This window comes from Nyctereutes procyonoides, unplaced genomic scaffold (assembly GCF_905146905.1).
Source record: "Nyctereutes procyonoides isolate TBG_1078 unplaced genomic scaffold, NYPRO_anot_genome, whole genome shotgun sequence".
Taxonomy (NCBI): domain Eukaryota; kingdom Metazoa; phylum Chordata; class Mammalia; order Carnivora; family Canidae; genus Nyctereutes; species Nyctereutes procyonoides.
The window spans coordinates 68,233,726-68,377,461 of record NW_026575049.1 but is presented as its reverse complement, the minus strand read 5'-3'; the positions used below and the strand labels follow the sequence as shown (position 1 = coordinate 68,377,461).

Genomic DNA, 143,736 nt, shown 5'->3' with positions numbered 1-143,736 from the left:
ATTCTGTGCTACTGCTTCAATAGGAGTAAAATTGTTCGGTCAAGAGAGATGCATTTTACAGCTGTTCCCACATAACGGCCATTTCAGGTATTTTTACAACGTGTTGTACGTGCCATTTTACAGCGTTACTAACAATATGGGAACCTAGTGGCTCTGCTCTAATTATGACAACATTGAGAATTACTTTAAAAAATAAATTTCCTAATTTAATTTTTACGATCATTTATAAGAATGAACATTTATTTCAACATTTAATTTTATTTTTGTGTGTGTAAATTGTTTTTTTTCATGTTTTGTTAATATTTCTATCAAAGATTATTTTTTACAAATCAGAGTCGTGAGGCGCACCTGGGTGGCTGAGTTGGTAAACCTCCAACTCTTGATTTCAGCTCAGGTCATGATCTAGGGGTCGTGGGATTTAGCCCTACATCTGGCTCTACACTCAGTGCGCGGAGCCTGCTTGAGTTTCTCTCTCTCTCCCTCCCTCTGACTTTCCCCCTACTTGTGTGCATGCACAATGCACTCTTTTTCCCTCTCTGCCCCAAATAAATAAAACCTTAAAAAATCAGAGTCTTAGTAAAGATCTTTTTTAAAAAATCTGTCATATTTCTCCCAGTATTGCTTTGGTTACATTTTCCATTGTGTAGAAACGTAATTACATCTCTCACATTTTCCTTTAGGATTTGAGAAAGTTATTTTTCCACACGGTTGGCACTCTATTTTGATTTTTCCATAATTTTAGATTTTGTTATTTGCTTTCCCCTCATTCAGTCTTGATTTATATGTTTATAGTTCTACATCCTCTTACAAAGGATTTAAGATGGGGGATCCCTGGGTGGCGCAGCGGTTTGACGCCTGCCTTTGGCCCAGGGCGCGATCCTGGAGACCCGGGATCAAATCCCACGTCGGGCTCCCGGTGCATGGAGCTTGCTTCTCCCTCTGCCTGTGTCTCTGCCTCTCTCTCTCTCTCTCTCTCTCTCTCTGTGACTATCATAAATAAATGAAAATTTAAAAAATCTTTAAAAAAAAAAAACAAAGGATTTAAGATGGGGTTAGCATTTTATGAGTCCCAATAGTAAAGCCTAGGTTCCTACATATATTGTCCATGACCAAAAGCAGCAAGTGATTGACAGCTGATTTTTCCAAGAGTGATCACATGGCTGTTGGTAAGAGCATTGGCCGTGTATTTGTATCTTATCTGCAAGAGGCTGATTCTAAGGAAAACAAGAGAAATTAGAGAAGGTTTCCTGATCCAGTCAGCAGTTCTAATGTTAAATTCGAATTTTATTCTAGTAATGAAAGACCCACGTGGCCTTGAACCTATTTTATGACTTTTGTCATCAATGTTTCAAGCTTCAGTATTGTAAATTACAGGCACAACCACACTTTCAGAGACAAGGAAGTCATGAAATGTCTGAGTAAACTAATTAATTAAGCAGGGGAATCCAGTAAGGGAAGCTGAATTAAAGGTTTACAAGAGCAGCTTCTTAAGAGTGTAAAGTTACGTCAAGGTATTTTTTTTGGGGGGTGGGGGCACCTGGGTGGCTCAGTGGTTGACCATCTGCCTTTGTCTCAGGTCATGAGCCCAGGGTCCTGGGATCGAGTCCACATCGGGCTCCCCGCAGGGAGTCTGCTTCTCCCTCTACCTTTGTCTCTGCTTCTCTCTGTGTGTCTCACATGAATAAATAAATAAAATCTTTAAAAAAAATAAAAATAAAAATAAATTTTTAAGTTTTTTTTTTTTTAACTCTTAAATCATTAGCTAAATAATGCTGAGACTATTGGCTACTTGGGGGGAATGTCACTGTTACTCTTTCCCGATACCATACTCTAAAATATATTCCAGATGGATCAAGGGGCTAACTGTAAAAAGCCAACTTTTAAAAAAGTTGAATGAAAAGAAACGGGAGATGGCCAGAGCTAAAAATTAAAAGCTTTGATTACGTGCGCTCTAAAATTTCTGTCAAACATCCTAAAGGTAAAGTAAATTTTCATTAAGAGGATTTAAATTAAAAGGCAAGTAACAATCCTGAAAGCGTGCACAATCTCCTAAGCTACTCGCCCTGGGTTTCGGCCGCGGCCCCTGCAGACTGGGTTTGCGGCCTGCCCTTTGCTGCCCACTGAGGCTGAAGACAGGAGGTCCTTGAGTGATCTCTGACTTGGATTGATGGCAGTTGATCTCTTTATTCAGATCATTCCAGGGGCCCCGGTGCTGGGAGTGACTCCAGCGATACCGAGCTCTCAAGCTCTCAAGCTCCATTTCAAACGGCAGCGTTGGCTTGTTCCTTAACGTGACCGGTGCCCCATGTGGTGCCTCCAGGGGGACACGCCAGGTGGAGGCTCTGCACCAGTCCCACTGTTCCCCTCTTGCTGGCTCTCGTCAGTGGGGGACGGGGCAGGGGGTGAGTTTGGGGGAATACGGCAAGGAGGCCTGCGACCTTGTGATGAGGCCAGGTGTGCGGAGGTAGGTAGCCCTACCGGGTCCTCCCAAACACAAGAGTTGTTCCTTTGTGTCAACTTGGTGCAGTCATTTGGCAAGATCTGTAACTTAATATACAAAGAATTCTTCGAAACCAGTGAGGGGAAAAAAAATGACAATAGGATAGGGAAATGGGGGATCCCTGGGTGGTGCAGCGGTTTGGCGCCTGCCTTTGGCCCAGGGCGCGATCCTGGAGATCCGGGATCGAATCCCACGTTGGGCTCCCGGTGCATGGAGCCTGCTTCTCCCTCTGCCTATGTCTCTGCCTCTCTCTCTCTCTCTGTGTGTGTGACTATCATAAATAAATAAAAATTAAAAAAGGATAGGGAAATGGGAAAGTAAGCAAAAATAAATAAATAGGCAACTAACAGAAGAAGAAATACAAATGACCAATAAATATATATTTTTAAAATATTTTATTTATTTATTTATTTATTTATTTATTTATTTATTTATTTATGAGAGACACAGAGAGAGAGGCAGAGACACAGGCAGAGGGAGAAGCAAGCTCCACAACTCAATCCCGGGACCCCAGGGTCACGCCCTGGACTGAAGGTGGCGCTAAACTACTGAGCCACCCGGGCTGCCCCTCAATAAATATATTTTTAAATGGCTTAATTTCACTACTGGTGAAAATATACGTGTAAATAGTGCAATGCTAATTTCCACCTACAGAATTGGTGAACTATTAAAAAAAAATAACACCAGTTGTTCAGTGCTGGTGTATTTCTTTAGGAAATAGAGTAATTTTTGTGAATTGATACTGTGTCTTAAACTTGCTAAATTCACTCATTAATTTTTGTAGCTTTTTATTAGATTGCTTAGTATTTTGTGCAAACAGATGTTCACCCGTAAATAGAAACAGTTTTACTTTTTCTTTTTTTCTTCCTCTTGCCATAAGGTACTGGCTAGGACCTTCAACACAATGCTGAAGAGGAATAGTAAGAACTGATGTTCTTGCCTTATTTCCCATCTTATAGGGAAAGAACTCAGTCTCTTACCACCAAGGGTGATGTTAACTACAGCTTTTTAATTTTTGTCGATGCCCCTTGGGCAGATTGAAGAACTTCCTTTCAATTCCTAGTTTGCTGAGAGTTTTTATCATGGATGGATGTTGAATTACCAAATGCTTTTTCAGCATCTATGGATATGATGATAATGGCTTTTCTCCTGTATTTTTGTCAATATGGTCGATTACAGGGATTTAAAAATATTGAACCATCCCTGAGTTCCAAGAATAAAACTCTCTTGGTACTGTTGTAAAAGCCCATTGCTGGATTTGATTTACTCATATTTCAAGCAAATAAAAAGTAGAAACAAATTTTATGCATAAGCTCATGAGGAATTTTTGTCTACAATTTTGCTGATAACATCTTTGCCAAGTTTTGGTGTTAACATTGGCTTCATAGAATGAACTGGGAAGTATTCTTCCTCTGTGGTCTGAAAGAGTTTATGCGGAATTGGAATTTTTCCCTTTAATATCTGAATTTATCAGTGAAGCCATTTGGGCCTGAAATTTTGTCTCCAGGAGGATTTGTAACAACAGATACAATTTCTTTAGTAGATGGAGGTTTACTGATAGTTTGAATCTTACCAGGAATTTGTCCATTTCATTAACTGTATTGGCATAAAGTTCTCAATTTGAGGTCTTTAGGATCTATAGTGATTGCATCTCTTTCATTCCTGATATTGGTCGTTTGTTTTATCTTTTTTTGCTCAGTTTTTCTAGGGGCTTATTGGCTTTTAAATTTTATTATTTTTTAAAGTAGACTCCCCTACCCAGTGTGGGGCTTAAATTCATGACCCTGAGTTTAAGAGTCGCATGCTTTACCAGCTGAGCCAGTCAGGAGCCCCTGGGGTTTATGAAGTTTTAAGACACTGTCAAAAAGCCAGATTTTGGTTTCATTACTTTTTACTTATCATTATTTTTTCCCTCTAGAGTCTTACCTTATAGACTTTTATTTATCATTATTTTCTTTTCTATTTCACTGATTTCTGTTCTTTTTTTTGTATTCTTTTTTTTTGTTCTTTTTTTTTTAATTTCTGTTCTTTATCATCATTCTTCTCCACTCGACTGAGTAAAGTTAAGAGGACTGGCAATGCCAAGCGCTGGAGAGGATGTAGAGCAGCTAACGCACTCATTGCTGGTAGGACTGTAACATGGTGCAATCACTTAGGAAAAGTTTGACAGTTTCTTATAAAGTTAAACATACTTTATAATTCTCAGAACCTTTTGTCCTATCTATTCAATAAGAGAAATGGAAAGCATGTATTTACTCATAAAACTTCAAGCAGGACAGGAGCAGAGAGGCTGCGAATCCAGTAGGAATCCATAGGTCATACCACACTAAAAGCCACAAATGCTTGTTATACTGAATTTGTTCACCAATGAGGTGACATCATGTCTCTACCAATATAATCATGTTGTTCTGTGCTCTCGAGTCAATGGATTTCTGAGGGTCCTAATTCTTGGTGAACTTCTTATGTCTCTAAGTGGCACGGTGAATGGGACGAAGTATCCTAGTGATTCTAGGCCATTTGGTTCTAAGACCATAGAAGTTATTTTAAAAAAATAAAAAATAAAACAAATAAATAAAACAAACTTTGGGGGTTCCTTGTTACTGAAGATGATGGATGAATCTCTTCTCCTTGGAATCCGAGGATTCTCTTCCACGTCAGTTGTAAAATAAAAACGTAAAATAAAAAAGTCTGCAACTTGCAGGACGCTAAGAAAAATAATACATCCAGGTCTATAGTAGAGTGTCACTTTTAGAATACCAGAGACTGGGCAGCTTAAACAACAAGCATTTATTTCTCACGGTCCTGGAGGCTGGAAGTCCAAGACCAGGGCACCCGCAGGTTCGGTGTCTGATGAGAGCCCTCTTGCTGGTTCAAAACAGTTGCTTTTTTGGCTGTATCCTCGCATGAAAAGGACATAGAGATCGTCCATCCCGTGTCTGTTTTTAAAAGGGCATTAATCCCATTCATGAGGACTCCACCCTCATGACATACGAATTTTGGGGAGATGCACACGTTTAGTGCATGGTAGTGTCCTAAAGCATCCTACACATGACAATCCGTATATGTTCTCACTCAGAGAAAAATTAACCTCTAACAAATTTCCTTCTAGAAGCAGTTTGGTACAGTGATCCTAGTTTCTAGATAGGAATTAGGGATCCCGGGCAGCCCCGATGGCCCAGCGGTTTGGCACCGCCTTCAATTCGCCGCGTGATCCTGGAGACCCAGGATCGAGTCCCGCGTCAGGCTCCCTGCATGGAGCCTGCTTCTCCCTCTGCCTCTCTCTCTCTCTCTCTCTCTCTCTCTCTCTGTGTGTGTGTGTGTGTGTGTGTGTGTCTATCATGAATAAATAAATAAAATCTTTCAAAAAAAAGTAATTAGGAATCCTAAGTTCTTGACCTTTTCCTCTCATTAGTCGGCTGCATAGCCTAGACGTAGGGCAGTCACTTAACCTCTCTGAATCTTAGTTCTTTCATCTGTGAAACAGGGAAGCTAAAACTAGTCAAAAGACCTAAGCAGAATGGCCCGTGTAAGGTGTATAAAATACAGAATGCCATGCATTTGCACAGAATCCTACCTGTGTGTGCATTGCATCACACAGGCCGACTGGGTAGGTTTTCCTTGGAAGGCACAGATGGGTTGGGAGGGAGTAGAGAGCCTGTGTAGTTGTTTCTGTTCTTTAAGAAGAATGTCAGCTTTCGGGACCCCATCTGCTCCTTACATTCGAGGAGAAGAAATTCTGAGCCAGGTGGTGAGGCATCCATCCTGGAAATAGAACTCCAGAAGAAAGAAAAGGAAGAAGGCTCATGCCTTAGAACAACTAAGGCACAGAAAAAATATATGCATAGTAGGCGGCAATTAACTACAACATGGCCTGGGGTCCAACACTAGTAAAAGAGAGAGAAACCGGAATAGAAGCACCTAAACCTCCCATATCTGTAGCTCTGACTGTTGCCATCAGCAGATTTCTACGTTGGTCTCCTGTGTCCCTGAGAATGGCTGATGTAGGAGAGATGTTCGGGTTTGAAGCCGACGGCCAAGAAAGAATTCTTGAGATGTCTTTGGTGCAAAAAGATGGTTTTATTAAAGCACAGGGATGGGCCTGGGGGCAGAAAGAGCCGCACTGGGGTCATGGGGAGTGTGGCCCATTATATACTTTCAAGTTGGGAGGGGGTCAGGGAAAGTGGAAGCCTCCCAGGAAGGGTTTCCAGGACTCTGGGGGGCTAGCTATTGTTAGGAAAATGTCATTTATTACTGTTTAGTAAAAACTCCGTCTCATGAGACTCTTCAGATGTATACTGGGAGTCGTGTGCTTAGAAGATGATCTTGGGAAAGGGGGTAGAGATAAAGGAAGTTTCCAAAGGAATTTTGACATGGTAAAGTTGACTTAAGGACCCTGGGGGTCAGGCTAAGATTGCCTGTTGCCCTTAGCAAAGCATCAGCATCGAGGCCGCTGGGTTCCTAGAGGAAGGTCCCTCTGCCTGTTTCAAGGACTTGTCATTCTTAGGTGTAGGTAGTGAGGGAACTTAATAAGTTCTCCTCTTTGTTTCCCACATCACTGTGACATTCAGACTTTCTTAATTTTAAGGTTGTTCAGACACAGCATCATGTCTTCAGGTTTTTCTCACCTGTGGTCATCATCATCTTTGTTTTTGTTTTTACAACCAACTTTTATTTATATCCATCTCAAGAAAGGCCTCAGTGTTGTTTCTCCCACTTACCTAGCATAATCTAGAGCTGCTTTGCTCCAAAGGTTAATTGATGTTTGTAAAATATTGTTGTAACGTAATGTAATTCAATTGCACTTAAAATATGCAATGCCCTGTGCTGGTCAAATCATGGTAATAATCACAATCCTCATCATCGTCCCTCTTTAAAAATCTTGGTGATTTATAAAATGAGATTTCAATTTATTCTTCCCACCGCTAGCCTACTGTCAACAAAATTGTCATCTTTTCAGTGACATGTATATGTATCCTTGATAGAATTCATAAAATGCCTAGGGTTAAGAGGATACGTATGTTATTGTTTTAGAGATGATAAATCCATTTCACCATTTTTAACATTCTTTATGATTATAAAAGTAACATTTTTTAAAAGATTTTATTTATTTATTCATGGGAGACACAGAGAGAGAGAGAGAGAGGCAGAGACACAGGCAGAGGGAGGAGCAGGCTCCATGCACCGGGAGCCCGACATGGGACTCGATCCCGGGTCTCCAGGATCACACCCTGGGCCAAAGGCAGGCGCTAAACTGCTGGGCCCCCCGGGCTGCCCAAAAGTAACATTTATTGCAGAAAATCCAAGTGGAAAAAAAATAGAAAAACACTCAATTCCTCTATTTAGAAGCTTTCTTGTTAACATATTTTCATTCTCTTTTTCCCATATGTCTTATTTTATATACTTGAGCTCATACTGTATATGAACTGCTTTAATATTTTTCCTGTTGACACTGGTATAAGCATTTTTCTCCTCATTAAAAACCCCAAATTCCTGTGTAATGGTTCCTAAATCCATCATATGGATATGCCACCATTTTCACAATATTGTCTTAAAGTTGGATGGTTAGATTGCTTCTGGTATTTAGGTATTTTTGCCAAATTGATAGGTGAATAAGACCTCTGTGAAAATTTCTATTTCTTTAATTACTAATAATATAACATTTGAATATTTTTCAGATATTAGCCATTTTTTTCTCTTTTAAATGAATGTGTTCTGTTTTATCCAAATGCTTACTAATTAAGTCATATAAGCTTTTATATATACTAAGGGTATTAACTGTTTGGTAAAATTTGTTTTAAATACATTTAAATAAAATAAATGTCTCATGAAGGAATGAATGAATGGGAAACAACAGCAAAAAAACAACAAAACCTAATTCCATCGGTGTTTCTGACATTAATATGTATCATTTTAATTGAATTAATAGCAGACATTCTTGTTCATACTTGACTCAGTTCAGGTAACAATGTAGAATAACAGAAAAAAATAGCTATTAAATATTTACACTGAGAATCGCTACATAGACTTCCATGACCTAGATATGCCATGGTTAAGGTCTCAAAGATAGACATTTACTGTTGTTTTTCACAATAAACACTGTGACATCCTTAAGATAAACGAGAAGTGGAATTGCTCTACCCACGTGTATTTATTCCTTTAACCCTTTCCGGCGGCTGTACGACTCCATCCCCGCTCGCCGTGTTTAGGCTGTTTCCTTGCAGCTCACTAAAAATCAATCTTTCTATTTTTGAACCGACGTTCAGGGGCAGTTTACATGTAATAAATGCACTTGTTTGAAGCATATTGATCAATGAGTTTTGACAAACATATACATATACTCACGTAACCAGCACCTCAGTCAAGATGTAAAACATTCCCCCCCAAAAAAAGTTCCGTCTTGCACATTTTTATCAATCATGAATCCCTCCCCCCACCCCAGGCTCTGAGTAAACCATGGATGTTTCCTGCTTCCTATAAGCATAGATTATCTATGTACTCTATAGTGATTGAAGATAGATGGATAGATGATATATAGATGATAGATGATGATAGATAGATGATAGATAGATGATAGATAGATAGATAGATAGATAGATAGATAGATAGATAGATAGAGATAGATAGATGTGTGAGTTTTATATAAATGGAATCAAACAGTATACGTGTTTTTCGGGGTCTGGTTGTTTTGCCCAGCACATCTTTGAGATCCATCCTTGTTGCTGCTGCCTGAATCGGTATGTTTCATTTTATTGTTGAGTAAAATGCCATCTTCTAGATACACCAAACTCTATCACCAAGTGTGTGATGAGACCTTGGGCTGATTCCAGTCTGAGGCTATCGTGAATAAAGCTGCTGTTTTCTTACTTGTACAGGTCTCTAGGCTGCAAAGCTGTGATTCTTTTTTTTTTTTTAAGAGGAAGAAGACAGTCTTTCCTGATTTTTCTTTTTTTTTAAAGATTTATTTATTGATTTATTTATTTATTTATTTATTTATTTATTTATTTATTTATGATAGACAGAGAGAGAGAGAGAGAGAGGCAGAGACACAGGAGGAAAGAGAAACAGGCTCCATGCCAGGAGCCCGACGCAGGACTCGACCCCGGGACTCCAGGATCACGCCCTGGGCCAAAGGCAGGCACCAAACCGCTGAGCCACCCAGGGATCCCCTCCTGATTTTTCTTAAATTTTATTTATTTATTCATGAGAGACACAGAGAGAGAGGCAGAGACAGGCTCCATGCAGGGAGCCTGACATGGGACTCGATCCTGGGACCTCGGGGTTACACCCTGGGCTGAAGGTGGCGCTAAACCGCTGAGCCACCGGGGCTGCCCGAAGCCGTGATTCTCTAGAAAAAGATACTTTCTTCTCTTACTTGGGGAAAGAGCTAGGGACTCTAGGTAGATCACCCGGTATTTCCAGTCAGGCACATTTCCCAAAGGAAAGCCAAACCTTGTTTTGGGATCGAATTAGCAGGATGAGGCAATGGTGCAGGATATAATTTTGAGAGCATCTTGGAAAGCCATCTGGGGAGCACCTGATTGCCCTCCTCCTGCAGCGGCCTCAGGCTGAGGCTCTTATTGCTCACTGCCCTGCCGCCCTCCACGTCTTCTGGCGCCCGACAGGTCTAAGAACGCTGCCAAGTCAGTCCCTGTCCCCTCCCATGACGGGAGAGGGTCAGAGGAGAAAATAACGACAGGCATCATGCTGCTGAATGCCAGATCCCCTAAATAGCTCCGGGAGGCAGTAGCAGGGTCAGGCTACCCTGCAGGACACTTGAGCACCTGCCCGGGGGCCCCTAGGGTATTCTCTGCCCTCTTCTCAGCTACAAGGGAATTGCGTGCTTAGGGCCCAGGCAAGTTCTGTGCCGCGATCTGCAGGGCCCACCTTCTGGAGGCAGAATGCAAACTTCTCGAGGGCAAGAACCATGCACGTTTTCATGTGTGCAAAGCACGTAGTAGGTACTCGAATGTGGGTCTGGGTTAGTGGATAATTGAAGCCAGAGCCACGGGCACGGATTTCTTTCTTTCTTTTTTCTTTTCTTTTCTTTTTTTTTTTTTTTTTTTGCATTTTAAAAAGTTTTTAATATGGGAGACAGAGGATCATTATTATGAAACAATTTTCTTTTTATAAATAACTAGGTCTGACACAGTGGCATATCCATGGGGCACACAAGAAACATACTGTGCGTAACATGTATATGAGATACACCATCGCCTTATACAGTATCCCTAACTTAAAAGACTGAATTACATTCACTGATTTATTTACCTATGTTAGATACAGCAAACTACTATCATTTAAGATAAAACAATATTGATGTTCAAAGCACTTCTGTAGATGATACAGAAGGTATGTGTTGGCACCATAACCAGATAACTGACAACTAAGCACACAAACCGGAGACGTAAATAATATACTATCCGTTATGAACAAGTTCTAGTCAAGGCTCCATGTCACATCTAGTGGCTGAAAACTAAAGAGCACCTAGTAAAAGAAAACATATTTAAATAAATGCTTTCCGGGCACGGATTTCTGACGTAGAAACCCTCAACGGTATTTTTAAAAGCTCAAGCAGGGCCTTTGCCAAATACATGCTTCCGAGAAAATATCCTTCCCTGGAAACGAAATCACTGATGGAAGGGCAGTTGTGTCTTGTGTTTCGTGATTTTGTGCTTATGTTATTTTGCACGACCGTCTTTTGAAATAGAAACCAGGGGCAGCCTGGGTGGCTCAGCAGTTTAAACGCCTGCCTTCGGCTCAAGGCATGATCCTGGGGTCCCTGGATCGAGTCCCACGTCGGGCTCTGTGCATGGAGCCTGCTTCTCCCTCTGCCTGTGTCTCTGCCCTTCTCTCACGCTCTATCGTGAATAAATAAATAAAATCTTAAAGAAAGAAAGAAACCAGAAGGTCACCATCAAACACTATCCCCTCTTCTCTTCCTAACCCCAACCCCCCTCCCTTCGTGGCAAGCTCGGAAAGCCCGAGATTCAGAGAGTGGTTTCCTTCCAATCGTGGAATTTGGAAAACGGGTTCGTCTGGGGAGTCGTGTTTATTAAAGATGGTGTGACAGCAAACGGCACTCGGCACTCGTACGATGGGAATAGGGTCTTAGGGGAAGCATGGCTTGCAGGCAGCATTTCTGGGAAACAGCTCACGTAGTAAAGGCAAATAGCTCGTCCCAGTGGGGGCCTACCCCTTGCAGACCCAGGAGTCCTGACCGTGCGCCCCTGGTTACGCAGGCCCCCGCCTGCGCAGAGTGAGGTCCTTACGGCCCGTTTGTCTTCCCGCAGTTCACCGACATTGGGACCTTCGAGACGGTGTGGCAGGTCAAGTTCTACAATTACCACAAGCGAGATCACTGCCAGTGGGGAAGCCCCTTCTCCGTCATCGAGTACGAGTGCAAGCCCAACGAGACGCGCAGCCTCATGTGGGTGAACAAGGAGTCCTTCCTCTGAGGCCGCCTCTCCCCGACGGTGCGGGTCGGCCCCTTCCGAGGCCCCCTTTCGGGTAACCCAGCGCAGGCCTTCACCAAGGCACCCAGCCTCTCCTGCCCCTCGGGTGCCGATGCCCTCACCGGCCCCGGTTATTCTGCAAGTGTCCGTTCCCTTCCGATGTACCGTCCCCGACGTGAAAGGTTGTGACGCCCCATCCCCGAGAAGCCCCCCACTGTAATAACGCGTCGCTGTCCCTGCGCCCGGCCACCGACCGCTGCGAGGAGCTCGGTGGCGCGGGCCGGTGGCGCCCCTCCCAACGGTTCGGCTGCAGGGCCGCCGGTGTGTCGTTGCCAAGTTGAGTGATCGCCCTGTTCTTGGTAAATGCTAAATAAAAAGATAAAACACAAAACCATGTGTGCGGGTTCTCTCCCAAGTGTGGTGCGGTGGCGGCGCCGTGCAGCTGGGCCAGGCTGCCGGAGAGGCCCCCAGGCTGCGCCTCCTGGGGACAGGTCGGGGACAGGTCGGCCTTTCCCTGGGAACCACGATGACTGGAGGACAAGTGTTTCAGGACGATCTAGAACACATTAGAACTCTTCCAGGTAACTTCAGGGATTCCGCTGCGGCCCGGTAGACGTGGACCAAGGCATTGTTGGGGTAACCCGAGGGGACGGCTGCTGTAAGGTCACCTGGCTGGCACGCTCCCGACGTGTCGCATACGCATATGATGGGCTCCCTGCGTCCCCCTCCTCTGGGACTTTGTAAACCTGCCCGTGGAACTGTAACAAACTTCTGATATTTCTTAATAAAGGTATTGGAACGGCGTGCTCCGAGTCTTCTTCTCACTGGAGGCGAGAGCCGCCCAGCTGGAGGACCCCGCTCCGGGCCGGCCCGTCCAGGTGTCCAGCTGCAAGGGGGGGGACCCCGGGACTGCAGGCAGCACGCTTACCCCAGGGCGGCGGGGCGCTTCAGCAGCGCTCTGACGAGGCTGCATAGACGCTGCACCGGGTGCACCGTCAGAAGGCACCGCGCCCCAGCGGCCTGCGTCCTCCTTCTGTGATGACCGTCGCGGCTCCCAGGTCGTGGGACAACGTGCTGTCGCGATGGGGCAGGAATGCCAGGAGGGTCACCTCCTTGCCCGCCCCGGTGCTGTAGGGACAGGTCGGTCCCTGACCCCATGCAGGGAGGATGGAGGCCCTAAGGAGCACAGACATTTCCTCCGGAAGCAGAGGTCGGAGTGAGTCAAGGGAGGTGGGGAGGCGACGGAGCCGAAGTCCCGCGGTGCAGGGTGCTGTCGCCGTCCCCTGGTGAGCGAGGATCCTGTAGTCCTGCGGAAGGCTGGTTGAGCAGCTGGTTGTGCGTTTGCTCATTTCCTCCCCGAGGCTCCCCGGGGCACCTGCCGGGTTAGGGGGCCCATCTGATGGGGGCTCCCCGGGGGCACCTGCTGGGTTAGGGGGACCATGTGATGAGGGTTCCCCGGGAGCACCTGCCGGGTTAAGGGGCCTGTGTGATGAGGGCTCCCTGGGGGCACCTGCCGGTTAGGGGGCCCGTGTGAGGAGGGCCGTGGAACCGCATTTGCAAGGCCGTCCCCAAACCCGCGGCCCCTCTGGGTCGCTTCCCCACGGTGAGGCCGTGGGGCCAGCAGGGCACAGCAACCCCTGGGCTCTGGGCCACCCGTGCTGGGCGCTGAAAGAGAACAGTGTGTGTCTCAATTCCTTTGTTTGTCAAAAAATAACAGTTTGCGTTACGACGGCTGCTAACATAAGCGTTAATCCATTCCCCATTTCTGTATTTTGAAAACCAACATTCGGGCACCCCGGGTGGCTCAGTGGTTCAGCGCCACCTGCAGCTTAGGGTGTGACCCCGGGGTCCCGGGATCGAGTCCCCCGTCGGGCTCCTGCGGGGAGCCTGCTTCTCCCTCCTCCTGTGTCTCTGTGTCTCTCGTGAATGAATAAAATCTTTGAAAAAGAAAAAGAAAACCCACGTTCGATTACTGGCACCCAGGTTGAGATAAGCCATGGATTAACGCCGGACCGAGGCTTAGGTGTTCTTCCGGAACATCCAGTAGAAACGCAGACGTATTAGATGGTGGAGCACTATGGGAGCTGGATGTGTCAACGAATAAAGGTTTCCACGTGTGAGGATCCCTGGGTGGCGCAGCGGTTTGGCGCCTGCCTTTGGCCCAGGGCGCGATCCTGGAGACCCAGGATCGAATCCCACGTCGGGCTCCCAGTGCATGGAGCCTGCTTCTCCCTCCGCCTGTGTCTCTGCCCTCTCTCTCTCTCTCTCTCTGTGTGTGTGACTATCATAAATAAATAAAAATTTAAAAATAAATAAATAAAGGTTTCCACGTGTGGAGCGAGGTTTCGAGCTTGTGACTCAGCTGCCAGAGCTTGCGTGTAGTTGTGTTGAGGGGTGGAAGCAATAGCACAGCTTCTGCAAATGTCCTTTTTTTTTGTTTTGCTTTTAACGAGAGGCTCTATAGTCTCTGAGTGCGGGGGCCTCACGCCGAGCTGGGCGCCGGGCCCGGTGGGAGCGCGCACACCTGCCGGCGGAGGAGGGCCCGGCCGCAGACCCACGAGCCGCCACCTGCTGCTGCTCGCGCCCAAGTGCTCACCACCCCGCGCGTCTCACTTGGCTCGCATTGGAAGCACGGAGTGAGGCTCATAGAATTCTAAGGCCCTTTACGATTTAAGGTGGAGGCCCCTACCTTGCAGTCCCTTAAAAAAAAAAAAAAAAAAAAAGAAGCGTGTGTCTTTCCTTGGGGCTGAGAGGTCGGGTTGGATCAAGGAAGGTGGGGAGGAGATGAAGCCGAAGTAAACAGGAAATCTTAACAGCTAACCCGCCACGGTAAGCGATCTCTCCTGGCAGCTTCTCTTCTACTTGTGACTGGACTCCAGCCCGGTCCCTCTGGCTACTTCTCGCAGACCTCGCCTCCTACTCCAAAATCTGAGTGCTCAGCTATATCAAGCTGCTGAGTTGTGACTTTGCCCCTCGGCCATCTGGAAGGGCTATTTTTATACGAGTTGTAGCCATCTCCCCCTACTTCCAAGCATCAGATGGCCACCCAGAAGCTTGAGGAACTAGGCCATCCTTCTAATTATGATGATGACTCAAACGCTTCGGAGCAGGTGGGAGAGTAGAAATGCCTTGAATTTATATTTTGTGACACCTCGTTTGTCGAGAGGTCACTTACTCAGCCGTCCAGACTGTCTGGATCGCAGTCGAGAACAGAAAACATGCCAAAAAAAAAAAAAAAAGACAAAGATCCCTGTCGCAGATGTTGCAAAATCCATTCGTTCGCGAAAGGCTGGGGTCTTCCCTCTCAAGACCTCGCGACTCCTACTGCAGAGGCAGTTCTGACTTACAGGGCGGTCTGGTGCCTGGCTTTTAGGAAAGCGGAAGGAGAATGAGTGGAGGAAAGAGGGCAATTTGTAGGGGTAGGTACAGTGAAAATAAGTTTGTTTCTTTGTTTTTTTGTTTTTTTGTTTTTTCACAGAGAGAGGACAAAGAAAAACAGATAACGTAAGTCCGAAAATATCATAGATAGGGATATCTTTACGGTATAGGGACACGGTCCTGTGCTAGGCTAGTGGTTTCCATGGACATCAGAGAAAAATTGATGTACACAGTCATTACCCTGATTTACTTAGAAAGACGATGCATCATTATCTTCAGAAATGTGGCGTCATGTTTAAGAGTTCAGATTCTGGGGGCACCTGGGTAGCCCCGTGGTTGTGCATTGGCCTTCGGTTCAAGTCATGACCCCGGGGTCCCGGGATCAAGTCCCACATCGAGTTCCCTGCATGGAGCCTGTTTCTCCCTCTGCCTGTGTCTCTGCCCCTCTCTGTGGGGATTAAAAAAAAAAAAAGATTGTTTTAAAATCTTTTAAAAAAAAAAGAAAAAAAGGGGTTCAGATTCTGGAACCTAGACTCCCCATTCAAATCCTGGCTCATCCACGTAACAACAGTAAGACCTTAAGTAAGTCACTTAATATCTCTTTTGCTTCAATTTTCTCATTTAGAAAACGGAGGTCATAACAGTATTTACCCAAAAGGCATGGTTATGAGAATGAAATTATGTAAAATCTTTAGGATGATGTCTGACACATCAACATTAGTTTCCTGATTAATTATCCTTTTTTTTTTTTTGCATAGAGTTGACACACAATATTACATTAGTTTCAGATGTGCTACTTGGTGTTTGGCAAGTTTGTACCTTATGCTACATCCACCACACCTGTAGCCAGATCTGTCCCATTACATCACTATCCTAGTATCAGTGACTGGCACATCGCATTATTCAGTACATTTTATTTAAAAAACAAAATATATTTGCGAACAAAATATTAAAAATGTAAAGAGAAAAACTGAAGGTATTTAAGGGATAAAACTCCTAGGATATTACTGATATGGATGTGGAGTAATGGCCAAAGTTTTTGCTCTATTTTTTCTTTTCTTTTTTTTTTAAGATTTTATTTATTTATTCATGAGAGACACACAGAGAGAGGCAGAGACCCAGGCAAAGGGAGAAGCAGGCTCCATGCAGGAAGCCCGATGCAGGACTTGATCCCGGGACCCAGGGGTCATGCCCTGAGCTGAAGGCAGACGCTCACCGCTGGGCAACCCAGGTGCACCTATGCTTTTTTTTTTCCTTAAAAAAACAAAAACATATGCAAAGACAATATTTTAATTATGTGAAAGTAAATAGCTTGAAGTAGCATATTTTAAGACATTCTGGGAAAAGAAACTCTCCACAAACCGGCTCCATAAAGTTTCTTTTTTGTTTGTTTGTTTATTTATGATAGTCACACAGAGAGAGAGAGAGAGAGAGAGGCAGAGAGAGAAGCAGGCTCCATGCACTGGGAGCCCGACGTGGGATTCGATCCCGGGTCTCCAGGATCGCGCCCTGGGCCAAAGGCAGGCGCCAAACCGCTGCGCCACTCAGGGATCCCTCCATAAAGTTTCTTTTAGGAAGACCCAGTTTTGAATAAGATGGAAACGTTAGGACAGAGTCAGAGCACCTAAAATCTGGGAAAGGTCTAGAATGATGTCTCAGGTTCTCTTTGTTATGTCTTTTAGTCGTCCTCACTGTTCCATGAGGTCGGCAGCATCTGTCACATGTCCATTTAAAAATTACTGCCAATAAATAGAAGTATGCAATTTTTCAAAATTCAGTGCTCAGTATAGAAATCTGTGGCACTTGGGATGCCTGGGGGGGCTGGGGGCTCAGTGATTGAGCATCTGCCTTCAGCCCAGGGTGTGATCCTTAGGTCCTGGGATGGAGTCCTGCATCGGGCTCCCTGCATGGAGCCTGCTTCTCCCTCTGCCTGTGTCTCTGCCTCTCTCTGTGTGTGTCTCTCATGAATAAATAAATAAAATCTAAAAAAAAAAAATGAAAAAGGAAAAGAAAAGAAAACTATGGCACTTGGGGCGCCTGGGTGACTCAGTCGGTTAAGCAGCTGCCTTCGGCCTCAGGTCATGATCCTGGGTCCTGGAATCAAGCCCAGGGCAGGCTCAGCTCTCTGCTCAGCAGGGGAGCCTGCTGCTCCCTCTCCCCCTGCCCCTCCTCCCGTTCGTGCTCTCTCTCTCTCTTTCTCTCTCTCTCTCTCTCTTTCTCTCTGTCTCAAGTAAATACGTAAAATTAAAAAAAAAAAAAAAGAAATCCATGGCACTCTACGCAGCAAATTTCTTAAAGATGATCTTTTGTCTTTAAGGTCATCCCAAGTACTGTGAGCGCAGGGATCCGACGTGACAGTTGTCCCGGGGCAAGGACGAGGCCCATTCCCATTTGCTCCCGGGTGCAAGGCAGGCCATAGCCGTGGTCGCCCGGCGTCTAGCCCCCCGCCGCGGCCAACTTCTGCTTCTCCCTGCGGTCCACCCAGCCCGGGCGCCTGCACAGCCTGTTCCCTCTGCTTGGAACGCTCCATCCGTTCCCTACCTAGCCAGGCCCTCAAGGGCCAGCTTAAATGTCACCCCAGCTCGGACGTCCTTCCTGACTTCTCTGAAACGTTGAGTCAAGAATAGTTGTGAAACCTTGTTTACTCAAATATTTTTCTTCTTTTTTCTGTTGTACCCCGTTTCAGAAAAGCGCCGTCAGCCTCGACCTAACTTCTGCTTTTCTTACATGTTCTGGACGGCTTCCACGTGTTCTTACTGACTCAGTGAAAATGAGCTGACTCCATAAAAAGGTGATGAGATTCTAGAAAGAGCTAGCTGGCCGGCTGGCTGAGTGGCCGGCTGAGAAGTTTGGAAATGCGTTAACCCTTCGGGGGTCAGTTCTGCTCCCCAGAAAAGAAGGAAGGGGGAGGAGAAAGGAAACCAGCTTCTGAGGTCTCGTACTGCCACTGATCTCAGTGAAGATGCCCTGTAGCGTCAGTGCTGTCGGTGATGACGGGGCGAGGATGGGGAGTCCTTTCTGGGCGTTTGTTCGTGGCAGGGTGGTCTCGTGCGCTCCCCGCCAGGTGTTGCCAGCCTTCCCCTGTGGGAGCGCGTGATAGGATCGCACTTCCACGGCCTGGGAGAGCCACGTGTGAGCGGCCCAGGCCAGCAGGCCGTGAGCAGAAGCCGCCCTGTCACTGCCAGCCTGAAATACCCAGCTGTCCGTGCGATGCCCAACAGCGCTCCCCTTCCCTTTGCCGTGGCCACCAGGCACTTTCACCACGATCCATCATCCTGCATCCTAGCGTGGGAAGATACGGAGTAGAATCTTAGCCTGCCTTCCTTGGACCCGTAGCATCAGTAAGAAATAAATTTTCCTCCCCCGCCTTTTAATGTGATAATGTTGAAATATACAGAGAAGTTGGGAGAACTCTACAGCAAACATCCACACACCCATCACCTGGATTTCACAGGTAGCAACTGGCAATGTTTGCGTTATCACTTGTCTATCCATCCACCCTTCCATCATTCCATCCTTCCACCCATCCACCCTTTCACCCATCCATCCGTCCATCCATCCACCCATCCGCCCATCCATCCTTCCACCCATCTATCCGTCCATCCATCCATCCTTCCACCCATCTATCCGTCCATCCATCCATCCTCCCACCCATCCATCCTTCCACCCATCCATCCTTCCACCCATCCATCCGTCCATCCATCCATCCTCCCACCCATCCATCCTTCCACTCATCTGTCCATCCATCCATCCATCCATCTGTCCATTCATCCTTCCACCCATCCTTCCATGCTGTATGAATCTATCTTTTTTTTTTTTGGATGAATGAAAATCTATCCTAAGACACATCTAAGATTTGGGGTTGTATATTATGACTGTATAATTTAGGCTTTCCCGATGTACAACTGAGGAGCCCTGACCCCACTACTCTCCTTTCCAACAGGTGATCCTAAACTGGAACTACTCCCCCCCACCAAAAAAAAAAAGAAAAGTAATTGTTTTAAAATTAATTCTAGGGATCCCTGGGTGGCGCAGCGGTTTGGCGCTTGCCTTTGGCCCAGGGCGCGATCCTGGAGACCCGGGATTGAGTCCCACGTCAGGCTCCCGGTGCATGGAACCTGCTTCTCCCTCTGCCTATGTCTCTGCCTCTCTCTCTCTCTATCTCTCTGTGACTATCATAAATAAATAAAAATTAAAAAAAATTAAAAAAAATTTAATTCTAAAACATCATTTCCTGCCAGGGAAAAATTAAAGTCCTGGAATAAATTAGGAGACTGATTAAACCATCTTTTTCCTCTCACGGACTTATAAAAAATAAGGTCAACTCTGAGCTGGTTGAGGTGGGGCTCTGGAGGTAGCAGGTGGATTACACAGGGGGAGGAAATTCACCCATCACATTCCCTAAGGGCTTGTTGTATACAGCATCTCATTAAACCCTTCAAACTACCCTATAAAGTGTAGGTGATTTCCACCATTAAAATGAAGACATTAAACTCAGAGAAATTAGGCTACCTGCTGTCGCAGGGCTAGTGTGAGTGGCAGATGCAGAATGACAGCTCGGTGACTCCACCTCTGGAAGCCCACAAACTCCCGGTGCCTGACCGTCCCCGAAGCTATTTCCCTCGTGCTGATGAGGTCCTTCCTAAAGAGGACGAAGCCTGTAGGGTAGCAGTGATGAGCGGAATTGTGAACATCAGATTATTCGACAAAAATATTTTTTGAAGGTTCCAAAAATTCAACAAGCCCATTAACCACAGGAGCACTGTGAATTTTTCAAAGCTGAAACAGTTGGTTTTTCCTTTGCCTTCATCGGTCACTTTCTCTGATAAAAAAAAAAAAAAAAAAAAGCTAAAAAATGGAACTTTTTTTTTTTCATTTCTTCAGCTCAAAACCTGGTCAGAATCTTGCTTTGTTTTTTCTTCTCAGTTTATTCTTTAGGCTTTTATCTTGTCGTGGAGGATCAGATGCGTGTGTGTGTGCAGACGTTGGGCACTTATTTCCCCCAGCCTAGATGATTGCACCTTGAAATTTAATGAGAAGACCACACTGAGACATGTTTAGAATTTTGACGGTTGCAGCCCAGTGATTTCAGATTCGTGTAAGTCGTACCCAAAGTGGAGGGTGGGAGGGACGGGACTTGAAGTCGTCAGGTTTCCATTCAGGGCAGGGATATTCTTCCCCAAGCAAGGTAGCTCTTGCTTACGGGGGGGAAAGGGCACAGCCCAGCCGTGTGGCCTGGGAAGACGACCCAAGAACCCTTTTAGCACGTGGAGTTACGGGAACTTATTCTTACCCTGTAGATGTAATCCAGCCCCGAATGACTAATTCCTTCAAATACTGAATATAGATTTTCTTCACTTTTTATATTTTATAGGGATGCACCTTTCCCTGGTGATCTTTCTGAGATTGAGCCTCCCACTAAAGCTCGGATGCCTTCAAGGGGGGCAGCGTGTAGGAGTTGCCTGGGGTGTTGAATCGGTTCTGAACCCTGACAGTGGTGGTGGTTGCATGAATCCATCCACGTGTCCAAGCTCACAGAACTGTACAAACACACAAACACATAGTTCATTTTATTCTGTTTCCTTAAAAAAAAAAAAAAAGGCAAAACCCATGAAGACACTAACGTAGTGGCCTGTGAGCCAAGAAGTCAAGTTCTCGAGGCCGGCCCATCTCCTCCAGCATCGGGGAGTGATTCCACAGGGACAGACCTGCAGACAGGCTTCTCGAAGGGGTACTGCCGTGTGTGGGTCTCCCCTCTTTCCTGCAGGGGTACCAATCCTCTGGGAAACCTGGCAAGCTGCAGAGGCTTCCTCAGAGGCACTGGGAGAAGAGCTCGCGCCGGGTGCTTGGACTCTCCGCGGCCCGGTGTGGGGCGTGGGCTGAGGCGCGGCACCCCGAGGAGGCTGCAACGGGGAGACAGGTGCAACACGGATGGGGCAGGAGAGGCCTGGACCAGAAGCGGGCCTCGGTCAGTTAGGTCAGCCTCCCGGGCTCCGTGGCGCACGGAGAGGCTCTCCCAGGACGGCCGGGGGACGGGGAGTCGGGCAGGTGCAGGCAGGTGCGTGCCTGGGCCCTGGGCCTGCATCTGTGCCCCGGAGCCGTGCTCGGGCAGGGCCTCTAGGCAGCCGGCATGGCCCAAGCTTGTTCCCTCCTTGGGGGGTGAGGGAAGGCAGGCGGAAGGCTGCTAAGATGCTGGGAGGGCCTCCCAGGAGGAGCTTAGAGACGCGGGCGATGTATCGCACAGGGCCGGGGCTGCCCGGATCGCAGCTCTTCTGGCAAAACAGACCTATGGGACTTGACAGTGGTTCTGAAGAAGAAACGGCCCGGCCCTTGTACGTAAAGCTTGCTCCTTCTAGGGCCTTCCCAGAATCCCCCGCCCTGCCGGGCTCTCTAACCGAGCCGCTGTCTATTCTAGGCGCGCACACACCTCCGGGAACGGCCGCCCCCAGGGAGCCCTTCTGGGCATAAGCGCTTCTTCAGTGAATGCCATGTCGAGGAACAAATGGTATTTGCTCCCCCCCCCCCCAGATTATTTGCTTGGCGGTCTAAGGAAGGATGGCTGCTTCTCACAGGCCATCAGAACTACCTGGGGTGCTCGCTGACACGGAGATTCCCGAACCCCACCTTGTGCAGACCTGCCAAGGTAGAGAGACTCTCTGAGAGTAAACCCAAAGCATCTGCGTCTTACTAAGCACCTTAGATGATCCTTGTGACCGCAAAGTTCAGAAACTCCTGGGGGCTCAGCGACTGAGCATCGCCTTAGGCCCAGGCCCAGGCCGTGACCCCGGGGTCCCGGGATCAAGTCCTGCATCGGCTCCCTGCAGGGAGCCTGCTTCTCCCTCTGCCTGTGTCTCTGCCTCTCTCACTGTGTCTCTCATGAATAAATAAGCAAAATCTTAAAAAAAAAAAAAAACACCTGCCTATGGTCTATTCACTGTAGTTGTTCTCTTCCATGTCTTACTCATTCCCCCAACACTCGCGGGGTGCAGGCTGGGCCTTGCACAGACGCACATGGGTTGGGCTGTGTTCAGCAGGAAACGAGGGCTGCAGGAATCTTCCGAGCATAAAGTGCCAGAATGACATGTGTCACCGAACTATCTCCCGTTGGCGGCTCGCGGGTGGGGAGAGGAATACAGAAGGCAGCACCTGCAGAGGAGGGGGCGAGCAAGGCACAGCGAAAGCGCAGCCCACGCCGACCAGGAGGGGTCTGACGTGGGCTAATGATGGTGAGCACGCAGCGGGGGGCCTGCACGGAGGCAGCCTGGCCCGTGCCCTGTGGGCCACACCATGGAGGGGTGGAGGGCTGACCGCTCGGGCGGGCACGGAGGTAGGGATGGACGTAGGGATGGAGGTGGGCACGGAGGTAGGGATGGAGGTGGGCATGGAGGTAGGCACGGAGGTAGGGACAAAGTTAGAGATGGAGGTAAGGACGGAGGTGGGCATGGAGGTAGAGATGGAGGTAGGCACGGAGGTAGGCACGGATATAGGCATGGAGGTAGGGATGAAGGTAGGGATGGAAGAAGAGATAGAGATAGGCATGGATGTAGGCACGGAGGTAGGGATGGAGGTAGGCATGGAGGTAGGCATGGAGGTAGGCATGGAGGTGGGCACAGAGGTAAGGATGGAGGTAGAGACAGAGGTAGGGATGGAGGTAGAAATGGGGGTAGGGATGGAGGTAGGCACGGAGGTGGGCACAGAGGTAGGGATGGAGGTAGGGACAGAGATAGGGTGAGGGATCATGGCTAGTCCGAGCCAAGAACTGCTTCAAGGGAAGACTCTTCAAAACTTTTATTTATATACTTGGGGGAGAGAGAGAGAGAGCTTGCAGAGGAGAGGCAGAGGGAGAAGCAGGCTCCCTGCTGCCTGGGGAGCCCGATGCGGGACTTGATCCCGGGATCCCTGGATCACAACCAAGCCAAAGGCAGATGCTCAACCACCGAGCCGCCCAGGCGTCCCCTCCATTTATACATTTTTATAAACTAAATGCAGGGAGTAAGACAAAGAAAGAGTCAGGGAGACAGACCGAAAGAACGAGAGACACGGAGAGAGGTTGGGATCCGAGAGCGTGCACCGCCAAGGCAGGTGACCATTCCTAAGGAAGGAGGGTGGGGCCAGGAGACACCGATTTGCAGGTTTCCTCTGCGTCTTCAAGCTGTTTTTAGCAACGAGTTTAGAGACGCGTGCTTTGGGGACTTTTGGAAGCCATTTGTTAACAGCTGCTTCCACGTCTTATTGGCTGCCACTAGGTGGTACTCGTGGCAGGACAGATTGGCCGGGCTTTCCGCGGCCTGTGCTCATCCCGGGCACCTGCACTGGGTGGAACTGCTTACCTGTAGAGAGTGATGCACATAACTTCACCCGGTGTTATTAGCATATATTCCCAGAGCTTAGGGTTCGGGGGCCCCCAACTTCCCTTTTATTCCCCCTCTGGATAGGAGGTAAGAGATTTTTCTATTTCATTCCTATCAAAATATTTTCAAGTAAAAAACTGCCTCTATACAAATTGTACAGAGTGTGGTCCATGGGCTTCTCTCAGATTGATCTCAAGATCTCCACTCTACGCTAATATTCCCAGGCCAAATTTTGATCGGATGCATAAAAATAATTTAACTCTTTTGCTCTGATGTCCCCCTTGACCTGAGGTTTCCTAGTTCCAAGAATGAGGCCTTCCTTTTCATCCACTCACCCTTAATTCTCCCGGACGGTCACGTCTTCCGCCCCGCCTCAACCGATGGGGGCAGGAGACGAAAACGTCTTACCACCCATCGGCTTTCCATGTCCCCTGATAACGCAGTAACTGTGATTTCGGGCTTTTCCCCGTTTAGGCAGGCGTATCTCCTCTCCCGTCATGGAGGGTTCTGGACTGGTTGTCCCTTTGTTCTAAAACAGGGTTTTGTCTCCAAAGCACGCACCCCAGGCTCCCAACCCCGGAGTTAGCGTAGCTTAGCCGGACGCGGTGAAAACACTCGGTGCTGTCTGCAGAACACCAGGGAGACCCACCCCAAACTCCCACAGCTACTCAGTCCCAAAGGCTGCAAGGCCTAGAGGTGCCTGCCGTGGTTCTGGTGGCCGAGGTGGCCGAGGCCTGTTCCCGGTTGTATGATCCTCACTAGGCCTGCTGGAGTCTTTTAACCTTCTTACCCCCTCCACCCCCCACCCCCAGTCCAACCCCTACCGGACTCCTCCAGCAGGGGCAGTACATTGAGTCAGGCTTTGGATCAAACCCAAGAAGAAAACTACCAAGGTTACACAGCGGTACGAGCCACTTCCTGCACAGCCGGTCGGGCCACTGATAAATACCAGAGGGGAGGCTCAGGAACACCGCATACCAGCAGCATTAGTGTCCCAGAGATATTAGCCTCTATCCATTGTTGATAATAATAAGGACGACTGTTTATTTGAGCTCTTGCTCTTTGCCAAGCCCTGTGCTAAATCCTTCGGCCACACCGGAGAGCAGCCGTGTAGCTCCCGTTTTACAGATAAGGAAACAGGGACTTGGAAAGGTTCAAGTGACCAGGCTCAGATTCATCTATTTTCAAAGCCTGTCCTCTTAATCCCTGTGCTTTTACGAAGATGGGTCAGGGCCCTGATGGTTCAGAGATCTGTCTACACCCCCGCTTCATAGATTACTGAGGATCTCGACTCCCCCTCCCACCCCCAAGCCCCCACCTCCTCTGACCCCTTAGTCCACTGTCTTTTGCAAAAGGGAGAGAGAGAAGTTCAAGGCAAGAAAGTAAATGTAACCTTGTCCACGGGATTTGCACTGACATCTTGCCTTACACGTTCTTAAAGGCAAGAACTGTTTTTCGGGTGCTTTTTGTCTCCTCTCGGAGCTTCCTATGATTCTCGGCACTTTGATGCATCGGTGACTGGCTGGCCTCTAGTTCCCATTCGGTGTCAAGAAGGTTAGTGATGGGATAATAACTCAAGGTTTGTTATTTTCTGTGGGCCGAGATAATTTCTTTCTTTCTTTTCTTTCTTTCTTTTTTTTTTTTTTACCATTTGTTTCCCTTTACCACGAATCCTTAAGAATGAAATGAAAATTGGTTTCCAAATTGAAATATTTCATCTAGTTTTTTTTTTTGAGGAGTCTAATCATCCTTTACCACGAATCCTTAAGAATGAAATGAAAGTTGGTTTCCAAATTGAAATATTTCATCTAGTTTTTTTTTTCAAGGAGTCTAATCATATTACTTTAAGAAAAAAAAAAAACAGAGTGGATCAAGCCTGGTGTGGTTGTTTGAAAGCTGTAAACAAGAATAAATCCACCACAACCTTGTCTTTCCTAGGAACTTGGAGCAAGAGCTTGTTTTCATGGTATAATTAGGTAGGGATTTCTGTGACTTAATTTAAAAGCCTGAATTATAATCATCTTTTGTTCTTTCTTCTTCTTCTTCTTCTTTTTTTTTTTTTTCTCAAAACAGTTTTCTTCTCTACTACCCCTGGATGAACCTGGCTCTGCCTCTCCAAATTCAATGATGTCAAGTCAGCAGGGAGCAAATTCAAGACTGTGCAATGCCCATCAGCTATTAGCTGGGGAGATCCCTTCATCCCCAAGGTCCAAGTTCAATTCTAAAGGGCATGTTTTCTTTTCGGCGTACGTGGTTATCCCTCATGAACAGCAATGGGTGTTTAAGAGTGAATGTGAAGAAGGGTTTGCAACCCTGAGATTTTTCCAAGCGTGAATGTCACGAGGCCAAACTAAACACGGTTTTGCTCTTTGGCTCCGACAAATGGTGATACCCCCGAATCAGAGACTCCAAGTGATGAAATGTCCACACAGGTGGCTTCTGCGTGCGTCACCTCGAGGACACGGGCTTTGAGAATGGCCTGTCTCTGTACTTCTCGGGCGCCAAGCCGTTGTGACTGTGCAAGGGAGGGGAGGGGGCATTTCTGAACAGGGCTGGGGTTTGTTGTTGTTTTGCTGCCCAGATGTCCTACAGCTCGTGCCAGGGAACGAGCTATACTCAGTGCTGCGTGAATGTCCTGCCGTGGAACACTTGCATCTCCGGCTACCTTCGGCTGATTTTATCAGTATCAGAGACTCTGACATCATGCACAGAGACACAGGCACTGGGGAAAGAAAAAAAAAAAAAAAGCAACCAAAATGTGAATAACAAACTGTTCGAGATGAAGCAGTTCTAGAGGGCTGGCTCCACTTGCCCGAGAGGTGTATAGCAACACCAAATAAGCCAAAATAAGAGGCAGCCTTGTTTGTATAGAACTTAATAGGCCCCAGAGGGAAAAGAGCTCAATGAAACAATCTCACCTAATATTTTTTTCTTAGGTTCTTTGCTCTATTTCATGGAACCGATGATTTAGAAAGGTCTCTAAAACGCACGGTGGCGAGAACACCAGTCTGCCAGGGTTCTCAAAATGTACGTCCATGGCTTTAGTCTTATTGGATATACACCTATCAATAGCAGTAGTGGCATTAGCATGAACTTAAACTCAGTAATTTCTGACAATGAGGGCTTGACTGATATTTCTAAATTCTTTACCCCCCAAAAAAAGAGTAGGAAAGAACATGACTAACAGATGAAGACCCTTTCTTTTCTTCTGAAGATATTTTTAAGGATATAAACAACCCATTCTCTTCTTTGCTGGTATTAACCTACAAGAGACAGAAAGTCAACTTGTAGTTGTCTTTTCGTGACTGTTGGCCTCAATTCCTGGCTCAGGACATAATAATATAAAGCAACTGGTTTTGTCTTGCATGAGAAACTAAAATTAAAATCTCAGGAGTTACTTATTTTAACCCAGAAACAGGAAAGGAAGCAGTCTGTTAGAAAAAAAAAAAAGTCATAAAGACAGTTTCTCAAATGCGTGGACCTTTTTAACTTAGTACCAATCTATGACAAAAAGCAAAACAAGACAGGAGTGGGGTTTTCCTTAAGGTTTTTAAAGTGTTTTGGTTTTTTTTTTTTTTTAATGTCTTTCTCTAGTTGCAACTGGACACTGCTACTGGCATGTCACAATCTACTCTGGGGAGTGACTAACTAAATTACTATATCCATAAATATTCTAGTGGAAAACATTTGCAAGGCTCATTTTCATAAGTACACTGCAGTGCCTCGAAGTTGAGACCCATCTCATAAGACTAAATTCAATTCTATTTTTCTACATTACAGTCAACAATTTCAAGGTGTTATTTTAAACATCACAACTCCAAAAGTATGACAGAGAAGAGTTATATGGATGCTATAAAAACCAATATTGCAGTTTATTACAGAAAAAAAAAACTACCCAGTGATGGTGAATTCCATTTTTCATACTCTCTAATTCTGAAAGTCAAGCAACCTCTAGCATTTATTCTTGGCTGGGATAAGTGTTTTTTTCTGAAAAATAAAATTTGGATGAATGTATGTTATGCCAGCTCTTGACACATTCAATCTCTGTTTTTTTTTTTAAATCATAAATCATACTGCTGTTATCAAATGTTTAGCTTTTGAAGAAGAAATAACACTAGGTGTTTTTTAGCAAAGCTAACTGAGTTGAAGTCATCACAGCTAATTCTGGCTTATTCTTGGGATTCTTCTAGTCACAAATTACTCAGTGAAAGGAGCAAATGTGCTGTATTAACTGAAGGCTTGAGTAGTAAGTGAAGTTGTTTATAAATTGTGTTACCCAGTACACAATATTCTATACCAGTCATCGGTTAATCTATAATTGGAAGGGGAATTGTATTTCAATCAATAAACCTTTATCGAGGGATCCCTGGGTGGCGCAGCGGTTTGGCGCTTGCCTTTGGCCCAGGGCGCGATCCTGGAGACCCGGGATCGAATCCCACGTCAGGCTCCCGGTGCATGGAACCTGCTTCTCCCTCTGCCTATGTCTCTGCCTCTCTCTCTCTCTCACTGTGTGACTATCATAAATAAATAAAAAAAAAAATAAACCTTTATCGAGTGCCTTCTATACACCAAAGGATTGAGACAGAGAAAGAAATCACAAAATAATCTCTAGGTCATCTTACAAATTATAGTTGTTGAGACAAAAATGTGAAAGTAGTAACTACGATAAACAAGTAAATAACTTGTCTGCAAAAGAGGAAAATCTTTCGTTTTCCCTTTCTGCTTTTGGTCTTCAGTGTTATTAAATTCCATTTTTAATCCACTTCCAGGAACAATGTGAAGCTTCCCAGGTAAGTTCAGATCTAAAAGATTGAGGTGTTGGCATTATCAACGAATAATTTGTGAACACAGTCCCTGGAAACAAAGAGCTAATATTTTTGAAGATCTCAGTAGGACGGACAACCTCTTCCCCTCAATTGTATCCATCTAAAGAGAAGTAGAAATGTTTTCATATGTGAGGAACAAGTCTCTTCTTTTTTTTCTCCTCTTTTTTATTTTTTTGAAGGTTTTTCTTTTTCTTTTTTTTTTTTTTTAAGTCATCTCTACACCCAATGTGGGGCTCGAAATCACAACCCCAAAATTAAGAGTTGGCTCCACGGACTGAGCCAGCCAAGTGCCCTGGAATGAGTCTCTTCTTTCTCTGTAAACACATGGGGCTCCAATTCCAACCTCCTTGGTTCCCTTTCCTGGCTTGGCAACTTCTTCCCACACATCCCCAGGGAAAATTGCTTTGTCTCATGGACACTTCATCTTCCAGCCTGGTAAAAGGGGAGGAGGGATAATAATGCTTTTACTGCAGAGGTGTTGGTAAGAATTAATTAATATTTATAATGTGCTACATTAAGGTCTTCAAGTGATTCATGACTTAGAATTTATATGGCACTTGATCATTGCTTAAAGTATTTAAAACAATTCTTGGTTTTTCAATTCAGGCCAAAAAAAAAAGGGTGGGGGGAGGAACAAATCTTTTTACTTCAAACAGTAGGATTAAGCATAGGAACACTTTGGCTTTCCTAGGAACGATTATTTTCCTGAGGTGAAAATATTGCTTTAGGCTGATAGAGTAGCCTTCATTAGAGCTGATAAAAGCCAAAGGAAGGAGGTTCTACAAAGCCATTTTAATAGCTTATCCTGCCATCTTTGGTTGTGTTTTCGAACTATTCGCTACTCAAGGGGAATCAGTTCATCTATCTTGCAATTATTTAATTCTAGCACTTAACAGAAACCCAAGAGGTCATTTGGTTGACGTCCTTCTGCCTGCAGTCGTAGTATTGAGCTCCGATTCTGCAAAGCAACTCTCATTTTACAGATAAGGAAATGAAGGCTTGGTGAGAGCTTAAGGAACGGAGCAGGGGTGCAAACTCACAACATTGGACGACACAGCCCATTCCCTTTCCACTCCTTCCCACGACCATCTCCAGGAAATACCGAGAGCTGCCATACCCTGTGCACGTATACTTTCCATCCCTATCCTTCCTCTGGACTTAGAGAGGAAACTAAGGCATTCTAAGGAAACTTGAGTCCCATCCCCAGAAAAGATCAAACCATCAGTTATTTTTGAAGGATAGGTAGTTTACAATCACTTTTAAAAAAGACTCGTCTATAAATTCACATTGAAGAAACAGTAGCTACCTATATCCTTTCTTGAAAATTGACTTAAGTTCACTTAGTTTCAGTGATTTTTTATACCAAGTTAAAAGGCATGTGATGTTTGCAGAGCCCTTTAAACTTTATATTGAAGCATAATATACACACAGAAATGAAGTATATTGTCGAAATAAAACAAATGTCTAAGATCCATTCTATCTGTCCCTTATAAGATGTGATGCCATTTCGCATCTCAGAAAAATGTATACAAGTAAGAATTAGCTCTAACAATGTATACGTTACCTCATATACTTAAGAGTGCTCTGAAAGGTTGAGGTCATTATGTAAATTAAGGTATCATTGGTAAAATATTATTATAATTATCATTGTTTTAAGTGATAATGATATATTTTCCTGTGCCTTTGAACAGCAGACAGGACAAGATAAAGATAATTCTTATTTATTTATTTAAAGATTGATTATTTAGAGAAAGAAAAGAGAGACAGCATGAGCGGGGGTCGGGGCAGGGGCAGAGGGAGAGGGAGAAAGAAGCCCAAGCAGACTCTGAGCAAAGCACAGAGCCTCACACTGAGCTCGATCCCACGATCCTGAGATCACTACCTGAACAGAAATCAAGAGTTGGACACTTAACAGACTGAGCCATCCAGGTGCTCCAAGATAGAGATAATGTAAAAAATCATAGGTGCCTCTGCACACTACCACTATCTGTAAACACTGATTAATAACCCGTACAAGTATGAATATGTATAAAAATGTGTTCATACAATTTACCTCCACACAAGTTGCATAAATCATCTTCATTGTCTTTTAGAGGAATGATACGACCTTAAGGTCCAGAAATACCTAAAACCTTGGATAGCAATTGAGAGAAGTCAATCCTTTTTTTTTTTTAAGATTTTATTTATTTATTCATGAGAGACACAGAGAGGCAGAGGGAGAAGCAGGCTCCCTGCAGGGAGCCTGATGTGGGACTCGATCCCAGGACCCCAGGATATTACGCCCTGGGCCAAAGGCAGATGCTCAATTGCTGAGCCACCCAGGAGTCCCGAGAAAAGTGAATCTTGAGTCGATATCCATCTTCATCCTTTCATTTGGACTCATATTCCTCTGTTTAACATTCACTGAGTGTCAACAGAGAGAACTTTTCAAACCCACATCATTGTCCTAAGCTGGTAAACATCCAACCCCCAGTTCTGGAGGCTCCGTGATGCTCCTGGGCTGCGAATGCATGTTTGTGGGAACATCACCAATGAGCATAGAGCTTCTATTATACTTGGTTACACTCTTCTTATCTTTAGACAGGGAGTCTGTTCAGCCCTACCTCTAACTTAGTTGAAGGGTATAGGCCACCAAATATCCTGCTCTGTGCCAAGACTCAAATTAAACACAAACAAAATGCACACACCGTGCAAGATTGACTTGGACTCAGTCCCTATTCTCAGTGTCTATTATGACAGGTGCAAGAGCTGAGCAGCCCTCTGGGTACCACGTCTCAGCTGTGCAGCTCCCTCCTGGTCATGGGGCTCTGGCACCATTAGCAGAAAACACCCTGAGAAGACTCCCTAAGGGGCTGAATTCAGCTTTTGTCTGCCTGGTGAAAAACATAATTCTTCTCCAACAATTCCCCTAGGATTTTCCGTAGGGAGTAACATATAACACTAAATTGACCCAATTTGAAGAACAAGTTAACTAAATGAGAAAGAAAACAATGTCCCGTAAACATATTTTGACGAAACTTCAGTAGTCTGAGTTTAATGTCTTATCGGATTATATTCTCTTTTGGCACTGAAATCTAACAGTTTTCAGGAAAAAAACACATTTTTAGAAAATATTAAATATAAATGCAGGTATTTAAAAAATCATAAAAACTGTCTGAAGAGCTTTTATGAGAGTAATTTAAATTATTCATTAAATTTACTAGAGCCCCATATAACCACCTACTTAAATACCTTGATGTTTTTTAACTTTTTAGGGTTGAAATTTTTACAAAGTTTCAAATCCAAAAAAAAAAAAAAGATTTTTATTTACATTGCAATGTTTTTTTTTTTTTAAATCTTCATTTTATAAACATTAAATGGTCCCAGAACTCAAGCAAAAAAAAAAAAAAAAAAAACAAAAAAAAACCAAAGCAACCAACCAATTAAAAAGAAAGTTATGGGGTGAGGAGTGGAGAGAAATTAGAACTGATCTATTGTTGTGTAACACATTCTCCTACTAAATCAGACAGAGGAATTTTAGATCAGCAGATAAAAAGCTAATCCAATTTCCCCTACAAATGCTTGGGGGTACTTTACCGACAGCCACGGTGAGGAAGTATTTCTGTATCTACAATTAATGATAAAAATGAGTGGTCATTATCCACATAGAAACACTGTACTCCAGGTACCAAAAAAAAAAAAAAAAAAAAGCCCTCAATAGCTAAATTCATAAAGCAACTAAAAATAAGTAGACAGAAAGTCTCTACGAATCTTTTTCAGAGAAGTCTCTTGACTAATTCAAAAAGTATTAGTCTTTGCTCCCCGTCAAACATTCCCTTGGTTTCCTTAACTTCTGGTTACATAACCGATTCTGTGACTTGTAAACAAACAGCCCCATCGCTTGACAATTCGGGATCTGTGGGCTTGCACTGCTGTTTCCCTGTGGGGGTTGAGAGCTGCATAATGATTTATTCTTTCCCCGCCCCTGCCTTCTTTTCCTATTTGGCTCCCTCTTTTTTTGTCAAAGTAGGTTAAAAAAAAAAAAAAATCCAAGGGAACTCAATGTGAAAACAAACCCGGGTGCTAGAGGATGGAGGCCAGCAATTTCGATGCCCGAAGTGCAAGAAATGCAGAGATGTGAGGGTCTCGTACTTGGATGAGCTCCCCGCAGGGAGACCACTAGGATGTGGTCTTTCCAGCATCCCCAGGGCTTCCAATCATACGCTTTTGGATAAAGCAGCTTTGATTCTCCTCATTTCCCACGCATGAAACTCTCACAGCTCCAAAGAGAGCTCTGCCTGCAGAAGATCCGCGGTGGGGGAGTTCAGGAGGAGGCCGGGCTCGCTGGCGGGAGCGGGCATTCACCTCCCACCTCCAGGTCGCTCTGGGCCCCAGTGACAGTATTGGCTGCTGGCCAGTCGGATGCTTGCCACTCTGGTGCCTGGACCTCATCGATTACCTGGGATTGAAACCCACCTAATTTCACCCGAGAAGTTAGATTCCAGAGGAGCGGTTATGTGGTGGATTTGATTTCCTCTCTGCAGTGCAGATTGGATCCAACTGATACTGTGGCATGTTGTACCACGCATTTCCTGGCACTTTGTGTTGCTTATGGAATTGTCAGGAAGTGTTTTCGTTACATAATGGTTTAATGCAGGAAAAATAAACACGTGGACAAAGGAAGTATCGGGAATTTTTAAAAAGTAGAAATGCGGCCTTAAGGAAGGACACACAACAGAGCCTTTAAATACCTTCAGGGATTATGAAATGTTAAGTAATTCTTCTTTTGTGCTTGCTGTTTTAGAAGACCTTTTTTCTTTTTTCCTAAATATTAAAGAATTTTTTTTTCTTTTCCACTTATCACTTATTCTTCTACGATTCTGGGCAGTATAAATGATTTCCATGCCAAAGAATCTCTTGGAACATTAACGTCTAACATCTAAGCTCCTAGTGGACTTCCTTCTTTAAAAAAAAAAAAAAAAAAAAAAAGGCCCCTGAAAGTATTTTATTAGCTGCAACAGAGCAGAAATAAGGATGTTTTAAGATTGCAAAAAGCAGAGATGCCTGGGTGGCTCAGCAGTTGAACAACTGCCTTCAGCTCAGGGCGTGGTCCCAAGGTCCCAGATCCAGTCCCACATCGGGCTCCCCACAGGGAGCCTACTTCTCCCTCTGTGTCTCTGCTTCTCACTGTGTCTCTCAGGAATAAAAATAAATAAATAAATAAATAAAAAAAAGATTGCAAAAGGCGTCTTTGAATAGTGTCTGGCGATTTGCTGTTAGTCCAAGGAGTGTTATGTGATTTGTGATAGAGGAATACTTGATGATCTCTCTCTCTCTCTTTTTAAAAAAGATTTTATTTATTTATTTATTTGAGAGAGAGAGAGGGTGCATGTGCAAGAGAAAGCACAAGTGGGGGGTGGCAGCAAAAGGAGAGGCAGAGGGAGAAGCAGGCTCCCCACGGAGCAGGGTGCACCAGCCCCACCCCAGGACCCTGGGCCATGACCTGAGCCAAAGGCAGATGCTCAACCTACTGAGCCACCCAGGCGCCCCTTGGATGATCTCTCCGTATGATGCTTGCCCCTCTTCCTTAAAAAACCATGTTGTCCTGGGAGCTTTCTGACCCTAGTGTGTTCTCTCGCTTTGTTTTTAAAATTTATTTTCACTTGTCTAATTTTGAATAAGAAAGTCCTATTTTCTCTGACCTTGATCCACATGATCCAGGTTGAACGCCACCGGCCCCAGTTCCGTAGCCTCCCGACTAAAGTGAGATTCTGAAGCCATTTAGCTGCTGCACCCAAGAAATCAAGAGGAGCCTCTGTGCTCCTCTCAGAGACTGCCTGCCGTTGGAGCTTGCCTGGTTTTGCTCTGGCAAGTTTCAGAAGGTTTGTTGGAAACAATAGAAGCATAGATTTGTAGAGCTGAAAGAAATGGTGCTTGGCCTTCACCGATTCTAAATCCCTTATGCTAGAGGTGAGAAAATGCATTCCAGACAAGGATGGAGAGCTTGAGGGGCACATTTTCTATTTTTTTAATTCTTTTTTTTCAAGAATCCATTTTTATTTTTTATTTTATTTATTTATTTTTTTAAGAATCCATTTTTAATTCAAGTTTATGGTAACAATGTTTATACCCTACTAAGGGGCAGGGACCCCAAAATTTGTTGTGATTTCTCTGTTCACATAGCACAGGAGTTAGAGGGAAAGACTAGTTTGCTCCCGTGAAAAGGACCGAAAATATATAGAGCAAAACACTGAACAAATCTTAAGGCCCTGGATGTGATTTGCCAGCCTCCATGTTAGTAAAACCAATGATCTGACTTTATATGATCACGAACTGCAACTTTGAAATTGGATAATAAAACATTGGGGTGCCTGGGTGGCTCTGTTGGTTGATCCTCTGTCTGCCTTCTGCTCAGGTCATGATCTCCAGGTCCTGAGACGGCCCCCTCACCTCCCTGCTCCGCGGGGAATCTGCCTCTACCCTCCTTCCTTCCCCAAGCGTCCACCCCCCCCCCCCCGCCGTCTCTCTCCTTCTGTCTCTCTTCCAAATAAATACAATCTATTCTTAAAAAAAAAAAAAAGGATAATAAAACATTATCATGGAGGACTACATGTTTCTCCATAGTGGAACATAATTGGTATTGTTAAAAAGCAGCTTAAAAATTAACTTTCTCACTTCACATATCTGCTTCTTGTGTATCTTGGAAACGCATTTATTTACTGTATAAACAAAGTTGTAGTGTTTTAAAAGTTCACTGTTACTTATTATTACCTAATGAGTAGAAACATTAATTGAGGACACAGTGGAGAAGATTATGTTCCTGCTGTTTCTACACACTAGTGCAAAACATTCCAAGTGGGAAAAAGTTGGTGAGTCTATGGTCGTGGAGGTCTCCATAATTGGACTGTTCTTACAAAGTCAAAAAAATTGAACCATCGTTTTTTCCCTCATCACGTCTTCAGGGCTGGCTGGCTGTCAGATGAATGGCACGAGTCAGTGGTAGGTTTGGTGTGGCCTTCTGGGACTGTTCCTTATGGAGGGAATTGGTTTTTATTTAAATACGGTTATCGGGTTCAAGGTTACGTACCTGGAGCCATCGTTACCAGAGTTCTCTGAAGCCTAAAGTCTTACATGAATATGATACTTGGTGAGGGAAACAGTTTTACAAAACAGTGTCAACATCCCATTTTTTAATTTTAAAAAGAAAATTAAAAATATAAGGGATAATGCCCACACATGCACCCACACGCCCCACAGTTAGGCACCAAATGGCAGTATGACATGGTGGTGGAAAGCTTGAGCTTTGGAGTCACTCAGGCCTAAGTTCTACTTCCAGCCCCAGCACTTACTGCCCTCTCTTCTTAGAGCCACACAATGATTTTCAGTCAACTGAGAGGAATTAAAAATAGGGTACCGGTTTCAAAGTGCTTAAAAATATGTCTTTATAACTGCATCCTCCTTCCCATGCTCTTCCAGCCATTCCTAGGCTTCTTCGCGACCTGCTAACCAGCCAAGCTCAGACTCCTCCAAGCTTCTCCACCAATGCTGGTACTGGAGGGCTCTCCTGGGGTTCAAAGTTCTTAAAGTCAGTGTTTATAGTGCCTCAATCTTCCACCCACCACTATCTAAACATCCAAAGCCTGTTTGCTCTGTCACAAGAGCATGCAGATCTCAACCACTAGGTGACTGGAGACTTGTCGTCATCTCTCAACCTCTTACTCTTAAATCCTTACTCTTAAGCCCACGCGCTTTAAATACCAGGATCGCTTTGTTTTGGGGCCTCTCAAAACCAGTGTTAAGGAGCAAAACGTGTATAATTCACTGAGGAAAACATTTACCAAACATTTTATCCTTAGTCCAAAATACACAATTTGTAAGTAAAATATTTTCCTAGAAATACAATCACCTTCCTCATTCTAATAAGATGCATAAAATATTATCTACATTGTAATTTCCAGCTGTGGCCTGGAGAATTTTAGCACAAGTGCAATTTGCCAATTATGCAGAACTAGCAAGTTCTATTTACAGCTTTATAAATTTTGCATATCTCCTACATGTTTATAAACTCTTTTCAGAAGAGCAAATTATTTTAAAAAGCACACTGATTAATTTTAGTGATACAGTCTTGAATAGGCAGTCATGGCTCATTTACTGAATATTCACAACTTACAACATTGTACTGTATATACTTATTTCCACAAGTATTTTTCTTCAAAATTCAAAACCAAAACCTTTTTTGGTTACTCTTGTATTTCTTGGAAGAATAGCATTATAGAGAATATGCTAGTGAGTGTTTTAAATTTGATTACAAGTTTGTCCTTAAAAAAATAAATTTTCTACGATAATTTTAGTCCTTGTAAGGAAAACTGATATAACCAGTCAATTTTTAAAAAGATATTGCGAATTTAGAACATCGCACAAGAAAGAACTCATTCCAGCAGAAAAACAGAATGAGGATTAAATACTCAAAATAGTTATGTCTTTTGTTGAAGCAAATTGTTTTAATATACTCATAAAATATAGACATAGAAGAACTATGCCATCATCACCTTTATGTATAAATAATAGGCTAATTTAATTTTCTATCAATTAGGATACCATGGAGAGAAAGAATATGATGCGAAATTTTGTGGGTAGTGTAGGTACTTTGATGGAGAAAAAATTGTAAAGCAATGTGTATCACAGAGAACATTTTATGACTATATTATATGAGCTACGTGTGTGATTGGTGCAAAATTATAACAAAATAAGAGTAGATCCTAGATCATACGACATTTTCAGAAAATATTATCTTCAGCTCTGAAGATTTTTTTTGTTGTATATGCAGTTCATTATATGGTCTTGTTGCAGGATTTGCATAGGTTACTTGCCTCTTCATGAAGAACATGATTGACAGATCAGTTCTCCTTTTTTCTTTTTTTTTTTAAGATTTGTTTGTTTATTCTGGAGAGAGTGCATGGGGGGCAGGGAGAGCAGAGGGAGAGAGAGGGGAAGCCCACTCTCCACTGAGTACAGAGCCCAACAAGGGGCTCCATCTCACTCATCTCATGACCCAAGATCAAGACTCAAGGGGAAACCAAGAGTTGGATGCTCGACCAGCTGAATCACCCAGGTGCCCCAGTTTTGCTTCTTTTTAAGGTGAAATGAAGTTTTGAATGAATTGGATTAGTCATTCAATAGGAAGGAGAGTAAATAGCCACTGTCAAGTCAGGCTTAATTAACTTATACTTTGTAGGGAAAAAGCGGGTGGTTATTTCCTAGATATTTTACCTTCAAACCTAATCACTAAATATTTATATAAAATACATACACACACACACACACACACTCAACGTTCAGGACAAAAGAGACAGATTAATACTAAGAAAAAATAGTTTATAGTCGCCTAGAAGGATATTTATATAGTAAAGATACAAATTCTTTTGTTGCCATTTACATGTTATATTTTCTTCCATATACAGAACAGGAAAATAACTTTGGAAATACAAGCAGAATCAAAAGTCAAACTAGAGGCTTGGGGGAAATCATATAACACATGATAAGGGGATCATATCCATCAACTACAAAGGGTTGTTACAAAAAAACACTAAAAAAAAAAAAAAAAAATCCTCCTCCCCAAAGTGGGCAATGAGCAAGTAAGTCACAGGGACATAGGTAAAAGGTCAAAACTTAAGAAAAACATGCAATATTACCAGTAAATCAAGGAGTGCAAATTAAAATGAGGTGCCAGTGTTTTAAAAAAAATCTACATTTAAAAGAAATGTCAATACGTAATTTAGATGGTTGTGGGGAAATGTGCAATGCCAGTGGGAGTCTACAATGGTACAAACTTCCTTGAGAGTCATCTGACAATATATATATTTTAGAAATCTTTAACATTTTTATATTCTTTGTTTCTATCATTTCACTACAAAGAATGTATCTTTAAAAAAATTGGAGGTTTGCACAAAGATGTGCCAAGACATTTAATATACTATTGTCTGTAATAGGAAAAAACTGAAAACAACCCAATTCAAAATTAAGTCATGGAAAAAAAAATTAAGTCATGGGAGATTTGTTAAATAAATAATAGGATACATTAATATTATTAATGTATATATAATTAATGTTTATATAATGAATATATAAATATTAAAATCATATTTTTAAAAATTATTTATTTATTCATGAAAGACATAGGGAGAGAGAGGGGCAGAGACACAGGCAGAGGGAGGAGCAGACTCCATGGTGGGAGCCTGACGTGGGACTCGATTCCGGGTCTCCAGGATCACGCCCTGGGCTGACAGCGGCGCTAAATCACTGAGCCACCGGGGCTGCCCCAAAAATCATATTCTTGAAGAATATTTACAGAGGTGGGAAACGTTACCAACTTAATGGTTGTAAAATGTATGTAAAAGTATGTTATAGAACAGTAGGTTCCAATTATGTAAATAATATATATAAATAGAAATATATATAAATTTTTTTCTGTGTATACATGTAAAAAGGATAGGCTATTCGTCCAAATATAAGCAATGATTATCTCTTGGTGGTATTATTACAGATGATTTTCCTTTCTTTGTACTTTTCTGTATTTAAAACATTTTCTGTAATAACGATCTTAATGAGCCAGTGGTTTCCCCCAAGAGTCCCTTAGAATTAAGCTATTCCATTTATGTCACTAAAGATTACCCAGTTCTCAGAGTCAGGAAAAAGGAGAGAAAAGGTGTTCAAAAGGGGAACATCCAGAGTAGTTGCCTCTAATGGAAACGAAGGGATGTAAACGACCAGTTACTAATGCCTCATATTTAGCCGCAGTGGTCCCCGCTCTCTCCCCATCTAGAAAATGCCATCCCAGCCTAGTTAGGGTTCAACCACAACTGAATGACAATGCGCGGTCATTGCATCGCCTGGTCATTCACTAGAGAAGTCAGTGGGGGCCTCTGAGGCCTGCCATCTAAGGCCAGCGGATCCCCACTACCTGTGGGTTAGAAGCCGTAGAACTTCTCCTTTTCTAGGGGTTCGCTGGATCCTGAGCGCATCCCTTTTCCAATATCAGATGAGTTAAACCAACGAATGGCTCCTGTAGGCCAAACCAATCTTCTTTTGCCAGTTTGTGCATTTCCATTCCTTTGGAAGTCACAGTCTACCGTGAAAATTCCCTGAGAAAAAAACCCCGACAATCAAAAGAACTAGATTCAATGTGTTGCATGCACAAGGTGCTGACCAGGAGGAAGGATGCTTATTTTTACATGGACCATAAAACTGGAAACTTGATCCTTTATTTATTAAAGATCTCTTAAGGGGACGCCTGGGTGGCTCAGCGGTTGAGTGTCTGCCTTCGGCCCAGGGTGAGACTCCGGGGTCCCTGCAGGAGCCTGCTTCTCCCTCTGCCTGTGTCTCTGCCTCTGTCTCTCTCATGAATAAATAAATAAAATCTTAAAAAAAAATAAAGATCTCTTAAGAGTCTCTCATGAATAAATAAAATCTTTTAAAAAAATAAAGATCTCTTAAGAATCTTTGTAAGATGGCAAGATTAATACTGTATCCCCTATTACATTCTCTACATTTTAGAATTTCTCTACAGTGTACTGATTGCTACTTGAAGTGTATATTAATGGTGAGGGTAAAATATGGAAGTTAAATTACAGTAAGAAAAAAATCATTAGTGAAAACTAAATGAATTATTAATTCTATAGAGCTGCTAATAATATTTTTATAAATTAAAATGTGTTGTTTGGGGAATCCCTGGGTGGCGCTGCGGTTTGGCGCCTGCCTTTGGCCCAGGGCGCGATCCTGGAGACCCGGGATCGAATCCCACGTCGGGCTCCCGATGCATGGAGCCTGTTTCTCCCTCTGCCTGTGTCTCTGCCTCTCTCTCTGTGTGACTATCATAAAAAAAATTTTAAAAAAAAATAAAATGTGTTGTTTGTTGCAATATATTGTTTGATGCTGAAAAAACTAAAGTATTTTATTTACTTATTAAAGATGTTATTTATTTATGTATTCATGAGAGACACACACAGAGAGAGGCAGAGGCACAGAAATGCTAAGGGCACATAATATAGTCTCAATTAGTCTGTTACATTTAAAATTTGCCTACCCTCATAATAAACAAATACTATGTTTGTGGTCAGTGATGAATGATTTCAGGAAAAGGGTTTAGATGAGTGCTATCCAAGAGAACTTTTTGTGATGTCCAATATGGTAGCCACTAGGTACGTAGTTACCCAGCATTTGAAATGTAGCTTAATAAGAGAGAAGAACTGAATTCAAATTTTATTCACTTTTAATTAGTTTAAATTTAAACAGCCACAAGTGGCTGGTGGCTACCATATTAGTGCAGACTTAGACTTAAAACGAACTACCCAAAATTCATACAGAAATGGGCTGCAGCCAGAGGTGAGACTAAAAGTAGGGTCTCACTCTGGACTTCTTTGCTAACTCGTGTGTGGAGCACCTGGAGGTATTTGTGAGTGTGTAAGTATATAAATGCGTTAACAAGTACGAAAAATAGGTCTTTCTAGTGTCGTAATACGTCCGTTTCATAGTTAAATCCTATTTTTTGTTATGCTTGGGTAAATACTGTTCAGGTTAGTGCTTTATGGTAAATACTCTTAGTAAATGTATATACTGGGAATACTATCAAATCTGAAACACTCAGCCTTTGCTTGGTACTCGCTTTTAAGTGCAAGAGAGCAAAGAGACAAATGAGACTCCCAACTCAGAAAAACTATTTCAAGACATAATCTAGGACATGTCGGTGGAAATGTCCAGGTGTATACCAGTTGTTCCGTTTGTCTTGGGCCTCTCGACACGCTGCGGGACCGTCCTTTGCATCTTGACCTCCCCTCCTTCAGCTTCCTGGGCATCCTTGCTGGGTATCCCGCCCTGAGCCACGTTTATTTTTTTTTCTTTTACTTCTTTCTCCTTCCACCGCTTAAGAGCAGATGCTACCTTTGGTCCTGTCTTTAGTCCTTTCTATTGCTTCTATGCTCTCTGATTTCTGTCCTTTATCTCATGTTTCAACATTTATCTTTATGCAGACAACTATCCAATTGTAAAGTACTTTTCATATGGAAAAATTATCAGCACAGGAAAAGAATTGCTCGTTATGTAAAGAGTGTTAACAGGCTGCCTCTAGAAGCACCGTGGAGTATTCCTCCAACACACAGATTTAGATGTGGATTCAAGAAGTTTAGGAACATATTTCAGGAAGACTTTTTTCCCCCTTTTCTATTTGGCCTAACATCTGATATAAAAATAACTTATACAACCAATTAATCACATAGTTTGGGGAACCTTGTCCAAATTTTAAAATATTTCTGATTTGTGTTTCATCTGGAAACTAAATGACAGAGGATTTTATTTTGAACAAATTCATTAGGAGAATTAGAGAAGTTGCACACAATCCATAATTTAAAGTACTAATGCGGGGATCCCTGAGTGGCTCAGCGGTTTGGCGCCTGCATTCGGCCCAGGGTGTGATCCTGGAGACCCGGGATCGAGTCCTGCGTCGGGCTCCCTGCATGGAGCCTGCTTCTCCCTCTGCCTGTGTCTCTGCCTCTCTCTCTCTCTCTGTGTCTCTCATGAATAAATAAATAAAATCTTAAAAAAAAAATAAAGTACTAATGCTTAGAAATTTTAAAATTCCATCCAGGAATTGGTAAACATTTTCCCCAAACTCATTAATTCATTAAGCCGTATCTTTTTAAGAGCATTTTTTTTTCTACCATCATGTTTTTAATAGCAAATACACTGTTTCAGCTACATTATACTTTACTTTTTTAGGAAGATTTTATTTATTCACGAGAGACATTATTATTCATGAGAGACACAGAGAGAGGCAGCAACAAAGACAGAGGGAGCCTGATGTGGGACTTGATCCCAGGACCTAGGGATCATGCCCTGAGCCAAAGGCAGGTGCTCAAGCCCTCAGCCATCCGTGCGTCCCCCAGCTACATTATAATTTAAATAGGCTTTTGCAGAAAGGCCATTGTTTACAAAACTCTTTGTAAAATGGTTTCTATGGAGAAATCAGTTTCCAAGATGGAATTTAGAAGCCTTGGCTCAACCCTCTGCTGCTTAGCAAGAAGGGAAGGACCCACTTCCCTGCCATCTAGGTGCTAGGAACCTCTCCTCGACCACACCCTGGGGCACGGGGTGGGGGTGGGGGGCTGGCATCTCTGCTCCTTCCTTGGCACAGACGAGGATCCTGGCAAGGAAGGCGATCTATTCCCCGTGCAACCACATGCCCGTCAAAAGCGAATTCTGTGGGTGTGAAACCAGGTGGCGAAAAGGTACAAAACATTCTTAAATCCGGGATTCTTGAACTAGGACATAGATGCTTCATCTGGGAGGAGAGGTAGACATTTCCTTTAAATCTGCATTAACAATGAACAGGTACTGAAAAGGAAGAGACGGGACTTCCAGGTCCTTTCAGTGGGCTCTCCTTGCCAATTGGCGTTTTCTTCCTGGAAGGGTGTGCGGCCAAACGGGGTCTCTAATTGACCTCAGCAGAATCACGAGTAGAAGCGTGAGCCCTGGGGTAATGCTGCACCGGAGTACCTTAAACAGTCAAACAGTCGCAGGAGTGGTACTTTATTTCCTCTGCCACCCTTAAATCGTGTGTGTGAATAAGTGACAGTGACCAGTCCTTGAAGAATAAGGCAGATTTCTGGGTTTCACAACCATCTAGAGTCTCTAATACATAAGATTTCCTGTGACATCCCTAACTTCTTACACGTAATTGTGGGGACACTGAAGCCCGAGGCTGCCTGCGGTCAAATAGGACCACAGACATTAATTTCTTAAAAACTTTAACTTGCTCTCTGCTTACAGCTTAATTACTATCTTTGCATCTTTTCTTTTTTCTACCGCTAAATACGAGAAAATTTGAAGATTTCACTTTTGACCGGTCTTGAGGCGGGTTCCTACGTCTCTACTACCTTCTAACCTGCACCGCGGCCTCCTACTTGGACTCCTTGGACGCCTCCGCTGGGCTCTCTCATTAGCAACTCAGCATTTTTTTTTTTTAATATTTTACTTATTCATGAGAGAGAGAGAGGCAGAGACACAGGCAGAGGGAGAAGCAGGCCCCATGCAGGGAGGCCGACGTGGGACTCGATCCTGGGTCTCCAGGGTCACGTCCTGGGCCGCAGGCAGGTGCTCAACCTGAGCCAGCCAGGGATCCCCCAACTCAGCCTTCTTAAATCCAAACTCCTCTTGCCCTACTGGGCACCCAAACTTTGGCTGATTGGTCTCTGTGAAGGACATCCTTATTTCCTGTCATCCGAACTGAACTTGGCCATCCTTCGCCTCTTCCTCTCTCCTTGTCCCCGGCCTCCACTCTGCTGCATACTCAGGGCATGTCTGCTTCATGTCTTTCCCCTTCCCCTTCCTGGGCCATTGGTACTTCCCATTACCCCCTGCATGTCGGGATGTCCTAAGGGTATCTCCCTCCAGCTTATGGGACATAAAACTCCCCAAGTCACCTTCGGGTCGCTCAATTTTCTAGGAAGGAGACCCCCTTCTCACGCAGGTCTTTGGTCTTGGGCTCACCTAGTTATCCACCGACGTGCAGACCTGCAGGGAGACTACTGGGCGCCGGCCCTCTCCCATACCAGGCTTCACACCAAAACTTAATGGAAAGAGACAAGGGGAGTGATTGAGGTCATACTTTGTTTTTTTGAACCTTAGGGCGAAAACCCGCGAATTAAAAGGTGCATTTTAGGATTCAGAATAGACGACCCGGTGTCAGGGGCAGAGGTGCAACCTGCTGCAGGCCTGTATCTTGTGCGGTGTAGACAAGGCTGAGAAGGTGGGTGGTGCCCCCGGGTGTAGACGAGGACCGCGCAGACCTTGTGTCTCCGTGTCAGGGGCAGAGGCTCGCGACCTCTCACGATGCCTCACTTCCCGATCTCGGACTCACCTGCACAGCACACACCTGCTGGGCGCCCGTGGTCCAAACTGGCTCAAAATCGCCACGAGACCGCGGGTTACTCTAAACCTACTGCATCCCACAAAAGTCAAATCCTTTCCTGGTACTTAATTCCTCAAAGTGATCATTCGGCTTTCACGGAGGACGTCCCAGGGCCTCACCTCCCAGCGGCGGAGTTCGGGGCGGGGGTGGGGTGGGGTGTCTTTTTTATGTACTGCTTAAAGAAAAGAAAAAACAAAGTGTTTTAATTTTACGGTAAAGTCATCAGAAATAACATGCCTAAGAACACGGGACACGCAGCTTAGCTCGGGAGCCTCTCCCTGTTTTAGGGCACATCGGGGTCTAAACTGCAACATGCAGGGAGCTCGGAGGGAGCAGCGCGGGCCCCTCGGCCTTTCCTGGAGGGATGCGCGCGAGGCGCGAGGAGGCGGCTGGTCAGCTCCGCCTCGGGACACGGGGGAGGGGTGGGGGGTGTGGGGTGGGACGGACCTGCCCTAGGGCAGGTGACCCCAGCAGCGGGGCAGGGCTCTCAGGTGGGGGCCACACGCCCATGGCCTTTAACAGCCTCCGGAGGATTCGCCCACTGGGGCGCCCCCGCACTCCCCACACCTGCCCGGGCCGCGTCTCCCACCTGATCCCCGTGATCCCCGAGTTATCAAGAATTCGAAAAGGAGCAAGTGGTCACAGCAGATGCGCACGGTTGTCCCCACCACCCTGGGCGGTCCGCTCGGATTGCGCGGCTCCCCGCTCCCCGTCCCCTCCACCCCGCTCCCCTCCCTGCCAGTGCCCCCTCCCCCGGCCCCTCCCCTCCTCCCCCTCCACGTCTTCCTCCTGCCTCCCCCCTCTCTCCCCCCACCCCTCCTCCCCCTCCACGTCCCTCTCTTTCCCTCCCCGCCCCCGGTCCTCCTCCCCGGTCCTCCTCCCCCCCTCGTCTTCCCCCTCCTCCCTCCCAGCACGCCCCTCCCCCTCCCCCGTCCCCCTCTTTCCCTCCCCGCCCGCCCCCGTCCTCCTCCCCCTCCACCTCACCCCTCCCTCCCAGCGCCTCCCGCGCCGTCCTCCCCCTCCTTCCCTCCACCCCCACTCCCCCGTCCCCTCCCCCATGTCCCTCTCCCCCCCTCCCCTGCCCCCCCACGTCCCTCTCCTCCCCCCGGGCTCTTCCGCTCTCCGTTTCCCTTTACGGGCTCTGCTTCCCGGGCAGGTAACCGCCCCCCTCCGGGACCCGCGACACTCCCCAATAGAAGGGGCGGCCCGGAGGGAGCGCCCCGGCCCCCCGCCCTGCAGCTCCCAGCGGGCACGGGCGCCCCCGCTGCACCTCGGCCGAGCCCCCGGCGCCGGCATTCCCCTCCGGTTCCCCGACACCTTCCGCCCGCCCCGCCCCCGGCTCCCCGCCGCCGCCCGGGCTCCCGCGCCCCTCGCGCTTCCTCCCCCCGCCCGCCTCCGGCCACGTGACAGGAAGGGCTCCGCCGCGCGACGTCACGACGTCCCCGCCGTCTGCGCCCCGCCCCCCGCGCGGCGCACGCAGACGGCGGGGAGACGGGGCGGGGGGGGGACGTGGTGGGGGGGGACGTGCTCGCGCGCCCTGCGCTCCCCACCCGGGCCGCGCGCGGGTTCCCGGATGTGCGCCGCGCCGAGGCCCCGCCCCCGCCGCCCCGCGGCGCCCCGCTGGCCCCGCCCTCCGCCGCCCTCCCCCGCGCTCGTGCTGGAGGTTGCGGGTCAGCGCGAGCCTCCGCAGAGAGTCGGTCGCGGCCCCGCCTGAGCGCTCGGCTGCAGCCCCCGAGCCGCCGGCGCCGCCCGCCCGCCCGCCCGCTCCCTCCGGCTCGGGACCCGCTCCCCGCCCCCGCCCCCCGCCGCGCGGGCCCCGAGGGCCGCCGCCCCTCCCCCACCCCGCGGGCCCCGAGGGCCGCCGCCGCCGCCGCCTGCGGGAGCCCTTCCGAGCGCCGCCGCCTCCCGCTCCCGCTCCCGCCGCGCGAGCCGCCGACCGCCGAGCAACATGGTGAGCGCCCGCCGCCCCCTCCCCCTCCCCTCCGCTGGCGGGGCCGCCGGGGCCGGGGCCGGGGCCGGGGGGGCAGAGGGGCTGCCGGACGCGCCTCCGGTCCCCCCGCCCCGGGCCGCCCCCGCCGCCGCCTCCACGTGGACCCTCCCGTCCTCCCCCCGCTCCCCCCCGCCCGCCCCCGGCTCACTCCTCCGAGGCGGCCTCGTCCGGATCCCGGGCCGCTGCGGACGCGCTCGGGGGCCTTTATGTACGCCCCGCGGCTCCGCAGGGCCCCGCCGCCTCCCGCCGCCTCCCGCCGCCTCCCCGCGCGCGGGCCCCCGCCTCGTCCCCCGGGCCCCGCGGCCGCGGCTGCAGCGTCGGGCTCCCCGCCCCCCCGCCCCGGCGGAGGTGCCCGGGTCGGCGGCCCCGGCTCTCGGCGCGTCCCCGCCGCCCGGGCCTCCCCTGCCCGCCCGCCGTCCGTCCCTCCTCTCCCCCTCGAGCTTGTTGTTTGAATCATGGCGATTTGAATTCGTCTTTCCTTCCCTCGCATTAATCCCCAGGAGGAGGCCGCGCCGTAGGGCTGGAGCCGACGCTAGGGTGTGTCCCCCGCCCCGCGCCCCGCAGCCCGCGCCGCCGCCGCCGCCGCCGCCCGGGCCTGGCCGGCCTCCCCGGCCCCTTCCCCGGCCCCCCCGTCCCCCGGTCCCTACCCCGGCCCCTTCCCCTCCCTCCCCTCGCCCGGAGCCGCCGCGGCCCCTCTCCGCGCACGGACCTGGCGGCGCCCCCAGGCCCCGGGTGTGCGCCGTGACCCGGGCCCTTCCCCGAAGGCGGCGGCGCTGGCCCGAGGTGTAGACGGCGGCTCGCGGCTGGGCTGGCGCCTCGCGTTCTGCTCCGCACGGCCGTGGCCTTGGTGTTCCCGGACCGAGCGGCGCGCGGGCTGTGAGCTTAGCCCGCGGGGGTCCCGGGGGAAGGGGCTGCGGAGGATTCGGGAGTTGGGGTGGGGGAGGAAGCCTGGTCCAGCTCGGGACCTGCCCCCAAGTTAGGGAGCCCGCAGGCCCAGCTCGGGACCTGCCCCCAAGTTAGGGAGCTCGCAGGCCCAGCTCGGGGACCTGCCCCCAAGTTAGGGAGCTCGCAGGCCCAGCTCGGGGACCTGCCCCCAAGTTAGGGAGCCCGCAGGCCCAGCTCGGGACCTGCCCCCAAGTTAGGGAGCCCGCAGGCCCAGCTCGGGACCTGCCCCCAAGTTAGGGAGCTCGCAGGCCCAGCTCGGACCTGCCCCCAAGTTAGGGAGCCCGCAGGCCCAGCTCGGGACCTACCCCCAAGTTAGGGAGCCCGCAGGCCCAGCTCCGGGACTTGCCCCCCAAGTTAGGGAGCTCGCAGGCCCAGCTCGGGACCTGCCCCCAAGTTAGGGAGCTCGCAGGCCCAGCTCGGGACCTGCCCCCAAGTTAGGGAGCCCGCAGGCCCAGCTCGGGACCTGCCCCCAAGTTAGGGAGCCCGCAGGCCCAGCTCGGGACCTGCCCCCAAGTTAGGGAGCTCGCAGGCCCAGCTCCGGGACTTGCCCCCCAAGTTAGGGAGCTCGCAGGCCCAGCTCGGGACCTGCCCCCAAGTTAGGGAGCTCGCAGGCCCAGCTCGGGACCTGCCCCCAAGTTAGGGAGCTCGCAGGCCCAGCTCAGGACCTGCCCCCAAGTTAGGGAGCTCGCAGGCCCAGCTCGGGACCTGCCCCCAAGTTAGGGAGCTCGCAGGCCCAGCTCAGGACCTGCCCCCAAGTTAGGGAGCTCGCAGGCCCAGCTCAGGACCTGCCCCCAAGTTAGGGAGCTCGCAGGCCCAGCTCGGGGACCTGCCCCCCAAGTAGGGGGCTCGCAGGCCCAACTCAGGACCTGCCCTCAAGTTAGGGAGCTCGCAGGCCCAGCTCGGGGACTTGCCCCCCAGATAAGGAGCCCAGGTGCCTGCAGGCTGCTGCAGAAACCGGCTTAGGTCACAGCTGTCTGTGCTGCAGTCTTTTTTGTTGACATAGATTTTTTTTGCAGTTAGGAGCTGCACCTGAGAGCTCTAAGGCCCCCTCCTCACACATGGATTTTCCTTGAAGGTTAGGATCTTGAAGATCTTTGGCGGCGGCTGCTAGTGTTTTTGCAGCATTTGTAAACAATACATTGTGAGCAATAACGACCCAGCTACAAAAAAAAAGATCCAGCCTTTTGTGGCGTATGGATTATATATCAGAATGAGCTGGTTTCCTTCTCTGTGTGTGTTGGTTTGTTTCCTGTGCTGTGTCCCCTCTTTGACCCCCCCCCCCCTTTTTGACCCAACACATTGGATTTGGGAAATACTTTCTCAGCTCTTAATTTTAACTTCCTGGTACTCAGTGTTTCCTTATCTTGAAAAAAGTATTTTAAGATTTATCTTAGCGATATTGTCCCCCCCCCCCCAGGTCATTATTTCCTTCTTACCAGTTTTCAGTATTTTCTGATTTTCTCTGGGTTCTTGCTTCTGCCATGGTCTCAGTACCATTTCGGACCTAACGGATTTGTTGTGACAGTAATTTCCCAACTTTAGAATGATTTTGGTCTGTTGAATGCAACGCTGGTTTGAAAGTATCGAGACCATACCTATAGCTCAACTCTGCTATGTGGGATATTAATTAGCTCAAATAATTTGGGCTTTGGAGTGATCTAGTTCATTTTTCTAGTTAAGTGAGCATAGAATTCTGAAAATTTTGGGATCCCTGGGTGGCGCAGCGGTTTGGCGCTTGCCTTTGGCCCAGGGCGCGATCCTGGAGACCCGGGATCGAATCCCACGTCGGGCTCCCGGTGCATGGAGCCTGCTTCTCCCTCTGCCTATGTCTCTGCCTTTCTCTCTCTCTCTCTCTCTCTCTCTCTGTGACTATCATAAAATAAATAAAAATTAAAAAAAAAAAAAGAATTCTGAAAATTTTCATTCCCTTTGGAAAGTTTTATTACCACTGAGTATCATGGACGTATTTACAATTTTGTCAGTGGGTTTTAATTTATGAATAAATTAAGAATATCGCTGATTAATTCAAGTAAGGAGAAAGTAAAAAGATGGGATTGAACCTATCAACAATCTTTTCTGACAGGTATTTATTTTAGTTGCTATATAAGAGTAGTTTATTTCTTTTTTTTCCTGAGAGTTCTTTTCCTCCTTTCACCTCTTTTTGAATTTTAAACTGCTGAGCATTCAGGTGGGATGAAGATTTTACATATAACATACACATACCACAGCTGAGTCCTGAGCTTCTAGGAATTCTCCTTAAACCACTAACGGTCAGTTGTCTCTGATGAAATAGTGTATATTTGCTGAAATAAAAAAATATATGCCTTCACAATTTTTTTCTCTAGGTGGGCATCTGTATTTTAGAGTACTTCAGTGTTACTGACATGGAGAAAAAATAAGATGATGAAACAAAAATGATGAAACATCACATATCTAGGTGTGTGTGATTGAAAAGTCTGTTGAGTGATTTTTGGAGGAGTAAATTTTGTAGGGGCATTTTTAGAAACTTTTCATGTATCAGAAATAGTTTTTACCACGTACTTAAGATAACTTAAAAATAGGATTTTATTTTGGATGCATATATGAATACTGTGCATAAGTAATTGGCTTTTTAAAAAAATTTGTTCCTTAGGAAAACCCTTAATTTTAAAAATGATCTTTTTATGTCCTTGTGTTTTTAAGCTTTGTGTTAAAATTATCTCCATAATCTATAAATAGAACTTAAAACATTTATTGCTGTCGTCAATACCTACACTTAGAGTTGCACCCAACATATTTTAGTTTAGATTCTGTGACAAAGGCTATATAGCAACAGCAAAGCAAGCAACTTGCTTTATGGCCAGCAGAATTAAAATTCACATTAGTCATCAGGAGAAAATTTCTCTGCTCATTATGTCCCAAAATGGATGAGAAAATTACAAAAGCGTAGATTGCAAGGTGGAGAAGCTAAGGGTCAGTCAGCAAAGCAGGGCAAGGACCCGGTAACCGCGGGTAGATGAGGCATCTGTCATAGGTGCTAAGGCAAGGATGAGTACAAGGGAGCGGAAGGAGGTCCTCTTGGGCCAGGAGGATTGAGTGAGTCAGACCCGGCCCCAGGGTCTGGTCAAGCAACAGGGATTCATTCGTATCACAAATACTTGTAGATTTTGTCTGCTGTTCACTGGTTACTGTGCTTCGGTGTTGAGGGTATTAAAATGATTAAGGCAGGTTTCCACCTTCATTTAAGGCTAGAACATTAGACAAATGCCATTAGGTATAAAGAAAAGTTAACGTGAGTTATCCTATGAATAATACACACAAAGTCTGATAGAAATTGAGGAAAGAGAAGGTTAGTTTCCTCTGGGATTAGGGAAAGTTTGATGAAGGAGCCGACAATTGAATTGGGTTTAAAAAGGTTATTAGAATTGCAGAAGGCAGAGTTGGAGCATCTAGGAAATGACTTTTTAAATCCTGGAGATAGGAAGAGAAAACATTTGGAGCACTGATAACTTGGACCAGCAGAGTCAACGAATTCAGAACTCTAGGGAGGGCGGGCAAGCAGTCTAGGTTTTATAGCTTTTCCCCCTAATTCTGATATGTGCTGAATTTTGAGAGCCACTATTTAGAGAATATCAAGGAATGGATTTTTTAAAATTTTAATTGGAATATCTGTTAGCGCACCTCACACTATACAAGCAGGACACATTTGTAATTTCCAAGGAACTTAATCAAGTGGAGTAAACAAGACAATTATGCATTGTGACGTGTGTTGAACATGGGGTGCCGAAGAATACGTGGCAGGCAAGAGTTGCCCGGTGCCTGGCTGGTTCAGTGGAGCATGCGACTCGATCCTGGGGCTCTGGGTTCAAGCCCCACTCTGGGTGTAGAGATTACTTAAAAATCTTAAAAAAAAAAACAAAACAAAAATTAAATGTCAGAGGAGAGGCTTAATCTGAACTGTGGTGAGGATGGGGCAGGGAGAAGAATGCCACTCAGAGAAAGCTTCCTGAAGAGATGGTGTCTGAGCTGAGTCTTAAAAGGAGGAGTAGTTAGCCGGTGAGACCGTGGTCTAGACAGAGAGCTTTAGGTTTATGACCGAAGAGGCATGAGACGCCCAAGGCAGTTTAGCATGGCTGGAGGTAGCGGGATAGGGTGGAAAGGAGATGGGGGTGGTCAGGTAGACGGGTTTGCATGTCGTTTGGAGGACGTAACATTTTTTTCTCTCCTGAAGCCAGTGGGAAACCATTATTTTTAAGCAGAAGAATGACATTGTCTTAATGACTTTTGTAGAGAGATCAGTCTGGTGGCCATGTGGATAATAAAATATAATAAATGAATATAGGTGTGGGGACCGATTAAGAAATTGTTACAGTAATTCATGTGAGAAATAAGGACTTGAAAGACTAGCAACGGTGCAAATGGAGAGGAGAGACCCAAGTATGAGACGCATTTTGGGAGGTAGAGGAATAGGACTGATGATGACTGTTGGATTGTAGGGAAGAAAAAGGGTGCACCCTTTCAAGGGTGTGGCTTCTGATTTGGGTGACCGGACAGAAGGTAGTACCATCCGCTCAGCAAATGTTTACTGAGCACCTGCTGGGGTAAGATTCGGTTCTAGAGAGAGAAGAAATGTCCTCTCCTCAAGAAACTCCAGTTTGCCAGGATGACTGTTCCCTTAAGCATTCTCTTATCATCTGAATATTAATGCTTGGAATGCTGTGTCGCAAGATTCCGTATGTTCAGTAAGATAGAGCGCTGTGAAATACTAAAGCTGCTTGCTGCATAGATCCCATGGCCTAGGGTAGAGGAGACCGGATAGCGTGAAGGGAGCAAAGGTAACGCGTTAGGGCAGTGATCCTCAGTATGCGGGTCCTGAACGGGCTGCATCAGCATCCTCTGGGACTGTTTCGGAGTTGCACATCCTCTGCCTAGGCGGTATAGGAAAAGGAGATAGGAGGGAGTGATGTTGATTTCTATTTTGGACATGTTGGATTTAAAGTAGTTGTGGGGGGGCAGCTGGGTGGGTGGCTCAGCGGTTTAGCGCTGCCTTCAGCCCAGTCTGTGGCCCCGGGGTCCTGGGATCGGGCTCCCTGCAGGGAGCCTGCTTCTCCTTCTGCCTGAGTAAATAAAATCTTAAAAAAAAAAAAAAAAAGTAGTTATGAGTCGGGGCACCTAGATGGCTCAGTTGGTTAAGCATCTGCCTTTGGCTCAGGTTGTGATGCCACCCACGGTCCTGGGGTGGAGCCCTAAGTGGGGCTCCCTGCTCAGCAGGGAGCTGTTTCTCCCTCTCTCTCTCCTCCCCCTTCTCCCTGCTCATGTGCACTTATTTCACCCAGTTTCCTGGCTCACTCTTTTTCTCTCAAATAAAATCTTTTTAAGTAGTTACGGGTCATCTAGGTGGAAATGGCCAAAAGGTAAACTAAACTGGCTGTCTGGAGCTCAGAAGAGAAATCTGGACTAGGATTGAAGATTTGAGCATTGTCTGTGCAGATCTGTTAGGAAGTCGTTGAAGCCAGGAAACTGGGTGAAATCCTGTGGAGAAAGAATATAAAATGAGAAGAGAAGAGGGCAAACCCTAAACCTTCACTTAGGTAGGTAGAGGATGAGGAATCTGTGAAGGCCGTCTGAGAATAAATTGCCAGAGAGGGTTGGGAAGTTAGAGAGATGTCACATCTGAAGGAGTCAGCGGGGCCTAGATACTGCAGAGCTCAGGAAAGAGAAGAACTTGAAAGTACCTTAGAGGCATCAGGAGAGGTCTGGTGACCCTGGCAAGACTACAAGAAAACACCATTTTGTGCCGGTAGCAAGGAAAGCCAGGATGCAGGGAGTTGAGGAATAAATGGGTGGCCAGACATTGAGTATAGTCTCCTCTTTAAAGCTTTGACTAGAAAGAGACAAGATAAAAAGCTACAGAGTTTAGGTTTGAGGAAAGATTTATTTTGGGCTAAAAGAAATCGCCTGGAAAGAGAGTGTGGTTGAGGATTCAAAGGGAAAAGATGGAATTATTAATAGTTCGAGGTTCCCCAAGGGAGTAGGAGGAAATATGACTCTTCTTAGGCAGTAAGATTTTTTTTTTTCATCCGTTAACATGAGAGGGAAGGAGATAAAAATGAAGACTGTTATACAGGTCATAATCTTTAAGACAGTGACTTCAGTTAAATCCTAGGTAATGAAAATAAGATTGCAAGGGGATGTAAACTCAGAATGCAGAGGCCTTGCCTTTGTCTTTTCACTCTTCTGTTACAAATACGTGGTATATACCAGATACGAAGTAGAGTTTGAAGAAGAAGTACGTGACTGAATAAGTGGAATAAAGGAGTGAGTGCTGATGACACGGAGGCAATGAGTCTAAGTTCCTCTATTGAGGCATTTATGGGAAAAGAGGAACAAAGAAAGGTTGACTTCAGTGGCTTACAGTTGGGGTGAGTTCTGTTTAGGATAGCAGGTGTTGGTATTCTTTAGAATTAGAAGAGAAGCCAGGCGAGGGAGCTGTAAGAAAGGATAATTAATGGAATGAGTGCTAGAAGTGGCAGAAAGAAGAGGGATAAAGGAAAAGAAAGGACGTCTAAAGAGAGGGTAAAAAATCAGAGTGAGGTGAGTGGGCCATGGCAGCAGATATGTTTTAATGATGGAGTTCATGTGAGGTGGCCTAAATTATCTCAGTAAATTCAAGATAAGTTTAAGGCAAGATCATCTGAAGTTGAGATTAAAGGCTGAGGCAAATGGGGTGAGATGGAGGGTGAGGAGTATGGAAAAAGGAATATGATGCTGATTTTGGGGGATTTGATAATAGGGTATTAAATAAATGTTATTAAATAGTAAGTGGGACCCAGGAGAGAGCACCAGTGGGTCAGTGACCTAGGGCATGAATATAGGAAACAAGAGTATTAACCAGAAAAGAGGGTTGATGCTTTGTCAGTCTTTGTTTTCATAACTTTTGATAAAATTACATAGGTTTAAAAACCATTTTCTGAGTTTAGGTTTTATGTAAGGGGAACATCTAGTTGCAGATTGATATTCTTTTTTTTTTTTAAGGTTCTGAAGACACTATTAATACATTTGCGTAAAATTCAGATTATACCAAAAGGTATAAAATGGTGCATGAGCCTTTTCAGGGCACCCCTTTCTCTCGTATTGATCACTTTTGAGTTTCTTACATACTTTGTTGTATACGTTAATAACAAAACAGAGTTGGGTTTTTTGTATTTTTTCATTCTTTTTCCTTTTTTAAACTTCTGACACTGTATGGATATATTACTTTTTTAATAATTTAGTTTTTATTTAAAAAGATTGCAAAAGTCAAGTTTAAAGAGGTTTTAATGATACCATGCTCTAGTTAGCTTATTACTATTAGTTTTATTCCAAGGGTTTTCTTTTCTTTTCTTTTCTTTTCTTTTCTTTTCTTTTCTTTTCTTTTCTTTTCTTTTCTTTTCTTTTCTTTTCTTTCTTTTCTTTCTTTCTTTCTTTCTTTCTTTCTTTCTTTCTTTCTTTCTTTCTTTCTTTCTTTCATTTATTTGTTCATGAGACACACAGAGAGAGAGGCAGAGGGAGAAGCAGGCTCCATGCAGGGAGCCTGATGCGGGACTCGAACTGGGGACTCCAGGATCGCGCCCTGAGCTGAAGGCAGATGCTCAAACGCTGAGCCACCCAGGCGTCCCTATTCTGAGGGTTTTTTTTTTTTTTTTAAATTTATTTATGATATTCACAGAGAGAGAGAGAGAGAGGCAGAGACACAGGCAGAGGGAGAAGCAGGCTCCATGCACCGAGAGCCCGATATGGGATTCGATCCCGGATCTCCAGGATCGCGCCCTGAGCCAAAGGCAGGCGCCAAACCACTGCGCCACCCAGGGATCCCTATTCTGAGGGTTTTAACTGAATTTCATTGTAAGCACTGACTCAACAATTGAGCATAATTTTTAAAATCAGGTAGCAATTTTGTAACTATTGAGGTTGGTATTTTAACAAGGTTCTATGACAATATTTTACAAAATTACTTAGAAAAAAAATTTTTTTAAAGTAATTTTTCCATCCAGTGTGGGACTTGAGCTCATAACCGTGCGATCAAGAGCCATGTGCTCTACCGACTGAGCCAGCTGGGCCTCCAAGAAAATATTTTATTAGAACATTTTTTGTGCTTATTTTTTCCACTTATCGCCTTGTTATGCATTAACTAAATGGATAACAATTTCTTAGAAAAAGTAATCTCCAAAGTGTAGTCCTATAAAGCATCTATTTTATTTCAAGCTTGCCAGATTAAATTTACTTCCTCACTTTTATACTTTCCAAATAAAGCTTTTATTTAACAGCGCACATCTACTTTCCTTTTCTGAATTTTCTCCTTGAACTCTCATACCTTTTTTTGTGATCATGAGTTGACAGCGTAAAGCATATATCTGGCACAGGAATGAGATATGACTAATATGTTTTTGGGTTTGTCTTTGATTTTTTATAATCTTGTGCTATAAATTTTTTTTAGACTCTTGACGATTTTTATTGGAAATATTTTAAAATTTTGCATTGAAAGTTCAACAGGCCATAGGTTCTTAGAAGTTCCTTCCTCAGAGTTTTGTTTTGTCAGTTAAAGCCCTTTATTATGATTATCATAAGGAGGGCCATGTGATAATCTATTGCTATCCCTAAAGAACATTTCTGAAAGTGAGGTGACACTTTGACTTGTTTTGGTAGCATTATTAAACTTATCTGTACTCTAACCGGGTCTCTTTTGTCCCTTGTATATAATATTCGTTTTAATTTGTGAGAGTTAGGTATGCATTTTAAAACCTAAGTACAAGACAGTGAAGCATAGCAACCTACAGAAAAGATCAGATCTTTACCATTGTCCCTAATGAAGCTGTTAGCAGTTTTATTTTTTAATCCCTTAATCTGTCTAGTTTCAGAGCTGATTTTTTTATTGTATCTGCCGGAGTGTGATGCCACAAGGAATCTCCTGTTACAGACGTGCAATAAACTGGCATCCTGTAGTATTACTTACTTGTAAGGCAGTCTTTAATAAAAATTGGAATGTCACGAGAAAAACAAGTGTAATGGGTAATAAGAGAAGTCTGTGACTTTGTGTCTGTCTTGCAACTGTTTTCTTAACAAATAGAATTTATGAGTTATAAACAAACTCATAATAATCTTTTTCAAGTAAATAACGAATTTATGAATAATCAGATTACTTAAGCTCTGCCTTCCTATCTGTCACTTTCTATCTTTACCATCATACTTCTTGATTCTATTTGCTCATTTTCTTGCTTTTCAATCTACTACAGTCTAGATCTGTGATGTATAATTCGGTAGCCACATGTGGTTTAATTTTAATTAAAATGACTTTAACTTAAGTAAAATGATAAATTTAGTTCTTCAGCCACAATAGCTACCTTACAAGTGCTTAGTGGCTACTTGTGGCTAGTGATTCCTGCATTTGTGCAGATACAGAACGTTTCTGTCCTTGCAGAGCAGAAATTTTTATTAGATAGCCCTGGTCTAGAATGATTATGTATCTGCAATTCACTGAAAGTTACTGTGTTGGCAGTAATCCTCTAATACCAGCAGGAGCTTTGGAGTTAGAAAGATTTGAATTTAGATTCTGGTTCTGCCATTCATTAGCCGTGTGACCTTGAACAAATACCATAAACTCTTGACCTTATTTAGTAGTGTAAAAGGGGGATAAAACCACCTCAGATCGTGGTGACAGTAGTGTCTGGAAATCCATTTGGTACTCATTAAATCTCCTTGGTTCTTCATTCTTAACTTGACTTCCTAGTAATGTTGGAACTTCTTGGAGACTCTTGGAGTTCTTTCCTTTTTTGGCTTCTGTGACATTTTCTGCTAGTTGCTGTTCTCCATCTCTGACCATTTTTAATCTTAGTTCCTAGCTTCTCATCTGGGTTTGGTCCAAGGCTCTCTTAAGTATTGATTGCATCACTTTTCCATTTAAAATCCTGTATATTATGGTATTAACATAGCCTTCGCATAGCCCATGGACTCTGTAGCTTCTACCTGTTTACTTCGGCTTCTTTACCCATGTTCTTGCTTTTTCTCGATATTCTAGCAACGTGGTCTTGTTAGCATTTTATTCTGTATCGGATCCTAGATTTCTTCTGCCGTCTGTTTAATCTATCGTCTGAGCCTTTTGCATAGGCTATGTTTGGAATGGTTCAGAAGTCCCTCAAGTAAGTAACGGAGTCTCCTACCCCCGTGCCAGGTCAGACCGTGTTCCTGTGTTTTGCCAGCTGCCAGCGTAGACCCCTCCATATTACAGGAGCTTAATAAACATTTGTTGAATGAGTGAATACATACACTCTGTTTATTTTCAACTTCTCCTGTGTACTGATGATTCGTATTTTCAGCCTGCGTCATTCTTTTCTGCTCCAGTCTGTGGATCTGACCCCTTACAGGATATTTAGCTAAATGAGGGTGTCTATAAGTCACCTCAACTCATCAGAACTAAAACCACATTCATTATTGTCTTCCAATGCATGTTTCAATTATTCCCTAATTTTTCTTCCTAGAAACAGTATCTATTCATTCACTCCTATCTGGAAACCTGGTATGCCTTTTTCTCCCCTTTACTACTATTTAAGTCTTTTTTTTTTTTAATTCTTTTTTTAACTTATTTATTCATGAGAGATACAGAGAGAGAGGCAGGGAGACACACAGGCAGAGGGAGAAGCAGGCTCCCTGCAGGGAGTCAGATGTGGGACTTGATCCCAGGACTTCAGGGTCACTCCCTGAGCTGAAGGCAGATGCTCAACTGCTGAGCCACCCAGGTGCCCCCCTATTATTTAAGTATTAAGCAATCAATCATCAGTTACATCCTGTCCTAAAACAGTGTAATGTAGGAATATGTGGCCTGACCTGGTGTAGGGGTGGGAGGCTCAGTCACTTACCTGAGGGACTTCTGAGGAATTCCAATTTGGTTCATGTAACTACTGATAAAGAGGAAAGTATATTTATAATGTTCTCAGCATATTAATGCTTCATGCTGTTAGGTAGTAGCAACTGGATCCAAAACACACTAGCAACTAAAAGTAGCAAGAATAATAGCATTTTATACTATCCATGTAGCCCACATTCTTACTCTTGACTCAGTTTGGCCATTTACCTATATTGGAAGAATTTATTGCATAATTCCCTCAGATATTTGTGCATTTTTTTCTCGTGCTTCTATAATTTAGTTTCAGATATCCCTTTTTCTTTTACTCTCGTGTACCTTTTAAAAGTCCCATACTTATTTGTTAGCTAACACATCTTTACCTATGCTTAATTAGGATTTTTGTTGGTTTTGTTAGTACTCTAATTGCCTAAGTTTTGAGTGTCTGCTTCCAACTCTGTTTTCCTTAAGCCGTGTTATTTTTTTTTTAAGTAAGCTTTATGCCCATTGTGGGGCTTGAACTCATGACTCCGAGATCAAGATCAAGAATTGTATGCTCTACAGACTGAGCCAGCCAGGGGTCCCAAGCCATGCTATTTTTAATATGTAGTTTTAAGAGCATGTTTTTTCAGGAATATAAGTATCATGTTATAGATCCCACAAATGAATCCACTTCTTTATCCCTATTGGCACTGGCATTGTTGGAATTTCATTTAGATCTTACTGGGACTAAAAACAAAACAAAACAAAAAAGATTTTACAGGGACTATTTCCATAGCCTACTTAATGCTTTGCTCTTTTTGCCTCCAGTTTCTTCTTCATTCTGTCTTTCATATTGCCACTAGAGTTTTTCTTCTGAAAAGGAAATCCAGTGTCACTGCCTTACTTAAAAAAGTTAGTGCTGTATCTTCTTATATTAAAAATTTTAATTCCTTTGTATAACACTCGTGTTCTGATCCTTATTTCTGGCCATCCTTGTGTTTAACCAAGTCAGACTACTTGGTTCTCAAGTGCCTCCTCTTTTTTCTTTTCTTCTTCTTCTTTTTTTTTAATGTGTAAGTGCTTTTGTATGTACTCTTTCTTCCATCTGCACTGTCATCCTCCTTTGTCCCACAAACGTTAAGATCCTATTCTAGTGGCATTCTATGAAAACTTTCCCAACTCCCTCCAGCAATTAATGGCCATTCATAGATAGCTTTCATAATAGTACATACCATATTTCATTGTGTTTAGTTGCCTCCCCTTACCTGTGGGATCCTCTAAAGTAAGGGATGCATTTTTACTCATTTTTGTAAAGCTAGTTCCCATTGTAATATCTCTCATGGAATATGAATGTAAATAATGGATAGGTATAAGTAGACATTTTTTTTTTTCTGCTGGCTTGGGAAGCCAGCAAAATGCAACTAGGTTAGTTATATTTATCGTCTAGGGCTAGGGAGGTCTTTGAAAGTCTTATGAATAAACAATTACAAAGCTCAAGTGCATTAGCACAATGGGAAAGCTATTGGAAAGGAAAGTATTGATTCTAAAAGTTAAAGGAATTCTCTTATGCTTGGAGGTATTTTTATGTATCTGAGTAAATTATCAGTTGCATGTGAGAATGTTATTCATTAAGGAGTAAGTAGACTTTTTCGTAAATAAAGGAGACTCAATTTATAACTAACATTTTTATTTACTTAGGCTGATCTAACATAACATTTTTGTACTAGATATATTATAGAACAGCTGATAAAGTGAAACTGTTACTCTAAATCTTTGATTTCTTAATTTACCAAACACTTATGTTTGCCTACTACAGCTATAAAACTTAGCGTTACAAAGATGAAAGAAAAAAAGACCTAGCTCCCAAAGACTTCACAGCATAGACTGAGTCAAGCATGTGGAAGAAAATATCATAATACAATATAGTGTATGTGTACATATACATGTATATATAAAATTAGAATACAGTATATATGCTCTCTCTGTATATATACACACACATACACGTGAATATGTTTCAGTAGAGCTATTATAAGGTGCTAAATTTCTTCTGATCACTCTGCTTGCCTAGTTTGAACTTGACATGTAGTGGCTGTTTGGACATCCTATTACTCGTTTGGGTCACGCTACTCATAGACCGTGTCAAACAATTAAATGCTGAGAGAATACTATAATTTTATTTATTTTAGAGAGTGCATGAGGAGTAGTGGAGGGGGAGAAGAGTACAGAGAATTTAAGCAGGCTCCATACCTGGTGCAGAACCCGACACGGGGCTGGATTTCACAATCCTGAGATCATGACCTGAGCTGAAACCAAGAGTTGGATGCTTAATCAGCTGAGCCACTCAGGTGCCCTGCTGTTTAAATTTTTAAAAATTAATGTAGTAAAAACTAGTATTTGTATTTTTGGAAGATCTGAGTTTCATAATCATTTCATGCTGATTTCTGTGTAGCTTTCTATCCAGTAATTTTTAACAAAGTAGCACATGTATCTGAGTGTTGGGCTATAAGTAACAGAATACCCACCCAACTAAATGTGGCCTAAATAATAAGGAATGTATTATTTCACAAACTGAGAAGCCTAGAATCAGAGAGTTACAGGGTGGTTCAGCAGTTGACCCAGTTTCATCAGGGGCATAGATCCACTTTACATTAAAGCTCCACTTGTCTGAAGAGGGCCACTGCAATTTTAGACACCAACATCTGCCTGCAGAAAAGCGGGGAGCACTTCCTCAAGTGTCTCTTTTTATTAGATTGCAAGTCTCCTTACAGATTTTTTCTTAAGGTCCATTGTATTTTCTGTATTTCTTGCATACCAGAAAAAGAGCAAATTTCTCACTCTGGCAGTTAAGTGCATCCTCCTCCCCTACTTGCCCTCTGTTGATTGAGAAATAATTGTTATACATCAGTGTAAGTTTAAGGCTTACAGTGTGATATTTGATTCACGTATGTTATGAAATGATTGACACTATAGATTCATTTAACATCCATCATCTCCTATAGATACAGTAAAAAGAAGAAAAATATTTTTTTTTCTCCTTGTGATGAGAACTCAACAGTTTTCCTATATATCAAATAGCAGCATTAGCTCCGGTCATCATTATATCTCTAATACGTATTTCTCTTGTTACTGGAAGTTTGTACTTTCTGACCACCTTCCTTCAAGGCAGCTCTTAGAAATTGTCCCTAGGTTACCTTCTATCACCAGAGCCTAGGCCTTACGTAGTAAAAACAACTTCAGTATTTTATTTGGTATTCTGAACAATGGTCGGTGAGGATGATGTGATTGTAGGTAATGAAAATTAGATTTTTTTTTTTTTTTTAAGATTTTTATTACTCATCAGAGGCACACACAGAGAGGGAGGGACATAATCAGAGAGAGAAGCAGGCTCCCTGCACGGAGCCTGATGCAGATACTCAATCCCAGACCCCGGCAGGGCAGACACTCAACCACTGAGCCACCCAGATGCCTCTGGGATAAAATTTTTATAAATCATAGGTTCTATAAGAAACTTCTGTCCAGAATGTTTAAAGAATTCCTACAATTCAGCAATAAAAAACAACCAATGAAAAAATGAGCAAAAGATCTGAGCAGACATTTTTCCAGAGAAGGTCAACCATTGTCCATAAACATATGAAAAGATGCTCTGTATCATTAGGGAAATGCAAATCAAGACCACAAAGAGCTACCACTTCATACCCACTAGCATGGCTATAACCAAAAAGACCAGATAAGTGTTGGTGAAGATATGGAGAAATCAGAATCTTCCGAACATTGCTTGTGGCGATGTAAATATTGTAGCTGCTTTAGAAAACAGTTCTTCAGCATGTTAAACATAGAGTTGCTATATAACTTAAGTTACAGAACCTAAACTATATAACCATTTCTAGTGTATACCTGTAAGAAATGAAATGAAAGACTTGTACATGAATGTTTATGCAGTATTATTTATAATAGCCAAAAAAGAGGGGACGCCTGGGTGGCTCAGCGGTTGTGTCCCGGAGTCCCAGGATCAAGTCCCACATTGGGCTCCCGGCAGGGAGCCTGCTTGTCCCTCTGCCTGTGTCTTTGCCTCTCTATCGCTGTCCCTCTCTCTCTCTGTCTCTTACGAATAAATAAATAAAATATTAAAAAAAATAAAGAGGAAACAGCCCAAATGTGCACAGATTAAATAAAATGTGGTATATTCATACAACAAAATATTATATGGCATTAAAACAGAAGTACTGATTCTTGCTGTACTATGTGGATGACCCTTGAAAATATTCTAGGTAAAAGAAGCTGGTTACTGAGGGACACATACTGTATGCTTGTATTTTATATGATATCCAGAATAGATAAATATGAAGAAACAGAAAGTAGAATGGTGAGATGAGTGAGGGAGAGGAGGAATGCCTCAGTGGATATGGGCTTGCTTTTTGGTGTGAGGAATTTGATTCTGGTAATGGCTGCACAACTGTAAATGTACTAAAAAACCATCCACTTCAGATGGATGAATTGTATAGGTTGTGAATTACATTTCAATAAAGCTATTATTTTAAAAACCAAACCCTTACAAAGCTGTAGTAATCAAAGTAATATGGTATTGGCATAAAAACACATAAACCAGTGGAATAGAATAGAGAGCCCAGAAATAAACCTGCACATATGTAGTCAATTTATGACAGAGGGTGGGGAGAGGATGGCCTCTTCAATAAATGATGTTCAGAAAACTAGACAGACACATGCAAAAGGATGAGGCTGGACCGCTATCTTACACCAGATATAAAATCAACTCAAAATAGATTAAAGACTTGAACATAAGACCTAACGCCATAAAATTAGAAGAAAATTGAGGCAGTAGTTCTTTGACATCATCTATCTTGATGGTTTTTTGGATTAAACACCAAAAGCAAAGGCAAGAAAGGAAAAATAAACCATTGGTATTACATCAAAATAAAAAGCTTCTGCACAGCAAAGGAAAGTCAACAAAATGAAAAGGAAACCTACTGAATGGGAAAAATATTTATAAATCCTGTATCCGATAAGGGGTTATTGTCTGCAATATATAAAGAGCTCTACAGCTCAATAGCAAAATGACAGTCCAGTTTTATAAAAAGAGGATCTGTATAGACATTTTTCCAAAGAAGACATACAGATGGCTAACAGGTAGATGAAAAGATCCTTAGCATCACTAATCATCAGGAAAATGCAAATTAAAACCATAGTTAGATATCACCTCCCACCTATTAGAATGGCTGTTATCAAAAAGTCAAATGACAAGTAACTGGCAAGGATGTGGAGAAAAGGGAACCCTTGTGCACTCTTGGTGGGAATATAAATTGGTGCAGCCACTATAGAAAACAGTATGAAGTTTCTTTAAAAAATTAGAAATAGAATTGCTATATGATCCAGGAATTCCACTTCTGGAATTTGAAGGAAATTCAAACACTAAAAGATGTTTGCACTGTCCTGTTCATTGTAGCTTTATTTACAATAGGCAAGACATGGAAGCAAACTAAGTGTCCATCAGTGGATGGATATGAATGAAGAAAATAATAGTGTGTATATATGTCATGGGATATTAGTCATAAAAAAGGAAATCTTGCCATTTGCAGCAACGGGGTTAGATCTTCAGGGCATTATGCTAAGTGAAATAAGAGAGGAGGACAAATACTGTATCTCACTTCTGGAATCTTACCAAAAAAACCCCAAAACTGAATTTAATAGATACAGAGAATAGATTGGTAGTTGCCAGAGGCAGGAGATGGGTGGGTGAAATGGATGAAGGTGGTGGTCAAGAGATACAAACTTAGTTATAAAGGAACTCATGAAATAATACAGCATGGTGACTTACAGTTAATGCTATATTATTTGAAAGTTGTTAAGAGTTAAAAGTTGTCATCACAAGAAAAAAAATTAAAAAAAATAAAAAAAAGAAAAAAAATTTATGATTGTTGTGGTTACTGATGTTAATATTAATAAGATCTGTAATCCCAGGGTCCTGGGATCAAGCCCTGTGTCTGGCTCCCTGCTCAGCTCAGAGTCTGCTTCTCCCTCTCCCTCTGTCACTCCGCCTGCTTGTGCTTTCTCTGTCAAATAAATTCTTTTTAAAAATTGTCTTAATTTGATGAAAATAATGTCATTGTTAGAAGTAAAGTTTTTTGTTTTTGCCAACCCAGACTTTCAGAAAGATCCCTACTTTAATAAAGCTTTTGTCGGGCAGCCCAGGTAGCTCAGCAGTTTAGTGCCTGCCTTTGGCTCAGGGTGTGATCCTGGAGACCCCCGATCAAGTCCCACGTCAGGCTCCCTGCATGGAGCCTACTTCTCCCTCTGCCTGTGTCTCTGCCTCTCTCTCTCTCTGTCTCTTATGAATAAATAAAATAAAAAAAAACTAAAAAAATATTTAAAAAAATAAAGCTTTTGTCATGTGTCTGTTGCTACTTGAGAGGTGTCTTACAGCTTTTGGGAATGAGATCTTATTCTTAAATCCTTCCTTTTATTAATTGCTTACAGTGTATCCAACACTTTGTAAGGTGTTTTTAACTTTTTGCACATACACTCAGTCTCAGTCCTGGAAAAATTCTGGTTTGGCATAAAGAAGGTTAATTGGTGAATGGACTATGTTTACAATTTATATAACAGTTGTTTAGAAATTAATACATTTTTTCAAAGAAATTACAAAAGGGGATTTACTTTATAAATATAAAAAAGCATATTTTGGTGATAACTTAAAAATATTAGTAAGTATTTTGTATGTCTCATAGAATAACTGTAGTGAATAAAACCAGAAGAATACAACCACTGAAGTTTGTGGGATGTGGGTGTAAAGCAGTGCTGAGAAGGAAACTTAAAGTACTAAATGCAACTATATTTTAGAAAAAAGTGTAGATAATCTTGAGCTCCCATCTCAGAAACCTGAAGAAGAAAAATTAAAAAGAGAAGCACAATCTACCCAAAGCAGAGAAGCAGGGGATCCCTGGGTGGCTCAGTGGTCTATCGCCTGCCTTCGGCCCAGGGCATGATCCTGGAGACCTGGGATCGAGTCCCGCATTGGGCTCCCTGCATGGGGCCTGCTTCTCCCTCTGCCTGTCTCTCTCTTTCTCTCTCTCTCATAAATAAATAAAAATCTTTAAAGAAAAAAAACAAACAAGCAGCAAATAGAGATAACAAATCAGTGGAATTGAAGACAAAAACCAGAAAATCAATGAAATAAAGAGCCGGTTCTAAAGACATAATTTTGACAACTGTGATGTAATGGACTAGTTTCTTGAAAAATACAAACTACCACCCTTCACCCAATATGTAATAGATAAATTTGAATAGTCTCTATTACCTTGATACCTCCCTGGAAAGTAATGCAAAAACTATCAATTTTCCCACATCAGTGTATATCCAAAAATTTAAAGGAAATTAAGCACTATGGGGAAAAAAGTTGGAATACTACTACCGAGTAGTATTATTTATACTAATAATAACTAATATTAGTTCTTGCACTGTCCTGTCACTGATGAAATGCACAGCTGTTTCACTATTTGAAACTCAGTATAAAAATCATGTGATCACATAATTTGATGGAAAAGACAATAAAATTCAGGACCAATTCATAGTTTCTTAAAAAAAAAAAGATAAAAATAGATATGTAGGGGGAACTAACTCAGTTGGATAAAGACTATACAAATCTGTAGGTGCCATTATACTTAATGGCAAAGACCAAATGCTTTTCCTGTCGGATCAGTAACAAATACCTGCTCTTAAACGGCTCTTTAAACCTAGTGATGAAAGTTTTACCCAGTGGAATAAGGCAAGAAAGAAAAATAAAGGTATACAGATTGTAAAGGAAGAAAAACTCCCTATTTGCAGATGATATGATTGTCTACATAGAAAATCGTGGGAAATCTACAAGAGCCAAAAACTAGAATAAATCCTCAAGATCGAAGGAGACAAGATAAAAATACAAAAACCAACGTTGATCTTGGGTAGAAAAAAAGAGTGGGATTGGTTAGGTTAGATATTATTTAAAAGATAAATTTTAAACCGTGAGATTGAGTAATAGACACTGCTATTTCAGGTCCCATCAGGCAGTAGGATCTTTATATTTTTATGCAGTAGGAGCTTTAAGCTAGTTAACGTATTATGTACCTTCAAACATTTGCTAGGTAAAGGTACAGAGTATAATTTTGACAGCATTTATCAGGCTAGAAAACTTCGGGGTTTTGTTTTCCTCCTGAAATAATTTGACAGGTACAGATGTTACTTCTTTTGGAAAACTCGTCACTGTTTGACAGTGGTATTCTGTGTTAACATTTTTCCCGTATGATGACATCATAACTAATTTTTCTAGAGGGTCCACTGTATCCCTGGTACCAGATTTGTTGCCATAACCAAGGTCATGTTTGATTTGTATTGCTAAAATTTCTGCTTCTGAGATTTCCTGCCTTAAAAAAAAATTTTTCATTTGAGCCTGTGTATGAGAGGGCGAGAGCGCAGGGGGAGAGGGAGAAGCAGACTCCCCGCTGCGCCGGGAGCCCGATGTGGGGGCAGGTCCCAGGGCGCTGTGAGCATGGCCTGAGCCGAAGGCGGGAAGGCAGACGCCGAACTGACTGAGCCACCCAGGTGCCCCTGCCATTTCTCGTCTTGTGCCGATTGCTGTACTGCCCCCAAAGGAACGGAATATAAGTGAAGCATCCTCTATTGGTAAACTTTGGTCTCCTGAGTCCACAGGATGCTGTAAAGGGCTTCTTGATCTCCCCTGTCCTTCTTCCTTTACTATCTTCCTCTATATTTAAATATATTTAGCATCTTTGCTCGTCGTCAGAAACGGTACAGCTGGAAGGACCCTTTGAACTCGTCTAGTCAAACTTTCTTACTTCCTTCATGGAGAAGTCCATGTCTAGAGCGAGGGATACTTGTGAACTCCCTTGATAGGGAGACTTGGCCTTGGAATCTGCTGGTATCAGTGATTTTTATCTCTTGCTTCTATCCTTTGATCTGTTCGCTTCTTTCCCCCCAGTTTATCCATCCGCAGTTTCACACATTGTTTTGTACTTTTTTTTTTTTTTTTGATTTTATTTATTCATGAAAGACAAAGGCAGAGACCGAGGCAGAGGGAGAAGCAGGCTCCCTACAGGGAGCCCGATGCAGGACTCGATCCCGGGACCCCGGGGTCACGACCTGAGCTGAAGGCAGATGCTCAACCACTGAACCATCCAGGTGCCCCTTGCTTTGTACTCCTGAGAGCAAAGGGTGGATGTCTGTTCTAGAACAAGTATTAAGATGGTCAGTGATTTTACCCAAGAAATTAATAGATTTCTTTATAATAATTCCCATAACTGTGGGAAGTTGGCAAACTGTCTTTAAGCAGATGAAGACATTCGGATTCTTTTTCTTCAAGTCCATATTATTTAGTATTTTAAAAACTTACCATATCATGATTACCAATTTTGATTGGAGGAATAGGAATATAATTTCTAAGGAAATTTTCTGGCAAAGAAATGAAGAAAGTATTTTTGGATCTCTTTCATCTCACTTTGTTTAGAGTTACTTTGATCCTGAAATGTCTTGATGTGAGAGAATAAAAATAAATTTTGTAGATGCATACGGTAAAGTTTAGACGATTTTCAAAGGGCCTGCTGTCAGAATACGTGGACCCTTGTCTTCAGTAGACTTGAAGAGGGGACAGCGTGGCCTTACTGGGCTATAGGCTCCTCTTGGGAACATATCAGAGTGTTGCTTGCTTATTTAACGTGTCCGGACATCCAGATGCTTAATAGATAACTCATTATGACAGGTGAGCATCAAGGAAAGCAGAAATCCAAAGTTCCTTAGTAAATGAACTTTTAAGAACTTAGAGAATCTCCTAAGATGCCCTGAATCGTTAGATTCTGTTCTGTAACACATTGGTGCGTAACATGCCACTTAAACGAGGTTCCTGAAGGCTACCTGGATTTTTATGTGCACCTATAGAATACTTCTTGCATAGATTTAGGACAGTGTTAAATCCGGCAAGGGGTTGCAAAAGATAATAAAACCGTTGCTGCCCTCATGGAATTTAAGATCTGAGAAGGGGACTAAGTAAAGGATCAAGATTACTTAAGTTTCTGGTTCCTCATGATACTGTAAGATTAATCTAAAAATATGTAATCTGCTACCTTGAAATGAGTCTGTAAGTTACAGAAACAAAAATCCATATACTTGATATGTGAATAGTAGTATGATAGGAAACGTTATTTTAAAGAAAGTGATGAGAAACTTATATTTTTTATTTGAAATGTTTTTTCTTAACTAGAGACTTAAATCTATGAGTCCTAAAGTAATTCCATTATATCTGAGACGCCTATTGAGTTCTTAAAAAATAAGCTTTAGGGGCACCTGGGAGGCTCAGTCGGTTGAGCATCCAACTCCTGGTTTTGGCTTAGGTCGTGATCTCATGGGCTGTAAGGTCAGGGAGCCCTGTGTGGGGCTCCGCGTGCTTGCTCCCGCTCTGTCTCTCTCCCCTTTCCCACCACCCCTCTCCTTGCTTGTGCACGCACACATGTGGATGCTTTTTCTCAAATTTTTAAAAAAAATCAGCTTTATTGAGGTGTAACTTACATATAACAAATTTTAAGTGTATCGTTAACGTCATGACAAACAGTTTTGTAAGCACCACCACAATCAAGATGTGTAAAGATTTCTGTCACCGTTAAATGTTACCAGTACCCCTTTTCACTGACCCTCTTAACCTCTGGCAACCCCTGATCTTTTGGTAACTGTAGTTTGCCTTTTTTAAAAGTACTTAAAGACAGGGATCCCTGGGTGGCTCAGGGGTTGAGCGCCTGCCTTCGGCCCAGGGTGGGGGCCGGGGTGTGACCCCGGGGTCCTGGGGTTGAGTCCCGCATGGGGCTCCCTGCATGGAGCCTGCTTCTCTCCCTCTGCCTGTGTCTGTGTGTCTGTCTCTCTCTCCCTCTTCCCCTCCCCCGTGTCTCTCATGAATAAAATCTTTGAACAAAAATAAATAAAAGTACTTATAAACGGAATCACGCAGCATGTAACCTTTTGTATCCAGCTTCTTTCACTGACTGCTTTTGAGACCGATTTATGTCGTTGTGTGTATCGGGCGTCTTCCCTCTTCCTCAGTAGTACTCCAGTGTTGATCCATTTGACGGTTGACGGACGCTTAGGTTGTTTCCTCCTTGGGCTGTTAACAAAGCTTCTGTGGACTTACGTGTACAGATCTTTGCGTGGGCATGTTTTCATTTTTGAGTGTCCTGTTAAACTCGCTGATGGGAATCCATCAGACTGTTCTCCAAAATGGCTTTGTCATTTGGGGTTCCCACCAGCAATGTATAAAAATTCCATTTGCTCCGTATCCTCACCCACACACGTTATGTCAGCATTTTTACCTCTAGCCACATATACAGTGTGTCTGGGTGTTGACCTCTGTTGTTGTGTTACAAATGACCGTTAACTTAGCGGCTTAGAACAGGGCCTAGTGGCAGTGTCATAGTTGTGTAAGTCAGAAGTTCTCTGCAGGGACTCACAAGGCTGCAGCTCAGGTGTGGGTCAGAGTGAGCTCTAGTCTGGAGGGTTTGGGGAAGATTCTGTTCTGAGCTCGTTTAGGTTGTTGGGGGAATTCAGTGTCTAGCTGTGGCACGATCGCGGTCTCCGTTCCCTGGTTCACTGTCGCTGAGGCCTCTCGCCCTTAGAAGCTGCCTGCGTGCAGTGGCCTGTTCGGTGGCATGCGGTGCGCTCCCTCGTCCTGCATTCTCCTCTGGGTTTGAATCTCTGACGTCCACGTCCACTCTTTGCTTCTAAAAGGCTCTTATGATTAGAGCAGACCCACCTGAATAATCGTACCAAGGTCAGCAGGTGTGGCACCTTAATTACATATACAGGGTCCCTTTGAGCCAGTCCCTAGGCCTTAGTATTTGAGTAACTGGGAAGAGCCGTTTGCACACCTAGGCCTGGGAGTGTCGCGGGGGGCGGGGGGGCATCTGAGAACCCTGCCTAGCACTAGCACGTAACCGTCTGTGCTGCATCTTCAGGAGCATTTGGTATGTCAATTTCTAAATTCCAGGCATATATACTGGTTGCAAATATTACATCTAATTTTAATTTGCATTCTGCTAATGTCTAATGATGTGAAACATCTTTTCATCTTATTTACTGTCTTTATCTTTTATAAAATACCTACTCGTGTTTTGTCTTTTTCCTTTATAAAATACCCATATCCATTTGTTTTAGCATTATTTGTTGCAAAGGTTTTTTTCCCCATTGAATCAACCTGGACACCTCTGTCAAAAAGATTGTGTGTGTGTTTTCCATTTTATTCTGTTCCATTGATCTTTATGTCTGGTCTTACACCGATACTCTATTAGTGACTAGCCTTACTCTTAAAGTCAGACAGTGTAACTCCTTCGACATTGTTCCTTTTACAAATTGATTACGTAGGTCTGTATGGAAAGGCATTTGATTTTTGTGTACGCCTTGGGTGACTTTGCTTCATTTTTTAGTTGTGATAGTCTTTTGTAGTTTGTTTGGTATTTAGATACATACACAATCATGTTATCTGCAAGTAAAGGCAGTTTAACTTCCTCTTTCCAGTCTGTATGCCTTTTATTTCTTCTTGCTTGCCTTATTGCACTGCTGCAGATAGCTTTATCTTGTTCCTGATCTTAGGGAGAAGGCATTTAGTCTTTCACCATTAGGTATGATATCAGCTGTAGGCTTTTTGTAGATAGACTTCATAGATTGAGGGAGATCCTTAGCTTGCTGGATTGTGGTTCTTATTCTGTCATGAATGGATATTGAAATTTGTCAGATGCTTTTATTGTATCTGTTCAGATGATCATATGGTATTTTTTCTTTTTTTAATCCATTACTGTAGTGAATCACATTGATTTGGAATATTAAACCAACCTTGCAATGCTGGGATATTCCTCAGTTGGTCATGAGGAAACAATTTTATGTTTTAAAATCTTTTTTCTCAATTTGCTCAGATATTGTTAAGGATTTTGTGTCGGTTGTCATGAAGAAGTAGGAGAGTATAGTTTTCTTTTTTGTAATGTTTCTGTCTGATTTTGGTACGAAGGTATACTGGCCTCATTAAATGAGTTAAGGCGGCATGTTTTTTACTTCGAATATATGATCAAATTGACCGGTGAAGCCAGCCAGGTCTGTAGTCTTCTTTATAAGAAAGTTTTTAACTCAAATTCAGTGTATTTTAATAGCTGTAGAGTTACTCGGCTTTTCTTTTTTTATCTTGAGTCAGTTTTGTCATATTCTGTCTTTCAAGAAACTTGTCCATCGAAATTGTAAAATCTGTTTTCATAACATTGTTTAGAAAATTCCTTTATTATTATTTTAATGTCTCTAGGGTTTGTATTGATTTGCCTGGGGGGTTTACTTATTGACCTTTTCCAAAAAATGGGTTTTTGTCTTTATTGATTTTTCTTGTTTGTCCACTTCTATTTTATTTCTCTTTTTTTTCTTTGTGATTTCTCTTGCTTTAAGTTTAACTACTCTTTTTCTAGTTTTTTGTTTTTTACGATTTATTTATTTATTTATTTATTTATTTATTTATTTATTTATTTATTTATTTATTTATTTATTTATTTATGACAGACGCTGAGAGAGGCAGAAACAGAGGCAGAGGGAGAAGCAGGCTCCCTCTGGGGAGCCCGAAGTGGGACTCGATCCCAGGACCCTGGGATCATGACCTGAGCCAAAGGCAGAGGCTCAGCAACTGACCCACTCAGGCATTTTCACGGGTTTTTATGGAAAGGCTTTATTACATAAGCATGACTGATTAAATCATTGGCATTTGGTGATTAATTCATCCACTAAACCCTCCTCCCCTAAAGGAGGTAGTGGAGCTAAAGTTCCAACCCTCTAATCACATAGCTGATTCTCCTGCAGCCAGCCCCTATCTTGAGGTTCTTTCTCAGCGTCACCCCTTAACATTAGAAAAGACACCTTTTAAAAAAAAAAAAAAAAAGAAAAGACACCTTTTTATATAGTTCTCATTTAAGAAATTCCAAGAGTTTTAGGATCTTTGTGCTAGAAACAGAGGAAGACCAAATATAATTCTTACTATAAATCACAATATATTTAGGATTGTTAACATCCTCCTGTTGAATCCACTCTTTTAACATTATGAAATAGCCCTCTTAACCTGGTAATATTACTTGTTATGAATTCTACATTATCTAGTATTACTAGCCACTGTATCTTTCTTTGGATTAATATCTGTGTGGTATATCTTGTTAGTTTTAACCTAGCTCTAACCTCTGTTTAAAGTAGGCTTCTTGGGACATCTGGGTGGCTCAGCAGTTGAGCGGCTGCCTTCGGCCCGGGGTGTGCATGGTCCTAGAGTCCCGGGATCAAGTCCTGCATCGGGCTCCCTGCAGGGAGCCTGCTTCTGCCTCTGCCTGTGTCTCTGCCTCTCTCTCTGTGTGTCTCTCCTGAATAAATAAATAAAATCTTAAAAAGTAGGCTGCTTTTTTTTTTAAAGATTTTATTTATTCATGAAAGACAGAGAGAGAGAGAGCATGCGGCAGAGACACAGGCAGAGGGAGAAGCAGGCTCCATGCAGGGAGCCCAATGTGGGACTCAATCCCTGGTCTCCAGGATCATGCCCTGGGCTGAAGGCAGCGCTAAACCGCTGCGCCACCCGGGCATCCCAAAAGTAGGCTTCTTATAGATGACATACAGTTGCTTCTGTTTTTGTTTTTTTAAGATTTATTTAGACAGAAGACTTCCTGTGTGCTTGCGTGAGCAGGGAGTATGGGCAGAGGGAGAGACAGAGAAGCGGGTTCCCCACTGAGCAGGGATCCAGACATGGGGCTCCTTCCCAGGACTCCGATCATGACCTGAGCCAAAATCAAGAGTTGGATAGTTAACCAGCTAAGCCACCCGTGCACCCCTCAGTTGCATCTTATTAATTGTAGCTTTAGAATGATTACTTAACATTGTATTATTTTCAGAATGTTTAGATTTAAATCTGCCATCCTGCTATTTTACTTCCTATTTTTTCCACATTTTTTGTTTCTTTTTTCCTATTTATCTGCCTCCTCTGGGTTGAGTATTCTTCATGATACCATTTTATTCATCTTTTTATTAGAAATGGTCGCTCTAGGGTTTAAAATACACATCTTTAACATCATGCTGTACTTTCAAATGACATTGGAATGTTTCCCTCATACTGTAAGATCTTGACAGCATACATCATTCTTCTGTCTCACATTGGTGCTGCTCTTGTCACAGATGTTACTTGTGCAGCAGGTTGTACACTCTAGAATACATTGTTACTGTGTTTGTGTTAAGCAGTTATATTTTAAAGATGTTTAAAAATGAGAAAAAAAAAGCCACATTTGCCATTTCTGGTGATCTTCATTTCTTGGTCTAGGTCCACATTTCCATTTAATGTCATTTTTTTTTTTTTTTTTTGCCTGAAGAATTTTCTTGCGATATTTCTTATAGCGTGTGTGTATTGGAGCTTAATTCTTTTAGTTTTTGGTTATCTGGGGGGAAAGCATTTTGCTTTGAATCATATTTTTTTTGAAAGCTATTTTTGCTGGGCACAAAATCAGGTTGAGGTATGAGTTCTAAGTTTAGGAGACAGATGAGGCATTCACTCAGTTAGTGGAAAAGCACTGAAGGGTTCCACCTGGGCTGGTACTTGGTGCTTGTGGATGCTGGCCAGCTGGGAATGATATAGATAGAGGAGGGATGGCATCATTTATAAAGAATTGATAACATTATAAAGGCCAGTGAGTTGAAGAAACCTGGACCTGGTTTCAGAGTTCTCCCTGAAACTACCATAGAACCCTTTTTGCCTTCACTTCTTTTTTTTTTTTTTTAAGTTTTATTTAAGTAATCTCTACATCCAGTGTGAGGCTTGAACTCATGACCCTGAGATCAAGAGTTGCATGTTCTACTGACTGAGCCAGCCAGTTAGCCGCTCCATGCCCTCACTTTTAAGACAATTACAGTATTAATCATTATTGTTAATAAAACCCAAACAAAAACAAACCAAACAAAAAAGACCAACCCAACTCAGAATGACAATTCAGAGTATCATTGTACTCTTTTGAGAGCCTCTCAAGAAACATACTTTTAATAGAGTGTGGGTTTTTTTAAAAATATTTTTTAAAAATTTAGGCCTGAAATATGTGATGCAGTAAAAGATAGGAATCATGGTAAGAATCTTAAATAAGGGGTGGAATAAACAACTCTCTCTGTTCATTACTATCAAGTTTTCTTAATGGTTGCTATTTCTTCCATTTTTAACATATATTTGATGTTTAAAGTAATCTGAAATTAATTCTGGAAAGTTGCAGTTATCTGCTATAATTTTCAAGGGAAAGGCTAATTATTGGTAACAGAAGAATTAAAGATGCAGAATTACTGATAACCTTTTTTAGATCTCAAACTTATAGCTAATGAACTGGACTAAAATATGTTTTTCAGGCTGTATTCAGTAACCTCTGAGGCTCTGCTAAGTATATTCATATGTTAATCCTATTGTACACATTGCTAGACAGGGTCAAGATTAGGTAAACGGAATGAACATAGGATGTGTGGTATTCTGATTTTATCACTGAACTTTTAAGAATTCAATTATTTAAGGATCTGTAGACTTTTTTAAAAAGTTTATTTATTTATTCATGAGACCCAGAGACGGGCAGAGACACAGGCAGAGGGAGAAGCAGGCTCCCTGCGGGGAGCCCGGTGTGGGACTGGATCCCAGGACCCTGGAATCATGACCTGAGCCGAAGGCAGATACTCAACCGCTGAGTCACCTGGTGTCCCCGTAGACTTTTTTTTCCCAAGATTTTATTATTTATATTAGAGATGAGGACAAACAGACCCCACGCTGTGTGCAGAGCATGATGAGGCCTGGATCCCATGACACTGAGATCATGACCTGAGCTGAAATCAAGAGTTGGATGCTTAACCGACTGAGCCACCTCAGGTGCCCCTAAATTCTATAGACTTTTAAAAGATCTTCATGATTTTTACATCATGTGAGTCTGTTATACTTGGAGTTTTTAGTGTTTTAGAATTACTCCTGGTTTTATCACTAAGCAAATGATCTGATCATTCACCAGGTACTTGACTGCTCTGGGCTCAGTTCAGTAAGATTCATTAAATGTAGACTCAGGTCTGTAGTTTTTTTTTAGAGCTCTTTTTTCCTTCTATAAATTTAAATGGAATCCTGCCTAGAAAACAGATGGTTGGTTTTATATATTTTATAAGTTAGGAATTCAGGTAAATTATCAACTTGGAGTTTTATTCATGAAATAAGACTTCTCAAGAAAAAGACTTGAATTGGCTGGCTTTCTTTGGACCCATTTTCTTAGGAATATTTGTCTTATTTTAGTTGAGCAGCATATAGAAAATGGTTTCAGTGCAGGTATAAATGCTAAGAAGCTCTTCCTTTTTAAGAGCTTTACAGTCCCGAGAAACTTCATTAAAATAGAGGTGACAGGGGACGCCCAGGTGGCTTCAGAGTTGAGCGGCTGCCTTTTGGCCCAGGGTGTGATCCAGGGATCTGGGATCGAGTCCCACGTGGGGCTTCCCACAGGGAGCCTGGCTCCCTCTGCCTGTGTGTCTCTGACTCTCTCTGTGTCTCTCATGAATAAATAAATAAATCTTTAAAAAAATAAAATAGAGGTAACAGGAGAAGTTTTTTTCTGAACTTTGTCCCAAATTGAATTCAGTTAGAGCATTGATAGTCTTCAGTATGTTACAATTGGGTATTCAGCATATTTAGGGCATTAAAATATTTAAAATAAATTTTACTCAAATGTTTGTGTAAGTCACACAACTCAGGTCTGTTTGATTCAAGAGCTCTTTCTGTCATACTATGTAAAAATTTTTTGTATCTGAAAACTGTAATTTATAGATCTGGATACTTTGGTTTTTGGCTTATTTCCCTATGTTTTGGGACTCAAATAACCTTTTAAATAAATTTGTGACTAATTATTATTTCTTTTTTCTAGGGAAATGAGGCAAGTTATCCGTTGGAAATGTGCTCACACTGTAAGTCAGATATTCTTGTTATCAAGAATGTCTTTTATTTACACATCTCTATGTATGTATGTATACATGTCAGGTCCGTCTATATATCTATACAGCTAGGTTAGCCCTTAACTATTTAAAATGGATAATGAATTTGACTTTTAGTCTTTATAAGTTATTAAGAGTTGGGAAATTTTTAAAAATAAAGTAGTTCTTTATTATCTGCACCAAGCTGTAGTTACAGATTAACCCTCAAATCTCAGTCGAGTAACTCAACAGAAGTTATTCAGATTAACAAAATTTCAAGTAAACAGCTAATTATTTATCCTTTGGTAACATAAAGTATTTATTGAAGGCAGTACTTCCGTAGACCAAGTAGCTATTGCAAAAGAGGTTTCTCAGGGAATGAGGAGTATAAAAAGTGTGGGTGGTCTGGTCATTTCTGACAGTACTGGAGAATGTAAAGAAAGAAAAATGACGGTTTTAGAAATTCTAGATCAGTCAGGATCAAGGGGCTTAAATAAAAATCATAAAGTCTCTTGTGTAAGAGGGCAGAAGTATAAATCGTTACCTCAGCATATTGCTAGAATTGACCAAAACCAAACCTAATAAAAAAAAAAAAAAAAAAAAAAAAACACCAAACCTAATTATGACTGGAGACCAGGGGTTGGTAAACTGCCTGCTGGGAGTTTTTGTTAATAAAGTTTTGTTGGACTATAGCTGTGCCCATTTACTTATATTTTGCCTGTGGCTGTTTTCATGTGACAGTGGCAGGACTGAATAGTTGTACCACGACCATATGGTACCCTACGCCTAAAGTGTTTACTACCTAGCCTGCCTGTTACAGAAAAAGCGTGTCAGACCCTGTTGTAGACTGTAGTGGTCTTCTGGATTTGCGAACTGTCACTTCTGGGAGTGTCTAACCTACCTTTGAAAGACGATCAAGATTAGAGCAGTTAGGTACTGGTGCTCCAGGTGTTACCTAGATCTGTAGTTCTTACCCTGGAAAAGTTCCCGTGTCAGTTTTATAGTCTCTTTAGAATTGAAAGGGTTCTGCTCAGAATTGTGCCTTGCCAAACTAAACTTACTGTTTAGTGTGAGGATGTGACTTTTTTTTTTTTTTTTTTTTTTTTTTTAGATTTCATTTATTGGAGAGTGTGGGCGAGAGAGAGCAGAAGCAGGGGGAGGGACAGTGGAAGAGAGAAAAGCAGGTTCCCCACTGAGCGCAGAGCATTGATGCAGGGCTTCATCCCAGAACCCTGAGATCTGACGTGAGCTGAAGGCAGATCTTAACCCACTGAGCCACCCAGGCGCCCTGAGCACGTGGCATAATTATTTCTCCAGTTGCCAGTGAGCAAAAAGGAGGTCTGGAAATCTGTAATTAGACGGGCTTCAGGCTGCAAATAGAGTTGGGATTGGCTGTTGGGATTACAGCTCTGATAGGAAAGAGGTATTAGGAAGTTAGTTTTTGTTTCCTCGTTAAGGTTAAACCATGTCATGCTTCTTCATCCCTCCAAAAACCACCTCAATTCTATGTCCTTATGAGGCCTTATGTAATTGGCATAGCCTTGAGTGGTCTTCTCCACTCTTCAAGTAGTTACTGTCTGTTTTGTTCTTTTAGTATTTAAATTGTGCTTTTTAAATAAGCAAGAAGGTTCTTTATTTTATTCTGTAAGGTACTGTCTTTGGCTCTGTGGTATACAGATAAGTAAGCCCCACACGGTACTTATAGTCTGGCTATTGAGAGGAATTACTACAGTGTAAGTAAACCATTATGAGAAATAAAAACAAAGGTTCTAAGGAGGGAAAATTAATTTGGCTAAGGATGTTAAGAAAAGCTTCATGGAGGTTGTTTTGAAAGCTGTTTAAGATTTATCCAGTGCAAAAATGGGCTATTTATTTATTTATTTATTGTCTCTCAATTCAGTGTTCACTTCTTATTGAGTTAAATTACTGTAGGCCACTGTGACTTTTTGTTGTTTGTTAGCTAACCTGGCTGAACTAGGAAATGTATACTGTGCTGGGGTGATTTGCTCAAAGTTGAGACCTTAGTTGTAACTTGGCCTGAAAACTTGGAAAAGTGACTGAGTGCAAGATACTACTTTAGATAGTTTACGCAGAGTACTAATGAGGGAATAGTTGGAAATTTGAGTGGAAACTCAGCTTTAGCTAGTTTTTACTGCTGATGAAACCAGTATAATTCTGAATGTTTCTGATAAAATTGGTAAACACAGGTCTGGCTTATTTTGTAGACTGAATATAGATGAAAACAAAGAAATCTATTTTTTTTTTTAAGAATTTATTTATTTTAGAGAAGGAGCGTTAGTGGGAGTGGGGACAGAGGGAGAGGGGGAGAGAGAATTCCAAGCAGACTTGACACTGAGTGGAGTCTGTTGCAGGGCTCGATCCCATGACCCCAGGATCATGACCTGAGCTGAAATCAAGAATCAGGTGGCCAACCGACTAAGGCCCAAGAGATCTTTTATCTGAAAAGATTTCTCAATTTTCTTTCATTAGAAGGTGACCTATGAAGATCTTGGCAGATTCCGAAGGCATGTCCTTTAACAAAAACAGCTATCTGTAGAAACCTTGAAGACATCATTAGCTTTTAGGACATTGCTCTCATTTTGCGTAAAAAGTCTTAGATTCAGGCAATTTTGTTTCTGGTTTGAGAATATACAGATGACGTGAAAGTGTAGAGACTTGACTTTGTGCTGTTAATTTCTTTTTTTTTTTTTATTTAATTTTATTTTTTTTAATAAATTAATTTTTATTGGTGTTTGATTTTGTGCTGTTAATTTCTGCTCTCAATCAGACTGTCACAGGGAAGTTTACGTGTTCATATCCCGAGAATCATTGTTTTTCTTTGTTATGAAACAAGACTTTTTCAGAGAAAAAGTTAATCTACGGTTAATTTAATTTCCTCTTTCATTTTTGCATTCCTTTTCCCTCCTTATTTGGACTAGCTTAATTCCATTCAGTATTTGTTTTAAAGATTTTACTTATTTTAGAGGAGCATGCACAAGTGGGGTGGGGGTAAGGGGGAGAATCTCAAGCAGACTGTCTGCCTCCAGGTATGGGGAGCCCCAGAGATGATGACCTGAGCCAAAATCAAGAGTCAGACACTTATCCGACTGAGCTACCCAGCAGCCCCCCGTTCAATTTTTAAATTATGTGTGTCTTAAAGAGTGATTTAGGGGTGACCCTCAAACCTTTATTCATTGTCTCAGAAATCTTTGGTGGAAACTCTTTTAATATCAAAAATTTCATTTTGAGTGTGTACAGGTAAAAATATGTTAAAACATTTTATTCCTTTGGGGTGCCTGGGTGGCTCAGCTCGGTTAAGTGTCTGCATTTGAATCAGGTCATGATCCCAGGGTCCTAGAATTTAGCTCCACATTGGGCTCCCTGCTTAGCTTCTCTCTCAGCCCATTCCCCCACTCCCCACACCTCACCCCGCTCATGCTCATGTTCCCTCCCCTCTCTCACAAATACACATATGCTCTCTCTCAAATAAATAAAATCTGCAAAAAAAAAAAAAAACAAAAAACAAAAACCCATTTTGTTCCAGAATACTATTTAGTATTAAACTTCTTTGTCATTAACTTTGAAATTGACTTCTGGATTTATTACTTTGATTAAAATACTTATAAATGTATCACATAGTTCATGTTTCTTAATCTACCAGTTGTGCTTTACCATTTACTTACTAATCTAGTGATCCTGAACTCTATTTTACCTAGTTTGTTGAGAATTGCTTATATTTTGATTTCTTTGAGTAAAACTGTAGAGCTGGGTAATGGAGAGAGGGATGAAAAGCTCTCTATAGTGTATGACTTGAACATCTGGGTTTTGAGTTGTTACCTTGTTTTACTGTTATAGGTAACCTTTTAAAAAGATCCCTGGATTGTCTCTGTTAGCTTCTAAATATTTTTAAGATTTTAGGTAGGTAGTCTTAAGAAAAAGTGAGGGGTTAGCTATCCAATTTTGGTATGTCAGCACCTACAAATCTGAGGTTTTAACAGTGAAGTCCATTACGTATAATAATGTGATAGGCTACTATAGATTTGAATTATTTTGTAGCTGGTGTGCAGAAATCAGTTACTTTAGCTGGTGAAAAAGCCTAGCCAACTAGTTAGCAAAGGTATGATGAATTCTTGGGTCTCCTTCCAAATGTTAGAGCAAAGGATAAGGAAAAATATACAAAAAAGGAAAGATTTGGGGCACAAATGCAGAGAGTAATAGCATCTGCCTAGGGGAAATTTCAAAGGATATAATAGATAAAATAGCAAAACTAATCAGTGAAATAGGAGAAAAATTTCCTCACCTGAAAAATCAAATCTTCTGATTGAAAAAGCATTCTGATAACCAAGTTTAGATGAAAAAAGATTAACATTTAGTCTCAACTTCTTTTGTAATTTTAAAATCCCAGGAGTAGAAAGGAAAACCTAAAAGCTGCTAGGCAAGGGAAAAAAATGCCTAAAAAGAAAAGGAATCTGTTGGCATTGGATTTCTTAGCAGCCCCAATAGATATTAGAAACAAGTGGAGGAACATATTCGGAGTTCTGAATTCCTAAATCCAGAATTTGGTTCCAGCTTAAGTGATTATTCAGGTTTGGGACGAAATTAAAGATACTGTCAGCAATTAAAGGGCTTGGGAAATGTTTTTAAAAGATTTATTTATTTATTTGAGAGCATGAGCAGGGTGGGGAGAGAGAGAAAGGGGGAGCGAATCTCAAGCAGACTGTGCTGAGCGTAGAGCTTGACACAGGGCTTTATCTCACAACTGGGATCATGACCTGAGCCAAAATCCAGAGTTGGATGCTCAACTAACTGAGCCACCCGGGCATCCCTGTAGAGCTGATTTTTCACAAATGCATTGAAGATACCATTGTAAGGGATACTTTTCAATAAAATACAACTATATTTCTATATGGAATAAAAATTTACCTCTACCCTTACTTATACCATATACAGAAAATTACATGGGTCATAGATTTTTTTTTTTAATTTTTATTTATTTATGATAGTCACACACACAGAGAGAGAGAGGCAGAGAGAGAAGCAGGCTCCATGCACCGGGAGTCCGACGTGGGATTCGATCCCGGGTCTCCAGGATCGCGCCTTGAGCCAAAGGCAGGCGCCAAACCGCTGCGCCACCCAGGGATCCCCATGGGTCATAGATTTAAACATAAAAGCTAAAACTATGGAACTTATAGAAGAAAGGAGAAAATCTTCATGACCCAGGATTGTCAAAGATTTTTAATACATATAAAATACAAATCATAAAAGAAGAAAATGGATTTCATCATAATTGAACATTTTTGCTGCTTTATTTAGATTGATTGAGCATGAGTGGAGGGGAGGGGCAGCGGATACTATGACCTGAACCAAAATTAAGAGTCTTGACACTCAGCTGATGGAGCCACCCATGTACCCCACTTTTTTTGCGCCTATGAAAAGGCAGTTTATAGATTGGGAGAAAATACTTGAGAAACCTACTCTCTGCCAGGACTTGCATCAGTCAGTATGTAGACAGAATTTCACAACTCTTTCAGATAACCCAGTTTTTAAAAGGTAAAAGAGGGATGCCTGGGTGGCTCAGGGGTTGAGCAGCTGCCTTCGGCTCAGGTCGTGATCCCCGAGACCCAGGATTGAGCCCCGCATCGGGCTCCCTGAGGTGCCTGCTTGTCCCTCTGCCTGTGTATCTTCCTCTGCCTTTTTCTCTGTCTCTCTCATGAATAAATAAAATCTTAAAAAAAAAATAAAAGGATAAAAGATTTGAACGGTCACTTCACAAAGATAGACGAATTGACAATAATCACCTGAAAAAGATGCTCAAGATCCTTAGTCCTCAGAGAAGTACAGTTTAAAACTATACAGACGGCTGCCACCCACTAGAATGCCTAAACTTAACAAGATTGACAGCACCACATGTTGACAGGAGCTCCAAACGGGGACCTCCTAGGGTTCTCACACATGGATGAGGAGAGTGTAAAATGGTGCACCGCTGTGGAAGGGTTTGTGATGATTACTGAAAGTTCATCATATGCTTACCCTGTGATTCTGCAAGTCCAGGAAAACATTTGTTGACAAAAGACTTTGTGAATATTCTTAGCAGCTTTACTTCTCATAGTCCCAAACAGGAAACAGGTGTGTCTAGTAACCAGTGAGTGCATAAAAAAAGGAGTGTGTGTATCCATAGAGTGGACTATACTACTCTGCAATAAAAAGGAACAAACTACTGACCTATGAAACAGCTTGAATTAATATAGAAAACTAGAGAAAAAGTAGATACAAGAGTACGTCATATATGATCCCATTTATTATATGAAATTCTAGACATTACAGAAAGCAGAACAGTGGTTACTTGCTGTTGGTGGTAGGGGACATGATTGTCTGCAGAAGAGCGCAAGGGAACAGTTTGGGATGATGGAAATGTGCTTTTATCTTGATTGTGGTGATGCATATAATCACTATACGTTGGTCAAAACCTATAGAACTGTATTTAATGATGTATTTTTGGAGTGTCAGTTATTTCTCAAAGTTGGCTTAAAATTTCTTATTAGCATTCTACAACTTGATAATTCTTTTCTTGGTGCTGATGTCTAGCTTTTGCATATTTGACAGTTCATTTTTTTTTTTAAGATTTTTTTATTCATTTGAGAGAGAGCCAGCAAGAGCATGAGCAGTGGGGAGGGTTAGGGGGAGAGGGAGAAGCAGACTGTCCCCTGAGCAAGGAACCCAATGTTGGGCTTGATCCTAGGACCCTGGGTTCATGACCTGAGCCGAAGACCAACACAGAACCGACTGAGCCACCCAGGCGCCCCTACTTTCTTTCTTTTTTTTTTTTTTGATTATATGAAAACTATAATCTAGAAACACCAAAACTGCATGTTGCCTCTTGGATTAGAAAATTATGATATCCCCTACATTTGTGTGACTGTATGATCGTATTGCATAAAATACTTTTTCTGTTATTCCATAATATTGGTAGATTGTTTCTTTGCTTTGTTGTCAAACAGTTACCTACACAATGTAAATATTAAACTGCTAATCATACACAAGGTCATTACAGAATTTGGGATTTTTTTTTGGAACTGCTTATGAAGGTTTGATCTGTGACCAACTCGACTGCGCCCTCTGGTGGTTTTTGCCCCTTATTTGGGGTAACATGAAAATACAGTCTTCCTTTGTAAGGAGATATATTTTACAAAAGACCTTACAATGTCAAAATTAAACTTTATGTTGAGAAACTACCCCAGTACCTTGTATTGATGACACTGTGATGATTTATTCTTGTGGCAGTCTTTATAAGAGTCAGTTCATGTTTCTTCATAAGTAATTTTGTTATGCTTGGTAGTTCTTTCTAGAATATTTCTAGGTGGAGATTCTGAGATTCCTTGTTAGAGTAATCTTTCCTAACAGTTTTCATTCTATAATATAGTTCTAAATACTGTACCATAGAAAGTAGATTGGGGAAGCTCTTCTTGGAAATATCACCATACAGTCAGGATGAGGCTGGAAATTTTCATGGTGCCAGAAATTAAGGAAGTGCTCAAAATGGGGATTGTTGGTAAGTCACATAGGAGCCAACTTTGAGGTAGTACCTAAACAAAGCTGGAAAAATTTGACTAACAAGTAATGACAGTATTGGACTTTAACCTATGGAAAATATCTGTGATCCATGCTGTGATATGAATAATTAAATAAGGAAATAAATGGAGAAGGAACAGTTTTTAATTTTTTCTTAAATAGGAACATTTCAATTAATGTAGGAAGAAAGAGGGGAAAAGAAAATCATTGTTAAGCAAATAGTAATAAAGTCTTGCCCACAAGATTCACCTATAGGTGCTAAAGTTGGGTCACAGTTTTAGGAGAAATAGGCTATTTGCATAGCCTCAAAGTATTGCCCCCCCCCAGACCCCCTTCTCTGATACTTTTAATACAAAGGGAGAGGTAATAGATTTATGGTGGAGAAATCTGACAGACATCACCTTGGCCGGGTGACCCAAGGTAACATCACTAGCAAGAAAGACATTGACATCATGAATCCTTTGATAACAATGTGCTGATGAGGACACATCATCATTTCTATGGTATTCTTGCCCCAAATGCCCAAATTCATTCTAATCATGAGAAGACATCAACAGGTTCAAGCTGAGGGACATTTTGCAAAATACCGGATTAAAAGTTTCAAGAGCATGGAAGACAAGGGAAGAATTAAAAGCTGTCACAAATTAGAGGAGACTAAGGAGAAATTATTTTTAAAAATGTTAATGTCTCACCAAACCATAGTACAGTTATCAAAATCAAAAAATTCACATTGGTACAATACTATTAAGTTGCATGTTTGAATGAAAAAACTGGTGACATCTTAAAAGCTTTCCAAGATTCTAAACAAGATCTCACATTACATTTAGTTGTTTCTTTCAAAATATTATTGCTGCTACAAGATTTGAAAAGACTTTGTTTTTGTTGTTAGATGATTAATAGATAATAAATTATTTATAAATTGGCTATTTAAAAGAATTTCCTCAAGGAGGAATAATCTTGTTTCTGTTAACTACTGTGCAATTATTGGGAATTGGCTAAAGTTCAAGGAAAGTTTATTTCTCTACCATTCTGCTTATTTCTGTTCATTTTGAAAAATCTCAGAATCATGTAAAAGAGCTTAGACTTCAAAGTAGTTTTTCTAAAAACAAAAACAAAGTAGTTTTTCTATTCATCCTAACAGTGGAGTAGCATCTTGGTGTGGATGTAGTAATAAGAATAATGCTTTAGCAGCTAGAGACCTCGATGTTTTCTATATAATACTATTTGGAATCTCTTTTATTCCTTTTTTCTAAGTGAGAAAAAACTATGAAGGGAAATGGTTGAGTTTATCTGAGAGAGTGATGATTGAGTGTGCAACCTTCTATCTCGTATTCTATTACTCTAATATTAATACATCCAATTGACAGTATTTATTAAAATTTACTGTAGTTCTCTTCAGTAAATGGTGTTGGGAAAACTGGGCAGCTACAGGCAAAATAATGAAACTAGACTACTTTCTTACACCATACACAAAAATAAATTCAGAATGAACTAAAGACCTAAGTGTGAGACCTGAAACCATAAACATTCTAGAAGAGAGCACACAGGGAGTAGTAATGTCTCTGACATCAGCTGTAGCAGCATTTTTCTAGATATGTCTTTTGAGGCAAGGGAAACAAAAGCAAAAATAAACTCTTGAGATTTCATCAAAGTAAGCTTCTGCACAGCAAAGGAAACAATCAAAACTATATGGCAGTCTATGGAATGGGAGAAGATACTTGCAATGACATATCTGATAAAGAGTTAGTATCCAGAATATATGAAGAACTGATGCATTTCAACAACCAAAAAACAAACAATCCAGTTAAAAATGGGCAGATGACATGAATAGACATCTCTCTAAAGAAGATACCCAGGTGCCAAACGGACACACAAAAAATGTTCAACGTCACTTATCACTAGGGAAATGCAAATCAAAATTTCAGTGATATGTCACCTCATACCTGTCAGAATGGCTAAAATGAAAAAGACAAGAAACAAGCCTTGGTGAAGATGTGGAGAAAAAGGAGCTCTCCTGGAGCCCCAGGAGAAACATGGAGGTTCCTGAAAAGGTTAAAAATAACCCAAGAATCCAGTAATCATACTACTGAGTATCCAACCAAAAAATAACAAAAACACCAGTTCAAAGGGGTATGTGTACCTGTGTTTATAGCATAGCAGCATTATTTGCAATAGCTGAATTATGGACGGAGCGCAAGTGTCCATTGATAGATGAATGGATAAAGAGATGGTGTATATATATATATATACACACACACAACAGAATACTATTTGGCTATAAAAAGAATGAAACTGCTATTTGTAGCCAATATGGATGTATAGTGCTAAAAGAAATAAGTAAAAAAGATAAATACCATATGATTTCATTGATATGTGGAAATTAAGAAACAAACTAGCAAGGGGGAGAAAAGACCTGAACCAAGAAACAGACTCAACTCCAGAGAACTAATGGTTACCAGAGAGGAGGCGGGTGGGGGGATAGGGGATATATAGGTGATGGGGATTAAGGAGGGCACTTGGGATGAGCACTGGGTGATGTATGGGATTGTTGAGTCACTGTATTACACATCTGAAACTAACATAACACTATATGTTAAGTATACTGGAATTAACAACTTAAAAAAACCCACTATCTAAATGCAAAAAAAAAATTCTGTAGCCAAATGAATTCTCCAAAGGAAATTCTTAATTATTATATATGTTAATGAGATTCCTGAAATCACTTGTTAAAATGAAGAAACCATCTAGATTTCATCTTTATCCTTGAGTATAGTGAAGGTGCAAGGATCTGGGTAAGGTCTCCACAGTTTAATTTGGTGTTTTCTGTGTTAGCAATCCATCAATTCCTTATTAACAACTTAAATTTCATAAACTGATGAAAAGATCCAACTTTTTAATGTCTTGGTTAAATTTAAGAAAATGATGTATATGACTTTTATAAGATTCTTTATTTTATTAGTACTTTGTATAATATAAATCAAATATTGTAGGCATTTTCAACCATTAAAAGTGATAGTCTTTCCAAAGGTATCCTTACAAGAAGAAAAATAACATGTTTTAACTTGGCAAAACATATGAAAAAGAGTATCTCTGAGTCACAAAATGAGTCAAGAGGGTCAGGTGTTTTTTCCCCCCCTTGTCCATCTGTTTTAAGGGAGTATGATCCCAAGCAGTAGAAAAAAATCTTTGATGAAACTTGGTACCAAAACTTGGAATCTAATCCTTAATATTTAACTTGTACTAAGTGCAGACCTGAACCATTTAATGGTACTACCAAAATGGGTTTCATCTGTTTCAGAGCTCTGTGCCTAATTTGTAGGAGATTGATAAGTGCCGATATTTCACGAATTGAGATGCTGTGTCATGCTCCGGCATACGTTTAATCCTGCGGCACAGGTGGTCTGCAGTGCTGGCGAGTGCAAGTGCTGAATAACTGCTTCGTGGTAACAGTAAAGACCAAATAGATTACTTTGTTCCATGCCTAAAATAACTGTTTTTACCATTTATTTTTGAAACTAGCTTTCTTAGATCTTGGGTTTAAAAAATATTTATGGCATTGCCTTCTAGGCTAACCAATTAAATATATTGTAATTACTTAGGTACAGATTCCTCCAGTTGTTCAGCTAGCCTCAAATAGATAATAAATACTAGGAAATCTAATCTCTGTCTTACTTACCATTGTGATCCACGCAGGAAGGAAGGGACAGAAAGCAGGAAATAAAATGGGTGATTGGAGAATAGATACTCCCTTCTTTCAAATTAAACTGGCTTCTTAAAAGAATCTCAGGGTGAGTTTTGGCTGCGTGGGGTATGTGAGAGTGGTGAATAGAGATTAAGTAGAACTCATTCTCTCCAGGTCTTACTTGAGGGGCTTTTTAAGAAGCCAGTTAAAGTGTGATCGCTGGCACCTTGCTTTGCCTCTGAGGAAAGTTGTAACTACTCATCCAGAATAAGTATCAACTATCTTGTAATATTTCATGAGATATTTAAAGCAAAAGACAAATTTTAAGATTTTACTTATTCATTTGAGACAGAGAGCATGAGCAGGGGGAGAGGGAGAAGCAGACTCCCTGCTGAGCTGAGGGCCCACCTTGGGGCTCGATCCCAGGACCACCCAGAGATCATGACCCGAGCCAAGGCAGATGCTTGACCATCTGAGCCACCGAGGTGCCCCCAGAAAATGGTTTTAAATGTTGCTTTAAGGGCTTTTGCCAGAGAACGAGTTAATGATACGTACAACTATAGAACAGTTAGTACCTCCTCCCTTTTTTAAATCGGAAAAATTGATAGGAGTCTCCTAAACGGAGAGTTCGGGGAAGGACATTCCAGTAGAGGGTATATAAGGAAGTGGAAGCATGAAATTTACGCTCTCTGATCAACTGCCGAGAGCATTGTGGCTGAAGTCAAGATAATGGGGGAAGAGAAGGATGGAAATTCAAATTGAGGCTAACTATTGTCGAGGGCTCTAGATTTTTTTATCCTGATTCTATCAGGAAGCCACTACATATCTGTAAGCACGAGAGTCCATGATTTGGCTGAATGTGTCTTTTAGAAAGATTATTGTTGGCAGTACAAAGAAGTCAATTTGTTGGTTGATGATTTATCTTTATTCTTAATATTCCTTGGTCATTTGTCAAGACTGGAATGCTGTCTTCTGGATTAGTGGGGTCTTCTAGGTAATTGAAACATAATCCTTCACCTCAGTGTCAGTTTGCTGATGTGACTTGATGAACCGTTATTTATGTCCCGGCCTTAGTAAATGGAATCTCCCAGTGTCTGGGTTAGGGCGCTGCGTCTCCGCCTTTGCTCCTTCCAATTCCTGATACGCACTCGAGACCTGTTGCTGAATGACGCGCTGTTCGTGGACATACGGTCTTTCCTTTTCCACTCGTAGTATACGTTAGTGATCCTTTGTGTTCCGTTTCCTCAACATCTTTTCTGGTTTCTGGTTGTAGACTAAGGCAAAACTAAATATTACCAGAAAGTAGTTAACTCACCCTTGGTATGTACAGAGCGGAGAGTAGCTTTCAGCAAAATCTATGGACTTGGAGAAACTGTTGTGAAAGATTTGCTGATTGGTGTCTGATTAGATAAGTAGAGTTTTACTCTAAATTCTAACGGCACTTGGGTCAGTAAATTTTATCTATCTATCTATCTATCTATCTATCTATTATTTATTTATTTTTAAAAGATTTTATTTATTTATTCGAGAGAGAAAGGCGCAGAGACACAGGCACAGGGAGAAGCAGGCTCCCTGCAGGGAGCCCATGTGGGACGTGATCCCAGGACCTGGTGATCACGACCTGAGCCGAAGGCAGACGCTTCACCACCGAGCCACCCAGCCATCCCTGATGAGTAAATTTTAAATCTGACACACAGTGCTCGTTTAAAACATTCATTGAGCACCTTTTATATGCAGCGTACAGAAGAACAATGAAAAGTCGTGATTTCTGGTCTGGGGTAGGAGAGACGTGTAAATAAATAAATGAAAAGCATTTGAGGGACTTAAAGTGAAGTTTTTTTCTCCAAGAGCACAGGTATCCAATTTCATGAAATACAGAAAATCAGGTACTCACAGAAAATCAGAAAATAAGGTTTATCTGAACAGTTTGTTTTTGTCTGTTCATTAAGGAATATACTTTAATAGAGGGATAAAAGGCTCTTTGTAGTTGATGTGTTCATGGAGTGTGTGTTCAGTCGTTGGAAGCAGTGGTTAGATGAATCGTGAAAGGCATTTCTGTTCTGTGGTAAATTTAGTATGTATTCTTGAACATCTCAAATGCTGCAAAAAATCACATATCTGGGGAAAGTATGGATTGGCTAGCTAGGCCACTCTATGCAGCTTTGTAACAGTACTTGGAAAAACTATAAAGATCTGAAATTTTTTAGCACAAAAAACCTGTGGTATTTGTATTAAGCATCATAGCAGTTCATTATTAGCCTTAAACTAGGACTTGTGCTTCCTATTTTGAACTTTCTTCCTTGAGGACATCTACTTCAGCAGAAACTAATTTTGTAAAAATTAAATAACGAGCCAGGTTACAGTCACTTTGGTTAATTGCTTTTCGAGGCTCCGTGGCGGGGAGACACGGAGGTGGAGAGATGAGGACGTACATTTGCAGCTCGTTCATTTGTTATCTGTGCTTTTCACCCGATAACAATGTTGAAAAAGCCTTGAAGTCTTTGAAGCCACTAAACTTGGAGTTATTTTCTCTAAAGGCATTTGTTTTCACCTTTTTTTTTTTTGTTTAAGATTTTATTTTATTAAGACTTGCTCTTTAATTTGAGAAAACTTGGTCCTTTTCCCTTCCTAACACACTAGGAAAAGTCCCTGCGTACCAGTGGCGCTTCTGCTCCAGGACTGATATGACTCCCTTTACCAGCTGCATGTGAACTGCTTCATACCAGAGCAGCATCTGGTAGTTGGACAGTGTGTACTTCAGTAGTGCAGATAATTATAGTTTGTATTCCATTTTAAGATAATATTTTTATATTTAAAAAATCTGTTCTTTAGCTTTTAAGTTCTTATAATGAGGATGCCATATATTTGAATTTTCAAGAACAGTTTGCAGTCTCACTCTCTAGTATTGTGGGCTATAATACATGTACACCCATGGGCTGCATAACATTTGACTTGTTAATTTTCTTTTAAAACTTTCTTTTAGGAAGTTATGCTTTTAATATTTTATTCTGTTATCAGTGATTAAAATTATTTGTATGAATTAGTCTGATTTCTTAAAGGAATGAAAACAGTAATGTAATTTAGGAGAAAATTACCTTCTTCAAGAATGTATATGCTGCTAAGAGACCTGATGCTGAATTTTTATAGAGTAATCACAAACTAATACAAACGGTTCTTAAGTTTATTTTTCTTTAAGACATTGAAAACTTAATTTTGTTAGCTCTGGTTCTTTTGGTTAAAAAAGATGAAAGCTTGTGTTTTATTTACTTGCTAAGAGTATCTCTGGAAGAATACTCAAGAAACTGGCAACATTGCCTCTAAGGAGGGGAATTGGATGTCTGCAGGGTGAGATAGGAGGGAGGCCTTGAATTCTGAACCATGTTCAAACCGTGAACTATTAGAAATAAACTTTAAAAAGATAAGTGAAAATCAAGATACTCTGGTACAGAACGGAGATTGATTTAGCTTGCCTAGTAGGAATCACCTGACTTCCATGATCAGCTTAGCATTGCAATCCTATAATATCTTGGTGCGGTATACAGTTGGTTATGGCGTGGGCAGGCAAACAAAAAGGTAACCAAATAAAAATATCATCGACTTTCTCTGTTACAAGGAATTAACCAATAGTTTATGTAACTCTATCAGTTAAACTAGAAATTAAACTATTGATTAACTGCTGGATTTTTTCCCTTTAATTTTGATAAAATCATTTGTAAATCTTGCTACCTCTTTTGGTTTGCTTTTAGTTGATGCTGATGAAATTAAAAGGCTAGGAAAGAGATTTAAGAAGCTCGATTTGGACAATTCGGGTTCTTTGAGTGTGGAGGAGTTCATGTCTCTGCCTGAGTTACAACAGAATCCTTTAGTACAGCGAGTAATAGATATATTTGACACAGATGGGAATGGAGAAGTAGACTTTAAAGGTAAGAAAGTATTTTTTTAATTTAACAAGTTAGGTAATCTATAACTAGTTTTACAGTTCTGTATATGAAATGTCTGACATTTAGCTTTTTAAAAATGTGTTTTTTGGAGATTGTATAATTCATTATGTTAAATTCTCAATCTGTGGTATATGAACCTTAATGAACTAAGATATTTTACTGTTTTAAATTTATTTTTAAAGATTTTATTTATTTACTTGACAGACTGAGAGATTACAAGCAGGGGGAGTGGCAAAGGGAGGGGGAGAAGCAGGCTCCCCACTGAGCAGGGCTCCATCCCAGGATCCTGAGGTCATGTCCTAAACCGAAGGCAGACGCTTAACCGACTGAGCCACCCAGGCACCCCAGAACTGCATTTTTAGAAACCTTTTTTTTAAAGAATGAGACTTTAAAAATAAAATAAAATAAAGAATGAGACTTGCACTAACCAATAAATTAAACTGTAGTAATAAGGATGTGAGCATTATACAAAAGATTATTTGAGTTAATCTAGATTTTTATGTAAAACACTAGTATTTTTGATAATATTACCATGATACAAAATTTTATATTTGATTCTATGATTTTAATCAACAGATTTTGTTATTTTAGTTCTAAGAACTGAATTTTCAGTGAATGGGGATCTAAAGCTGATTTTATGACTTAGTATTTAGCAGGCAGTGAAGAAAAATGATCATTTTCACAAGTGCCATTTTCATTTAAATGGGACTGAATTTTGGAACCAGAAATTCAGAATTATTTTTGTTCTGGCAAAACAGTGTATGAGAAGGGCACCTGGCTGGCTCAGTTGGAAGAGCATGGGATTTGATCTTGGCATCATGAGTTCAAGCCCCATGTCAGTTGTAGGGATTACTTAAAATAAATAAAAATTTCTAAAAACCCAAAACAACATACAATGTTTTTTTAATACTTTTTTCTTTTTTTAAGATTTTGTTTTTAAGTAATCTCTACACCCAGTGTGGGGGCTGAAACTGAAAACCTCGAGACCAAGAGTTGCATGTGCTACTACCTACTGACTCAGCCAGGCACACCATGATCTTTTTATTTTTTACATTTCTTTATTTTTAAAGATATTCATTTGCTTGAGAGAGAGAGAGAGAGAGAGAGAACAGAAGGAGAGGGAAAAGCAGACTCCCCGCTGAGCATAGAGCCCAACACAGGGCTTGATCTTTTTTTAAAAAGCCCCCTAGAATAGTTAGATTCCAAAAAGAAAGAGTTAAATAGCTTAAAGAATGTGTTTCTTTTTAGTAAGCTCTCTGTTGCTTAATAAATACTGTTCAAATTGATTTCACCCTAGAGAACTCCCAAGTTCAGATAAAAAAAAAAAATATATGGAACCTTTTTTGTCGAAGTTTCAGATTTTAGCATTTTCAGTTTAAAACACTGCTCAGTAATATTTTTCTTTTGTTGCAGGGAGACATGCTTTTGTGAGTGTGTGTGTGTGTGTGTGTGTGTCTGTGTATTTTTCTGTATAAAGAATAGAAACTTCTGATTTGTAAACACTTTCTATTCTTGTTCAGAATTCATTGAGGGAGTCTCTCAGTTCAGTGTCAAAGGAGACAAGGAACAGAAGTTGAGGTGTAAGTATTTTTCTTCAGTGAGTTCATTTTCCCTTTTATACCACTCCACCCCATACTACACCATAATTTCCTTTTAAAATATTATAAAAGATGTCTTCTATTCTGGATCCTTAATATATACCTAACAGCAATTTTAAATTCTGGAGAAAATCCTTTTAGGATATTTACAACTAGTATTTTTTAAAAACAATGTCATTGTTGCTTTTTAGTTGGATAGAAACAAAAGTTTCCTTCTAAGGAGAACAGCTATGTAAAACTACATGTCTTGGATAAGAGATTTTTTTTTTTTTTTGAAAGTGGGGAAAAATGTTCTAATGTGATTAGGTGAACTTAGTTTATCATATACATATTTAGCTATAAGTCCACTGTTTTGGTTTAATGTAAGCAGCCTCTATTACAGAGGACATCCGGTACCTTTTTAAGGTAGTCAGCTCTTAACTAGAGAGACATTTTACTCAGTCACAGTTCTCTGAGGCACAGGATAGATGCAGACATCCTTTGTAAATGAATTCTTAATGTAAATGAGAATAATAGTAATAGCAATTGCTGTCCTTCATTGAACTTTGCTGTGTTGCAGACACTGTTCTCAGCAATTCTCATGTATTAGTTGTCATCCTAGAGTACTCTAAAGAACCCGGGAGGTTGGAACTGTTAGTCCCAATTTTATGTGTAGAAACTGAAGCTTAAAGGTTAGATGATGTAACCCCGAGGTACGCTGATTGGCCCCAGCACTCTTGACAGCCAAAGCCTGTCCTCAGCCCAACTCTTACCTACTAGACACAAGATCCAGTGTGGGAAGGAGCCATCCTCATAGTTCTAATTCTCCATATTTGACCACTTACTGTTTCTTCCTCATTCCTAGTATTTTCCTGTGGTTGCCTTATAACTATCACTGATTTTCCTTACTCTCTTTTTAGTTGCTTTCCGTATCTATGACATGGATAAAGATGGCTATATTTCCAATGGGGAACTCTTCCAGGTGCTGAAGATGATGGTGGGGAACAATTTGAAAGATACACAGTTACAGCAGATCGTAGACAAAACCATAATAAACGCAGATAAGGATGGAGATGGGCGAATATCCTTCGAGGAATTCTGTGCCGTAAGTACAAAGGGCTGTTTCTCCCGACCGCTAAGCTCTAAAGTCCTTTACAAAACCATTTCATAGGTTGCATTCCTTATACTTGTTTTGCCCTAGAAATTTACATATTTGATTTTGCCTGATGGCCCATATTAAAAATTTTTAAGTGTTCCTGGCAATTGTTAATAACTAACAACTGTCACTCTCAAGAATTCATATTCTCAGTGATTATTTGGTAACGCACCACAGGAACGGAACTAGTCACTTTTGCTTATTGTTGGTAGCCCCCCTACTATAACCAGGGTATATTCTTAAGGTTGTTTATCTAAAAATAAGTATGTTTGAAAATCCTGGTGGAAGCTCTGTGTTCATGGGTTTCAGTGAGGAATCTGGACAGAAGGTTGGCTTCACGAGGGTAACAGAAATGGAGTCCGCATGCATCTCAGACTCCTCAGTGAGGCAGTGTCAGTGGTGATTCCGCCCTCCTCCCTCTCCCAAGCTATCGGTGGCTGGTTCTTGTGTGTTAGGGGAAGGGCCCCACAGGTGCAGGGACTGCAGTTACAGGGAGCCCTAAGAAAACTCACTGGAAGTGGAAACGGGGCCACAGATGACCTTCCAGTTCGTTGCCTTTCTTCAGTATATCCAGGGTCTTAACCACCACTGACTGCTTCCAACAGTAACACAATCACTCATCTTTCACTACTTTGCCTCTAAAGCAAATATATCAGCCTTTTGATATTTTACAGGAAGTTATAAGTGCAAGCTAGAGATGCTAGAGAATCCAGAGGAGAGGCCAAGATAACAAAGAGAAACGTTTTGAAATTCTTCAGTTACGATTGGATGCTTCTGTAGGCAGATTCCCTCCTCCCTTTTCATCTTTTATTTAGGCCACACAAGGAAAAACAAATGACTGGTTGTGTGTCATGTAAGGACTAAGGTTGCTGCTTGGCATTTAAGTAGTTCATATTATCCTTTATATTCCTTCATCTCAAGGGAATACTGTCTGCGTGTTGTTTCAAAAAGTAGGGTGGTGCTCTATTTTAAAGAACAGACTGGATGATTTTGGAAGAGAGTTAGCTTGAGAAGGAGAGGGGAGGAATCCAAGATGGCAGAGGAGTAGGAGACCTTTGTTTTGTCTGGTCCCAGGAATTCAGCTAGATAGCTATCAAATCATTCTGAACACCTGCAAACTCCACTGGAGATCTAAGAAAAGGATTGCTGCAGTTCTACAAATAGAAGAGCAACCACTCTCTGCTAGAGTGACAAGACAGAAAAACCCACTGCAAAAAAAGAGAACCAAGAGTCAGTACTGACTGCCAGGAACCCGATCAATATGAATATAAGTAAGATGTTGGAATTAGAGTTCAGAATAACGATCATAAAGATACTATCTGGGCTTGAAAAAAATACAGAAGACACTAGAGAATCCCTCGCTTGGAGAAATAAAAGAACTAACATCTAACCAAGTCGAAATCACAAAGGTTATTAATAAGATGCGTTAAGAAATGGAAGCTCTAACTGCTAGGATAAATGAGGCAGAAGAGAGAATTAGGGATATAGAAGACAAAGTGATTGAGAATAAAGAAGCTGAGAAAAAAGGTAACTAACTACAGGATCATGAGGGAAGAATTCAAGAGACATGTGATGCCATAGAGCGAAACAATATTAGAATAATTGGGATCCCAGAAGAAGAGGAAAAAGAGAGAGGCACAGAAGATATATTGGAAAAAATTATAGCAGAAAGCTTCCCCAAGGAAGGAAAACAGGCATTCAAGTCCAGGAGGCACAGAGAATCCCCATCAAAATCAGTAAAAATCCGTCACCTCGACATATGATAGTGAAACTTGAACATATCAGAGACAAAGAAAAAATCCTGAAAGTGCTCAGGACAGGTATGTAACCTACAAAGGTAGAAACATTAGACTGGCAGTGGATTTATCCACAGAGACCTGGCAGGCCAGAAAGGAGTAGCATGAGGTATTCAGGTTGCTAAGTGAGAAAAACATGCAGCCAAGAATACCATATCTAGCAAGGCTGTCATTCAAAATAGAAAGAGAGTAAGAGCTTCCAGGATGAACAAACTAAAAGAATTTGTGATCACTAAACCAGCCCTGCAAGAAATATTAAAGGGGATCCTATAAGTGAAGAGAAAGCCCAAAGTAACATAGAAAGGAACAGAGACAGTATATAGAAATAGTGACTTTATAGGTAATACAGTGTCACTAAATTCATATTTTTCATTAGTTAACTCTGAATGGAAATGGGCTAAATGCCCCAATAAAAAGACACAGGGTATCAAATTGGTTAAAAGAGCAAGACCCATTGAGATGCTGTGTGTAAGAGACTGATCGTAGACCCAAAGACACTTCCAGATTGAAAGTGAGGGGGTGGAAAACCATTTATAATGCTAATGGACATCAAAAGAAAGCTAGGGTAACAATCCTTATATGAGACAAATTAGATTTTAAACCAGACTGTAATAAGAGATGAAGAGGGACACTATATCAATAATTAAAGGGTCCAGCCAACAAAAAGATCTTAACAATTATACATATTTATGCCCCTTACATGGGAGTAGCTAATTATATAAACCAATTAATAACAAAATTAAAGAAACACATTGATAATAGGGGACTTTAACACCCCACTCACTTCAGTCATAGATTGCAGATCAACAAGGAAACCAGGGCTTTGGATGACACAGTGGATCAGATGGACTTCACATATATTCAGAGCATTCATCCTAAAGCAACAGAATATACACATTCTTCTTGAGTGCACATGGAACATTCTCCAGAGTAGATCACATACTGGGTTAAAATCAGATCTCAACTGATCCCAAAAGATTGGGATAATTCCCTGCTTATTTACAGACCACAGTGATTTGAAACTTGAACTCCATCACAAGAGGAAATTTGGAAAGAACTCAAATACATGAAGGCTAAGCAGCATCCTACTAAAGAATGAATGGATCAACCAGGAAATTAAAGATGACTTAAAATTCATGGAAACAAATGAAAATGAACACACAACCTGTTCTGTTCAAGACCTTTGGGATGCAACAAAGGTGGTCCTAAGAGGAAAGTATACAGCAACACAAGCGTTTTTGAAGAAACAAGAAAGGTTCTAAATACATAACTTTACACCTGAAGGAGCTGGAGAAAGAACAGCAAATAAAGCCTAAACCTAGCAGGAGAAGAGAAAACAAAGATTACAGCAGAAATCAATGAAATAGAAACCAAAAGAACAGTAGAACAGATCAACAAAAGTAGGACCTGGTTCTTTGAAAGAATTTGTAAGATCAATTAACCACTGCTCAGACTTACAAAAAAAAAAAAAAAAAAAAGACAAAGGACCCAAATAAAATCATGAATGAAAGAGGAGAGATCACAACTAACATCTAAGAAATATATACAATTATTAGAACATATTATGAGCAATTAGATGCCAACAAATTAGATAATCTGGAAGAAATGAATGTGTTCCTAGAGATGTATAAACTATCAAAACTGGGAAAAAAAGAAATAGAAAATCTGAACAGACCTATAACCAGCAAGGAGATTGAATCAGTCATCAAAAGTCTGGGGCCTCCAGGGCACTAGGTGGCTTCCCAGGGGATTTCTACCAAACATTTAAAGAATTAATATTTACTCTTCTGAAGTTGTTTCAAAAAAGTAAAAATGGAAGGAAAACTTCCAGACTCTTTCTGTGAAGTCAGCATTACCTTGAAACCAAAACCAAAGACCCCACCAAAAAGGAGGATTATAGACCAATATCCCTGATGAACATGGATGCAAAAATTCTCACCAAGATACTAGCCAGTAGGATCCAATAGTACATTAAGAGGATTACTCACCATGACCAAGTGCATCCCTGGGCTTCAAGAGTCGTTCAACATCTGCAAATCAATGCAATACACTAATTAAAAGAAAGGACAAGAACAGATAGATGCAGAAAAGATGCAGAAAAAGCATTTGATGAAGTACAGTATTCTTTCTTGATTAAAACTCTCCAAAGTGTAGGGATAGAGGAAACATACCTCAATATCATAAAAGCCACATACAAAAAGCCCACAGTGAATATCATTCTCAGTGGGGGAAAACAGAGCTTTTCCCTTAACGTCAGCAACACAACAGGGGTGTTCACTCTCACCACTGCTGTTCAACATAGTACTGGGAGTCCTGGCCTCAGCAAGGAAATGGCATCTGAATTGGCAAAGAAGAAGTCAAACTCTCATTCTTTGCAGATGACATGATATTCTATGTGGAAAACGCAAAAAATTACACCACAAAATTGCTAGAACTCACACAGGAATTCAGCAAGTGGCAGGATATGAAGTCAATGCACAGAAATCACATTTCTATATACTAACAATGAGACTGAAGACAGAGAAATTAGGAACTTGATCCCATTTACAATTGCACCAAAAATTATAAGATACCTAGGAATAAACCTAACCAAAGAGGCAAAGGATCTATACCCAGAAAACAAGAGAACACTCATCAAAGAATTTAAGGGAGACACAAAGAGATGGAAAAATGTTCCATGCTCATGGATTGGAGGAATAAATATTGTTAAAATATCTATGCTACCTAGGGCAATCTATACATTCAATGCAATCCCTGTCAAAATACCATCAACTTATTTCACAGAGCTGGAACAAATAATCCTAAAATTTGTGTGGAACCGGAGAGGCCCCCTAGTAGCCAAAGGAATGTTGAAAAAAATCAAAGCTGGTGGTATCACAATTCTGGACTTTACAAAGCTATAATCATCAAGACAATATGGCACTGGCACAAAAATGGACACATAGATTAGTGGAACAGAAGAGAACCCGGAAATGGACCCTCAACTCTATGGTCAACTACTCTTCAACAAAGCAGGAACGAATATCCCCTGGAAAAAAGACAGTCTCTTCAATAAGTGGAGTTGGAAAAAATTGGACAGCCACATGCAGAAGAGTGGAACCAGACCATTTCCTCACACCACACACTAAAGTACACTCCAAAGGGATGCAAGATCTAAGTGTGAGAAACGGGCAGCAACCTGCTTGATCTCCACTCTTCTTGCTGGACATGTCTCCAAAGGAAAGGGAAACAAAGGCAAAAATGAGTTATTGGGACTTGATCAAGGTAAGCTTTTGCACAGCAAAGGAAACAGTTGACAAAACCAGAAGACAACGGACAGAATGGGAGAAGATAGTTGCAAAAGACATCGGATAAAGGTGATCAAGTCTGTAAAGAATTTACCAAACTCAACACCCAGTGAACAGATAATCCAGTCAAGACATGGGCAGAAGACATGAACAGACATTTCCCCAAAGGGGACCTACACATGACCAACATGACCAACATGTGTTGGTCATGATGTGGAACATGAGAAAATGTTCCACATCACTCAGCATCGGGGAAATACAGATCAAAACCACGATGAGATCCCACCTCACAGCAGTCAGAATGGCTAAAATGAACAAGTCAGAAAACGACAGATGTCAGGGAGGATGTGGAGAAGGGGAGCCTCTTACACTGTTGGTGGGAACATAAGCTGGCACAGCCACTCTGGACAACAGTGTGGAGGGGCCTCCAGAAGTTGAACAGAGCTGCCCTACGACCCAGCAGCTGCACTAGGGATTTACCCCAAAGATACAGATGTAGTGACCCGAAGGGGCACCTGCACTCCAATGTCCACAATAGCCAGACTGGAAACAGCCCAGATGGCCAAAACAGACGAATGGATAGAGGAGGTGATACACACACACACACACACACCTGGAATGCTACTCAGGCATCAAAAAAAAAAAAAAATGAAATGTTGCCATTTGCAACGATGTGGTTGGAACTAGAGGGTATTTTGCTAAGCAGAGTAAGTCAATCAAGAAAAACAATGATATCTTACTCATATGTCAAGTTCAAGAAACAAAACCAAGGATCATAAGGGAAGGGAGGGAAAGGTAAGATGAAATCCGAGAAGGAGACAAACCATAAGAGACTTAATCATAGGAAACAAACAGGGTCACTGGAGGGGCGGGGGGGACGGGGTAGCTGGGTGATGGGCACTAAGGGCACGTGATGTGAGCACCGGGTGGTGTTCTGTGTAAGTGATGAATCACTGACCGAGCTCTACCTCTGAAATTAATAATACACTCTATGTTAATTAATTGAATTTAAATAATAAATGAAGAGAGTTAAGCTTGAGATTGAGAGTTTGAGCTGTAGTGATGGAACAGCTGTAAGGGGTGTCCTCGCCTTGTTTCTTGGGGGCCAAAGATCACAGAAAGACTCCCGAGGACTGGTGTCCGATTGTGACGTGAGACCAGGCTGGTAGTGGCAGCACAGATGGTAGCCCGTTTTAAAAGAAGGAAAGAAAAGAAATCCTAAGCCTTGAGGGAATGAAGTAAAAATTGGAAAACTCTCGCCCGGAGTGATGTGGAAGAGCTGGATAGAGACAAAGACTCCATTTGTATTTAGTAAATATAAAATGTAAATTAAAGTTACATATGAGTCACTTGTCAGTGGGCGGAAATCAAAATACATCTTTAGGTATAGAAATGCTACTTAACACTGAAGACAGCTGTGCTTTGAGTTCCTCTGCAGTGTTTGTGATGAATTGCTTTTGTATTTTTGAGGAGCACAGTTCAGCAGTACAGAAAGATTTTTGCGTTAAATAATCCAACTTTTCTGAACATTGATCAAGCCCATAACTCTGGCTTCATGGAGTCCTTTTTATTCTGATTTCTCAAGCTATAGCAGTGAAAGAGCCGGGAAGTTACTTTAAAAGATCACATGCTTTTCTGCCTCCTTTAAAATTTTCAGAAATTTTAGAATAGAAATGATTAGTGACTGGATTAAAGTTGGGGTTGAACTGAACACGTACAGTTGACCCTTGAACGACACGGGTTTGAGCGACACTTGTCCACTTACGTGCAGGTTTTTTTCAATAAAGGATTGTACTTTTTTTTGGTCTTGATTTTAATAATGTTTTCTCTCACTCTGTTGTGATGCAGTGTGTGATGCACGTAACTCCAGAATGTGCGAGTTGACTGTTGATGTTATTGGTGAGGCTCTTAGTAGTTCAGTTTTGGGAGAGTCCGAAGTTACGCGTGGATTTTTGCCGGGGGGGGGGGGGTGTTGAAGGGCTTGCTTTGCCAACTCCAGGGATCTTAAAGGTAAAGGCTGTGAACCCACAGGACAGAAGAGCTAGGAGTAGGGAGGGTAGCAGCCGGATTCGGTGACTTAGAGGTCGGAGCTGCGAAGCCCCTGCCTCCCATCAGGGCGCGGCTGCCCAGCAGCTGGAAGGCAGCGGGGCCGTGCGCCCCGAGGGACGGTGGTTTCCAACTAGGATTCGCCACACTCAGGCCGGTGGAAGAATGAACACCCTGCATTGTACGCACGACGGCGTCGCTTCTTGGGCAGCTGCTGGAAGGTGTGCGCCTGTTGTAATCGCTTGTAAATCGATAAGGACCGGGTGGGGCCTAGGAGGCAGAGGGTGCAGCCCGAGGGGAGGAAATGCCCAGGATGGTGAGGGAAGGTCAGAGGTGACACATGACTAAATTGCTGCATTTCTGTCCATTCAAAATGAAGACGGAGCAGTCGGAAGGGTGGGGTGGGAAGTGGGGGGAGGAGACGGCCGCGTGCGGTGTCCTGCGGAGGCACCGATTGGCGGGTTAAGCTGGCGTTTTCAAATAAACATTTTTTAAAAAAGATTTAAATTGAAAAATAATACAGATGCAGTTACATGCAGCACCAGGGATTATCAAAAACACGTTGGGTGACACGGGTCAGACAGGAAAGGTCTCGTCAAACTAATCACGTAGTCCCGGTGGCGGCGGCGGCCTGTGTGTGTTAGGGTGGGAGGGGCCGGAGGAGGCCGCAGGAGGCCACGGAGGAGGCCACGGAGGAGGCCACGGAGGAGGCCCGCTGACCGCCCGGGGGCCGGTTACTCGGGGCTTTACTCGGGAGAATTCAGCAAGCTGTGAACGTTTAGGACGCCCCGTGCGTTCTTTACGTAGGTCCTGCTTAATAAACCGTGGCCCCCAGATGATAGCACAGGTGACTGCGAGTACATCAGTGACCCGTGACTGTCCTCCGTGGATTCAGGGCCTTGGGAAAGCCATGTGCAGAAAGTTGTATTCATTTGGTACTTAATACTTTCTAGAATAGACCGACAGCTAAGCCCATATTTGGATCTTGAGGATAATTTCTGTGCCCACATCCAGGTATCCCTTAACATTAGGCTGAAAGGGATCCCTGGGTGGCGCAGCGGTTTGGCGCCTGCCTTTGGCCCAGGGCGCGATCCTGGAGACCCGGGATCGAATCCCACGTCGGGCTCCCGGTGCATGGAGCCTGCTTCTCCCTCTGCCTGTGTCTCTGCCTCTCTCTCTCTCTATGACTATCGTAAATAAAAAAAAAAAAACAAAACAAAACATTAGGCTGAGAGAGTAGCGGCGGTGGCCGGCTGCACAGTGGGCCAGACCCTCCCACGCCTGCTCCGGGTCTTTGGGCTTTAGAACAGTGTTTTACATCTTTAAAGTTGAGAGCGTGGGAGAAGAACATGCGAGAGGAACGGTGCGTGGCCCGCAAACCTGAAGCACGGCCTGGCCCTTCACGTTTGCCACCCGCTGTCCTAGGACACGAGGAAATGCCTGTTCTCCCGGGAGAAAGAAGCCGTGAGAATTCTCGAGGCACTGCAGGTTTAAAAACAAAAAGCCAAACAAGCAAGCTTCTGAAAATAAATTAATATGTATATTTTTTGGTCAAGAGGGTGAGACTAGTTAAAAAGGAGTTTTCAAATACGGTTAAGCTTGATTTGTTCGTGTCTGTTGCAGGTTGTAGGCGGCCTAGACATCCACAAAAAGATGGTGGTAGATGTGTGACTCTTTTTAAAGAGTACCACCCAACACTTTTGCTTTCTTCTCCATCTCTGAAGATCTGCTCAAGACGTCCAGCAATGCTCTCTGTGTATTTAAATGGAAGTATTTTTCTCTGTGAAGCCACATTTTCCAACACGAGCCTCATGAAGCCAACTAAGTGTTATTGAACTCTTGTTCTCTCAATAACTCAGTGTAGCACTTTAAAGTCTGAAGGACAGCAGCATGGAAAGAGCATATCAATGTGGTGAAGAAAGGGAAGGGGTTGGCTTTTTAATTTATTTTTCTTCATCTTTTATAACAAGAAAGTATCTATATATACATATGTAAATATTTATATATAGATATATGTAGCTTTCTATATGTGTAGTAGGTTGGCTTTAATTTAATCTACTTGATTCAGAAACAAAACGATAGAGTACAAAAGTGCCAAGCAGAACATAAAACATCCTTACTTTTATTTCACACAGTTTTATATATAGATAGAAAACTGTACAATTTGAGCCGGGTGTTAGGCCAGCTATCTTCCTTTTCCTGTGCTTTCTCCTTTGAGAGATTGACAAAGCATTTGTTAACGTCCTCTATTATTTACCTTAATTGCATTTTTGTATCGAAGGAGTTTGTAATTTTATTTATACCTATGAATATATATTGCCAGGGACTGTGTCTCATTGCTGAGCAGCTTCTATCACCTCTGCTTGAGGAGAAAGGGTAGTGCGGTGCCGCTGCCAAGAGCTCCTCCTGGTGTCCTCCGGGAACTGCACAAAGCTTGTGGCTGCTTCCTTGTTGTTTCTTGACTAGGAGCCCTCTCCACGTTCAGTGACCGTCCCTGAGTCCGCGTACGTCACGAGCTGTGGAAAGGCCAGAAGCCGTCCGAGGCGATCACTGTTTCCCTTAGACGTTTAATGATACCCGAAGCAGTCGTGGAACGGCTTAGGATAGCCGTTCGCTAGTTAGTACGTGGGTAAACGGTTTGTCACCACACTTCCCTTTGAACCATAAACCCCCCTCCTGTTTCAGAAGACTTGCAGCTCCTCTAAAAAACGAGTGATGCTCAGTGTGCATGTTTGTCTCTAACGCTCACATACATTTGTGACCTAAACGGAAGACGTCTTGCTGAGCTAAACGCCGCCGAAGAGCAGCAGTCTTCCCCAGATTTGCACCTCTTGAACTTCTTTACCACGAGGCATAGAGTGCATGACGGTTTTTCTTGATTTGCCCATATCTGTAACGGATGCTAACTTACTGAACGTGTGATATAAAAGTAGCTGATCATGTCCCACCACTTGATATTATCCCTTCCCTTTTCTGCAAAGGTACTATTGGCTGGAAGAAAACATTGTGGTTAGCTTTCTAGGAAAGTAGTCTTCCCCTGTATAGTTTTTCTAGAAAAAACGGTTTTGTAATCGTAAGTGGAAAAGGGCAGGTTCAGTCAAGGTGAGTGAATCTTCAGTTGGGCACCTGCCTGCCATCGCTGTTCCTTCAACTGAGTGCTGCACATCATGGGCTCTGTCTGTGAGAGAAAAATCCCGGTGCTTGGTGTCCTTGCATGACATGGAGTTTTGCATGTAGATCAATTTAAAATGTACCTCTTGTTTACATAATTTGCATAATTTTAAAAGATAATGTTGCCAAACTTTGGAAATGTTAATGTTCAAACTGAAAATCTCCACTACATGTAACTTTCTTCCTCTGGATCAGTACGTGGCTTATAATCCCAGCCAGTGGTTTGATCTGTTCCAGTGTCAACGGCCATGTGCTCTGCTTCAAGGGGGAACTAGTCTTTTGTGAATTTTTTGTACATAAGTATTTGTTACAGATATTTTAGCAAATGCTTTCTATTTCTCTTGCTTGTGCATATCTTGGCTGGCGTTACAGAAAAATAGTGCAAACATTATTTCCTTACAGGGGAATGAGGGGTTTTTTTCCTTCCCTTTTTTTTTTTTTTTTTTTTTAGTGTGGGTGGGGGAGGGGTTTATGTTGAATGTTTAGTTTTTCTTCTGCATGAAACATCATGTTGTGGGATCTTTAGAAAACTTCATACTGTATGAATAAGAAAATAAAATATTTGAAACTTGCTCGAGTGTGTTCACAGTGGTCTTTGCTGGGCTTCCACAGCCATCTGATCGTGTCTTTGTTCACTGGTAGTCGTTTTGCCCTTCTTTCAGATAAATGGGTGTTCGGTATCTGACTAGAAGAACCTCCTTTATCCCTGGTTGAAGCCACAGCACTACGAGCACCCACCAGGCCGCCCCCCACTGCTCCTCTGTGGCGCCTGCAGCTCCGGGCCTCCCTGCTGTCTCCCCACCAGGCCCACAGCTGCCGCCAGCAGGGCCGCCCCACCAGACACCCCCGCACCCGCCTCTCCTCCTCTCCTTCCTCCACAGCATTTTCCCTCCGTGACAGGACGTACCTCGGCATCCTGTACATTGGTCTTCCCTGGTTATTGAAATAAGAACTCGGCAGGGGCAGTGACTGTTCTGTCCCCTGTTCACGGGCAGCCTCAGGGTGGAGGCTACCTCGCTCTCCACGCTTGCTCGTTACCGAGCAGAGGAGTATTCGGATGGGCAGCCCCAGGTCAGCAAGCTCTTGCGCTTGTAGGACATTGTGGTTTTCTTGGTAAAAACATTCTTTTACCGTATCTCCCCTTCACCCAAACATTGGTTAAGGTCTGGCTACTTTCACTAGGTGCTTATTTGAAAAATAAAATTCTTACATCAACCTTGTGATGTAATCTTTAATTTTATAAACTACAAAATAGATCAACCTTCCTTTGTTCACAAGTGATTTCCGAACTTGCTTCTAAAAAACCCACATGCCACCTAGTATTAAGGGTCATGATTCAGAGCGATTTTGTGAGCTGATTGTTTAATTACACTCCATAGACAAGAAATGTTTATAAAAAGTTACAAATTCATAAATAAATTCATGTAGGACAGTTTAAACAAGGTTCCCTCCAATAAGAGCATTACTATGCAAATATTTTATTTAAAATGAAGTGATAAATTATGATGTATAATTACGGTATTAAATTCAGATACGGGAAGTATCTTCAAGTTGCTGTATTATCAAACCTTTGCTTCCTGCTGATGCTTCTGGCTGAGAACGGAAGAAGCGATGGAGGCTGCAAGTGACTAAAAAGTTCTTCACGCGGTTTCCTGTGACCACAGGCAGAGAGCAAGGGCTTTTATTTACTCGAGTCCAAAGACAAGGTACGCCTCTGATTTGAAATCAGAATCGATCTGCTGCTCTGCTAGCCACGGCTCGGATATTGCCGTAAACCTTTGATGGAGGATTTCCTGCAGAGGAAAATAAACACACCTGTGTAAATACACTCACGGACACAGAAGACACACGGAAAGCCATCTGCAACTCTAAGAATGCACATTTTCCAGTGGAACGCTCTTAACAATAAGAACCATAAACCATACCCAATATATACTCTAAAAATATTTTAAATCCTAAGGGTCAAAAGGCACTGAGTTATCTAAATATTTCACAAGGAAGCTGGTCAGTCCGATCTGGGCACTGGTGGAAAATCCCATTTCGAGCGAGCTCCTACAATCCTGTAACTCTTAAGCAGAAGTTGCTGGCTTTGCTGCACAGTTTGAAAATAGGACCGGGGCGCCCGGGTGGCTCGGCTGGCTGAGTGAGCATCGGACTTGGTTTTGGCCGCGGCCCCAATCCCAGGGTGGTCAGATTGAGCCATGAGTTGGGTCTCTGTGCCGAGTCTGCTTAGGATTGCCCTCCACACCACCCACGGACTCACGCTTGTTCGCTCAAATCTTTTTTTTTAAAAAAGGGCAAAGTGCATCTATTAGGTTGACTTGTGATCAGCAGCTCCCTTTTTGTTGGAACCCAAAACACAATGCCTGCCTGCTATTCTGGAATGGCCTTTCATAGCGCCTCAGGGGAAAGCAGCAAACATTTAAGCAACATAACCCAATGAACCTTTTCTCCAGCAAACTGACGGAATCCAAGCAAAAATACTTTAGACCCACATTTGCCAACCCCTCTGTTTCTACTTGTAATCTTTAACATCATCCTTAACCTGAACTGATTTGCAAATGTGGTTTGAGTTCTAAATCCCCTAGATTCTTTCCAGAGAAAACCGCCAAGGAATAAATTATTCTTACCCAGGATGAGGTTGCAAATGGCAGTTCTTGCCATCTTGATGTTTTGGAAAGAGCCAAGGATGTGAACTTTCCTGCAAGAGAGAATGTGAGATGAGTGAGCAACAAAAAAGCATTTTCTGAACTAAATCCCATAATCCAGAAACCCTGGAAAGTCATTAGACACAGATCCCTAAAAAAAGGATGGTGGTAATGGTTGCACAACTCTAAATACACTAAAAATCACTCTGAAGGAGAAGTCTGTGGTATGTAAATTATGTCCCAATAAGAATTAGGAGAGACATAAAATTTAAGAAGCCAAGAATTTTAAGATTCTTGACTAATAATAGCTACCATCAAGTGAGTGCTTTTTATGGGCCAGGGCTCTATGTGTTCCCGCTGAATCCGCACGAACGTTGTTAAGGTAGATAATATTCCCATTTTATAAATGAGGAAAGAAATTTACAAGAAATAAAGAGATCTGCCTCATCCTACACTGGCAGAGCTGTCATCAAGAACCCAGCAGAGTCCCCCTGTACTTCATTAAAACATTTGGATTTCAACTGCAAAGCTTTCTAAAGGTCATCTAACTTTCTTCACCACTCAGGATCATCCAGGCCCAATGGAAACTTCTGGCTGACTCAAGAGGGACAATATAGTATTTTGCCATTTTGAGCCCATCTTCCAAAATGTCAGTAAACGGACACCAAAATTGGCAGTGGGAACATCAAGCAGAACCCTCCCACCCAGATGGGCCCAGGCATTTCTGAAAGTGGGGGTAAAAATGACAAAATCTGTTCAAGATGATGCCTAGACCTTCTCCACGGTAACTGGCAAAATTACCGACATGGGGGGAGCCCCCCAACTATTAGGTGTTGCTCCCTGGGAAAGGTAAAAGATGTGGTGCCTGGACCAGGAGTACCAGGTACAGCTGACGTACGGATGCCACGTTACAAACAGGCAATGTCAAGCAAATATTTGCACACTTAATTGAGACCTCCCAACTATCTTCCATAACTGGGCTTCAAAGTCTGGCAGCAAAGAGCCTGGAGAATGCTTCTCTGGGGGAACCCGACCTGCTCAATAATAAAGACGGAAAAGATCCACCAGGGCTCCCTGAAACAGCCTGGCGATCGGTATGTAAGTGAAGCCTACGTTCAGCCAGCATCCTCCCCCTGCCCCCAGGACGCCCGGAGACCAGGGCTTCTAGTCTGCTTTCGGTTGCCTCACCCCTGAACATGTGGCACATCCTGAGGATCACCAGGACCTGAGATCATCTACTACAAAAAAAAAAAAAAAAAAAGAAAAAAAGAGGCTACAACCAGCTAGGTGAAGAAAGAGAAACGGACACTATCAGGAGAAAAGAATAAGACCAGAAAATCCAGTCGGTAAGGTCGAGAGAAGCTATTTTCATGTGAATCAAGGGCACAGTGTTAAGAAAACTAAAAGGATTAGAAGACAGAGTTACAGAAAGGAATTAGAGACAGGATGAGGGAAGAAAAAGGGTAACCAAAGCAGTTCAAGAAAATTTCTAAGAATTATAGAAAATGAGTTTCTAGTTTGAAAGGGCCCAGTAAGAGAAATAAAAATAGACCCACGCTCACACACAGCACTATGAAATTTCAGACATAATACAACTGCCAGCTAGTTCGCTCAAAGAATCAGGTATCAAGATGGCACTGGCCCTCTTAGTAGCAACACTGAAAGCTGGGCTACAGCAACGTCTTCAAAAATTCTGAACAGATGGGATTTATATAACAGAACTCTATGGTTGGCCAGGAGAGAGGACGTCTTTGGAACTATAAGTTCTCAAAACACATTCTTCCTAAGCTGAGCTAGCTCCTCGACTACATACGGCATCAAAATAAGGAGTCAGGGGGGGGGGGGGGCAAAGGGAATGCAGGGTTGGTCAAACAGCACAAGCTTCCAGTTACAAAATAAGTGAAGCCCTGGGGATGTGATGTACAGCATGTCTAGTAGAGTCTACATAATGGAAAGGTGCTAAGAGTAAACCTTAAAAGTTTTCACACAAGAAAAAACAAATGTTAGCCAGACTTACGGGGTGCTCAGTTTGCAATATATACAAATATCAAATCAGAAAAGAGAAACAAAAAAACCATAAGGAGCACTCGGGGAAAAAGAATCCAACAACCAAGGGATTGAAACAGCAAAAGGTGAGAGGAAACCCAGGATGCCAAGTGGGTGCCAGGCGGAGAGGGCAGCAGTGTTTCTGAGAAAAAAGGCTCCAGGAGAGATTTCTCCAACGTTTGATGCATCTGGAAACACCAAGAGGATAGAACAACATACAGCTTTTTAATGAGTTTTACTGATAGATAATTAGCACACAGATAAAGAAGATTTTTCTTTAAAGATTTTATTTACTTATTTGAGTGAGAGAGGGCGCAAGCACGTGCAAGAGAGGGAACCTGGGCAGGGGGAGAAGCAGGCTCCCCAGAGCAGGGAGCACGATGCGGCGCTCAGTCCCGGGACTCCAGGATCATGACCTGAGCTAAAAGGCAGACGCTTAACCGATGGAGCTACCCCTGCGGCCCAAGATTTATCTATTCAAGTGAAAACAAGGTGGTAAAGGACAAAGTGATCACAGTTACCACCTGGCCCAGCTGGTGATACGCTGAGCACTGACTGCCCAGGTAAATACTCAATGTCGGTCTTACAAAACCCACAAGGTACTGGAGAACACAGGGAGGGCTAAGTACACTGGGTGTTTTAAGGGCTGAGTAGTTGGGGTAGAGGTGGGAGGAGAGATGAAAAAAACCTAAATTTTCAAGTTTCATAATAGAACGTCAACAGTTAATCTGAAAAAACATGTCAAGAAGCTGGTATATAAACAAGGTATTTGAAAATATGGATATATAATTTTTAAAAGTTAGCTAAAAGAGCTAAAATTAGTTCTTTTGAGGAAGAGGAAATGGGAGTAGGTGGTACAAATGTGGGGCTTGCTAAGTACATGTACGTGTCATTTCGATAAAAATAAAAATTCTTGACAATAGCAGAGGAAAGATGAGGAAACAGCGAGCATACGTAAGTGTGAGTAGTTTTGCTGCTGAAACCACCAAAGTGACGGGGCGGTGGCTGGAATGGAGGTCTCAGGACCCACAAGTAACATGACTTCCCATCTGATGCACTGAATTTATTTGGAATAGTCTCCTGCTCACATCGTACTGTATTTTACCAGGTTATCAGCAACTCATCAAAAACAACACTTACAGGTGCCTGCGAGTCCGTGTCATGGTCACAGCGTAATCAGGAAGTTGCTGAACATGTGGATTTCAAATTAGCTTATTTATACCACACACTCCATTTCAAGTAGTATGTGACTCAGTTTGTAACTCGGTAATAGCACCATTATTCTTAGAGGCCCCAAACTGCAAACAGCCCAAACCTCCACCCACTGGGAACGGATGAACAAAATGCAGACCTCACGCCAGTACCTGGCTTGTAAGAATTGCTGAGCTACCCAAGGAACGGAGACCCTCCAAACAGCAAGCTAATTAAAACAAGCCATACCCCAAAGACTGCATCCTACTGTGCACTTCATTCATACACATTTCTAGAAAAGGCAAAACCATGACAGAAGGTAGAGGAGTGACGGCCTGGGGTTGAGGTGGGATCACACACCGGCCTATACATCTGCCTGAAACTGAAACAGGTAATGTGGTTTGTATGTACATCACGCTGCAGTAAAGCGTTAAAAAAGCTAGTTCAACTAGTTAATTTTACATTAACACTCATCAATATACTTAAAGTTTTAAACTTCATAGGACCCATAATTTGATTAGTGCATCAGTTACATATTTAAATCCTCAAAAGTCTCTAGGGCAACATATGATACTTTCTAATGAGGTGTGGATTTCAAAATATTTTAATTTCTAGTTCAAAACAAGCTCTCCTCACGGCTGCATACTCCCAACTCCAGGCTCGCCTCGCAAGGACCAAGGTTACAATAAGCCTGTCTTCCAGGAAGGGGGCCGTCAACGTGGTGGTGTGGTTAACCCTCCACTGTAAACCAGAGTCCAAAACTTAGGTTCTAAAAAATGGTGAGCCCGAGTTTAGAACAAAGATAGTAGGATTCTAAATAAAATGATTTCTGGGTTTAGTAGCGGGCGGGTCCCTCCTCCTGTCAGTCAACTGCGTTGTTCCCCAACTTGGCGGCATTATATAACCTCTGCACCATCTGCCAGGAGCCCCGACCTGGCACCGCAGCAGCTGCAGCCCCGCCGGGGCTAATCCCAGCTTGACTTCCTGCACCCTGACTTTAAGCCTGGCTCCTCTCCTTTCCGTTCACATAGAGCTGCTCTCTAGCTTTTCACCTAATGTGCAATACTCACCATCCTCCCATGAAAAGCCTTTACATAGAATTTAAAAATATTTATTAAATTATGCACATGTATTTTCTTTACAAGGAAAGTCACAATGGCATTTAAAACACCCACTCCTTGCTCTCTCCTACTGATGTACCGGTCCCCTTGGATACTATTTAAATCTTCACCTGTCATGTAACTTCTTTTAATAGTAATTATAAACATTTCCTTTGCTTTTTTGAAGATTCTATTTATTAGAGAGAGAGAGAGAGAGAGCACGAAGAAGGGAGGCGCAGAAGGAGAAGCAGGCTCCCTGCTGAGCAGGGAACCCGGAGCAAGACTTGATCCCAGGGCCCCTGGACGGCGACCTGAGCAGAAGGCAGAAGATCAACCGACTGAGCCACCCAGGCGCCCCTAACCATTTCCTTTATTGCTGAGAAAAAAAGCTTAATTCCTGAGATTTTTCTCAACTCACTTAATCTGCTTCCAAAGTAACTGTGCATTTCATCCAGAACTGCACACTGGCAAAGAGTCAGTGGCAACATTATGCATGAAATCCAATTTTTATGACTCCTTGAAGCCAGCAAAAGATCACATATAAATCATGACAATAATATTCTCAAGACCAGATACTTACACATCAGCCAAAACTATCCGTGTCCGTGTCACATTCTCTATGGTGAACTTGGTTTTTCCTCCTTTGCCAGCAATTCTTCCTATTGCCCTGGACAGGTGGTCTCCCTTTAGGGGCTTCACTAAATGAGAGAAGCAAGACCTGAGGAGGCAAGCGACTTCAGCACGCCACCCACTCCATAATGAGGTTTAATCACTAACTGAATTAACCCTCCTAAAAGACAGAAAAAAATTTTTTTGGACCTGCCGATAATACAGGTCAACTGATGCCATGAGAAAGCTGAGTCTTCTACAATACAAAGTCAGCAGTACAAAAGTACAACAGTTAAGGGAAAAACACCCCCCCTAGACTCACCATCTGTAATTTCAAAAGACTCTAGGAAGAGATCATCCAACCTAATGAGGGCAAGTGCGTCCTACAACATAAAAATTAAAGCTGTGAAGTCCTTCTGTTTACATACCTGAGAGTAACTGTTAAAATTCACCAGACCTAGAAGACTCAAAAAATATTTTTTTTAAAAAGCTCAAACCCATTGAAATGTTCATATTAAGTGTTCTTAAGCACCAATTCAAATGTCACAAAGTCACTCACCTCCACCTGAAACCCAAGAATAAAGGCTTTCACAAAATCAGCTGCTTTTGTTAGAGCACTAACATCCTTGGTTTCTTTACAAGTCTGTAAAAAAAAAAAAAAAAAAAAAAACAACACACACATATTAAGACCAGAGGTGAAAATATTACAATAAAACACCAGGGCAGACTTTCCTCATTATTAAAATATCCTTAACCACCATCCTTCCCCAGTACATCCTCTATGACCCAGGTTTGGTGAGATAAGCACTGTGTTGAATTTGCACAATGAAATGCTCCCAGCTCCAGAGTTGGGTAGTTCCATCTGAAGACTACACCCCACGACCCATGGGACTCGGGGGCCAACGGCAGGATTCCTCTGGCAGCCCAGTGGCCCACACTCAGGGACCCCCTCTTCTCCTCTCCCCCTGGGAGTGCTGATCTCCTCTCCTGACTTCAGTCATCGTCATACGCCCATGTTTTCCAAAGCACTAACTGCGGGACCCACTACCATGAATGGTGTAAGCGGGAATCTCGTCCTTAAAGGCTTTATTAGATACCTGCAGAAATAGCTGCTACTCGTAAAATCCCCACCACTCACAATGACACGCGACGCAAAGGTGCCTTAACACACAACAGCTCTAGTCTCCATGACAACACTGAATATTAAGTAACATAAACCCCTTTTTATTTGAGGAAACTAAAGTACTAAAATGTGGAAAAGGCAGAATTCTGACACAGGTCTGATTCCAAAACTGTCATCTCCATTCTCCGATGTAGTTGAGGAGACCAAATATTTGAGAAATTTCAAACTACCTGAGGTTGTGTGATGCACACCTCAAACCAGATCCCAGCTCCCATCCCGTCTGTGAGTGACCCTGCGCAAGTCCCACAGACGCTCTGGGTCTTAGGTTTCCTCACTGGTAAAATACAAGGGTCCGTGTGGGGGTCCTGAAGGTCCCCCAGCATCAAGGCTCACTTGTTAGTGACGGACCTTGATGAACATACTCCTTGTACTCTCAGTCTGCTCACATCTAGAGGCCGCAGGGCTGTGCATGCGAAGCACCCCGTGTGCCTGGCAGCTGGCCGTACCAACCGGTGTGAGTGGAATCCAGACTGACGCCTCTGCGACATGTCCTAAGACAGCCGGGCACAGTCTGAAGAGGTGACTGGAACACGGGCCCATCCCAAGGGCGAGAGCACTGGAACTGGACTCAGAGATGACAGGAGTTGAGGCCGCAAAGGAATAGAGTACGGGGGAGAAGGCCTGCTCCCGGCGGCAAACTCCCCCACAGGCAGGGACCCGGAAATGCTCAAAGAGCTGGTGACATGAACCTGGGGCTTAGATTCCTACTTACAAAGGCAAGGTCATTCAAAAAGTCAACTCTTACCCTTGAGAGGTTTTGAAGATACTCGTAGTGAAAGCCCTGCGGTCCAGGAAAAGTAACCCGCACCAGCAGGGGGGGGGAGGGGAGTTCAAAGCAATGAAGCAAGGGAAACCTCTGCGGAAACAAGCCGTTCTGGCACAAAAGGACAAGGACCTGCACGGAAGTGACCGTGAGAACAAAGAGGAGTTCTGCTGCCAACCTCTAGATTTTAAACTTTACCAACTACTTAAAGCAGTGCCTCTGCTTTATTCCATCATTCTAGTTCAGCAGAGAGGAGTCTACGGCGGTCCTGAGGATGCTGGGTGGCTCGGCGGTTGAGTGTCCGCCTTCAGCCCAGGGCGTGACCCCAGGGTCCTGGATTGAGTCCCGCATCGGGCTCCCTGCATGGAGCCTGCTTTCCCTCTGCCTGTGTCTCTGCCTCTCTTTCTGTGTGTGTGTCTCATGAATAAATAAAATCTTAAAACACGGAAAGTATAATTTTGGCCATCAATTCTGATATAAAACTGGCGCCCAGAAAAGGAAGCCCAAAGTCGATGACCTTGCCTAGCTTCTGAGCTGACGCCATGGAAGGCAGGTACGTGCGCGTGTCCCTTACACGCTCCTTCCTGTGTAGGACACAACCGCTTTACCCAGCCTGGTCTCCTTTCAACGCAGATCATCATCATCATCAAGATACACGCACAGGCATCGTCAGTATTTGGGTAGGACCCTGGATGCACCTGATGGATTCAACGAGTATTTTTTCTTTTTTTTAAGATTCATTTATTCATGAGACACACAGAGAGAGAGAGAGAGAGAGGCAGAGACCCAGGCAGAAGGAGAAGCAGGTGCACACAGGGAGCCAAATGCCGACTCGATTTGGAGACCCGGGGTCACGCCCTGGGATGCAGGCGGCGTGCTGCCAGCGCTGCCAGTGATCCAACGACTACTTGTGTTGAATGCATGCAGATTTTGAAGGCTCCTCCTTGTGGCCATTTAACAAAACAAATCCCCGTTAAAGAAAGTCTATTGGGATCCCTGGGTGGCGCAGCGGTTTGGTGCCTGGCTTTGGCCAAGGGGCACGATCCTGGTGTCACGGGATCGAGTCCCACGTCGGGCTCCCGGTGCATGGAGCCTGCTTCTCCCTCTGCCTGTGTCTCTGCCTCTCTCTCTCTCTCTCTCTATCATAAATAAATTAAAAAAAAAAAAAAAAAAAGTCTATTCACGCCTTCTCACCCCCCACCCCCCCGCAGTTGAGCGACGGACCGGACACACTTGGGAACATTTGGGAACCGGCTGACATCCTCCTTACCCTAATTTCCACATTCCTCGATTTCAGGTTAAACCGTATCTGAAGCCCCAGGTGCTCTACGATGGGAGTGAATATCTTCATCCAGTTCTCTTTTAAGGGCGTGTACCTGTTGGCCGGGACGGCAATCTTCCTGGTTTCTTCTTTCCCACCCTATGATCAAAGGAAAGGACACGCAGGTCAGGAGCTGCCCCGGGGCCGCAGGTGCAACCGCGGGCGGGCCGTCCTTCCTCAGGACGCTTGGGCTCCAGGGATTAAAACTTCCTCGCGGAGAGCCCCAACTTGCAGGACTTCACTAAAAAGGGCAGGCCTGGGGGGATGCGGGGGGCGGGGCGAGCGCGGAAGGGGCGGGGCCACGAGGCGAGGGGGCGGGGCGACGGGAGGGGCGGGGCGGGCTCAGCGGCTTAGCACCGCCTTCCGCCCAGGGCGGGACCCCAGGTCCCGGGTTCGAGTCCCGCGTCGGGCTCCCCGCAGGGCGCCTGCTTCTCCCTCCGCCTGTGTCTCTCATGAATAAGTAAAATCATAAGGACTTCCCTCGGGAACAGCCCCGCAGCTCCAGCAGCACCCGCAGGCCCCGGCCCCGCCGCGCGGTCCCCGCTAGTACCAGGACTCCGTCCCCGGCGAGGGGCGGGAATACGGGCCTCTTCGCGGGCCGGGCCTCCTCCGTGTCCATGCGGCCCGCGTCCGCGCCCTCGCCCGCCGCCGACAGCTGCTCAGCCCGCCGTTTCTTCGCCCGCCGAGCACCCCTGCGGGCGACCGGGGTGAAGCCGTCCCCGGCCGCGGCGCTCTGGGCGTCCATCTCCGTCTCCATCCCCGCGGAGCTCCGGCGCCAACATGTGCTTCCGGCCCCGACGCGGGCGCCGCGGCACTGCGCAGGCGCACGTCGCGGGAGGGGGGGGGGGCTGCGTCGGCCAACCAGCCCCAGGGCCCCGCCCCGTGCCCCCGGGGGTCCTGCAGGGGGCCTGAAGCGGGCCGGCGGAAGGGAGGACGCCCCAACACGTGCCTGGTTCCCGGGGCGCCGCCCTGGCTTCGCCGGTCGCAGCCGGGGCCTCGGCCCTCCCAGCGTGGGTGTGCACGGGAGGCAGCAGGTGAAGACGGGAGCCGAGTTCGTGCCGTCGGGGAGGAAAACGTGTCCGTGACTTGAGCAGCGCGTCAGGCACCGCCGCAGACGACTACACCGACCGGGGGGCGCCCGGGCGGCTACGGCGAGCGGGAGGGGGAAGCCGTCGTTGCTGTTTGGGGTCTGGTTTCCCGGTTAGCGCTCTCGGGGCGCGCCGGCGGGGCCGCGGGGCCGGGCGGGGGCACCATGTCGGCCTTCGAGAAGCCTCAGATCATCGCCCACATCCAGAAGGGCCTCAACTACACGGTGTTTGACTGCAAGTGGGTGCCCTGCAGCGCCAAGTTCGTGACCATGGGCAACTTCGCGCGGGGCACCGGCGTCGTCCAGCTGTACGAGATCCAGCACGGGGACCTGAAGCTGCTGAGGGAGGTGGGTGCGGCGGGGACCCGGGCGGGTCCGGGTCGGGGTCCGGGTCGGGGTCCGAGTCTGGGTCGTGTCCGGGTTGGGGTCCGGGTCGGGGTCAGGGGTCCGGGTCGGGGGTCCGGGTCGGGGTCCGGGTCGGGGGTCCGGGTCGGGGTCCGAGTCGGGGTCGTGTCCGGTTGGGGTCCGGGTCGGGGTCCGAGTCGGGGTCGTGTCCGGGTCGGGGTCCGGGTCGGGGTCGGGGTCCGAGTCGGGGTCGTGTCCGGGTCGGGGTCCGGGTCGGGGTCCGAGTCGGGGTCGTGTCCGGGTCCGGGTCGGGGTCCGAGTCGGGGTCGGTGGTCGTGTCCGGGTCGGGGTCCGGGTCGGGGGTCCGGGTCGGGGTCCGAGTCGGGGTCGTGTCCGGGTCGGGGTCCGGGTCGGGGTCCGAGTCGGGGTCGTGTCCGGGTCGGGGTCCGGGTCGGGGTCCGAGTCGAGGTCGTGTCCGGGTCGGGGGTCCGGGTCGGGGTCCGAGTCGGGGTCGTGTCCGGTTGGGGTCCGGGTCGGGGTCCGAGTCGGGGTCGTGTCCGGGTTGGGGTCCGGGTCGGGGTCCAGTCGGGGTCCGGGTCCAGGTCGGGGTCCGAGTCGGGGTCGTGTCGGGGCGGGGTCCGGGCGGGGTTGGGGTCCGGGTGTGTGTGTCCCCCCCCCCCCCGCTGCCCTAAACTGCTCCTTGAGAGAAGCAGCAGCGGAGGTGCCTGCGTAGGTGGAGGCGGCGCTGTCCGCAGGCGCAGGCGCAGGCGCAGGCGCAGGCAGGTGAATGACAGCGTCCCCGCCCTCGCGGTGTTTACTTTCCAGCCGGGGAGCAACGATCCGTTAAATAATCAGACCGAGGATGCATAAATACAAACCGAGATGAATTCTCCACCATAAAGGAACACGGTTCTGCGGGAGTAAAAGAAACTGGGGCTCGGGGGGGCTCAGCGGTGGAGCACCTGCCCGCGGCCCAGGGCGTGACCCCGGGGTCCCGGGATCCAGTCCCACGTGGGGCTCCCTGCATGGGGCCTGCTCCTCCCTCTGCCTGGGTCTCTGCCCCTCTCCCTCTGTGTCTCATGAATAAATAAGACCTTAAAAAAACAACAACAACTGGAGAGCATCTGCTTGGATGAGACAGGTGTTAAACTGTCAGCTAAAGGATAAACACAGTTTGCATCGGCAAGCTTGGATTAGAAGGTACATGAGATCCCGTCGAACTGTAAATTTCTCCGAGTGCTGGTTTTCTCGTTCAGTTTGTCTTTTCTTGCCAAGTACTTAGGTCAGAGTTCCTAAGCATGGCCAAGTCGTCTTCGCCTGGTCTTCTGTAGTTCACTGGTTAGCCCCCAGGCACCCGTTGCTGTTTTAGGGTCCAGTTGGGATGACTTGATCCCCACAGGAGCACGTCTTGACACTGCATTCCTCGGGTACTTAGGGTCCGCTCCAGAAGTACGCAGTTGTGTCCCGTTTGTCTCTAAGTAGATGGTAAGCTCCTGGGGAGTCAGGGTAGCGTGTTTCATGAGTGGGGCTTGTAAGGTTCAGCCGCTCAATAAATCACCTGCTAAAAGCACGAGTGTACGTATACCTGTAAAAGGACGTAACTTGGGAAATTTAGATAATTGGTTTATGGATCATTAACCAACAGGCGTCAGGGTTTGAACAACTGGGAGACCTTGGAATAGGAGACAGAAATTTACAGGTGAAGCATTAGGAGCAGATACCAGCTACCGTCACATTTAACCAGAGAGCATTTGCAGACTTGTGGCTTTTAAGGTAGGATTTGTGCACATTTCAGGACTACACTCGTTGTACAAGGCGAAATAGTGCCCTTTGTCTCTGTCTCTTGGCAACCTATGCCAAGACACTATGCTGAAGAAGGGCCCAGGTACTCAAGGGACGAATCCCTTCTTCTAAAGAGAGGATAAAACTAGCGCAGAGACACTTTTAAGAACTTGGATTACGTTTGGCTGTGATGGTGCAGTGGGAAAGGCTGTAGGTTTAATACAGGCTTGGTGATTCCCAACCCGTACTGTGCACAGGATCAGCAGAGTGCGCTCTGGGGGTGGGGTGGGGAGGGGTGCGGTGTGTTTTAAAATATTCAGGCCGTGGTCCCACCTTGGGGAATGCTGATGCCGTGGGACTCTTGCATCTACACTAGGGGGGCCTGGACATCAGTATTTTTAAGACGTCAGCTACATGATTCTAACAGGTACCAGGGCTGACTGCCACTGGGTAGGTGAATTCTTGAAACACTTGGTTCTTCATTGTGGAACCACCTCAGGTCACGTGTTCCAAAGCTCGCGCATCCGAGGTAAAAATGTGGGAGGGATGCCGATGGGTCTCTGTCCGTGTGTGCCTGACCTCGGTATGAAGGACAGACGGAATGAGGGCCTGCTGTACGGCTGAGCTGTTTGTTCCGTCGCACGCAGGGTTGCAGGGTTCAAGTGAGAGCTGAGAATCTGTCTCTTTCTCATCAAACTTTACAGGTGTGAGACTTCCTCATCCTATAAAGGGCACCTTTTCTCTAATCGGCCCAAAGGACTAGGGGTGGCCCTGAAAGATGGAGTCATGGTTGTGGATGTTTATGGTGCAGAAATTAATTAAGCTAATAAAGTTCTGCTTTTTTAGCCCCGGCACCACTGAGTTTACCCTTTTTACCATTTGGTTGACTGACTTTTAATGTTAATTAAAGTAGCACCAGGATGCGGAGGAGGAAATACTGACAAGCTGTACTAGACCCACCCACAGGCAGAACAAAAATAGCTCTCATGGGAATTATCCCTCGTGGGCTGCCTTAATCATGTCAGCTTACTGCAGCAAAGAGAACCAACAGCTATGTCAAAAATGACCATCTATGATGTGTCATACAGCAAAAGTTATTACTATATACCAGTTTCTTTGTGAAACAAATTTTGTAAAATCTTTTTAGCCATTTTTTTCCTAATAAGAAGAATGTAAGTAACCATTGGATTTTTTGAACCTTTTTTCTCCCCCAAAGGTAGAATAATTTGACAGAGGCAGAGAAAGAGCCTTTTTATGAACTATTAAAACTTAGCTTCAGGACGCCTGGGTGGCTCAGTGGTTGGGCGTCTGCCTTTGGCTCAGGGCATGACCCTGGGGTCCCAGGATCAAGTCCTGCATCGGCCCCCACAGGGAGCCTGCTTCTCCCTCTGCCTGTGTCTCTGCCTCTCTCTGTGTCTCTCATGAACAAATAAAATCTTAAAAAAAAAAAAAAAAACTTAGGTTCGCTCTAGTGCTACTTCTTAAAGCTATTATGACCTCCATGAACATCTTAGAAAGAGAAAACACCCCTGCTTCTGTAAGTCCATTTGCCAGCAGAGCTCAGCTCTTCTCAGCAAACTGTAGTCGTCATCGTCATGCAGATAAGGTTCATACATTTGAGGTTTTAAAATATTTTTATATTTTGAAATAATTTGACTCTTGCACAGCAGACTATGAGTACCTATTTATTTTTCTTTGGTATAAGGAGACGAGAGAACATGAGGGAAGCATAAGTACCATATATTTACATCTCGTAAAGATACGAGTGAAGGTGAAAACCAAAGGACACTAGTCTGAAAGTAGGTTCAGTTCATGACTGTACCATCTCCCTCACCAGCCCATTGGTACTTCTCGTGACTCTCAGGTTTAGGGGTCGGGGCCCCTGGCCCTAGGGACCTTGAGTAAGCCTGTGTCCTCATCTGGAAAAGAGTGTTCCAAATACTTGGCTTGTAGTTGTGTTAAACAGAAAAGGGATGGCATAGCCTGGAGGGTCTAGAATGGTATCTGGTATGTGTGTTGAGTATATGGATGCTGTTTTCATTGTGGCATATAAATGACACCAGAAACTGTGTGTCATGTGAAACCGTGGTGGGAGAAATGGGAATATGGACTCCAGGAGTGGTTGCCCTTTCCCCAGCACTAGGAATGAGAGGTTAATGCTCTTTTATACTTTCATTCAACAGACGTTGAGCACCTACAAGGTTGCCTAACAGATGGGACGAGGCCCCCTTCTCATGGTTCTCATTCTAGAAAGGTTGGGATAGATAATTGAATAAAACAGTTTTACTGGTAAGTGCTTAGTAAAGAAGATTAAACAGGGTGAGTGATAGTGCTTTGGGGATTCCACTTCAGAATGGAGGAGCAGGGAAAGCCTCTTAGAGGAGGTGACATTTAAGCTGAAATCCAAATTGCGAGAAGGAAAATCTCATGATGTGAGGGAAGAGCGATTCAGGCATTAGTTAATAGTAAGTGCAAATGTCCTGAGGTTGAAATGACTTTATTGTGTCTAAAGAGCAACAAGAAAGCTAGAGATGTGGCTGCAGTGTAGTAGAGAGGAGAGAAGCGGGGAATAAGATCAGAGAATCACGGCGAGATTGCAAGGAGCTCTGTACGTTTTGTCTACCACAGGCCTTGGTGCCACTCCTGCGAGTCTGGGCCTCTATAGGTGGAGATGCATTTGTTTCATTCCATTATATTCCAGTGAAGACTGACTTTCAGAATTTGTGCAATGACAAATGTGGACACATCTACTACAGGATCTATTGTAGTAAAGCGGTTCTTAGTTTGGTTTCTTTCCTTCTCAGGTAGGGATTGTCAGACGTGTTCAGGTGCCAGAACTCTGAACGCTGCGGTGCTGTTTTTGGGAGTCCGTAAAACAAGGAATAGTCGGTTCCAATTCTGCACAAAGAAGGGGTTTTCCAGTCGAAAAATCTGGCTGCATTATCATAATGTGGTCTTTGTAGCATGTGAAGTAACCAGACCTAAGTTTCATGAAACGAAGACAGAATCTTCATTTCCAGGTTTTCTTACGGGTGTGCATTTGCTGATATTTTCTAACAGACGATCTGAAAGAGATATGCAAAAAAACTTAAGTTTGAGAAAAACTATCAATTAACAGCTTTAAACTGTGTGTGTGTGTGTGTGAATTTATGTTGGCACCGGAAGATCAGTATGTTCTAGGAGCGTGGCTTGAAATTCTCTGTTTCAAAGGGGGAAAAGGTAAGAGTCAGATAGAGGTCGCGTGGGGAGGACGGTGTTTTATTACCAGCAGGAGAATCCTCAAAGGCCTGTGCGGACCGCAGGCCTGAGGGGAGGTCAGCTTGGGGCTGGAGGCTTGTTGGCCCAGGAGGCGGCCCCGGGGCAGCGGGCTGCAGCCCAGCACCGCAGGACGTAGGCGGGAGGTCAGGACCAGGACCGCTGGACCGCGCTGTCCCGGCCCTGGGCGGGGCTCCCGGCCCCCCAGCCCCCGGGGGGCTTCATCCCCCTGGGGCCGATTCCGGGTTCCCTGGCTCCACGCTGACCCCTGGCCCGGGCCGCCCGGAGGGAGAGAGGGCGGGTCCACCCACCAGCTGGCCGCCGTGGGACCCCTGTACCCCGGTACCAGCCGCAGCCCTGGTGCTCCAGGGATCCGGCGCCCACCGGGCCGGGCTGTTGCGGGGCCTGGAGGCCGCAGAGCTCCTGGGTGACCCCGGCTCCGACCGCTCTGTTGACAGCACTTTGGTTCATTGTGCTGCTGTGTTACAGCTCCGTCGGGAAGGTAACAAGGGAATATCAGTTTCTGAATAACCGATATTATCTCAGACCACACATGGGTTAAGAAGAACAAATGATTCAGTGATTCCGAGGTTCTCATCAGTACGTGCCTTGCAGCCGCGCCGTTGGGGGTGGCTGCTTCGCTCACCGGGCGGCAGGGCGGCTGTGGGTGCTTCCCGCGGCCCTGGCTCCAGAGCAGGCGCTGATCTCTCCAGATCCCAGACAAAGCTCAGTAGGCTGCGGGCTTCCAAGGCCCCGTAGCACATAATGTCCCTTGGACCATGCAAGAAGTTTAGTTGTAGTTTGGTTAAGTGAATAAGAAAATTCTTTTTCTTTAAAAAGTGCTATGTAAAACGAACTAGGGGTGGTGGAAGGGGAGGTGGCCGGGGGTTTGGGGGGGGGGACTGGGTGACGGGCACTGAGGGGAGCACTGGACAGGGTGAGCACTCGGTGTTATTCTGTATGTTGGCAAATTGAACACCAATAAAAAATAAATTTATTATTAAAAAATAAAAAGTGCTATGTATACCTTTATATGGAAGTGCCCAGCCAAACACTGAAAATGTCAGGGAAGATATTTTTTAAATTCTATGATACAGGCTAAGCCTAGTAGGAGGGATGAAGATTGGCCCAGGAGGCTGAAAGGTTATGAGAAGAAATCTAGAAGCTGGAGAACTCTGTGGAGAGATAAAAAGTTAAGTCCAGAATATTATGCCAAAAAAAAAAAAAGTCAAAGGAGAATATGTTATGGGCCTCCCTGTATTAGAGCAAACCTGTGTATGCTTGTAAATGTGTAGGAAAAGGTCCAGAAGGATGGGGATTATTACCCTGGGAAGCACCAGAGGGAGACTCACTTCTTGATGCTCGGTTTTTTTGTCTTGTTTGCATTTTTATAGGGAACACATATTACTTGTGTACACATTAATAATGAGAAATTTAGAGTTTACAAGAGATTAGATAAGAGGAATAGTTTTGCCGTGACGAGGCCGACAGCAAAAGGGAGGTGATAGAGGACCGGAGCGTGGTGTCAGCCGGTCTCCCGTAGCGGCCTCGACTGATCCCACGTGGCCCGAGTTCTAGGGTCTGAGGCAGCGGCAGACTCCAGGAAGGGCTTCAGTGGCCGGGCCAGGGCGGTTGGGGTGGGCGGGGGCAGCAGAGAAATGGGAAGCCTCAGAAGTAAGGGGAGATCAGCGGAGGCCCCGCGAGGGGTGGGAGCCGGTGCGAGGAGCAGGGTGCGGAGCAGGGTGCGAGGAGCCTGTGCGGGGATCGCATAGGAGTTGCTGTTTGGGCCGTAAACTCCTTGAGGGCGTGGCCGGTCTTGTTGGTGTTCGTGTCCCATCTGCCTAGTTCATTAATTTGCATCCAGCAGGAGCTTACGAAAAATGTTGACTGCCTGGTTGGACAGGTGTGCGGAGCTGAATGCTTCAAGCTCTTCCCCCGCGGCAGGAGGGTGTCACACGGTCTCATCCCTAAGGACCCTTTGGTGACACGGTCTGTACGTGGTTAACGTAGTCTCGTTTCTTAAATAGTGCATCGGTGTGTGGTTGTTTTACTAACACGATTGTGTGCGATACCGGGAGCAGTTGCTCTTTAAAGAGACTTCAAAATATTGGTTACTCCAGACCAGTAGCAGCGCCCTTGGTACTCACGTGTATACAGATCTCTGCATGGATAAGGTCCCGGAGAGAATAGGGACATAAACATTCTCGGTTTATAGGGTTCTGCAGGGAAAACTATAAGAGACACATAAACATTTTTGTTCCTGTAGCCATCTGGTAAGAGTAATATCTTCATTATGTTCTCATTTCTACTGAGGATCTTAAAGAAGAATAGCACATTAAATGCAGAAAGTTTCATATTTGCAAACCATGCCAGAGACGGTGTACTTGTCAGCATTAGAATGTCTCATTAGTGAGATGAGAGGACAGGCAAAATTAAGACTCATTCTCTTTGACAGTCACATACTTTTAAACTATAGAAAAGCGACTAGAGGAAAAGCATGACAATTTTGATCAGAAAATGTTTTAATTGCCTTTGTATTACGTGTCTTATTTAAGTCCTATAATAGAGCCATAAATACCATGAGTTATATAAAGAGCTGCTTACATAAATAACGTATCCTCTCTCCCTGCCTCCTGTCAAGATTGAAAAGGCCAAACCCATTAAATGTGGAACATTTGGTGCAACATCTTTACAGCAGAGATATTTAGCGACTGGAGATTTTGCTGGAAACCTTCATGTATGGTAAGATTATTTAATCAATACTAAGACACGAGGTAGGTATTTTCTTTGATAGTCTTGTCAGTCTTCTTCTGAAAGGGAGAATTCTAATTTTAAAATGTTTCTTGTTCATTTTTAACTGTTTATAAAAATGTGAGAATTGTCTTTTAATACATATTTCTAGATTTCATATTCAAAATCTCTTTAAAAATACTTTAAATTTTCTTTAGATTTTGAATGATGTTGCCAGTATTTATTTCCACACATGCTGTTTGGTGCTAGCGTTTAATACCCTGTATGTGTACGTAAAGGGCTCTTCCCCGCACATGTGTTAACGCAGAACAGTTAGATATTGTTTACATGTCAGCAAGACAATTAGCCTTACTGAATGATACACAGAGATTTTGTTTTGATTTTTTTAATGTAGAACTCTCACTGAAAAAATGTTAATACTTTAGTTGATATCTAAGCACAACTTTTCAGGAATGCGTCTGTTGAGCAAATCAATGTAAACCTGTTACTAATGAACAAAACCATTATTATGCCAAAGGCTTGTAATTTTCATGTTCGACCTGGATTTATTTTCTCATATTGAAATTAAATTGCAGGAACTGATATTCCTTTTAATTCTTTCTCAAGAATATCTTATTTTAACTGTTTAAAGTAGATAGTGATGTTCTAGAAGAAATCATCCTCTCTGCTTCATGTTTTCTAAGGTGATTTTTCTTGATTCTCACTCAGAATCTGCTGCTTTCTAATTGAATTACTTTGAAATATCTCTCTTAGAATATAAAACAGAATGAAGCTATTTTAACTTCCTTTGCTTTAACTGCTTAGTCAGCACTTAGCAGAATGCACCGGTTCTTACATGCTGTGTCATATACTTTCACAGAAATCAGGAGAGGCCAGTCTGATTGTTATTTTTTAAAATAACATATTTCGGGATCCCTGGGTGGCGCAGCGGTTTGGCGCCTGCCTTTGGCCCAGGGCGCGATCCTGGAGACCCGGGATCGAGTCCCACGTCGGGCTCCCGGGGCATGGAGCCTGCTTCTCCCTCTGCCTGTGTCTCTGCCTCTCTCTCTATCTATCTCTCTGTGACTATCATAAATAAAAAATAAATTAAAAATAAAATAAAATAACATATTTCAGTATAAGAATATGCAAAAAATATAACTGTTGACTGTCTTCCTATTAGAGTCTCCTAAAATAGTTATAGGTATTACTGACTTACTATCATTGTTTAATCTTACAATTTCATGTTATAAAAAGCAGTGTCGTAAAGTCTGTCAAAGCAGTTCTTTTAAGTAGAACCTCAGTCCTATTTAGTCTGATTCTTTCACAGTGATGCTACAAAGGTAAACATCTCTTAACCAGGTTGAGCTATCTGAAATTTTAATCAGAGAGATTTTACTAATAAATCTTGGGATAATAATCTAGTAATAAGTTGGGATCACATTTTGTGAATAGCTGCATTTATTATTATTTTTTTAAAGTATAAGTTGTCAAAAACCGACTTGTTAAAGAGAAATGTGGGTTAAAGGCTCTAGGAAAAAAAGGGAGGCATGAGAAGGGGTATATTAACAAAACCTACTTGAGCCTACCATCTCGGGGAGACTCAGACACTCATAGTAGCAGGTACTTTCCTGCATTCCTCTCTCTTAACTAACCTAGATTTAGACAGACTTACATTTATTGTGACCAGCATGATGATACACTAAGAAATATGTAACTAGATGAAAATACAGAATTTATTATTTTTTTAATTTATTTATTCATGAGAGACACAAGAGAGAAACAGAGACACAGGCAGAGGGAGAAGCAGGCTCCCTGCGGGAGCCCGATACAGGACTCCTTCCCAGGCCCTCAGGATCATGCCCTGAGCTGAAGGCAGATGGTCAACCACTGAGCCACCCAGGCATCTGGAAAATAGTATGGAATGTAGTGAGAAAATAGTACATTATAAAGGAGGAAAGGTACAAAGTAAACACTATTCATATTTTATCCTTCCAAATGATCTCAAGATCAGACTAGCAAGGCCTATTTTGGAAACATTCTGAATTACTTTGAACTTACTCTGTGTTTAAAGTAGTGATGATTAGACTTCAGTGGACCAAAGGGTCAGAAGATTTGGGGCTCCTCCTCCATTACGTCTGGAAAGGAGCCCAGGAATCTGCATTTATTAGCAGGCTCACCTGGTAAATCATGTGCAGAGGCCCTAGATGATGATCTCCAAGAATCACTAAGTGAGTTGCAAGTTGAATGATGGCAGTTCTCATTGAGGACTTGACAGTAGCTAAAGAGGAGACAAAATATTGAAAGTAAATGTATAAATTATGTTCATACCTGAAACCCTTATTTTTTTTTGAAACCCTTATTTATTTTTAAACAAAAATCTAAATTTGATGTGCATTCTTAAATTTCAGTAATGGACTAAATGTGTGGGCCTCGTGGAGTAAATAAGAGGCTGTGTTCTGTTGTCTAGGAATTTGGAAGCTCCAGAGATCCCAGTATATTCCGTAAAGGGCCATAAAGAAATTATAAATACCATAGATGGCGTAGGTGGACTGGGAATTGGGGAAGGTGCGCCTGAAATTGTGACTGGCAGCCGAGATGGTAAGTTAAAGTATTCTCTGTATTTAAAAATGCTTTCTCTTTAGATCCTTGTACAACAGTTCATCTTCTCTATGTGAAAATCCTCTTCAGTAGCCTTGACTCCTTAAATCTAATGGTACACTTTTTTAATAGGCAAGTTGAATTGCTTATCCCTCAACTGCCTCAGACTTCTGGGTGTTTTGAGACAGAGGCATAGCCCTTACCATTTTAGTTTTGAGCTGGTTCAACTACTACCACTGTTTCCTATGAACCTTGAAGATTTAAAATTTCCTCACAGGTTTTTGAGGCAGCTGACAATATAGGGTGGGAGGCAGCTTTTCATTTTTGTGATGGGGCGGAGGGAAGGAGAGGGAGAATCTGAGCAGCCTCCACGCCCAGTGCAGAGCCCAACACCGGGCTTGATCTCACGACCCTGAGATCATGACGTGAGCCGAAATCAAGAGTTGCATGCTCAACCCACTGAACCGCCCAGGCGCCCCTCACTTTCTTTTTTTTCAAAAGCAGAATTAGTACTTGTGAAAACTGTCGTGTTGACAGCTGGTTGAACATCGAAGGTCTGTGATCCTCCACCGAGCGTTGTAGAAGGATCCGAGGGCACCAACTTTACTTGTCCACCCTGCGGTTACTAAGGGGACAGGTCTGTTGGTGTTCAGAGGTGTTCTGAATGCCTGTGAAGGGAGTCAGAATTTGCTTCCTCATAAAATACTTGGCACCTTAGTGAGTTTGGCTGGTTTTTAATGGCTGCTCAAGACCATGAGGAAATTGTTTTATTTTTATTTTTTTAAATTTTTATTTATTTATGATAGTCACACACAGAGAGAGAGAGAGAGAGAGAGAGAGAGAGAGAGAGAGAGAGGCAGAGACACAGGCAGAGGGAGAAGCAGGCTCCATGCACCGGGAGCCTGACGTGGGATTCGATCCCGGGTCTCCAGGATCGCGCCCTGGGCCAAAGGCAGGCGCTAAACCGCTGCGCCACCCAGGGATCCCGAGGAGATTGTTTTAAAAGAAAAGTGAAATATATTTTTCTAAGAGTTTATTCAGAGTGTCTGTTTTAGAAATCAGTTATTCCTTTTAATCATAAAAGTCATATGGAATATAGAAGGAAAATTAGCATTCAGTCTTCCACAGCAGCATAACCCTTAGATTTGTTTTCCTTTCTAGCCTCATCTACAATTTTGTATAGCTGTCAGTGTGGATATGATTTTTGTCTTTTTAAATTTTGTGTTTTGTCATACGCAGATGTTGCCGTTTCCATCACTGCCATTCTAATGACTTTGTGATAGTCACTACACTATGGGTGTAGCTCAGGCGTCCTTAACCATGTCTTTGTTAATAAGCATTCAGTTTGTGTTAAGTTTTTGTTTATTGTTTTAGGAGAGTGGCTTTAAAATAATGAAGGAATGAGTATCATCATGTATATAACTTTCTTAGAATTAGCATATTTTCTTAATTTTTAAAATTTACTGTCAGACTTTCCAAAGTACCCGTGCACATTCCACGCTACAGTAGAGGAGGTGGATTTCCAGTCTACCCTACCGGCATTGATTTTCCTCCCCCCACCCCCCTAATTTTATAGATAAAAATCGTAGTCCATTCCAATTTGTGTTAACTTCTGTATTTACCTTTCTGTATTTGTCAGTTAGTTTTGCTTTGTGAATTGTCTATTTATGTTCTTTGCTCATTTAACTATTGCAAATTCCATATGAATCTTATCAATTTGTATGAACCCTCTAGCGTAATAATTTGTATTTGTATGAACCCTCTAGAGTAATATAATAACCTCTTGTCACATTTGTGAGAAATTTTTTTAATGACACACTTTATTTTATCCTTGGAGATAAATCTAGTGGGATATCTCTCCTTTTCCTGAGTTTATTATCTCTTTTAAGGATTTTTTACCCTTTTCCTGTTGTCTCTCAAGTACTTGCCTCTTAGCTATTTTATTAAATGCATTTGTATTTCTTATAGGCAATGAGGAGTTTAGTTAGTAGTCCTGTAATTTGCATTAAAAGGAGAAGCATTGAGAAGACGTATGTGTTAATTTTATTTAATATTTCCCTCATCTCTGTTGCCACAGGGAAATTAAACTTAATTGTGTGTGAGATAGTATTCTATAACTCCATATAAGAAATCGTAACTGTAAAAATTAGAGTTTATTCATCTGTATAAGAAAAATGCCAACGGTTACATGGGTTGTATGGAAAAAAATGGAAATGACACTGATATTATTCTAAATAACCAGTGTATTAGGTTTAGGCTCAAAGAAAATAAGACATAATCTGAATTAATAACTTTTGTGTTTCCTTTGTCATTCATACCTTGTTGATAACTTCAGAACAGCTGTTGGCTTTTCTGTATCTAGTAACTTAGACATCGAGACTGACAATAACATAGGGGTTATGTCTGGTATTAAATACAACTTGCCCAAGTAGAAGTCAGAAATATGTGAGTATTCTTCGAGTGTTCTATGGTCTGTCGTATTGCCACAGACACAGGAAGTCATAGGAAGAGAATGCAGAAATGTCATCAATCACTATTGAATTTTGCCAACTCACTTGTGTGTACGACAGGCACTGTGAAGGTGTGGGACCCAAGACAAAAAGATGATCCTGTTGCCAATATGGAACCTGTACAAGGAGAGAACAAGAGGGACTGTTGGACTGTGGCATTTGGTAAATTATTGAAGAACCTTGCGTTTGAGGTATCAGATGGTGAACAGCGCAGTGCTTCAAGAAATTCCCAATAGTCTCCTTACAGTCTGTTTTGTGGATTGTTCTGATAGTGTATTGAGGCAGATAGAGACGGTGCTTATTAATGTCAGCCTCTGGGGCCTCGGTTTGAATCCTCACTTTGTTATTTCTTGGCTGAGTGAAGTGGGCAACTTACCAAGCTTCTCTCTGTTCCTTAACTTCTGCATTTATAAAGCAGAACTAATAATAGAATTTACCTAATAGCATTATGAGGATTCAGTGAATTAATACATGGAAAGTGCTGAGACTTGTGCTTAAATTATTAAGTGCTCAAAATATTTGCTACTATTACACACTTCTGTTTAACTAGATAATGTTGATCTGGTTTGGAGCCAAATGCCATTAGTGGAGCTAAGCAGAGTCTCAAAATCAAATGGTGACCTAACAAATCTTACGTTATACTCGACACAGACAATGTTATTTTCTAGAACATCGTTATGCCATTACAGAATTATTTATCATTTGATAACGTATGTTCCTCTGTTACTATTACTTAAAATGCACATTGACTTTGTAGGACTAAATGATGTGTGCCCTAGTATCTCTCTTGCTGACAGCCATAATTAAAATAATTTTTGCTCCTAAAGGATACGGATCATACTTAGTTGGAAATCTGTATGTTCTTTCTTCTTTTTCTTCCCATAATCTTGTGTAGATAACAGGCATTAAAAGTGCGACTTAATAGTATATGTGAACTATTTAACTTTTATATGTTGTTTAAAAATTGCAGTATTATTTAATCAGAGGAAAGTCTTAGATTTCCAATTAAAAAAATAAGTTATTGTATGGGAATTACTGTGTTTGTATGTTATGAGCAATAATATATAAATTTAGTGCATGTACACTCTAGGGAGAAATTTCAGAATTTGTATTTAGAATCATCATCTAAAATTTGATACAATAATTAAAATGTAATTACCTGTGGGTCCATTAATGCCTTTCATCTTTGATCTAAGGGACATAAGTGCAGTTTTAAATTTGGGACATTAAGTTTGAAAAACAATTGATCTGACTCTTTTATGAATGTCAGGTACATGCAGAACAGTGTGAACATGCAGAGGTGAGAGATTCGCAGTCTTGCCTCAAGAAGCTTATAGTTTAGTAAAGAGGGTATGACGTCTACGCTAATGATGGTACAAGGCGGGAATGATAAAAGGTGACAAGAGGTGTGGATGAATATAGAAGGCATCTCGAGGGACAGGTGGCTGTGGAGGAAGAACATTTTGACCCCAGGCCAAGTATATATAGTATTTGAATCACTGAAGTTGGGAGGAAATGTCAAGCCTGGGGAATAGCCTGAAATGTGCCCAAGAACATATGTTGGAGGAAACCGTGGCGGGAGTAGCCTTTCCGAAGTCAGGAGTGTTTAGATGGTTGGAGGCGGAGGTGAACTTTTGAGAGTTTTTGTGGGGATGAGATGTGACCAGAACTTGAGGAAGATCAAATTGGTGGTGTGTGGCGGGTAAAGGGGAGTGCCAGAGGTCCTCCAGAAGCACCCCGGGATCCACGCAGGATGAGTTGAACCTCAGGTTACAGTCTTATTGCAGCTGTGATCGTTCCTACAACTACGCACAGATCACAGTGTGTTAACTTACCAGTTCAGATTTATTTCCGTGCAAAGAGAACACCAGACGACATTTTGTAAAATGAAGGAGTTTTCAGGTTGTTTCTATTTGCGTCCAAATGTAGTTGCTGCCAGAGAAAGCAACCGTAGCACAGCTGTAGTTCTTCTACCCAAAGCTGCTGTGTTTGGACATAACCCACCCGGCCGCGTGCGGATCCGGCAGAGAAGGAAGGGCGCTTCCACGTAGACTCCGGTGAACACCGGTCAGCCCTTCACTAGAGAACCTCAGCAAGGGAGGCTTTAAAAAAAAAAAACAAAAAAAACAACAAAAAAATAAAACAACTCAAAAACCAGTATCAGATAGCCAGCCTGATAATCCTGACGTCCCCTCAGGGTTGGCAACTCGAGATTTGGCCTCTTGTGGTTTTTTGGTCTGATTTGGTACCAATTATATGTGTGTTTTACGACGTGATTTCAGCAGCCTTCAGACGAGCCTTCCTAAAGACCCGCAATGCGTCTTGATTTCCAGGCAATGCTTACAATCAAGAGGAGCGTGTTGTTTGTGCTGGCTATGACAATGGCGACATCAAACTGTTTGATCTGAGAAATATGTCCTTGCGGTGGGAGACCAACATAAAAAATGGGGTAACGTACACTTGGCTTCTGTGTGGGTGGTCCGAGCGTGCTTTTGTCCACCTCCGAACTACTTCAGAAGGAGAGCGCCCCTCGTGGCTCATCTCGGGCAGCCTCCTGCCCATGGCTTTGAACCTTCGGGGCTGTTCAGCCCTCTGAGAATGTAATGATTCTCATCAGGGGTCCTCTCTTCAGAAAGTGAGCACACGTTGAGATGTGCTGTGACAGTCCCTGGTGGCCACCAGCCCCCGTGGCCTGTCTGTGGACCCCTGTGGGCGAGGCCGTGTGATAGTGAAGTGAGGTGGTAACGGGCCCCGTGCCTGCTAATACTGGAAAGCCTGAAACAGTAATAGCCTCCCCAAGTACTTTCAGATTTGGGGGTCGTGAATTGTAGACCTTTAGTGAAGAATGTGGTTCCTTCCTGTTTTTTAAAATCAGCTTTGACTGGGCGGTAGAAAATAAAGTTACATGAAAACAGTAGAAGCTCCCATGGGTTTCCAGATTGATCTCAAAAGATATAGTGATTATTTAAATGCTTTCACATGAACTGATAATTTTACTGTTTGACTTAGTTTAAAAGAACCTCCTGAATAACAGTCATTGGACCATCAATAATACGTATTTTCTATTTCAGGTGTGCAGCTTGGAGTTTGACAGAAAAGACATAAGTATGAATAAATTGGTAGCTACGTCCCTGGAAGGAAAATTTCATGTTTTTGATATGAGGACACAGCATCCAACTAAAGGTTTTGCCTCTGTTTCAGAAAAGGTAAGTTAGGAGAGAAATGTCTTTCTATGCAGAGGAATGTTCATAGCTTGTTTTAGACTAATAAATAGAATTAGTCACCGAGGTTCCTTCCAGGTCTTTATGTGAAGGGAGCTATTTTTAATGCATTCCTGTAGGAACTTGACAAGTTTTTCTGTGCAGAGAGTACTTTCCCAAAGTTTATCAATTTTAGATTTCTTGATTACAATAAAGGCTTCTCAGTTGGCTAAGGATCTTATTTTGTAGTTTAAGAACAATCGCAAGACAACTAGCTGATGCTAAGAACTGCATCAACAAAATGTAGCCTTATGCTTTCTAATAAATATATAATATTTGTGTTAATATCTAATTATATACTTCTCAAAACATATCAACATGTGTATGTTATTTCATTTCATTTTATATTCCGGTTTGCTATATTAAGTGAAATCATTCAAAGCATTAATCATGGGCACATAGTAGATTCAGAAAAATTATTTATTCAGTCACTCATTTACACATATACGTACCGTATGTTGTTCCAGACGTATTTGAGTAGCTTGGAAGGAAACATCCACGGCACCTGGTGGCTCAGTCGGTTAAGCATCAGCCTTCGGCTCAGGTCGTGATCCCGGGGTCCTGGGATGGAGCCCTGCATGGGGCTCCTGCTCAGCGGGGAGCCTGCTTCTCCCTCTCCCCCAGCCCCTCCCCCTGTACTCTCTGTCAAATAAGTGAATAAAGAAAATCTTAAAAAGAAGGAAACGTACAGTATTACGACATCAAAAATAGATCAAGAAAGCAGATCGCAGGGAAAAAACTGGTTAAAGAAAGAAAAAAACAAGATGATGAAGCCTGGAGTAAGGGGATTGCATAAAATTCAAGCTGAAACACCCTGTCATTTGCCGGAGGGTTGGGAATGTGACTCTGACCTTCCTTGAATGTGGAAGTAAAGATCCGTTACAGGTTTGTAGTTTCCATAAGATTAAAACTTGTAAGTTGCTCAGGAACTAAACATTTACTCTCTTGCTCCCTCTCCCTCCATCACGGATTCAGTAGCACTTCTCAAACCTTCCTGTCTTGTCTTATTTTGTTATTACTGCTAATTATTATTATTACTGCATATAAATTGCTGTCACTGCCTGATGAACTAAATTCTTAACAACGTAGCTGTAAGTTACAGTATCTTTTGCCTTGTTATTTCAGAATATAGTAAGTGCCTATCAGCAGCTTAAAGCATTTTATTAAATAGGCTCTTATACAATTGTAACACGTTTCTCAGCCAGTGGTTGGTTTGTTTTTTTTTTTAAGATTTTATTTATTTGAGAGCATGAGTGAGAGAGCACAAGCAGGGAGAGTGGCCGAGGGAGAGGGACAAACAGACCCCCCTGAGCAGGAAGCCTGACTCAGGGCTGGATCCCAGGACCTGGGATCACGACCGGAGCCAAAGGCAGACGCTTAACCACTGAGCCACCCAGGTGCCCCCGTAGCCAGTGTATTTTAAGAGGTCACATCCCCTCTTGCTTTGTGTGTGTGTATGTTTTTATTCAGTTCTCAGAAGAGAAAAGAGTTTAAACTATAAAATAAACTGAAATACGTTTTAACACCTTGAACCCAATCACTTGAGGACTCTTAAACTTGAATATGGGATTTTATTTTACAAGACTATTCAGTCAAATGCCAAGACTAATCGCTCACTGAAATGTGAAGTGTCTAAGAATTACCTAGATCTAGTTGGTCTCAAGCAGAAATCCTTCCTCCCTCGCGCTCCCTCCATCTTTCCTGCCTGCTCCCCCACCGCCCACCATCTCGCTGTCTCTCAAGTTCCTTGCAGTGACTCTTACACCATTAACACTGATTTACTAGCTGTTGTCGAGGTGCTCTTAACCTGCCAGGTGCCATTTTTGTCTTTTAGTTTAATATGACTGATAAAGACCCTGGCTTTTTATGACCTTAAACACCATCTTTAAGTCCTTGTGGTCCTTATTTTGAAGCCTGGACAAGTCAGATGGTATAAAATAAAGATAAGGCTCTGGGAGCTTTAAATTAAAATTCATTCTGTATATGAGAACTCTGTGTAGTTCCCACTCAGTTTGCTGGAAACCTGAAGCTGCCGTAAAACATAAAGTCTACTGTTTTTGAAAAAAAAATTCAGCCTGTACTTTTTTCACCTTTGGATGAAGTATATGTATTTGCATTTTGAGTTTTTCTTCTCTCTCAGAGTGAGCTAGAGATATTTAAATGTGCAGAAATCGATTTGCATAATTATGGTACTATAAACTTACATGGACTTTTATTCTGATAGCATTTTTTTAATCCACCAGAACTTTGTTTTATAAAGCAATAAAGAAAAATGATGCTTTTTGTGAGGGACTCTGTAGTAATCTCTGTAGCCCTTACAAAGACACGTGCCGGAAATACTTCAACTACTTTTATAACAGTTGAATTCTAGTAAAACAATTTTTTTCCTGCAGAGTTTCTCTATTTGCGCAGTCTTTTTTATCATGTCAATGTAAAAACTAGTTGTGTGCCTCTTGTCCTGTCTAGGCCCATAAATCAACTGTGTGGCAGGTCCGACACCTGCCACAGAACCGAGAGCTCTTCCTGACGGCCGGGGGCGCCGGCAGCCTTCACCTCTGGAAGTAGTAAGTCTCTGCCGCGCACGTTGCTCCTTTTTAAGTCACTGGTGGGCGGAAGGTAGGAGTAGAGTGAACTTTGTTGTCTCTCTTCCTCCTTTGACTTCGTTCATTTTGATATGTTTTTAAGTTAAGTGGTATTACGTAAGTGTTATTTTGCCAGGTTTAAAAAAAATTAATGTACTTATTTTACACTTAGTAAATACTAACATTCTTTAGACACACTAAAGATATTGGGCATTTTAGTTGTGTCTTCCGTATAGCAGGGTAACGTAGGAATTGTTCTTTTCATAGATATAAAATCATAGTTTTTGCTAGGTTTCCGTTGTTTGTTTTCTTTTGTAATTTTGATATGAAAAATTTGAACAAAGGCTTTTGAAACATCATTCTGGTTGCTAGAAACACTGCCTTTTGAGAATAGGAAGACGGTTGGAATTCTTAATTTTAGATCCTGATAATTCCCTTGCCCAAGTTCAGCTACCATTGCTGTGAAGGAACCAGCACAGTGCCGAGGCCCCTGATGGCGTCCAGGGAAAGCCTGGCTGTCAAGTGGGCTGTGTGCGGCGGGCAGGGCGAGGGCAAGGTACAGCTGCCGCTCTGCTCGGCGTGCCAAGCCCTCAGGTGGCACGTACCAGGTCAGCGGTCATTTAAAAGGCCTGATAAAAGTTGAGAATTAATGGTTTTTCTTTCGCCATCACTAAAGGCAAAAAAACCAACAACACACAAATGAAAGGATATTTCAAAAGTAACGTTTGATTAACGACACACGAATAAGAACACTCTTCAGCACGGCTGGGACTTTGCCATGTGCAAAATACTCGTCTATTTATCAGCTGCTGTTAGGAGCTAGCAGGGAGTCTGAGAAACAGGGCTGCGTGTGGGAAGGGTTCAGGCGTTAGGGATCCAGCTGACCAAAACCGGGGAGTGAATGTTTTCGGTCAAGACTGTATAGTTTCTGTTAGTTAGAAGCAGAGGAGAAGCCGTAAGAATTCTGGGAGAACGGCCGGTGGACAGCCCACTGGTGGCTTCCCTTTGCCTGGTACGCTGCCCATCGTCCCTCCCTGCTGCCTCCAGCCCAGGGCTCCGGCCCCGTGGTGAGCCGAGCGGGGCCCATCGGTATCCTGCGGGGACCGTGCTCTTCAGGCTCCTTCCCTGAAAAACTCCTTCCAGTTTCCTTTGTCAGCCACATTCCATGCGACGTGCAAACGTATCTGCAGCTAGAATTTTTGATGACAGTGTAAAGTGGGGTCTTGTATGTAATCAGAAATTTGAAGCTTATCTTCGTATGAATTTTCATCTTCATCGTAACAGATACCTAGTCTTTCTTCAGATTGGTTAGGAGCTTTGCTGTCGGAGTTGTCACTACACCAGCAGAAGAGACTTGGTTTAAGTAGCATGATATTTGGCTTTCTTTCCATTTGCCAGTCTCCCTCGGTAGTAATGTCGTTGTTATACAATTACTGAGTACCTGAGAGTTCCTAGAGCATCTCATCTAGTTAAATCAGAGATTGTTTTTTAAGTGGATGGACTCCAACATGCAGATTTCTTGTGTGTATTTGGTTTTTTTAAAATTTTATTTACATTCAATTAATATAATGTGTTACTAGTGTCAGAGGTAGAGGTCAGTGATTCATCAGTCGGTGCCCTCCTTCATGCCCGTCACCAGGTACCCCCCACCCCCTTCCCTCCAGCAACCCTCAGTTTGTTTCCTAGAGTTAAGAGTCTCTTAGGTTTGTCTCCATCACTGATTGCATCTTATTTTTTCCTCTCTTCCCCTGTGATCCTCTGTTTCTTAAATTCAGCATGAGTGAGATCATATAATTGTCTCTTTCTCTGATTGACTTATTTCACGTAGCATAACACCCTCTAGCTCTATCCACGTCTTTCTCAATGGGAAGATTTCTTTCTTTCTTTTTTTTTGATGGCTGAGTAGTAGTCTAGTGTGTGTGTGTACTACATCTTACATATACTACATCTTCTTCATCCAATTTTTGTGTATTTAAAACTCACACATGTGCATATACATTCTTAAAACTTTAATAGATAATATAGAAGATTTTAAAAATCTTTGTTTTAAATACTAAATAATTGCATCCTTTGCCAAGAGACATGAAAAAATTCTGTAAACTGTGTCATCATCTGAATGTCTTACTCCTTTTAATCAAAAGAGGTTGTATGGTCCAAGAAGAAGAAAGAATAGTAGGGATCTACCCAGCACTTGTGTTTCTGCTCTGCTTCTGAGTTGCTTTGTCCCTCTCACACTCTTGGCCTCTATGAGCATCGAGGAAATGAAGGTAATGTCATGGTCGGTACCGAACAGGCTTTAGAGCCCCTCTGAGGAAGATTATTCCTGTTTTTCACTAGGAACTCCTTTCCCCCTTCTCAAATCTAGACCAAATGGTATTTATAGTTGTTAACCTTCAGCTCTACTTATTTTATGAATTTATATGTTCAGCTGAAAAAAAGAAGTTCTTAGAATTGCTTTTTTTTTTTTTAAAGCAATGATTTTTTTTTAAGATCTAAAGTCTCCTAGCAGCACATTTCCATGGCAATGGTACACACAAGGTCTGTGGGCTTAGGTCTGTGTCATAGAGCTCGACAGTTAGGAACAGAGTCTGCTGCTCATTCTGGATGTGCTTAGGCGACGTTCCGCAGATGTTACTTACAGCTTTTGCCTTTGCACTTGCACTGCCTGTGGTGTCCAGGAAGCCGGATCTAGAGAAGGACTGCGTAAAGGATTATCAGGAACACCAAGCAAGTTTAATAAATAAGGCTAGGTCAACCTAGAACTTTATAATAAAAGAGAATACAGGTTCAAGCTGAGCAGAGATGATGTTTAAAAGTTTTTAGTAGAACCGAGCCCTTTATTTCTTTTTTAAAGCTATATTTTGGGGGATGAGGCTGAGGCTGAAATAGTGTCGATTTGTATAAAACGCAACATGGAGAGATTCTTTAAGTCCTTATCACCTTGAGTACCCAGCAGAGAAGTAAAAATGGAGCTACTGGACTGTATGTGTATAAATACGGTGTGGAGAACGCTAGGATCTCTGTCCTTACCCCTCCGGTCTTGTTTGCAGCGAGTACCCTATTCAGCGGTCAAAGAAAGATTCTGAGGGAGTCGAGATGGGAGTTGCGGGCTCGGTCAGCCTCCTGCAGAACGTCACCTTGTCTACCCAGCCCATTTCCAGTCTCGACTGGAGTCCAGATAAAAGGGGTCTCTGCATCTGCAGTTCTTTTGATCAAATGGTAAGAGTACTGATCGTTACAAAACTCCATAAAATTTGATCCGAAGACTTAGGACCTGAAACCTTCCGGAGGAACGCTCAGAGTATTTAGGACGTGCCCGGGGATCCTCTGGCCCTCACTGAGCAGAGTTGGATTTGACGGATGAAAACAGTCCCCAGATGCAAACGTCCAGACCCGCCTCCCTCCGGGTGTGAAAAACATCGAGAGGTGTGTTCCATCCACCGGACTCGAACTGGTTTGCTGCAGCGTGGGGGGACCGCTGTCTCCAGAGCCGGCGCTGCTCATCTCTCCTCCATCTCTATGAAAAAGTTGGTACTTTTCTGCATTTAAACATGTTTTCAATTTGTTCTTCGACCCCAGAGTTACATATTTTACCATAATACCTGGTTTCAAATAGTTCAGTCTCGGTAAAAGTACCATGAATTAACCTTCATAAATATACTTTGAGAGATTTCAGTGTCAGTACGTTTCTGTACAGACTATTACTTTATAAAATACCGAAATGGCACGGTCAGACTAGATTTGGTAACTGTTTTCAGCTGTAAGACTCCTAAAACGAAATATTTACCAAGTGAATATTTATAGTGACCTCTTTTTACCTAAAAAACAGGAGTCAAATTAGACTTGCTTATTGGCTGGTAAGTGATGTTGAGATGTAGAAGATTATGGGGGTTTTCTAGCCTTATTTTTTTGTCAAATCTTTTCATATATTTTATAAATAAATTTGTTTTTGAAATCTGTGGAAGCTTTGATTCTGTCCATGTAACAGTAGTAATAAGGCCAACACCATCACTTCTTTGCTTTATAAATGCTTAGTAAGTACCTCTCGATCCACGGTTTCATCGTGCTCACCGGATCTTTGGCTCGGCTCAGAGGCATTCACTTTATCACGCCTTCCTTAAGCCTACCCTCCCCTCGCCCTCAACTCAGGAGTCGGAGCACCTAAAACACTTTAATATGTAAGAGTCCTGTGACTTTATGGTGCTTAGAAACTCAGTGTTTTGGAGTATTAAATTCAGAAAATTGACCTTTTAAAAAATCCCCAAGAGGTTTTTTTGCTGCGGTCATAATTATGGAAGTAAAACTGAAACTGAATTTAAAAGCTGTACCTGCTGGGTTGTTTTGTTTTGTTTTTCATTTTTAAAAGAAAAATAAAAAATATGGAATTCTCTTTTAGGAAACTTGTATTGGGTGGTGCAATTAGGTTTAAGTCAAGAACAATAATTACTTCTGTTTCATTAAATCTGCCATGGACTGTAAGGTGATCGATCTCCCACCACTCACCGGGAAAGGAAAATGCCGCCCCCAAAGCCCATACACACTTCTCATCACTCAGCATTTCTTCACTATTCACTGGATGTTCTTTTAAACTTAGGTATGTGGTTTTTTTCTTGTGCGTCCTTACAAAGGAAAACATAAATAAATTCGGTACGATATGCCTCCGATGTCTCCCAATTCAGAGGCTGAGCCTCCTAAATCACCTTTCTGTGTTTTCCTTGCAGCATTGTCCTTTGTGCCATAAAAAATGTTGGTGATGCCGCACACGTGTCTGCTCTGAGTTTGGGCCTCGGAGCCTCCTCTTGGGCGCGGGGATACCTGGGGGGGACGGCCCCAGAGAGCAAGGAGGGAATCCCTGTCCCCAAGGCCATGCGAGTGGCCTTCCCCGCGGTCCCTGCAGCTGCACGTCCTACACCGCGCGTTCAGCACCCGGGACGTGGACAGCTCTGTGCGGGCCTCCTGCGGCCCACGGTCGGCTCCGTGGGCTGGGGCCGTGCTGGCGTCAGACCCCGTGTGCCTTGCACTAACGCGGCCCGCCTAGGAGGATTTGGGGGCGTTTATAGAGAAGCAGAAACACCAGAGAAGCAAAATCGCTGGGGATTTTATGAGACGGGACCTTGTACGGCTCCGGGAGTTGCCTGGGCAGCCGGGGGGCAGCAGGCAACAGCAAGGCCCAGCGGGGACCCGAGCCTGTGCCCTGGGGACCCTGGGCAGGCCCTGGAGCACGCGTGCACACGCCCCCGGCCCAGACGCTGCAGGCGCCGCAGCGGGGTCCCGGGAAGGGCACGGCCACCCGCTTACAGGGAGCCAGCTGCCCGGTGACCACGGCCTGGGCCTCTTCCGCCTTCCAGGACCCACCCTGACCTCTCTCCTGCCCCCACCGCGCACTCCCCACCTTTTCAAGCTCCCTAACCTGGACTTGCAGGTTTGTGGTGGGGACCTACCCTGGGCACATAAGGGGCCCAGATGTTTGGGGGCCACGCTGCAGGTGCTCATGGAAGCTCAGTCGCTGGCTTCTCTGGAAGCCGGGTCTGCATTTGTGGAGGTGGGAGGCATCATCCCTGAACTCCAAGAACTCAGGATCGGAGAGAGGAGGTGATCCGATGGAAAGAAGAGCCAGTGACCAGTGCGGTGACCCCCGGAGTAGGAATTGGGATGAAGGTGACCAGGGAGGGAAGCTGAAGCTGCAGAGGGGTTGACGGAGGACACAGGGGTCTGGGCCTGGGCTTGAGGCTGCTTGCTCAGGCCGGGGGGGCCGGGCTGGAGGGGGGACGCTGGTGACGGGCATGTGCGTGACCCTGGGGGCAAGGACAGGGACACTGATCGTGGCGTCAGCTGCTGGGGAGACGCGGGCCTCTTCCCCCTGGGCTCACTGCAGCCTCAGGCCCCCCACCCCCGCGTGCTGGCGAGCACCCCGAGGATGGGTCGGCGCGGCTGAGCGCCCCCTCCCTGCCCACCCGGGACCCTGGGCCACGGCCAAGCCCCGGGAGCCCCGAACCCTCATCACGCGATGAGCCCCCGGCTCCCACTCCACAAACCACGACCTCACGCAAATGAAAGGGGACTTGATCTGCGGCCTTGACCAGGCCAAGTGGCGTGGCTCGGGAGTCAGGCCCTGCGTGCCGGGCACCTGCGGGGGACTCCCCGGGCACCTGTGGGGCACTCACCCCAGGCACCTGCGGGGGGCTCCCCGGGAAGCAGGGCCGAGGTCACAGCCCAGCTGCCCACCAAGGCCCGTCATCTCCGGAACCACACGCACTGCGCCCCTGGGGACCGTGCTGTCCCCGCTGTGCTACCGGCACCGTCACCCCAACAAGCTGCTCTGCTGGGGAGAGTCCACACTGACAAACCCGGGAAGCACGTTGATTGAATAGTGGCCTTGAATCAGTAATTCTGCAAGTTTCTGATTCTACGGAGCTATTACCTTTTTCATCAGATGGGCCCCTCCTAAAGAGGGCCAGAGGGTCTTCTGGAAAGTTCCTGAGACTGGAGGAAGGTGGGTTGTGGGTGCTGTGGAGTCCCCGGCTCTGCAGGCCGTGCTGCGCGGGCACATTTCCTTGGGTGGCCTGAGCCGAGGACGGGCTCGGAGGGACCCTGGGCCTCGGGGGGCTCTGCGGGCTGAGGTGAGCACCTGGCGAGGGGGGAGGCCACCGGGAGGACGCGGCAGGCACACGGGGGGACAGTGGCCCCCAGCGCTGCCGGGGCGCCCAGCAGAGCCTGCCTGTGCTCAGCTGGGAAGGGAGCTGGGTGGCGGGGACTGCAGCTGCAGGTCCCCGAGCCTGGGACGCGGCGGCCTAGTGTCCTGTACCGGGCAGGGGTGGGGAGCCCCCGGCCTGCAGGCCCCTCAAGGGCCTCGCTCCTGCCCTGGTAGCCCTGCAAGTGCCCCTGCGGCGGGAGGTGGCGGCACAGAACGGCCGAGCCCCGGACAGCGTGGCCAGTGCGGCCAAGGGGCCCGTCGTGCGGCCACACCTCGCCGAGAGCCGGCCAGGAAGGGCTGGACCACGGCACCCCCGGAACAAAAAGGGCATCTCTACTCCGGAACTCGGGAAAATGGACGTTGATCTCACTTTAGGAGTTTGCTGCAAAACACCATTACGTGAGCATGGCTTTGGGGAGACAAATTGGCAACATCCATCAAAACGTTAAATATTCATATTCTTTGAACTAAAAAACCAATTTTTAGAGCTCCTCTCCATGTATTTACTCTCACGTATCTGTGCACACGAATGTGTGTATCTGCGCGTATTGTGGCACGGCGCCGTTATGAGACCACAAAACTGGGAACAAACCAAATGTCCATCAACAGACAAATTGTCCGAGAAGCTGTTATGTGCCCCCCGGGGGCCTGTGCAGCTGTGAAAGAAGGATGAGGTGAAGGGAGAATGGGGAAAATCCACAAGACACGAAACCACACGTGTGGGAGAGGATGCGGAGCAAGGGGAGCCCTCCTGCGCCGTGGGTGGGAAGGTGACCTGGTGCAGCCGCTCAGGAGGACTGTGTGGAGGTCCCTCAAAGAGTTAAACATAGACCTGCCCTACGACCCAGCAATTGCACTGCTGGGGATTTACCCCAAAGATTCAGACGCAATGAAACGCCGGGACACCTGCACCCCGATGTTTCTAGCAGCAATGTCCACAGTAGCCAAACTGTGGAAGGAGCCTCGGTGTCCATCGAAAGATGAATGGATAAAGGAGATGTGGTTTATGCATACAATGGGATATTCCTCAGCCATTAGAAACGACAAATACCCACCATTTGCTTCAACGTGGATGGAACTGGAGGGTATTATGCTGAGTGAAGTAAGTCAGTCGGAGAAGGACAAACAGTGTATGTTCTCATTCATTTGGGGAATATGAATAATAGTGAAAGGGAATAAAGGGGAAAGGAGAGAAAATGAGTGAAAATATCAGGGAGGGAGATAGGACATGAGTGACCCCTAACTCTGGGAAATAAACAAGGGGTGGTGGAAGGGGAGGGGGGATGGGGTGACTGGGTGACAGGCACCGAGGGGGGCACTTGACGGGATGAGCACTGGGTGTTATTCTATATGTTGGCAAATTGAACACCAATAAAAAAAATTAAAAAACAAACGACAACAACGAAGAAGAATGAGGCGAGCAGAAGTACGGAGACGGACAGGACGCATTGCTAAATTTAACAGCAAGCTGCGGCGTATTACACGTAGTGCAATAAGCACAACATGAGCTCAGTAGTAGAGTGTTATTGTATGTGTTCCTGGAGGTGTATCAAAATCTTTGTGGACAGAGAAA

General features: G+C 43.5%; 4 protein-coding genes across 4 annotated transcripts in view; 3 read left to right on the top strand and 1 right to left on the bottom strand.

Annotated features, from left to right (window-relative positions):
* Positions 1-12,756, top strand: part of CNRIP1 (cannabinoid receptor interacting protein 1) — a 17,055-nt gene extending 4,299 nt beyond the window's left edge. Inside the window, exon 3 of the mRNA XM_055327823.1 lies at positions 11,791-12,756. Coding sequence (XP_055183798.1) covers positions 11,791-11,955 — 165 coding nt within the window. The 3' untranslated portion in view covers positions 11,956-12,756. The remainder of the gene's footprint in view (positions 1-11,790) is intronic.
* A 33,450-nt stretch (positions 12,757-46,206) lies between these two features.
* PPP3R1 (protein phosphatase 3 regulatory subunit B, alpha) lies at positions 46,207-105,028 on the top strand. Its single transcript, XM_055328102.1, has 6 exons — positions 46,207-46,398; positions 76,186-76,225; positions 91,229-91,405; positions 92,944-93,003; positions 93,921-94,105; positions 102,909-105,028. Exons 1-6 carry the CDS (start codon positions 46,396-46,398, stop codon positions 102,954-102,956), a joined length of 513 nt encoding a protein of 170 aa, XP_055184077.1. The 5' UTR covers positions 46,207-46,395; the 3' UTR covers positions 102,957-105,028.
* A 645-nt stretch (positions 105,029-105,673) lies between these two features.
* On the bottom strand, positions 105,674-116,206 carry PNO1 (partner of NOB1 homolog). The gene is made up of 7 exons (XM_055328012.1): positions 115,868-116,206; positions 115,267-115,416; positions 112,610-112,693; positions 112,373-112,433; positions 112,022-112,139; positions 107,087-107,157; positions 105,674-106,249 (listed from the first exon to the last, which is right to left on the bottom strand). Exons 1-7 carry the CDS (start codon positions 116,072-116,074, stop codon positions 106,182-106,184), a joined length of 759 nt encoding a protein of 252 aa, XP_055183987.1. The 5' UTR covers positions 116,075-116,206; the 3' UTR covers positions 105,674-106,181.
* A 94-nt stretch (positions 116,207-116,300) lies between these two features.
* DNAAF10 (dynein axonemal assembly factor 10) lies at positions 116,301-139,428 on the top strand. The gene is made up of 8 exons (XM_055328011.1): positions 116,301-116,752; positions 124,428-124,528; positions 126,987-127,117; positions 129,688-129,789; positions 131,961-132,076; positions 132,699-132,833; positions 135,354-135,451; positions 138,520-139,428. The coding sequence occupies exons 1-8, from the start codon at positions 116,570-116,572 to the stop codon at positions 138,725-138,727; spliced, it is 1,074 nt and encodes a 357-aa protein (XP_055183986.1). The 5' UTR covers positions 116,301-116,569; the 3' UTR covers positions 138,728-139,428.
* Positions 139,429-143,736: the final 4,308 nt, after the last annotated feature.

Coding starts and splice junctions, on each gene's coding strand:
- PNO1 (XM_055328012.1), bottom strand. CDS start 116,074: ATGGAGACGGAGATGGACGCCCAGAGCGCCGCGGCCGGGGACGGCTTC. Junction 112,434..112,609: donor TTCTTGGGTTTCAGGTGGAG/GTGAGTGACTTT, acceptor TTTATGTTGTAG/GACGCACTTGCCCTCATTAG. Junction 107,158..112,021: donor CGGATAGTTTTGGCTGATGT/GTAAGTATCTGG, acceptor TCTCTCTTGCAG/GAAAGTTCACATCCTTGGCT.
- PPP3R1 (XM_055328102.1), top strand. Junction 76,226..91,228: donor GTTGGAAATGTGCTCACACT/GTAAGTCAGATA, acceptor GTTTGCTTTTAG/TTGATGCTGATGAAATTAAA. Junction 93,004..93,920: donor CAAGGAACAGAAGTTGAGGT/GTAAGTATTTTT, acceptor CTCTCTTTTTAG/TTGCTTTCCGTATCTATGAC.
- DNAAF10 (XM_055328011.1), top strand. CDS start 116,570: ATGTCGGCCTTCGAGAAGCCTCAGATCATCGCCCACATCCAGAAGGGC. Junction 129,790..131,960: donor CTGTTGGACTGTGGCATTTG/GTAAATTATTGA, acceptor CTTGATTTCCAG/GCAATGCTTACAATCAAGAG. Junction 132,077..132,698: donor AGACCAACATAAAAAATGGG/GTAACGTACACT, acceptor TTTCTATTTCAG/GTGTGCAGCTTGGAGTTTGA.